This window comes from Sphaeramia orbicularis, chromosome 16 (genome assembly GCF_902148855.1).
Source record: "Sphaeramia orbicularis chromosome 16, fSphaOr1.1, whole genome shotgun sequence".
NCBI lineage: Eukaryota > Metazoa > Chordata > Actinopteri > Kurtiformes > Apogonidae > Sphaeramia > Sphaeramia orbicularis.
The window spans coordinates 15,013,047-15,123,112 of record NC_043972.1 but is presented as its reverse complement, the minus strand read 5'-3'; the positions used below and the strand labels follow the sequence as shown (position 1 = coordinate 15,123,112).

At 39.9% G+C, this 110,066-nt stretch overlaps 1 protein-coding gene across 2 annotated transcripts; it reads right to left on the bottom strand.

The window, feature by feature from the left end:
- Nucleotides 1-19,671: 19,671 nt before the first annotated feature.
- Nucleotides 19,672-108,451, bottom strand: LOC115436404 (nuclear factor of activated T-cells, cytoplasmic 1-like). Of its 2 annotated transcripts, none has more exons than XM_030159268.1 (10): nucleotides 108,301-108,451; nucleotides 103,590-104,688; nucleotides 101,622-101,781; nucleotides 92,325-92,527; nucleotides 86,939-87,111; nucleotides 85,218-85,358; nucleotides 66,570-66,625; nucleotides 62,486-62,618; nucleotides 50,353-51,009; nucleotides 19,672-21,683 (listed from the first exon to the last, which is right to left on the bottom strand). In XM_030159268.1, exons 1-10 carry the CDS (start codon nucleotides 108,428-108,430, stop codon nucleotides 21,628-21,630), a joined length of 2,808 nt encoding a protein of 935 aa, XP_030015128.1. In that variant the 5' UTR covers nucleotides 108,431-108,451; the 3' UTR covers nucleotides 19,672-21,627. The 2 variants fall into 2 exon arrangements, with proteins under 2 accessions (XP_030015128.1, XP_030015129.1); XM_030159269.1 differs by lacking the exon at nucleotides 108,301-108,451 and adding an exon at nucleotides 105,646-105,766.
- Between the last annotated feature and the right edge of the window lie 1,615 nt (nucleotides 108,452-110,066).

Here is a 110,066-nt window from a genome sequence, read left to right as displayed (position 1 = left end):
TTTGACCAATCACACCGTGATCCTAAGCCTTACCCTAACCCTTACCCTGACCCTAACCCTGACTGTTACCCTTACCCTAACCCTTACCCTTACTCTGATCCTTACCCTTACCCTGACCCTAACCCTGACCCTGACCCTGACCCTAACCCCTACCCTAACCCTTACCCTGACCCTAACCCTGACCCTGACCCTAACCCCTACCCTAACCCTTACCCTGACCCTGACCCTAACCCTTACCCTAACCCTTACCCTTACCCTGACCCTTACCCTAACCCTTACCCTAACCCTTACCCTAACCCTTACCCTTACCCTGACCCTTACCCTGACCCTAAACCACACAGTGCTCATGGAACAATTGATCAAACATCCTCAAAAGTATTGGGATTTTGATGGACGTTTCTCCACTGAGGGTTCTTTGGGGTTTCCTGTTTGTCTGCTTCTACACGTATATGGGGTTTATTTATATCAAAGGCAGAATGTTGGCTGACTATCGACAGTACAACTTCCAAACTTCCTCCGCTCTAATGGTGTGAGGACAGAGCGCTCACAGACTGTGACCAACACCAGGAAGTACACTGCCCCTGAGACGCAGGGAGACTATTTACAGAGCTCCAGAATGGAATGAGCATATACGTGTGAACGGTAAAAACAGCCAGCCAGGGAGAGACCAGGTGGAGGGAGCACCGGGGGTATGGGGGGTATGGGGGGTGGAAGGAGAGGAAGCTAAGTTAGGTCTGAAGATGAGTGTGTGGTCCCTAAGGCTGAGAGTGTCTGTTTCCGTCAGTGTACACTCACAGCTCAATAATGGTGAATAAGTTAACCCCCCCTCCACCCCGATCCCCTCTCCTCAAGCCCTCTTTCTGCTCCTGTCACCCCCCCTCCATTCATCCACTACCTCCCCTCGCTCCCAGTGGTAATGAAGCAACAGTAGGTAGTGTGTGACAAGTGCATCTGTATTCATGGTGCTATAGTGGAACCCTAGTCAACCCTAACCCTAACCCTAACCCTGTGTAAACATGTTGTTTTTTAATGTAAATATGTTCTGGTTTTTGGTAAATATGTTGGGGTTTTTTTTTTTTTTTTGTAAATGTGTACTGTTTGTATGTAAATATGTCCAGATTTTTTATGTAAATATGTTTTTTTAAAGTAAATATGTCCTGTTTGTATGTAAATATGTACTGTGAAATAAAGGGTTAAGGTTAGGGTTTGATGGGTTAGATATAAGGTTAGGGTTTGATGGGTTAGGGTTCTAGCCCAGACAGTCAAATCCACCTGTACTGATTCATGTCAGATCAATCCCTGTGTTTTGGAGTTTCCACTGCTCCTGAACACACTGACATTTGAATGCACCGCATGGTCTCATTTTACCTAAATGTGCATTGATTGTGTTGGGCAAATTATTGTAAAATAGTAATTAGTTATAGTTACTAGTTACTTTCCCAAAAAAGTAATTCAATTAGTAATTGAATTACTCCTTGATTAATGTAATTCGCTTTTTTAGTTTGTTAGTTTTTCCAGTTTTATGACTGTGACTGATATTATTTTAAGAATGTGATTGATGCCATTTTATTAATGTGACTGATACAATTTATAATTGTGATTGATCCAGTTCTAGGAATGTGATTGATCCAGGTTCAGTTCAGGACGTTCTTCTAACTCTGGTCCTTTTTCAGTCATGTGATGATTGTACACTATCCTGTCAAATAAACTATAGCACTGAATTAAATCCTCATCATCTCCATCGTTATCTTCATCGTCTTTCCTTCCTGACCTTATGTCAGTGTGAACCTGTGGTTGATGACCTTTGACCACAGGTTCACACACACACACACACACACACACACACACACACACACACACACACACACACACACACACACACTTCTGTCTGTGACCTGTGTCCTGTAGGTTTTTGCCGCCACCTGCTGGTATGTGCAGCTATGACATCACAGCTATGACATCACAGCCCACACACTTTACATCTTTTCTAACATGGTGACGAACACCGTCCCAACAAACAAATCACATCCACAACAATTTTACACAAACCACAAAATGATGAAGCGCCGTTCGATCAGCAGTGCAGGACTGGGAGTGAACACAGAAACTAGAACATGTGTGAGGCAGGATCCAGGACTGGCTCTGGTCCTGATGGGCTCTGCTGCCCCCCCGTGGGCTGAAGCGGTACTGCAGCCCCCAGGTTCTGTTTGTCGTATGAAGGGGTCTGCTGCCCCCCCGTGGGCTGAAGCGGTACTGCAGCCTTCAAGTTCAATTTACCGTGTGAAGGGGTCTGCTGCCTCTCGTTGGTTGCCGCCTTTCACTTCCTGGTACCGGCTCGACTCCACTCAGCCTTTTTGTGGCCCAGTTGCTGGGTGGTCCAGCAACTGGGCCCAGTCTATCCTGAACAACACACAATGCAACAACACACAACACAGTAACACAACACAACAACACACAATGCAACAACACACAACACAGTAACACAACACAACAACACACAATGCAACACACAACACAGTAACACAACACACAAAACAACACACAACACAGTAACACAACACACAATGCAACACAACAACACAGTAACACAACACAACAACACACAATGCAACACACAACACAGTAACACAACACACAAAACAACACACAACACAGTAACACAACACAACAACACACAATGCAACACACAACACAGTAACACAACACACAAAACAACACACAACACAGTAACACAACACACAATGCAACACAACAACACAGTAACACAACACAACAACACACAATGCAACACACAACACAGTAACACAACACACAAAACAACACACAACACAGTAACACAACACACAATGCAACACAACAACACAGTAACACAACACACAATGCAACACACAACACAGTAACACAACACAACAACACACAATGCAACACACAACACAGTAACACAACACACAATGCAACACACAACACAGTAACACAACACAACAACACACAATGCAACACACAACACAGTAACACAACACACAATGCAACACACAACACAGTAACACAACACACAATGCAACACACAGCACAGTAACACAACAAAACAACACACAATGCAACACACAACACAGTAGCACAACACACAATGCAACACACAACACAGTAACACAACACACAATGCAACACAGTAACACAACACACAATGCAACACACAGCACAGTAACACAACACAACAACACACAATGCAACACACAACACAGTAACACAACACACAATGCAACACACAACACAGTAACACAACACACAATGCAACACACAGCACAGTAACACAACCCTAACCCCTCTCTACATAGATACCCTAACCCTGGACATGTTTTACCTCTAATCTACTGTTATCGCAATAGAATAGAATGGAATAGAATAGAACAGGCAGCACCATAATGTGTACAATCTGTCTAATGTTTACAGTCTTCCATATTATTTTATCTTTTCACACTATTTATCCTACAATATTTATTTTCTCATGTCATTTGCACTACTCTTATACTATTTGCACAATTTATTTATTTATTTATTTACAAACATTCCTAGTAGCAATACTTCTTTTTTTATTTTATTTTTTTTTCTAATGTAAATAAGTGTGCCTTCTTACTGTCATTTGTTGCTGCCACATTCTATTCTATTCTATTCTATTCTATTCTATTCTATTCTATTCTATTCTATTCTATTCTATTTTCATGTCAGCTGCGGGAATGTCAGTAAATCCCACAACATTTATTCTATATGTAGTGGAGAGATATTCTCATACAATAGAGAACACTAAGTGTCCACTTCAGTGACAGTAGACCTGTAACTGTAACACACTGCTGTCAGAAAGTCAAAGGTAAACTGCACTTGTTTAGTAACACTGAACTGGACTGGACTAAACTGGACTGAACTGGACTGGACTGGACTGGAGTTTTCCATATTCCTACAGTACTTGTTTCATTCGACCAAAGTAGTCATAGTGTACCTGTTACTCTGTGATGTTTGACAGGTTTGATCATGTCAGATGTATATTTCTGTTTTAATAAATGTATTTGGTTTTGTTAACTTATACAGTCCAGTTAAACTGTGCTGAAGTTGGACATGTCACAATCATCAGTGCATCCATTTTGTTGCTGAGATTATAATTATTGTTTAGTCCATTCTCAATGCAGATGTGAAACAAGTTTTACTTGAACTGTTTTTACTGGAAGTTAAATTCAGTTTGCTTTTTTTTTTTTCTTTTTTTTTTTTTTTTTTTAAGAATACATGGTACTTTTGGCTTTCCAGGTGCCTTTGTGTGAAAAATGTATGCTTTTGTGGTCAACATGTTAACATTAAACTGCTCTGTAACTGTTACTGCAGTGGAAAAAAACTGTTCAGCACTAAATAAAATGTGTTTTTTCTGCCTTAAAAACAAATTTGGTGAAATATGCCCATAATGTGGAACCAGGTAAAAGAAGCAGAAGGTGACATGACCCATCATGTTTTTAATATGAAGACGATTTATTCTTAAGTTTAATGTCTGATATAAACAAGAGCTTTGTTGTATCTTGCACTTCTTTACCTGCGTATTTTTATTTTTCCTTTTTACTTCATACATTTTAACACAAACTACTTTCAGATTCTTACACTTTACTTTTATTTTATTTTTTTGTTTTCAATCACAAAAAATTGCATCCTTTTTCATTTTGTTTTATTTTGTTTATTTATTTTATTTTTAAAATTTTTGTTTATTTAATTTTGCATCCATTTGCATCTTCATTATGCACGACTGACATAATGACGCAGAGGATGTAACCGAAGTGGAGGGAGATTTGTTTGATGTTAAACCTTGACCGAAAGGACGTAAAAGTTACTGGTAAAACAACTAAATATGCACTGGAATAAACAGTGGAGCAGCAGAGAAGAACAGGGACAACTGGAAGAAGTAAGAGGAAGCAGAAAAAAATGAACTTAAATAAAATAAAATAAAATAAAATAAAATACATGGACTTTACCTGGCATTTTACAAGCGGATAGAAACAGCAGGTCAGGCGAGCACTGATTGGTTGACTGATCCACGTGACTAAACGCTTCCATAGTGTTTATATGTGTGCGTGGTACAGGTGAGTCAGACAGTGAAACTAAAGAAAACTGTCCCCACGGACTCTTTGGATTGAAACTAATATTCCGACTACATTTAGCTTGTTGTTTATTTGCTTGGTTTCTTAATTCTCTCAACTCAAATGGTATAAAACTTTTTTTTTCCCCAATCAGTTTCTCATGTAGAAGTTCTGGTTGTGACCTGATGTGATACATGGTACTCCACATGGACATGAATATTCAAATGGACATCCATGGTCTACCATCCATGCTCCGTGGTATTATTAGATATCTACTATTGGACCTGCATGCACACCTGATCACACAGCTCACATACAGGTGACAGAGTGGGAGAAAACTGCAGTTGTCTGTTTCTATCACTGGGCTCATGTTCACACTGGAAACCAACTCCTCTGTGGAGCACTGCAGCTGCGCTCAGACCACCTCTTCAAAGCAGGCTCAGCTCGGTTGGTTAGTAACCCAGGTGAAGTTAGCAGCGGGTTGGATATGTGACAGACATTCAAAAGCCATTGCCTTTGGGAACATCAATAAATTACTGCTCTAAATGTTTTTCTTCAATAGCTTCTCAGTCATGTGACCCAGAGACTCCAAACCAGTCTCAAGTTATTATAATACAGAGGACCTTTAGGAAACACCACTTAACATTTCTCTCCAGTCTATATTAATATTTTGATCAATATTATTCATATTTTTATGAAAAAAAATCTGTTTTTTTTTTCAATTGCTTCTCAGTCATGTGACCCAGAGACTCTAAACCAGTCTCAAATTATTATTATAATAAAGAGGACCTTTAGGAAACACCACTTAATATTTCTATCCAGTCTATATTGATATTTTTTATGAATATTATACACACACACACACACACACACATATATATATGTATATATGTTTTTTTTTTTTTTTTTTTTTTTTTTTTTTACAAAAAATGTCTGTTTTTCTTCAATAGCTTCTCAGTCATGTGACCCAGAGACTCCAAACCAGTCTCAAATTATTATAATAAAGAGGACCTTTAGGAAACACCACTTAATATTTCTCTCCAGTCTATATTAATGCTTTTTTTATGATTATCATTCATATTTTTATGAAAAAATGTCTGTTTTTTTTTTCAATAATTTCTCAGTCATGTGACCCAGTGACTCCAAACCAGCCTAAATTATATGAATAATATTCATAAAATGTTTAATGTAGACCGGAGAGAAATATTAAGTGGTGTTTCCTAAAGGTCCTCTTTATTATAATAATTTGAGACTGGTTTGGAGTCTCTGGGTCACATGACTGAGAAGCTATTGAAGACAAACATTTAGAGCGGTAATTTATTGACAGTCCCTAAGGCGGTGGCTTCTGGGTGTCCGTCATGTCCAACCCGCTGCTAACTGCACCTGGGCTGTTTAGTACTGGGTTACTGCTTTCACCTATGAACAACGGAACCGAGCCAAAGATTTGTTCTGGAACAACGGCTCCAATCCATCCAGTTGTGGAAACACCCTCAGATTTTTCTTGTGGTACTTTTCTTGTGGTTTTAAACAATTTACGATTTTCTTGGTCAAACTTCTTTTTCGGAGGACATCCATCTTGAAGCATATAGTCACGTGGATTGGTCAGCCAATCAGCGCGCGGCTGACCAGCTGTCGCTATCCGCCTGTTGGAGTTTAAACTGATCCAAAGTTCGGCTAATGCTAGCAGAAACCAGTCCAAAGAAAGAGGAACCAGTAAACACGACTGAGTTTAACTGAGAACCGGACCAGCACCCAGGAAAACCACAATACCTGTTCACCAGCCCCGCCCTCAGACCAGGACCAGGACCAGGACCAGGACCAGAGGCCCGGTGGGACCAGGACCAAGTGGAACCAGGTGAGCTGAACCTGTTAGCATGTAGCTAACATTTAGATAACATTAGCACTTCAAATATGTATGTCATTAATCAATTATCGTGATAAATGTCAGATAAATATTTCTTCAAACGCTGGTTTTTGTTCCTGTTTGAGGTGAAGATGAAGAAGCATCAGTAGAAATGGAAAAATAGTTTGTACATTTAGTCTTTGAGTATTTTCACTACTTTTACCTGAACCTTTAGTGTTTGGTTCCATGTGTTTGGAGACGTTTGATCTCTGTGTGAATGTACTGAAGAAACTGTTGGATTTTTCTCAGTTTGAGGCCTTTGATGCTCATTCCATCATTGAATCCACTGACAATCATGGAATAAGACCCATATATTCAATGTACAACTCCACATTCATATGTTACTTAATCTACAGGTGATATTTTAAGCCTCATTCTCTGTATTTACACTTCCAAACCTCATATTTATATATATTTGTATGTATCAGTTACACTGTGTCATTGCAGCCAGTTTTCAGAGAAATGTTTGGCTGTTTCTCTAAACACACAGTTTTGTTGATTATCATAATTCTGGGTTGTTTGGGATCCTATAAATACACCGCCTCAAAGCGGATGTAAGAGGTTGGTTTGGTTACTTTGAGCAGCTGCTGGACCATTTGTCATCGATTGTCAAGCTTTCTGAATCCATCTCTTGCACTTGGAATTTTACCTCACACATCACTGATTTTATGGTCAGGCTTTTTTTGTTTTTTGCTTCATCCATGAATCATTTTTATTCTTTCTATGGTCTAACCTTCATTATTTACATACCTAGTAATATTGCCCAGATGCTAGCTTGTTAATTCTACTAACTGTAACTTTTTAGAATTGTGGAGATATTTTCTGGCATTTTTGTTTTTGTCTTTAGTTATCCTGCATAATTTTATATTAACATGGAAATTTAGCTTATTATCCTTTCAAGAAAGTAAAGTGCATGGTCTTACTACCACTTGCTTTACTGTATTTTTACTCAGTGCTATAGTGATGGTCAGTTAAAGATCTTATAGTAGGTATTAATGATAAGTCAGGGTCAAATACCAAGAAAAGTTGAACAGAACAGAAAAAAATAACACAATATACAGTATGCATATTCTGTAAAATATTGTTAGCAAATTAGAATACAAACAAGAAAAACACAAAAAAACACACCTGTTTAGACTGGCTTTTAACCCTTAGCCCTGAGACACTATTAGGTTTTAAATCTGTGGTTCTTTTATCACTGTGTGTTATTGTTTTATACATATTTATGGTATTTGATTAAATTGTTTCTGTCTTATAATTTAATCATGCTTTTAGATGTAAAGCACTTTGGTCTTCTTCATGTTGTTAAAGTGATATATAAATAATTGATTGATTGAAAAATTCTGCTTTACCTGAGCTCAAACATCTTTCTAGGTATCCAGTGTGAGTTTACAACTGGCGCTGATGGACCGTTTTGTAAAAGAGAAGAATGAAATGGCAGTTCGAAAGATTAACGGTAAGTTTAATGATGCTGAGATATTATTACTAAGAGGCAAAGTGAAATGGGATGTTCATCTACAACTAAAATTCAACATGAACAACATTTCTCAGAAGAGAGGACATTCGTTCAGTTGTCAAATAAAGGTACACGTTTATTTTAGTTGATTAGTTTTTAGGGCCTGATTCTTTGAAAAACAAAGAATAAACCATGAATGTAAAACAAACCTATTCATATCAGACTCTACTGGAGTTTAGAGCTGATAGTTTTTATGACGGCGCCACAAACTGTCAGTAACAGGGACTTGGCTGAAGCTGTCGTTGGTTAAATTGGTGTTTTATCTACAACTCTTCTAATTGACAGGAAGGATTTCCTGGTTTTTCTGTGTATTCATGACTCACTGCCTCCAAACAATTACATTTATTCATTTAACACTATGACTAAACTGTGATAATATTATTACTTTAAACTGTTTCAAACTTCATTTCAAACCAACTTTAACATTTAGCTGCAAAGTGAAATTGAACATAAATTGAATTAGTTTTCCTTCTGCATATTTCATTTGGTCATATTTTGCCATGTTTATACAATGTCAATTATATTGCAGAGCTAAATGACTAATTAATTAGCAGACGGGGAACAGGATGTTGATATTTGCTAAAATTCCACTTAGTTTGTGCTTTGGGGATGAGATGACAATGTGTTAGACCTTCAACATCAAAACATGAGAGTATTACAACAACAGTGAGTTTTGTGCAGTATGTGATGGACTTTTACACACAGAAAGATCGATTCAGTTCTGGTTTATAAATTTCAGTTGTACTTTTATGTGATGTTTGGTGGTTTTTTGGGATTTAAAGGGTTCATATTTGTCTAAACCCACTTTTGTTAGTCTGTGGTTCGTTTCTTTGTGTATTTAGACCCTAATAGTTCATACAGTTTGAATTTGAACCCTCCAGCTGCTGCAAAGCTATCTTTATATTAATTCCAGCAAAAATCCAGTGGATTTCTACAACCTGTTTCAGTGTCTTCTTAATTAGTTGTGTCTCTAACTAGTTCCGTCTCCACATTTGCTCATATCAGGTCCAGACTTCAGACCAACATTTCTCCAGTATTTCTCCATAATTGTTTGTCTGCTGCAGCAGTTGCAGTCCAGACTGAAACTAGAAAAGCACTTGGAGAGCGCAGACCTCCACCAAGGCAGATCAGTGCCCCCCCCCCCCCCCCCAATCACCACAAAATTTAATCATTTGTTCCTTGTGCCAGTATCAACATTTTCTGAAATTTTCATCCAAATCCATCCATAACTTTTTGAGTCATGTTGCACACAGACAGACAGACAGACAAACCAACGCTGGAAAAAACATAACCTCCTTGGCGGAGGTAAATATGTCCAAACTTGGAGCTGATTACCTAAAATTTTCAGTTGTCTGTTGAACAGGACAGAGCGGCACAGCCAACAACCTGGAGGGGGCGGGGCTTGAAGTGGCTCATGTGCATTTAAAGGGCCAGCGCTCCAAACCACCGTTCTGGTGTCATTACTCAGAAATAGGGTTGAAGATGGACCTGTGGAGTTGAATGAATGAAGAATTCGGAGCCAAGCAGAGCATTTACACTTTATGGAGACCACAGGGAAATGTGGGAAAATGAAGAATTCCATTTTAAAAAAAAAGCAAAGTGTCACTCCTTTGAGAAGCATTTTCTAAGCCTAAAAAGCTGCCAGTGAACAAAAACATCCACTGATTTGAAATTTTTAATACTTACCGATCCACAAACCTTATCAATACATTTAAATAAAATGCATAAAACATGGTGGAAAATGCAGTTTGTCCTCTTTTCATGGTTATCAGATATGACCAATTTCTGTATGATTTTCTACATCATTGATTCACCAGTAAAACCCATAGAGTTGGATTAATGACAGTGGATGGACACACTGGGTTTATGTTCAGTTACTGATAGATTTTGCTGAAAAAGTCACTTTTTCTTCAGTTTTTTTTTAGTTTTGATATAGGGTCAAAACACAGTAATGCCCTGTTAGAGAGTGAACTTTAATTGATTACCATTCCAGCATTTACTTCAGTATAAAGTAGCGCCTTGTTTTGGAGAAACCCTTATGGTACAACTAAAGCAAAAATTAATTTAAAAGTAAAAATGTGGGTCATTTAGCGACACTAATCTGTCAAATTGTTTCTAAAATGTCGCCTCAGAGAGATTTCGAATACTGTGTTTTGACTCTATAATATCCTTTTAGTTTACTTTGAGCGTTAATGAACATCTACATGATCAGTGAATTAAATATAGGAAAATATACGATTCTCCCTGAAAAATGTAAAATGCAAAGGGTAATTTTATAATAAATGGTGATAAATCAATTAGGATAGGTTTAATGTAGAGAAAAACTCATTTTAAAGTCGTCACAGAAATAATTGCAGGTCTTTAAAAATTAATTCTCCTTGAAACTGATCTGCTCTGTAAAATTAACGTGTTCTAATTTCCTTCAATGTCTGATCTGTGTTCATCTGACTAAAACATGACACCCTCATACCCCATGTACACAGGTGGTTTAATCTTTAGTGGGTGCACACTCTTAAAACCAACACTAGATGTCACTGTATGACTAAACTATCCCGACAGGAGACTGAAGTTGTCGATTTCAGCTTCACACAAGAATCAAAGATAGTTGAGGAACAGCAGTAGTGAATTATAGAAATAGTTTGCATTTGTTTTGAGTCATATCTTTTTATGTGAGTAAGATACACTTCAATTCCCATGGTGTAATCACAGATGTTGTTGTACTTTGTCAATAATAGGTTGTGTAATTGAAACCTTTGAACAGTTTGAGTCTTTAATCCTCATCAGACACATCCATGTTTTGCTCCTCTTCACTTCAGTAGGATTCGTGACGCATCTCTCTGGGGTTTTGGACCAGGTCACGTCTGCATCACATCCTCCTTAAATCAAAGAGCGTCGTATCGGCGTACGTAGGTATTTGTGCGTCTTCCTCCTTTATCCTTCCTCCTGTCCATGGGGAGAAACAGGAATGAGGAACTCATGGCCAGTCAGAGTCTGATTCAGATCCCAGTGGTTCCTCAAAACATCTGGGGTCATCATCTCCTGATGGCTCATACCTCACCTATTCTCCTTATGTCCTTAAGTTTCTGTAACTTCTGTTCTGACTTTAAATCACGTAGAGTTCTCTGGGATGATAGAAGTGTCTTAATGTCAGAGTGTGGTGAACTTTACAGTCTGTATCGGCAGGATTAAGATGTAGTTCAAGGAGCTTCTTAATTCTGAGCGTTATGAAATGACCTGATTTAAAATGAGCCGTGATTCCGACAGCTGGACAGTCGCAGAGTGGGAGGCAGGACGACACGAGCAACATAATGAGAGAAAGTGGGAGAGTCTTCCTTATCTCTGTCACTCTGCCTACCTCTCTCTTCAGTCCAACTATTTTGATTTCCAGCTATCTCCCTTCTCCCCGAGCTCCTTGTCTTCCTAGATTCATACATATGGCAGACTTTGTGACCGTAATTTCAATTTAAAACACATGAGGGGAAATCCTAGCCTCCGCTGCTCTTTAATGGGCCGTCATGGGATTGGAGTATGCAGAGAATGATTGAATTTTGTGAGAAGGCCAGGAACGATCACGTCTCGCCTGCCGTTATGCAATCGACCATTCCCCTCTCACAACGCGACGTCTGGTAAAACCTTGAGCGGGAGGAGGAGGAGGAGGAGGGGTGGGGGTAAGGGCTGGAAACCTCAACGTCTGGAGCAAAAGACAGAAAAATATTTTTTCTGCTAAATGACTCAAGACTATATAAAAGAGAAACTGGGCTATCATGTATAAAAAAGCCAAATGAGATACGATCCACCACATCAAACCGATAGAGCTGCTTTTAATGGCGGTAAATGAATCTTTTTACACCGTAATGCATGACATCCTATATTTCCTCGCTGTCGGAAACATATGGATCCCATACAAAGCTGCCATATTGGTTTATTTATATGATTGTGTCATGTCTGCTTTATCCCTTGAATCCCTCCACCTGCTCGGCCCACTCTGCCATTGTCAAGATAAAAAAGTCGTTTACTCCAGTGCTCTGAAATTACCACTTTGTCCACAACTTTTTCACACCCGCTGTGTTGGATTCTACCGCGGTGATGAACCATATCCTTTCATTAAAGCGAGACAGACTATCTTTCCCGTTAAGTCCATTATATTCATATGGCCCAGACTTTTTTTTTTTTTTTTTTGTCTCTCTCTTCTTCTTTGCAACAAGACATAAAGTAATCAAAAGTTAAAAGCAAACACTCAAGGAGGCACTTAGCAAAAAAGAAAAGCTTTTATTATAAAACATTCATATACAGTGCAGGAGACAGGTAATCTTTGAGGATGATAGGGTTGTCTTGTGGTCAGTTTCAGTATAGTATGGCTTGGGGAGCGTTGGAGATGAATACTCCTAATAACATCCCCGCCCACCCATCACCCACCCGACCATCCAGGCAAAACAACTAAAACCTGAGTGTATTTCTTAAGCGGTGTGAAGTATGCCTTAAAGAGCTGTTGAAGGCTGCAGTAAAGTACAGTTACTTGACAGACTCCTGACAGCTCAGACGGGCAGAACATCAGCTGGAGATGCACACATTAAAACACCGGCTGCATAATCACCGCACGCTCTGTACGAGTGTTTGGAAGACCACCTAGACCATGACCAAGACTGGACAAGACCACGACTGAGGTAGGGTGAGACGGGGTCAAGACTAAGACCAGACTAAACCTACAGCAAAGGCATAACAGCAAAGCAAGTTCTACAAATATTACACACTGATAGGGTATGAGAGGTGATGGAAGGTCTTGAAAGCCGAATCTAGAATTGGTCATTTGTAAGCAAAAAAAACCCAAAACAATATTGATCTCTATTTGTTTCTGTAAATCAGTCAGAAGAGACTGTGGTTTTTCCTGTTCTTGACATAAAACCTGGAGTCCAAGACGAGACTGAATGAAAATGTACCTGAGACTTCAGCAAGACTAAGTCCAGTCTGGAGAACTCCAACACCACCCTGTATCTGTGCATGTCTTAGGTAGACTTTCAATTATCAGAATATCTGCGCTTCAGAGATCCAATCCAACTTTATTTTTAAAACATTTTGAAACAACCACAGTGGGACCAAAGTGCTGTACAGAAGACTAAAAGCACAATACAAATTAATAAAAGCATTAAAAAACATTAAAATCAAATAAAAATGAATAAATAAAACAAGTTAAAATGTAAAAACAGAAACAAAATGTCAACATTGCACTAGTGTTAAAAGACCAAGGTTTAAGAAGAGATTTAAAAACAGGCGTGAGAGATGAGCATACTTCCGCAAAATCAGTATTTGCTTGCACATGTACTGCATTTATTGGGAATTTCATCTATATTTAGTGTGAACAGACCTTAGAAAATTCTCTTATTTATTAAAAACACTGAACTCTCTGAAGGTAACGTGTAGGGTTGACACAGTAACAGTTAGGGATGTGCTGACTGCAATATTCTTGGGCGATAACGCTATTTAAAATAATATTTCGCCTTATAGCTATGGATTAAAAAAAAACAAAAAAAAAAACCTTTATTTAACCACCTAAGTAAGTTGAGAACTGATTATCATTTTCAATAGCGACCTGGCCACCTGATGACGGAAGTTACGCTCCATTTATTTATTTTATTTTTATTATTTATTCTTTTTAACAAATATATCCTTATTATAAATGTAAGATAGTTTCTGTATAAGCTGTGTCGCTTCACCTGCAGGTGGCGATGTAGGCTACACTACTCTGTTAAACATAGTAGAAGAAGCACAACATTCTTTAGATGTTTTCCATATTTTTCAGAGATGAAACAGATGAAATAATTTGGTCTCTTTGTCGGCCCACATGACCCGTTGGACCAAATGTTAATGTTTGGGAAATTACGAAAGATAGACTTTAGTTATAATTTCATCAAAGTAGGTGTTTCAGTGTCCTTTATGTGCAATAACTTTACGAAATCATGTCAGGAAATTTCCATGAAGAGTTGCGAATTTCAATAATGCTCAGTGATATGGTCCTTATTTCTAGAAATCATTCGGTCTATTTTAACGACATGAGTTTTGTGACTTTCTGCCACGTACTGACAAGTTTCTGATCATGATTCTTCATTTAACAAACTCATAATCAAATTCATAACCAACAGAGAAAACAGAGACATAACTAAAGCGGCGAACTCGTCCTCCTTCATGTCGGGAAGTCAGTTCGCATAGGTTGCGTCGGGGTCAGCTTTAGGTCACACTGGGCATCCATTAGTGGCCTTATTTAGAGTCTTATTCCTTTAAGGGGAGTGATTGGCCAGCAAAGACAAAGAATCATTACCTTTGCCCGCCCCCTCCCTGCCAGCAGTCAATAATGAGGGATCATTAAAATGAATAGATGGACATTCCCCTTTTCTCCGGATCCTTATTGCAAAATCAGTGTCAGGGGAAATGAAGATTGAGCTTGGAGAAGGCGTCTAAAAGCCTTACAGTGATTGTCGTGAACTCATCTCCAGTGCCAGGCTCCTTTATCTACTGTAAGAGTCTGCACCTGCCTGAACTCTTGACTAGCAAGGGCTTTTACTGAAGCCCATTAAGCACATCCCTAATGTGCGCTACAATGTACTTCAACATAAACATTCTGTATATGTCCTGAAACATTTACAACAAACAGCACGGGAATGATCGCTTAGGATATGGAGTATTTTTCCACAAAGAAACAGACATGTGAGCGAACCAGGAAGGATATTGAAGACGTTACCTTTGAAGTGAAGAACTGAGAACTTGTGTTGTGATCGTATAAACAGACACTTAAAGATAATTCTCACTTTTCACATTTCTTAAGCTCAAACATCTGTCCTCATGCTAAATTTTTATAAATCCTTGCACAACATTTCACGCGTCACAAAAGAAAAGAGCGAATCAAGCTGAATGATTTGCAGATGGAGAATAAAAGACGGCACAAAATTTTCCAGGCCCCATCTGGTTGCTTTTCTGAGCGTCTCTTAAAGTGTCTTTTAAAAAGGTGATTTGTCTTTGGGTCCGCAACGATGTGACCATGTCAGCAGGTCATTGGCCTGCCCTGTCACATGTGAAAACGTCCCATGAAAAGGCTCCGCGTACACCTGCGGACTCCGAAAACCCCGCCCTGAACAGATTAAAACAACACGTGTAAACACATGGTGGAGACGACACACAATGGAACTGATTTTCCCCTTCTTTCTTATCCAAAATGTACTTGATAAGGCAGTGTATTTATGTTCTCTGACATATGTTTCTGCAGGAAAACAAAATCACAATAACTGTCTCGGGAGAATAAAAAGATCCAGCTCAGAACCGGCTTACGGGACAGAACTATCAAAGGTCTGTCTGTATGGTCAAGCAATTATCTCTTAAAGCAACTCTTAAAGCCACCCCCATGGTTCTCTCAACATGCCCTTCATAACAGAGGCATATTGAGGATTTACTGCCTACAGATGGCCGATGAGAGACGAGGGTAGGAGCTTCAGCTCTGTGCCTATGCACTCACTTCATAAAAGCCCAAATCAAGGCCTCTGTGGGAATACAATGGAGGAAGATGTGGGGCCATAAAGACACTATAAATCCACACAATGAAACTTCTAAGTCGTGCCCTGTGCCAGGTGGTGTGTGCATGTGGACGCCAGGGAGAAAATGGCACGTGCTGAAACCATTACGATCTGGGACTGCTTTCCGATCGTCTCCGGAATGGGGACGGATCGCCGGCTGCTAGACTTCAAGTCGATCAGTCCGCAATCGATAGACAGCTGTGGCTAATGGCATTTTCATACAAATAAAATGGTGCGCTGTGTTTTAGTGACTGCAACTAACTTGTCGCATTTTATGCTTTTATGTCTCTAAACACTGAAATCGTAAACAGAAGACATAATGTAATGCACATGTCGGACATTTGTTGTAAGAAAAAAACGGGTTTTTATCAGATGGATTTAAAAGAATTAGAGAAATTATGTAGATGCAACGAACGGTTCCGATATCTGATCAGAGCCCAACCATTAAAAAAAAAAAAACACTGATGGATATTAATACAGTGTACAGTGGTGACAACATGATATCATGACGTAAATATTAGGGATGTAAACAATTAATCGACTATGAATTAATTGTCGATAAGAATTTGCTCGATTAAATTATTAGTTGTCGGTTAATTGCCCTTTTCCACGTCCTGTCCAAAGGTTTGTCTGTGCAGTGACACTGTGGCTGGGATAGCCGGTCATCGAACTGGATCATGGCGTTGATGAGTTAGAATGGCTTTAGGGACATGGTGGAGCTGTTTGTGGGAGCGGTGCACCCCCGCCTAAATACACGCACAAATGCAGGGTCGGTATCGGATCGTTTTCCCTGGAGGTTGGTCTAGTCCACGGTCATCTGGACTATCTGGTCAATGAGACAGATGTTGAAAACATCCTCCAGGCTCCTGATCTGGGACACAGGTATGTCCTGTGGTCACCCTGGTGGCCACGGGAAACTAGCGGAAGGGGGGGCATCTCTGCTGAAATCTGGCTCTATCATGTCAGTCATGCAAAGTCAGAAATGCCCATTTCTTCTAAACTGCCCCTCTTCAGATCCATTTATTTTATTTTATTTCTCTGTTGAATTTCTTTTGTTCTACTCCATAAATGTCCTTGTCTGTTTTGTATCCAATGGTTCAATAAATCAGTCATTAAGGAATATGATATTCGTTTTTCATGAAGTATATAAACAATATTTAGCTTTTATTCGTATAGACCTGATCGAAAGACAAATTCAGGTTCTCAGGAAAATCGACGTTTATCAATTAATCGTTAATTGATCGATAAGGTCAACCAACTAATGATTAATGGATTGATTGACAATTTGCATCCCTAGTAAATACACACGCCACTTTTAATTGGCGTGTTATCTGTACGCATTATAAGCTTTCTGCGTCTATGTTCATGCCATTATTAGCCCTCTGTCTAACCTGAATCGATTCATCAAATACCACACACTGAGGGTTAGGATTATGTGAACCAGAGATCTTGGCGGAAATTGACGCGATCAAATGGCGTTGAATAAAATGCGAAAATGCGTAGGTATAGCACGCCAAATGCCATAAGAACTAGCGTGACATACAACGCCATTTATTGAGATCAGTCTGTGGGTGGACAACAGTTTTTGGACACCCCATGCATTTGTTAGATATTACAGTAAGAATCATTCTGAAGTCATTGAACTCTGCTAATTATTGTTCCATTCTCCAAACCCACATTTTCCTTCTGCACATGCTCTGTTCCATCCAGGTCAAAACTGGATGTTTCAGCAGATAATGAAACACATCCAGGACTAAAAAAAAAAAGTGGTTTGGTTATTTTTGTCTGATTAGCAGCAAACATATACAATCATTTGCATTTGTTTGTGTCTGTCTGATGCAGCCACACATTTTGAAACACAAAATAGACTTTTCTGCAAATATTTTATAATATTTCAGATTGTGTAAAATTCTAAGGGTGTCTGAAAATGTTTTTTGCTACTATATTATGAATCCACACAGCAACATCAGTTAATTGTGTGTTTATTTAACAAATTACACACGTGCAACTTCCAAAAATAAAAAAGGTAATAAGAATTACATTTTCCGAATAGACCGGCATGCCATTTTACGGATGAGGTCAAACAGATTAACCTTGTTCTAACATGCATAATTCAATGTTTCACTCTGTTATTACAACTGGATGACTGGGTAAACTGTGAACATCACACAAAGGGAAACAAATCTTTCAGCAGATGTCAATAGGTTTCAAAGCTCCGTGTGTTTTCATATCATGGATATTCCATTGCCGTACTAAGTCTTTGACAGTGGAAAGCATGGCCCGAAAGTCATCTCTCCACTGTGTCAAAGGGTACGGCGCTGTCATAGGAAGACTAAGGTAAGAGCAGGGCGCCAGGAAAAAGGGGCGTGACTGCATCTGTAAATAGTGGGGCTATTTTGGGCTCGCAACGGTTGTACAGGGGAGCACCGCCTAGGCCTGCCTTCTGTCACTATGGGGATGGGCGCTTCATAACTTTGCTGGATGGAAAAAAGTCTGGAGGACTGGCAGGTGGTACACAGGAGCGTGGCACAACTCCCATGGCGAGGAGCTGTATCAGTCATAACTACCCACCTCTAACAATACTCACCGGAAAACACACAGGCCCCTGCATGTACCTGGCATCTCAGCAGCTCGTTGAATTTTATCCTGTTAAAATGCACCGTAGGTTTGTGTGCATTTAAGTTTAAAACCCATCCGATAATAAAATCATCCGCTGATAGAAGCTGGACGCGTCTTAATCGCTGGTGATGCCAAAGGAAAAGGAAAAACATCAGACTCTGAAGGATCTGCATCAAGTCATCGACAGAAATTAAGTGGAATGAAATAATACTTAAGAGCTTTGGTGAAAAATTTAAACCCTTTTCTTGCATTGAACTGTTTCCACTTCAGGTTTTTTTTTGATCCTCTAGTGTTGCAAGATTTGGGTGTTAAATTTAATTAACAGTTGCGATGGAGATATGTGCGTTAGGAGTACGGTTCAAGTTAGGATTATAGGAGCAGGTTGGAACAGTCCAAGGTTTATTAAGGTCAAGTTGTATAACATAAGAACATCAGGCAGCACAGAGGAAAGTCTTAAAAGTAAGCACAGCCATATGGGCCGTGCACGATAAAATCTAAGAATAAATTTGGCTCAAACTTATGAAAAAAGCAAGACTGAAAAACTGTGCAGCTGATTTAATATTTTGTAATGCAAAATGCATCCACTTACAAAAGATCTCCTTATATGTCTGAAGACATACCAACAGGGGAAAATGGTTTATCTCATTTGATCTCTGTTTTTTAGAATTAGAAAAAGCAATACCAAGACTTTTAAGGATAATATACTTATATGAGGGTAAATATAGTGGAACAATAATTGAAAACTTTTTTTCCTCTTTTTTTTGTGTTTATTAGGTCTGTAGGTTTGTTGTATAATTAGCTTTTTTTTGTATTGTCTGTGCGGTCCCTTATGTCTAAGTACACGTTTATGTAAATGTATAATTTAAAAAAAATAAAGAAAAAGAAATACTAAGACATTTAAGCATAATATACTTATGTGAGGGTAAATATAATGAAACAATAATTGAAAACTTTTACATACGGTCATTATTATGCCATTTATTAATTCATTGTTGAGAACACATTAAATGCACTTAAAACACATTTCATTTTTCATAAATATTTCATATTAAAGAGAAATATGTTTCACCTTGTGCCTACACAGGAAAGCATCATAAAGTTGCAACAAGCTTGTAGCCAAGAAAGAGTAAGGCACAAAAAATAGAAACCTTATCCATACAGTTTAATCATGCTGTTTATACTATATAATCCAAAATGTATTAGGAAGCTACTTGATGTGGTAAGCTACAGTCAGCTAAACGATCCCCAACATTAGTATGGTGTGCATGCTCCAAAAGACGTAACATGAAAAAAGATTGCAGCAGCTCTGTGAAGGAAGTCAGTGTAGGTTTAAGTTTACAACAGTGGAAATCAATCTACAATATTTGGTCTGCTCTGTTTCTACGGTAAAGTGCATAATGTTTTTGTACGGGGAAACACTCCTATGCTAAGGTCTCCTACGGAAAAAGGGAAACTTGGACAATAATTTCACCAAAGAGAAAATCCTTTGGTTTATGCAGATCAATTATTGCCAGCTGTTTGTAACAGTCCTGCCAACTCCACAGTTGAAGAGTATATCTGAGCCTGTAGCACACCCACAACATGTCTATTTACATGCAATCCTGCAGACATATATATAGTCCTGGAATATTCTTATTTAATTCAGCAGGTAAGCATACCGTTGTTTAACTATTTTATAGCTTGAGGGGGAAGAAAATTGCAATACCTGCCTTAATAAGCCCCTGTCGACCAGGAACTGTTGTCATAGGATATGTACTATATATTTTCTCTGATTGTCTCTGCGTTGTTCTGTCATGATCTGTGTGGAGGACTGGAAGACTGGGGCAGGATGATTAGAGAAGAGGCACTAAGGTGAAAAGCATAATGCAGGGTGGTAGAAATGACGACACCAATGGAAAAAAAGAGAAGCGCTAAATGGCAAATTGCATGATATGAGCATAAGGCATACGTACTTTCAATACATGTTTATACAAAATAATAATATACATAACATTCAGTATAAATGAACAATTCGATAATAAGGAAGCAAGGAAAAATACAATGCTAATCTATTCACAAAATCCCTACATATGTTCCAGACTTCTATTCTTTTCCCTGTAAACAAATCAATCAAATGATACAAAAAAGTCGTATAAAACTTCCACTTTGGGTTAAAATGAACATGGACGTTTTTAATCGTCTCCGCCAAGGAGGATGTGATTTCATTAGCGTTTGCGTCTGTCAGCAGGATTACACAAATAACGTCTGCACCAATTTTCATGGAAGTTGCTGGAAAGATCGGACGAGTCAGCGAGTGACCCGATAAATTTTAAAGGGGCTTTTTTTTCTTTTTTGTTTTTTCACTTTTCAGACTATGTGAGATAGAGCGGAAGTGTCGGTCCTTGGCGGAGGTATGTACACGAAGAAGTGCCCTTCTAGTTTGTGAGTGCTGCTGTTGTCAATATCACTGCTGTAAGGCACCGGTTTGTTCGCCGTGAACTGACTGCACAAACAAATGAACCAAAGTAATGAAGCGTGACAGTTATCGTCCCATTAGCTCGTCCATGCATTAACGAACAGATCACACTCAAAATCAAGATTGTCATTTGTCAACTACAGGAGAATATTCAGTCTCATTGAGCTGTTTGGTCCGCTAGAGAACATCTGCTGTGAATTAAGGCAAGTGTAGTCGTATACTTTGCCCCTGAAATCACTTCCCTTTTTTTATTTTTTTTTTTGTAAATATGACATTCATTTATTCATACGGAGCTTGCCAGTGATTGTCAATGTGAATCTGCAGCAAGTCTTTAAAGTTAGGAGGAGCTGATGTCGACGAGGGTCAGGTTGGAGATCCTGGTCAAAAATCTATTCATCGTCTGGATCTCCTGGCTTTGTGTAATGTTGTTGTTGTTGAAGCTGCTGCAGACGGCTTCAGGATGTCTATGCATGCGTGTGCACGGAAATGCTGGAGAGGTCATTCCTGATGATCTCGTTAACTGTGGAAAGAAGAGAAGTTGGCAGCCGTTACTGAAAAGTCACAATGGATTACCACGAAAAAAAAAGAAAACATCTGAGAGTCACAGAGCCCAGGCTGTATTTGTTTAGACATCGTACAAGGCTGTGTATCGGCAAGAATCTGGCGATACGATACAAATCACAATACTAGGATCACAATACGATATATCGTGATACTGTTAAAAAGACAATTTTTTGTTTGTTCCTTTTTTAAAAAAATGATTATTTCCTTGAAGAATTGAATTACACCTGAAATCTGCACAAATACCAAACACATTTTTATTTGAACAGAACAGGATCTAATGCTATATCACAAAATGTTCCTGTGTTCAAACTGAAATTCTGTTTCACAGACATTACAGTTTAAGATCCTGTTCAAATGTTCATATTCTATTAGTTCAGAACTAACATCAGAACAGCATTTTATTTCAATCTCAACAAAGGAACTAACATTATTTAATAAGAGTGTTAAATGATAATAAATAAAACAAACAAAAAAGAAATACTATCAAATGCACAATATCTGCATTTGAATAAATACCTAAAAATATTGATACAGTACTTTTTAATATTGATACAGTGTTGTGAAATGAAATATCACGATATATTGCTGAAACGATATTTTCTTACACCCCTACATCGGATGTCTTTGTCATAAGGTAAATGTTTTGTAGTTGTATTTGTAGCTTTTTAGTAGGATTTGATTCACCGAATACTGCGAGCAGCTGCTGAAGTTGAAAAATACAAGATAACAGTTGCTGCAAGTCAAACATTTCACTGATGTTGCCAGTCTTCCAAACTCGTATCAGTGCCACGCACATATCTCTTTTTGTAAGTCATCGTCTTGTCTTTCCTGCACTTGTTCCTGTACCCTCGCCTTTCCCACAGTCGGGCAGACACACATCAGTCCCCTGCCTTTATCTGCTCTGTGTTCTTTGGCAAAACAGAGGGAAGTGACTCTAAAGATGGCGAGCACCCCGAGCCCTGTGATTCAGCGTAAACAAGAGCCTCCTGGGCTGCAGAACGGGGCTCGCCACGATAAAGCACGCTGATATAGACTAAGAGAATGAGTCTGGTAAAAACCACCACGAGCAGAGACAGGAAGTCCACCCACTGAAATCCACAAAGGGCCTGCAGTTTGGTATCACTCGACTGTGTTTGGTGAAGATTCTGCACTGATCGAGAAAATGAGAACAAACTACGAGCATCTACGTGCGGCGACATTGGAATCAGCAGATGAAAACTGCAAGGCAGTGAAGTAGACCTTTTTATTCATTTATTCATTTATTTTTTAAATTCAAGTTTTTATTTGTTTTCATTTGGTACATGATAATCACACAATGTTGCTTAATGTTAACAAAGAGGGCTTCTATACATACATGAAAAGTATCAAAAATGCTACAAAACTTGGAAGATCCCAAGAAGAATAAAATAAAATAGATAATTAAATAGATAAGTAAATACTAGAGGGAAGTAGTTCAGCTGTCATCCTGCTGACTGTCAGTCATAGTTATGTAAGACCAGAATGGCTCCCAAACTGGTGCTGTGGTTCCATCCCTATTGTTAAGCTTATGAAGCACACATTCATATGAAGCAGTCTGTATCATCATGTTGACCCATTCTTTAAATTTTGGGGATTTAGGGATTTTCCAGTATTTTAATAATAATTCTAATTGCTACTGAGACCCCAACCATGATAGCAGAGAATTTTCCGTTTGATATGTTAGCTATCTGTCCTTTTTCACCCAGTAAACACAGCCTTGGACAGAGTGGGACGGTTCTGTTCAACCAGTTAGAGTATGTACAACAACCATCCAGAAACGTTTGATGGTCGGGCATTCCCACAAACAGTGGATCAGAGTACCATTATCATTTTGTCATTTCCAACACAGTGAGTTATTCATCAGACTTAATCTATTCAGTCTCACAGGAGTCCAATATCATCTTTGTACTATCTTATATTGTGTAAATTTGGCTTTTTTATTTAGTTTTTTTTAATAATAGAATACCCTGCTTCTAAATGTGGTCACAGTGCCACCTCCCCACACACAAACACAAACAGGTTGGTTGGGACTCACCTCCCTAAACAGGAGGAACTCCCATTGGAAAAACCCAACCTGTGCCAACACTGCTGGCTGTTTTCAACTCCATTCTGCTCCAGGCTGAACAGGCATTTACACGCTGAGGTTATTTTTAGCTGCGTCATGGCAGGACATAAAGGAAGTGGAGGCACATGTAACAATTAAATGATCTGACTTTAATGTCGCAGCTCATCTCTGTAGAAAACAGCTCCAGGTAATTTTGACGAAAGGTCGGGGAAAACCCAAAAAGTTGACGTTAAAAGCCACGAACGTACCCTTTATTTTTCTCACAGGAAACACACTGACTTATTTTTTTCGCCGTAAAAATGTAGTGACATTTCCTCCACCCACATGCTAACAGTGGTGTTATTTTGCAGCACTTTATCAACTAAAGTTTTCCATTATAAAGAGACAGGAAAGGTAAAACACTGGCCCCTGTGTTTTCATCTGTGTAGTTTGTTGGCAGTATGAGAATCTCAGAAACAGGATGTGGCCAACGGTTATGCCACAAAACAACACCAAGATGCTATTTATAGCTGTTTAATAAGGTACCTCGTGTCACTATTTAGTTGCAACAACTTCTGGGAAATGAAGCAATGTTACCCATGAGTTGAGGATATCTGAAGAGATACCAAAAAAAACAAAAAACAGGTAGTATTGTAATAAAGAGTCAAGATCAGGTATAATGCATTCCCCCCCCCCCCCTTTTTTTTTTTTTTTTTTAATGCTTACTTTTCCACATGACAGTGCTGCATTTCTGAGCCTACCTCACTTTCCCTTAAGTGACTAGATAACTACAAAAAAAAATGCAGCTTAAGGGAAGGTAGACATGCTGGGGAACATTTTGTTCAGAGTAGAACTTGGCTCCAAAAAGTGGCCCATTTGCATCATGTGGATGGGCAGGGGTTTGGTACAAGATCTACTGTGTAAACATGACCTTGTAAAGTTGGAGTTGTGTTAAAAAATAAATAAATTAAAAAAAATCATGCCGTAACATTATTTCCATTGTAAATATATTGTATAAAAATGCAGTATTCTTGCAAAGTAACATTTTTAATATCAGATGGTTATAAATGAACTCTTTGTGGCCTGGCATTCATTTGAATACCCCTGGAAATGTTTTTTTTCTTTTTCAGTTGCTCAGGTTAATAATGGAAAGCTGTAACTGGGAGGATACCCTCTCATGAATAAACAAAAACAACGGAAAACTAAACTCCAATATTCCCCTGCTGAAAAAAAAAAAAAAAAAGAAAAAACCCTGTGCACCTCTTACTTAAACAGAGTGACATCCTTTATTAGCCACGGTGCCAATGCAATCAGCAAACCACAGTTCAGACCTGTCAGGACTTATACTCTGGGCTGGGCGGTGGGGAGATCTATTTCAGGCAGGTGTGAGAGTGACACAAAAATATGAGTGTGCTTTACTGTGATGCTAGCTGTGTTGAACTGTTAAATGCACAATTCAGCTTCTTTGTGAATTCCTGGCTATTTTGGCAGAACTGAAAGTGTTGTTGGAGCTAAACCCCCTATCTCCATCAGGTGTGACTGACTCGTACTATAATGCCTCAAAAATTAACCTTTCTATGTGGAAACAAAATGATTTACTTTGACTTGACACAACAGGACACGTTACAAGTGTAGTACAGAAATGAATGATGCTGTGAAAGTACTGCAACATACTATACAGTTGCAGAATAAAATTATTAGACCACTATGGAAGTCAATCTGTCTCATCAGATTTTGAATCATAAAAGCCATTGAATTTCTAGCACTGAATTTTTTTGCACTGAAATTAAGTATCTGAATTTTTTTTGCACTGAGATTAAGTATCTGAATTTTTTTGTCTCTGAATTCAACTATGTTCATACATTTAGAATTAAAAAAAAATTCAGATCACTGAATTGTTTGCTTCTGAATTTTTTGCAGCTGAATATTTTTATTCTAAATTTATAAAAATAGTTACATTGAGAGACAAAAAAAATTCAGATACTTAATTTCAGTGCAAAAAAATTCAGTGCTAGAAATTCAATGGCTTTTATAATTCAAAATCTGATGAGAGATTGACTTCCATAGACCACCCCTTGTTTTCTTGAATTTCTTGTTCATTTTATTGCCTGGTCCCACTAAAGGTACATTTGTTTGGACAAATATAATGATAACAACAAAAATAACTCAGTCGTTTAATTTCAGAGCTGATATCTATCCATTTTCCATGTTTTCTTGATAAAAACCAAAATCACCTCAGTTCTTCCATCAGTATCTGTGGCATTGTACTGACACAAACAGTGCTTTTATTCATTCCATGTTTTCTTTTCTGTTTTTGTCATGTGATACACACAAGAGTTAGTAGTTGATTGCATAACCATTGTTTTTGATGACTTTTGATGGTCTAATAATTTTTTCCGTGATGATAGAAGAGATATCACAATGGATTAATGGGCGACAGGTTACCAAAGCAGTAGGCTTAGACTTGGAAAGCCTTCAGCCCCAAAAAAGTACAGCTTAAAAACTGTGTAGGAAGCTGCCTGTTTCTACAGGTATGAATATGAAGATAAAATCTAGTCTAGGAAATCCTGTCTGAGTAATGCATCCAGGAGTTAAGAGGCTTATTGAACACTATGACACAGATCATTGGATTATAAATCGGAGGCAGAGTTTAACAACGGTGGAAAATCACCATGGAAATGACAGTTGTATTCATCATCTCAATACCTAAAAATAATAACCAGTAGGACGGTAATTACATTAAAAATGTAGGCAGATCTTTTATTCAGTGCCTTGCATCTAATTGTTGGAAAAGCTAAATTTGCACAGTGCTAATAGAGGCTTAAAAGTGGCTTAAGTTGATGTGACTTCGTAGCAGGAACTTGAAAAATAAAGACTTAATCTCATTCCAACATATTCCTGACACAATCTTGAAACAAACATACCTGAAAAACCCACAAATTCTTCATTGTTCGTGGCTTATGTTCATAACCCTGGTCATGTGTCATGTTTTACCAGAGGATACAAAGAATTAAAACTACCTGTTAGTTGTTTAGTGCAGATATCTGAGCCATAGACTGTACCTGCTATTTCAGAGCCAATACATGTAGACTTTTTGGAGCCACAAGTGAGCCTATTTGGACAAAAAGGGGCGGGACTACAACTAACAACTTCAAGATATATATCATAATGGTTTCATTTTGGATCCAGAACTTACTGTATTTTGATAAAAAAGGTGAAACTACAGGAGGCACAGGGGTTAGAGGTGAGCTAAATGCTATCTTACTCACAAAAGAATAAACTTCATCAGGCACTGCATAACAACGTCTATTTAGTGGAATATATTAACCTTAACTACAGTGAAGATGTCTGTCAGGAAAATGCATTTTATTAAATAAAGTCAAAACTCTGTAACTCTGACACTTTCAAACAGACCTGTTAATCTGATTAATAGACGAAAACTGTATTGCAGACTGACTTCCTATCTGTCCGTCTGTCTGTCAAACAAGTAACATTTTTAATCAGATTAATCACAGGGTCGCTGTGTATTAATTTCGATTTATCATGATTAAATATCATTAATTTTTCATCTATATTAATTGTGTTTCATTTTGCATGAGCAAACACTCATTAAAGAATGGAATATATCTGCACTTAACGTGTTTGTCGCAAGCTCGGCAACGCATTAGCTGAAGTGCTAGCAGAATCCCCAACTCACGTATGCTTGGCGTTTAGGTGGTATTTTAAGGTGGAAGTTTCGGTGAATAGAAAACGCCTTCCTGCAGATTGTGTCTAAAACTTTATGTCGGTCAACTGTTCCGTCTTGTTTTTTTTTTTTTTTTTTGTCCTCATATTTCCATCCAGAGGGCCAACATGCTGTTTGGCGTCTTCCATTTTTATTGGTTGGTTCTGCTGCCTGTGACTACTGGATCAACTGACCATTGTTCATGTGTGTTAACGCTAACTCTGCTTGGACAAACTGACCCAAATGCGTTTGCAGAGACGTTCAGAGTCATTCTGTACTGCAGATGGATTAATTGCATTACAATTTTTAATCAGATAATCATGATGAATTAATCTACGTTAACGCATTAATTTTGACAGCCCTAATATATATTTTAACTGTAATTATTGAGTTGCTTGATGGTAGCCATTTGCGCTAAACAAATCTATGAACAGACTTTTGCTGAATAAAAACATAATACACAGACTGGTATGACTTCTGGTGCTCCAGAATGTCCCTGTTTTTATTCTGTAATCTAAGCTCGGCTGTTATGACTTCATTTGGCCACTCTGAGTGTAGGAGTTCAGCGAGAACCTGACCTGCACTGGGGATTTAGTTAGCATTGTTAGCGGAGAGCGCTGTGCATTGGGGTTGGATAACAGCCGGGCTTCCTCAGAGAACAGTGGATGCCCTGTGGTCTGCAGAGACGTGGAGCCTGGAGGCCTGGAGGATCTGGCTGTCGTAACCTAATCTCCTTCAGTCAAATCTGGTCTGACTGGCAATGACCTGGCAGAATGTGACTTCACCTTACCTCGGCTTCCCTCAGCTGACTACCCCAAACATGACCTCTGAACCCTAAGTTGTAACGGAGGCTTCCTGTCACAGACTTCTGTTCTCACTTTTAGTCTCCAGATACCAGAACAGTGGAGGGCACCTTCCTGAACGTCTCTCACTTTCACTACATGAATAAAGTGCAGCTGTGTTGGGGTCAAGGACCTTCATGCTGTAGCAACCGAGGATATTTCCTCTGCTTACTTGTACCTCCTCATAGTAGCACATCAGGTTTGTGAGAAAGAGGAGGTTGCTTCCTTCTATTGTGGCATTGGAGCTCTCAACAGCATGTGAGGAAGTAAGTCTGAGTCATTGAAGCCCTTTCATATAAACACAGATAAACACTGGCATCAAATCTGTGCAGGAGCTCGGCGAGAGTCAAATACAACTGGCTGAAAGACAGACTCCCAGTTAAACCTCATCTGAACTCATGCTTTCATGTGAAATTGATTTGGTGGGGAAGCCAAACTAAAGCTCAAACTTGCCGGAGAGAGACAATTGAATTTCCTGCTACATATTACTTTTGTTTCCCCACAATATCAAATCTTCTCTCGGCCTGAGCAGAAACACTTAATGGACAATTTACCGACTCCTACACAACAGCTCAAACGAGACCGAGGAGCTCAGACAAAGTCACTTATCTTGCGTTTGATAACCGGCAGCGTCAAAAATAGGGAGGGGTCAAAGGTCAGAACACACACAATAAAATGACAGAGACAGAGTAAAAAAAAAAGATGGAGAGACCGAACGAGAGTGAAAGAAGAGGAGGGAGACACTATCGTTATTCCCACAGATAAACACAAATGGAAAGAGACAAAGTGTTCCACTAATGCTTCATCATGATAAAGTGCTTCATAAATTCATCCGAGCATCGCAGGTAGACGGCTACTAATCCATCCCAGGGATCCCTTTGGGCCTAATGATGTGATGATATGTACAGACAGCATATTTCATCCCCACAGCTACACTGATGTGTGAACCTCCGGGCTTTCCCATGTGGAACCACTCAGTCTCTGCAACTGACAGTGGCCATGGAGAGAATGAAAAAAAAGAGAAGGGGGATAGGATTCTTTCAAAACAAAGCTAAAGAGTAGACGGTTCCCTGTGAAACTGCAGCGATACGTTAGGTGAACGACGAGCCTGTTTACATGACCATGAAAATCCAATAACGGCGAGTAATCAGATAATTGTAATAATCAGATGTGATGCATTTATATGCGCTTAAAGGGGTCATATTTAGCTACTCAGGGTTTTATAAGTTATGATAAAGCCGGGAAATTTGCAAGTAAGATGAGAATGAGAACAAGAAAAAGGAAAAAATAAATAAATGGGAATGAATTAGAATAAGAAAACCTTAGTCATTTGAAAAAACCTGGTGACCTCGCTTAAATTATATTGAAACCTTGACATCTCTACCTGACCCCCCCCCTTTTTTTTTTTTGTCTCTTGGTTCTGTGTTCTTTCGTTTTTGTTCATTTGTTTGGTTTGGTTTTTATTGTAGCTACTTTTATGTTTTGTTTTGTTTTTTGTTTTGTTAATTAGACAATTGTTTGATTTACTTTACTAATCCCCAGGGAGAAATTCAGAATACAAAATGCGGCCACTACTTCACAAACACTATCATACCACATCAACAATCACTCAATGAATAAATGCAGAGTATAAGTAGCTGTGAATAAGTTAGATTAAAAAGAAAGTGGATAGATTCTAGCTACTTTTTTTTGTTTTGTTTTTTGTTAATTAGACAATCGTATCTATTCTGTACCGATTGCTCGTCAATATTGGACTTACATGAAGGATTGTCATCTTTTGGGTAGGGTGGGATTGTGGGAGGGACAAAAAGAAAATGAAAGAATAGATGTCCTTTTTGTCACATTGCATATCTGTCATACCTGTGAAATTACTTCCAATACATAAAAATTTATATATAAAAAAAAAAAAGAAAACCAAAAATTAGAAAAAGAATAAATAAGTATAAGCATAGAGAATGAATAAGAGTGAAAATACAAGTAAAAATAAGAATTAGAGGACTAAAAATAAGAGAAAAAGAAACGTGGGTGGAGTCAGCAACAGGAAAAAGAGCTGTATTAAAATTCTGCTCATATTTATCTAAACCCACTTTTCTAAGTCTGTGGTTCATTTCTTTGTGTATTTGGACCCTAATAGTTCAGACAGTTTGAATTTGAACCCTCCAGCTGCTGCTAAACTATCTTTAGATTCATTTGGACAAAAATCCAGTTGATTTCTCTAACCTGTTTGAATTCCTTCTGAATTTATGTTTTATAACTAGTTCCGTCTCCACATTTGCTCATATCAGGTCCAGACTTCAGACCAACATTTCTCCAGTATTTCTCCATAATTGTTTTTCATCATCAGTGGTTGTAGTCCAGATTGAAAATATGTCCAGACTTGGTGCCCATTACCTAAAATGTTCAGTTGTTGGTTGAACAGGACAGAGCGGCCCAGCCAACAACCTGGAGGGGGTGGGGCCTGAAGTGGCTCATGTGCATTTAAAGGGCCAGCGCTCCAAACCACCTTTCTGGTGTCATTACTCAGAAATAGGGTTGAAGATGGACCTGTGGAGTTGAATGAATGAAGAATTCAGACCCAAGCAGAGCATTTACAGTTTATGGGAACCACAGGGGAATGTGGGAAAATGAAGAATTCCATTTAAAAAAAAGACAAATATCACTCCTGTTAGAAATGCGATAATGGAAAATCCTGCGTTCAGTCCAATATCGGATTTTTTTCATAGTTCGTACATACATAGTGTTACTAGACTCAAACTTTCTGACTGACTACGTAACTGTTTTCTACGATTTTAATTGTTTTTACACATGCACAGATGTTAAAAAAAAAAAAAAAAAAAAGAATAAATAAATTAGATTACCCTATATCCATGCGTGAAGACATCGAAGTATTGGGGACAAATCTGGGTGTGTTAATCTGATTTATTATAATCAGATTCCTGCTGTTATCTAATAAAACAGATCCGATTATCCTGTTTACGTGATCCCTTGAATAATCTGAAAATAATCCAGAAATCTGGTACTGATCGGAGTATTAGAGTGGATGTAAATGGACTCACCGACTTGTTTTCAAGATTTACAGTCACGGGAACAGAATAATGAAATTGTTTAAGAGGGAAAAAAAAAAAGATGCAGAGGACAAAGACAGAGGAGAGAGAATGAGACTAATTAGAAAAGCACACAACAGGAAGCGCTGCGTGTCGTAAACAAGCCTCACTCATAAGGAGCCGGAGAAGGGACGCCAGGCCCAGAGTCGTATGATCTGTCTTATGGAGACGATAAAAAACAAAGACATGAAATACAGAGTGTAAACAATAAGCGCTCTCATGTCACAAAAGACATTTGGAATCGATATGTCTGCTGCTGTTTTTAGAGAAGGCTCCTCTCAGCTGGAGGAGAAGGCAGGAGCAGACTTCAGACACGATGATGACACGATCTCTGGGCGTCATGTGGAGACACAAAGTGGAGACGGGCTTCAACGTCCACGTGTCGGAGTCGGACCAGCCTCACTTTGGCTTTACAGCCCTGAGATGAATCTGACCCAACGAAACCACCTGACCACAGAGAAGAGTTGGTCTCTGCCTGGTTCAGATTAGAGCTCCAACAGATTAATCGATTAGGTGCTTGAAGTGAATGCAAAAATTCACGATTCAATTAATTGACTCGAATTGATTGAAGGGAAATAGTCTATTGCAGTTTTCCTGAATTGAAGCTTCCTTGTGCGTCACAGTAAGCCTCCGAGTGAAACACAACAGTGGAACCAATGTTTAACAGCAGAGAAATGAAGGAAACAAAGCTTTGATTCAGGAGAATTGTGGTTGAATGATTTTTTTGGCTCACTTTGAGTTGATTAATCATTTCAGCTCTAGTCCAGATTAAAATCACGTCGCCAGCGGTTGAAAATAGAAATGAACCTGAACAATAAAACCATAAAACTGTCTTATCCAGAATTAGAAGAGCCGATCTAAAGCCAACAGCTCGGACTGGACGCCCTCGCTGCTCTGCTTACTTTGGCCTCGTCAGAGTGGAACCTCTGTCTTTGATCTGGGATGGCGAGCCCAGCCTCTCCCTATCTCACCTCACTCTGTCTCTCTTTGTGATGCTGCCACTTCCCTCTTCTACTCCTCCTCCTCTTCCTCCTCCTCCTCTCATTTCCTCCCTGGCCCAGGAGGCCACGGGTGTGCTTGCTCGAGGTCGTCCTCTGGGGAGGATGAGGGGGAGGTGTTTACGTGGTTAGAGCTGCTCTCAAGTGCCCTCATCATGGAGTTCTCTCAAATACGGTTCGGCTCCAAAACCAACAGTAAAAAAAGGATTTCTGATTTAGATTTCAGGCTGACACTTTTAATTTAGTGTATTTTATTTTTAAAAAATGGAGAAAAAAAATCTTCCCAACCTTTTCCTTTTCTTTTTTCTGGGTTTGCTCCAATGTGAGGCTACGTTTACATGTAGGCGGGCATCTGACAAAGTTTCCATTGTTTACGTGAAAACGATGGATTCTAAAAATTCTGGTTAATGACATTCATTTTGTCTTCTGTTAATGTAATTATACTTTTTTTTTAAGCAGGTAACATCTAAAAACTGTACCTTGTCTGAACAAAAGAAAAAAAGAAAAGTATAATTCTAACTAGAAGCACTCGGAGAGCGCAGACCTCCGCCAAGGCTGATCAGTGGCCCCCCCCGTGGCCCTCCCCACCCCCGATCACCACCAAAATTTAATCATTTCTTCCTTATCCCATTTCCAACAAACCCTGAAAATTTCATCAAAATCTGTCCATAACTTTTTGAGATATGTTGCACACTAACGGACAGACAAACAAACAGACAGACAAACAAACCCTGGCAAAAACATAACCTCCTTGGCGGAGGTAAAAATTCTGGCCAAAGTGGAGATTTTGGCAAATCTCCGTTCTCATATTTTGCGTGTAAACAGGGAAATGGACATCTGGGATGGACGTCACAGTTTTTCGAAGGAAATACATGTGCAACCTTGAAACACTCTGAGAGCGCAGACCTCCGCCAAGGCTGATCAGTGGCCCCCCCCTGTGGGCCCCCCCACGCCAAGGAGGTTATGTTTTTGCCAGGGTTTGTTTGTTTGTTTGTTTGTCTGTCTGTCTGTTTGGTTGTCTGTCCGTTAGTGTGCAACATAACTCAAAAAGTTATGGACAGATTTTGATGAAATTTTCAGGGTTTGTTGGAAATGGGCCCCCCCGTGGGCCCCCCCACCCCCGATCACCACCAAAATTGAATCATTTCTTCCTTATCCCATTTCCAACAAACCCTGAAAATTTCATCAAAATCTGTCCATAACTTTTTGAGTTATGTTGCACACTAACGGACAGACAGACAGACAGACAAACAAACAAACCCTGGCAAAAACATAACCTCCTTGGCGGAGGTAATAATGGAAGTAACGTTTTGTTGTGATTCTTTTCAGGGTTCTGATTGGTTAATGGTACTCGATGGTCTCACCACACTGCCATCTACAGGCTTGGCATGTTCTTGATGGTGTAGATAAATGGGACTGTGTAAACCAAGATTTTTCTGAAAATGGCCTCATGTGCATAAGGTTTTTTTGAAAATGGAGAGGGGGAAATATCCTTTTTTTTCCGAAAAACCCGTCTACATGCAAACATGGCCTGAGACGCACAGATACCAGCACCGATATTTAAAATTATATTTAGTCTGATCAATCCTGATGGTATTTTATGCTCCTTTTATTTTCTGTTGTATTTATTCAACTTAAGGGAAAAGTAGTAATTAAAAATATAAAAGTCATACCTATTTTATAGCCTTTCAGTCCTCCTCATTGTATAATATATATAATACAACAAATTTGTAAGGCGTCCACTAGTCTGGCTGATATATTGAAGCATCCTTAGCTCTAATATTTACCAGCTTTCTTCCCGACCTTTCCACCAAGTTTCATGGAAAAAAAAAAAGAATAAAACCAAACTACACATTAATGTCCTTCAGCAGCGAAAGAGCTAAAGCACTAAAATTAAGAAAATGCGTTGAATAATAGCGTAAAGTACAGGTGACGGCCACCAAAACATGGAAATGAACTAATACTGGAGTCACATGCACGCATCTGATAATGAAGCCCCTGTCCTCATAAATACATAATTCTTTTAATACATTTTCATGTGAACGTAATAAAAGAATAGGTTATGTTTCAAACGAAAACAAACCAGTTGAAGGGTTTTTTATACAGGGCGTAGACGCTGAAAAATCAAAACTTCACGCAGCTACGCTTCACAAATCACACAGTTTGTGAAGCGTAGCTCTATAAAGCAAACACCCAATCCTTAAAATAAACCAAAGTGAAGCACACTCATCTATGTCAGTACGATATGAAAGGAGACAGATTCAGACTCTTTGTATGGCTCATTACCAGCGGGTTTATGGTAAAATAACTCAGCCATCTGATAAACTTGTTGTGATTGATTTTGAATTAGAAACTTATGTTGGTGCCGACGCAGACAGCAGGAGATTTAGAAAAATAGGCACACGGTGAAAATATGAGCATATTGAAACAATCATACTTCAGGAGGTTGCAGCCGTCTGAGTGAGAATTTGGCCGCGCACCTGCATATAATAGGATTTATAACTGTATTTGTGTTGCACTTCTTTAAATCACCTGTTGTCTGTCAGCTGTACTGTGGGATTTCAACACTGTTTGCTCTTACTTACTGTATAAGAAACGGTGTTGTCCCTTTCCCAAAAGCTTACCTCAGTGTTAGCTTTATTGTTCCCTATCCATCTCAGACAGAGGCTCCTTCCTGTTTTTTCGAGTAGTTGTCTACTTTGTGTGGACGGCACAGCGTGGCCTTTACTTAACCCGTCTGCTGTGTCATCCCTCAACAGAAATCAGCTCTGATCATGATCTCTGCAGGGAAACTTTAGTGTGATAGATAATACCCATACTTTTGTGTCGACTTCCACATGAATATTTCTCTAAATCTAGTCTTTTTAAAGTGATTTATCAACATTTATTATAATAATAGCATCTGCATTTTGGATTTTTCAGTGTAAATCATGTATTTTCCTATATTTAATTCACTGATAATGTAGATTTTCCTTGAAGCTGAGTAAATTCAAAGGTTATTATATTAAAACAGAGAAAACTGAAGAAAAAGTGAATTTTTCAACAATATATCATTAATTGAACATAAAAGAACGATAAATAAAGTACATCTATCTATAAAAACAAGCATCTACAACCACTGTCATTCAAAAAACTGTGGATTTTACAGTTGAATTAATGTTGTAGAAGATGACTGTGTTTCCGCGTCACATCACTTTTTATTATGTTATCATCTGCATTTTGCATTTTTCCTGAAAACTTGGGCATTTTCCTGTATTTAATTTACTGATCATGTACATTTTCATAAGTGAATTCAAAGTTTTCTATCGAAACGGAAAAAACTGAAGAAAAAGTGACTTTTTCAACAATATATCATTAACTGAACATGAAAGGGGGATAAAGTACATCTACCAATACAAACAAGCATCTACAACCGCTGTCGTTCATCAAGCTCCACGGATTTTGCAGTTGAATTAATGTTGTAGAAGATGACAATGTTTCCAAGTTCTTTTGTAGTGAATTCCTATTGAATTTTTTTCTCCATATTTAACCTTTTCTAAGCAATTTATCATCCTTTATTATAATTTTATCATCTGCATTTTGCATTTTTCACAAAAACTTGGTTATTTTCCTGTGTGTAATTTACTGATCATGCACATTTTCATAAGTAAATTCAAAGTTTTATATCAAAAGAGAGAAAAAAGTGGCTTTTTCGGCAAAATATATCGTTAGCTTAACTGAAAAACAATTGTGTCCATCCACTGTCATTGATCAAATCCATGGGTTTTACTGGTGACATCCTGCAGATAGTCCAACAGAACCTACACAGAGGCTTTATTATTTTCCTTTTATAAATGGAACCCATGGACAGCATATACAAAGAAAACAAGATCCAGAATAGAACCCTGAGGCATCCCAAAGCCTTCAAATTCAACTGTTATTATATCAGAACAGAGAAGACCGAACAAAAATGTATCATTAATTGAACATAAACCCAACATTTTCTTGCTTCTTATTATTTATTTATTTATTTATTTATTTATTTATTTATTTATTTTTTCAAATTTTGTTCCTTTTTTGTTCCTTTTATTCATTACTTTGGCAGTTTTTGTTCATTTTGTTGCTAATTTTATTCTGTTTATTTTAGTACAATTTTTATCTTATTTTTTCACATTATTTTGTGGATTTTTTTTCTTCATTTTTGTTCATTTCTATCCACTGTCATTGATCCGATTCCATGGGTTTTACTGGTGAATCATTGTTGTAGAAGATGACGGTGTTTCCACGGTAACTACGGAACCTCTGAATGTCCAAATGGGTCATATCTGATGACCATGAAAAGATGAAGAACTATATTTTACACCAATTATTGACATGTATCGATGGGATTAATGGATCAACAGGTATTAACCCTTAAAGACCCAGACGTCCTCCTTTAACCCAAACTATCTACTGATCTAAACTGTTTAATTCTTGCTGATCCACTAATCCTATCAATACATGTAAATAATTGTTGTAAAATACAGTTCTTCATCTTTTTCATGGTCATCAGATATGACCATATTTGGATGTTCAGAGGCTCTGTAGTTACCGTGGAAACACTGCCATCTTCTACAACATTGATTCACCAGTAAAACCCATGGAGTCGGATCAATTACAGTGGATGGACGCGCTGGATTTTTGTTCAGTTAATGATATATTTTACTGAAAAAAATCACTATTCTTTTTTTTTTCTGTTTTGAAAAATGTGGAGTTGTGAGTATTTATATGTTATTATGATAGTATTTTACTGATCCGACCCACTTGAGATTAAAATTGGTCTGTATGTGGAACTGGAACTAAAATGATCATTATCTTTAGAGTAATTTTTGCATTTCATAAATTCACTGCAGGGGCCGGACTGGATGCTTTGGTGGGACGGATTTGGTCCCCGGGCCGCATGTTTGACGCCTGTGATCTACAGGATTAGTCATAATAACATAGGAAAATAGATGATTTCCACTGGAAAAAATGCAAAATTCAGAGGATAATATGATAACAAATCACTTAGTAAAGGTAAAATAGAGAGAAATATTCATTTGGAAACTGCCATGAAAGTCACACTGGGTTAAACAGTTGAGATCAGTAGATGATTTTGGTCAATGTTTAGGTTTTCTAAGTTGACATTGGTAATAAAAGTTCATATTTGCGAAAAAAAAACAAAACAAAAAACAAAATCAAGACAAATGAAATGTAAATAAACAAAAATTAATATGGCACTGATTTTACAGTTTTCCAGCCTTCTATCAAATTAAATCAGTAGATACTTTTGGTCAGTGGTGGTTGTTTTGGTCTTTACGAGTTAAATCAAGAAATTTGCTTAAAATACTAAAACTGGTGATGCTATTTTTAGTTTGTTCCGATGCTACGTCTCAGTGTTCCTTCATTTTTTTCCCCCCAGAGTCAAAAAAAAAAAAAGATGAGTGAGACGGTGAATATATTCTGAAAGTAACTAAATCCTGCTGTGTACAGAAAGAAAGCGTCTGTGTTTCAACATCCCCGCTGATCTCCAGTGATCGGACTCTGCTGCAGCTGAGTGCCATCTGATTAACACTCTGTCTGCTGACCCCCAAAGCCGCCCTCCAACTCTAAATCCTCGACGCCTGCGGGGATTCAGACACAGAGTAGGAGGTCAGCTGAGGGCGCATCACGGCGACCGCTCTGGAAGCAGGAGGAAGGCTGTTGGCAAGCGTTCCATTTATCTCATCTCCAACAGCCGTCAAGCCCGCTTTGATTTTCATAGAACAGACCAACTTTCATACATCTGGAGACTGTACAGTTGTCAAGAAATGCCGACCGTCTTGTCTATGCGCCGAAGTTGGAAATAGACGGGCGAGAAAGAGACGTTCGCTGTCACTCGTAAATCACACAACTCTAATTTCACCTCCGTGTTGTTTCATCACGTAGCAATTGGATATCTTTCACAGGGAACTTTCCAGTCGAATAATTGAATTTAAAAAAAAAAAAAAAAAAAGAATGTTGGTATTTTTACTCTAGTACGCAGTAAATTTCACTGATCAAATTAAAATATTCGTGACATTTTCATTTACACAGCGTTTAGACGGTATGAGCGTTCCAATTCAAACTTCCTTCAGATTTAGCTGATTTACTGCGTATGAGCAAAGAAAGGTCTTTCCTTCTAGGACTCGAATGTCTAATTGATTTCAGGGCTGTAAAATAAGAATAAATTTAAACTATCAGAGCATGGAATCAGTGTTGCTACTTCTAATGGGATGTCAGTTATACAGTCTCGGAAAAAAAAATTATTCAATTTAGTTTTTAGGCTGTACTTTTTTGGGCGCTGAAGGCTTTCTCATTCTAAACCTATTACTTTGGTAACCTGTCGCCCATTAATCCATTGTTATATCTCTTCTACAGTTGCAGAAAAAAATTATTAGACCTTCAACAGTCATCAAAAACAATGGTTATGTAAATCCAGTACTAACTCCTGTGTGTGTCACGTGACTAAAACAGACAGAAAAGAAAACATGGAATGTCTAAAAGCACTGTTTTTGTCAGTACAATGACACAGATATTGATGGAAGAACTGAAGTGAATTTGTTTTTTATCAAGAAAACATGTTAAATGGATAGATATCAGCTGTTAAATTAAACTACTATGAGCTATTTTTGTTGGTTTCATTATATTTGTCTAAACTAATGTACCTTTTGTTGGACCAGGAATTAAAATGAACAAGAAATGGAAGAAGACAAAAGGTGGTCTAAGAATTTTTTCCACAACTGTATATAGATATAAAAGCTCAAAATAAAGTTCAGGGTTAATTATATCTGAAACAGAGAAAACTGAAGGAAAAGTGACTTTTTCAGCAAAAATATCAATAACAGAACATGAAAACAAGTATCTCCATCCACTGTCACTTAAAATACAGTCTGTACATGTGTGGAAAGTAGGAGGAAATTACTATTTAGAGCAACTTCTCCATAAGTTATTGAGTATTAATAATTAAATATAGATACGTACATAAATAAATATACACACGTGCATACATATCCCCCTGAGACCCAGTAAGTAAATATTTTTGCCATTTTGCATTAAATAACTGCCTTAATTGGAAACGGCATGATGCAACAGTTCTGCCAGATACATTTTAAAATTTTTTTATGATGTCCTTTTCAGTGGGCTTTTTTTTTTTTTTTTTTTATAATTCAAGCTGTGAAACTCTTGTCCACAGAGGACAAAAATGCATTGCTAGGTCTCAGGAGGATATACATACATGGTTATCCATAAAGTTAGAATAATTAAGTTTTCAGACACAGAATAGAATAGAATAGAGTTCTATTGTCACTGTTACAGGAACAATAAAAATCAGTTTAGCAGCTATATTTTCATTTAGCAGCAAACACTTAAAGTGCAAAAAAGACTGAATAAAAATATCACACAAATTAAACTGAAATTGTATACTTAAAAATACTGACAATGTACAAAAACTACAAAGATAGAATAATAAAATATACAAATACTACTAAAATCATATTTTCTGGAGTTGTCCAGTGATCAAACCATTTTGGGAACATTTAAGTAACATTTTAACTGAAAAAAATTCCTTGTAAATGTGAAGCCCTGTATTTAGGAGATATTTCATGTGATAACTGGACTCTGAAAGATAAAAAAAAAACTGTTGTTAATGCTTTTGGCAGCGAGTAAAAAGACTATCAGTAGAAAATGGTTAAAGCCTGAAGTACCCACAACAAAGAATGGATGGATATCATACAGGACATTTACATTCTGGAAAAATGACTTTTTGTTTTAAGCATCAAAGGGAATCTTTTTTCACTATTTGGTCAAAATGGACAATGTTAAATTTGTAACCGATGTGAATTCAATCCATGGGTTTATGTGAAAACCTTTACATGACATACATTTGCGTTTAGGTTCATGTAAACAATCACACCTTAAGGTGTTTTATCTTGTTGATGAAGTAGCGGAATAAGCCCTCTGCTCCAGCCCACTTTTCTTTCTTTATTTTATTTGTTCTATATTTGACTAAAAATCTTGAATTAGGATCTTCTGTCAAACTGGACACGTGGATATTGAATTGTACCCGTAAGGGAAGTTTTGTATAATTTGCTTTTCCAAATAAACAAATAATGGAAAAAAAATACTACGAAAATATACAAAAAGTTAGCTCTCTAGTACAGATAAAAGAAATATAAATAATCAATAATCAAACTACAGATCACTAATCATGTTTTTTTCAGGCCCACTGGCTGCGGCGGTTCCGTGGTTCGCAGCGTCTTTCTTTCTCTTCCGCTAAAAACCCTTCTTGCTGTAGTCTTTCATCATTATATCTCTCTATATCTCACACTGTTAAAAAAAAAAAAAAGCTTACTAAGCATGAACGGATTTACCTATTTGTTAGCACATTGTTTGGAGAGAAACGGAGCTCAGCTGAGTCCAATGGGGGGAGTCGGGGGACCCATTGAGGTTTAACTACCATGGGTTGTATGTCAGCAGCAGGACACTTACAGTTCAGTGGTTAGGATCATTCCCTCCCCTCAAGTAAAGCCTTTCACCCACGGCGCCGTAACTCTCAGAGCTGCGAGCAGCCGGTGGTGGGAGAGGAAGAAAATGTGATCTTTAACTTCAGCCGTGTTTACCTTCCTTTGACTTTTAGTGTTTTGATTTTAACAACTTTAACTGTGAAACGAACACGTAGCGTGTGCGGCGGCGGAGAACAGGGGCAGCGCCGACAGCTGCCAGGGAAAATCACCAAGATCGCACACTATTTTCTTCCACCTCAGATTTTCCCCTCTTTCTCTTCGTCTGTCTGTCTGTCTCCTTTATTTCTATGGCTGACCTGCTTCTTCTCATGCTTGCTGAATATTCCTGGATGTAAGGACACGACAAGAATCACCCAACACCAAAATCTAAAAAAAAAAAAAAAAAAAAAACACCCACCCAAATCCATGTCCTGACTCAGTGCTGTCTGTCCATGTTAGATTGATGCTCTATGACAGGGGTGTCAAACATGTGGCCCGTGGGCCAAAACTAGCCCTCCAGAAGGTTCAGTCTGGCCCACAGGATGAATCTGCAAAGTTGTGTTGATCATAAAGTTAACCCTTAGGCATCTGAGACTATTTTAGCTGTTTTTCAGTCCTTTTGATTTTGCCTTTACATACTATATACAGAAATGTTTCCTATACCCATGTTTGGGATCTTTTTTTTCAGCACAACTTCATCTGTCTCATTTGTCTATTATTTTTTCACTTTAACCTCCTATATCAACACAACGGGGCAAAAAAAACACACAAAAAATATAAAATCCGATTATAAAAATGTGTATAATTTATTGCATAAATAACACACAGATGCTTAACAAACCTTTTCAAAGACTTTAAAAGTGAATATTGGCTCCAAATATTAAGTATAGAAAATCAAAACTGTAATTTAAAACCCAATATCTGTTCTATTTTATTTCCAACATCTTTCCAAAAAGTTGTAATCTTCTTACAGGACCAAAAAAATGTGGGTGTGGTGGTTTGCCTCTGTGTCGCCACAACCCCTCCAGCAGGTAGAAGCATTTAAGTTTCTACAAACTGTTGTTCTGACGTTATAAAGAACCGTACTAAATTTTCCAACAAAATTCTCGCCAGTTGGCTGAAGAAATTTTTTTCACTTTCAGATGGCTGTTAATAAATGTTTTGTACCTTTGTGGATCCACTGCAATGTCTAAGTTATAATATACATGTGTAAATAATTAGCTGAGGTGTAATATTGTTAAAATAGCACTTATTTTTCTTAAGAAATTTCAGGTTGTTCATGGAAGTTCAGGTTATTTACGTTTTTTGTTTGTATTTGTAAACATTTTCTAGTGTAATTTTACTTTTTTACACTAAAACAAAGAGAAAAATCTGCAGTTGTCATTATTTGTAAGTTATTATACTCTTTTACTGAGCAGAATGTGGAACCTGAACTAAAATGACTTTGACACCCCTGGTCTATGACAACACATACTGTACAGCAAAGGAAATTAATGAGCAAAATTCAGTTTTAAGTGATTTAAATGTTAAAGGAAGAAGGTTGATAGAGTGTCATATTTCTGTACTTTATGTTTACATGTGTCTGGGTTTAATGGAGTCAAACATCAGCGTACGCCTTTGGTTTATATCTGCCGGGGGTCCTTCTCTTTCAGAGTTTACATCTACATCTTCTGATTTTCCTTATCTCCGTGCCTCCTCCTCCTCCTTCCTCCTCCTCTCCCTCTGCTTCTCTCTTCATGTCTGTCCTTTTCAGTCCTCGTATTTCTGAGGTATCCGCACATGGAACAGACTGTAAACTCTGCCAAGAGTTGCAAAACCCAACGGCTTTCCCCATCGCTCTCGGCTGGATCAGCCTTCTCTGTTGACATCCGTCGCTACAGGATACTATTACACTGAACTAACAAATTTCAGATGGGGAGCTGTTATTAAGTGGTCTGGGATGGAGACCTGCTCCTGTTTACTGGGGCCGCAGGTATTTACATCCCCTAAACACCGACCAAAAACACCGGCAACTATCTCAGTGTGGTTCTAGTGTTAGATGGAGGATTCTGTTTCTGAACATCTGAAGTCCTTCACGGCTTTATTGTCTATAAGAAAGTCACCTACAATCTGTGGGTGCTGCCAAGATGACCTGTTTTTTTTTTTTTTTTTTTTACTTTCTTGTACCGACTTCAGGTATTTTCATTAGTAATTTTGATGAAATTTTCAGGAAATGTTGATACTGGCACAAGGAACAAATGATTAAATTTTGGTGGTGTTTGGGGGTCTGTGTGTGTGGGGGGGACGACAACTGATCTGCCTTGGCAGGGGTCTGTGTTCTCCGAATGCTTTTCTAGTGTTTTTCATGTTGTTCTCATATTAGTAGGAATCTTTGCATCTTATCTTCATAACCTCCACCAAGGACAGCGGAGGTTACGTTTTCATCGGGGTTTGTCTCTGTTTGTTTGTTTGTTTGTGTGCAGGATAACTCAAAAAGTTATGGACGGATTTTGATGAAATTTTCAGCAAATGTTGATACTGGCACAAGTAACAAATGATTAAATTTTACTGGTACAAGTAACAAATGATTAAATTTTGGTGGTGATCAGGGGAGGATGCCTTAGTGGAGATCTGCGCTCTCTGAGTGCTTTTCTAGTTTGTTTGTTTGTCTGTTAGCAAGATAACTCAAAAAGTTATGGAAGGATTTGGATGAAATTTTCAGGAAATGTTGATACTAGCACAAGGAACAAATGATTAAATTTTGGTGGTGATCGGGGGGGGGGGACTGATCTGCTTTGTCGGAGGTCTCTCCGAGTGCTTTTCTAGTTACAGATCTTGTCTTATTCACAGTTACACAAATTATGATCTCTGAGATGACATAAAAGACTCCACTTCACAGTACGACCACTGGAATAACATAATATGATCTTATACGTTTAAATATTTAGGCTGGAGTGTAAGCAGATAATAGAGTGGATAAGGCTGAGCTCGTTGCTTAGATCTTTGCTTCGCCGACGCACAGATAATGACCTCACAGCCCAGTGGAGGAGGGAGACTGGCTCAGTTATCCTCCTGTCAAAGCACTCAACCACACTGACATTTGTCATATTATGATTCAGTAATGAGAGCGTCTGGCGTGAGGTGGTAGCTCCGTGATCACAGATCTACTCAGGACGATGGCAGCCAAGCCACAGGCCCTGTCTGAGTGCTGACCTGCTGTGATCTGTGTGGCTTGGTGGCTTTTCAGCGCGTGTTTCCTAAACCTCAGAATGCGAGCCACATAGATGGATCCCCTAAACGGCAGTGCCAGGAGAAACTACACATGGCACACGGTGTACTGACGGAACAGAACTTTAATCATTAGACTCAGGATTTAAAAAAAGCATGTGTCTCAAGGCTTCAGTCAGATCTTTTTGTTTACGTCATATTAAACTTTTAAAACCAGGTTACTGACTTTGTTCACAACTAGGGATGCACCGATACCACTTTTTTCCAGACCAAAGTACTTATGTTTGAGTACTTGGCGATACCGAGTACCGATACAAGTACTTAATAATCCCATTCCAGTTCTTAGTTCCTTTTGTAAATCTGCTTTATTGTTGTTGTCATTAGTCTGACTGGAGCAAAGTGCTGCTACTGACATTTAATGTGTTGGAATGAGCGTTTGTCAATTAATCCATCGGGGGGGCCACTCTGAATTAACTATATTGGACAAATACCACGAAGAAGAATAAAGTTTTTTGAGAAAAAGAAAGTCAGTAATAACAAACATGTAGATGACAGAGGTAACACTACTGTGATACGAATAATGATAGGTAGTTGTCATAAATATATCAGTAGTTTTTCTCTAACTCACACAGTCGCTCTTTGAACAGATCCTCTACCTCCACGGTTCCCGGTGGTATTCTCCGTCTGGGTACGCATCCAAGAGCGCCTGGAAAACAGATGGAATGTATGCAGAGGACGGACAGAACGCTCCGTCTGTATCCGTCTGTGCCTTTAACGTTACTTGCAGTCATTTATTTTGAAAAATCTCCACACTGCTGATATTCCTCCGCCGCCACGTACCTGCTGCACTTAACTGCAAATGTCACGCTGCCATAAGTGATATCGGTGCAGTTGTATCGGAGTACTTCTACGAGTACAAGCACAAGTACACACGCTGAGTATCAGACCTGATACTGGTATCTGTACCGGTGCTTCCCTATTCACAACTATGCACAACTTTAAGCACAGGAAATAAATCAGAGACAACCCCCCCCCCCCCCCCTCCCTGAATCACACCTTCAGATGAATAAACCACAAAAGCCCCTTAATATCGGAGTGAAAGTCTTCCATCTTAACATGTGCGTGTATCGGATCCCAGACACAAAAGAAACCCAATTTGTTTAGACAATTTAGTTGCACTTTTTCAGCAGACGCATTCTTTCTCAGTGACTGTGGATATTATGACGGAGCGACTGAAACCAGACCAGATCCTCAGATTCAGCTGCCAGGGTTTAGAAGAGCACACACGCATAGCAGAACTGAACCCATTCAAGCTCTTTATATTCATCTTGCTGCACTTATCAACAATAATAATATTCCCCATGGTTTTGCAAAGAGCTCAAATCAAACACCAATACTATGACCCCATTGCCACTGTCATATGTAACCACTTGGATCCAATTATTTGCTAAACTGCAAGCAATTTTGGTGCATATAATTTAGTGGGTTTCATAATATGCATTGTGAAAAATAAAGCTGATCACAACCAGGAATCTAGATCATATGTTCAGCCAATGGGAGCGAGATAAAAGAGCTGTAAGATGAAAACAGGAGGCGCTAAGGTAACTCAGACGTCTCCCACTCAACGGTATTCTCAGTCTTTTGTGATGCAACAGTATTCCCTGGGTTTCGCAACTTCCATCCACTGTAGACGAACAGACTGTCATCTTCCTAACACGTTTCATCTGAAGCTTCCAAGTTCATGCCGCTTCAGGGTAAATCAATAGTTTTTTTCATTTGGAATGTGAAACAAAATCAACTCATATTTCCAGGTGAATTAATGAGTTTATCAGGTGCATTTAATGAACTAATTACAGACATGAACCTCCAACTGAGTGAAGACTTTGTGGTGCTCTCTGAGGCCGTAGCTGCTCACTTTGCCTTGTAAAACTACTGATTTTTATCCTAATGAGATGAAACTGAATCAAATCCACTGCTGATCCAACAGCTCTAGCCGTTGATCCATAGCATGGAAGTCATCGACTCCGAAAGGCCAAAGCTACGGTGCAGCCACCTATTAATTTTTCCTTTGACTATAAAACTTCCTTCACAAGCCCATACTTTTACTTGTACTTCACCATGTCAGGGGCTGCCAGGAAAACAGGATTCCTAATATGAGAAGGCGGCAGTAACAACAATAGTAAAAAATCCACATCCTCTTTGTATTCATAAATAATAAAAAAGCCATCACCCTTTGTCTTGTACCTGTCAATATACTATGTCTACGAGGAGACTTTGTTCTTGGTATAGCACTTAACCGCAAGACAGCCTTTCTTTCAGGCCACTATTAGCTGGATCTTGACCTGCTCCCAAAAGGCCAGGGGTCAAAGGTGGAGTTTGTGAAAGCATATGCTGTTAGTGCTACAGTGCTTCCACACCGTGCTAACTCTGCTAACTAAAAGACGGACACATGAATACTGTTTTAACATACAGGAGCAGCTCTACTTTAGTGAGTCCCATTAGACAGTTCAACCTCGTCTTTAATGAACACCCTGGCCCCCCAAATCCTCTCTCTCTTCTACACCCCCCCACCCCCACCCCATCTCAGAGACAGCCTTGCGGCACACTCCAATGTTAGCGACTCAGCATGTTTTCAGTCGGTGCGGACGCACTCTCAATCATCATTAGGGGTTTTGCGGAGTCCTGGGGTCTGGGCAACTTGCCAGGATGTGTAAAAGTTTCCATGAGGAAAGCCTTGAGTTGCCTTCAGAAGCACTGGTGGTGGACGGAGATCCTCAGGAAGGTTAGAATGCCTTTTTTGTTGCAAGAGGGAGGGAGGGTGGGAGGGAGGAAAGGAAGACCAACAACAATTCTGTTTTCAGTTTGAGAAAACAAGAAGAGTTTCAGATGCACAAACCTTGAATTAAGGAGGAAACAATCATGAGGAAAACTACCCTGCAACACGAGGCAATCAGAGCACATATGTCAAATGTCAGAAAACGAGAGAGGCTGTGTTGCACTCTGTTTTTTTTCTTATTTTTGGGAATAAGGGCCCTCTGTTTCACTGAGAGGCAGCTGGTAGAAATCTGGCCCTCTGATTAGCACTAGTTCCTTTCGCAGTATGCTGCATTCAGCTGCATTTCATGATATCACCCATCACAGCAGCAGCTAATGAGACAGGACACACGGCAGCAGCCTCACACGACCAAATGCCCCACCCGGCCTCCACACTGATGTAGCGCTTACTCACCCAGGCTTAAATCCACAGCGAGATGCCTATAAACACCAAGAATAGGAGTGCGACTTTAGAGTTCACTATGCGTAATGCAGGCTATAAAATCATCTGTATAAAAACTGCCAAATCTTAGATCAAAAGTACATGTGTGTTTGATTGTACATAGATGATATGTCAGTGGTTGTGAATGATGTCTCCAGACAAACTACGTCAGATGTGATAAAGTATGCAGTCATTTGAGTATTTCTTTTTTTGGGTTAATTACACAAAGCTGGCAAAAAGGCAAATATGAATACTATAGTGTTTTTTTTAAATAGTTTTATATATACATACACTGATGTCACTGGACTGGTGTTTTGCTAACAGCTACGTGCCTCATTAAGATAGAGGTCTGGCTACATACGAAATGTCTGGAGAAACTTTTATGCGAACCCCACCGTGCGTTGTTTACGACACTGAGTCAACAATGCTACACAGCTGAGTCGTCCAGCAGTGCGTGGGTGTTTCATTGTCCTCGCATCTTTTCCCTGAAAGCCTGCCAATCAGACCGAAGCAAGTCAGAGCCAACGAGCCACAGCGTGAGGATAGGGTGCTCCAACGCAGATATGACTGCCAACTGCATCCCTCCCACAAAACCCCATCACAGACACCGGAATCATCGCCTGTAGTTAGTAAGCTTCTATCACAGTAGAGGGAAGAGTTTAGCAGGTTATAATGGAGATGTCTATGGTAGTCGGGGGGGTTGACATCCCAGGCTATCTCCATACTAACCAAGCTCCTCGCGGTACAGTAGCTCACCGTTGATAAGTTGAGTGATTTCTCAGGGGCTGTGTAAAATCTGGGCCTGGCCAGAGAGACACATTTCCTCTGACTGATGAGAGCCGGAGGCCTCAGTGTTGGAGCGTGGGAGGCAATCCACTCTTGGGGAAGATCAAGTGTGCTCCCGCAGACTCCAAATCACCGGCCCCCAATTGCTAGGGAGGAACGCTACTCTACATGGCTGGCGTTAAATCACTGCTGCTGTGGTGAGGTCATCCGCTTGTCTTCCTTCTCTAATGGAGCGCTCAGCTCGCTAACATAGGGCGCTAATGCTTGCGGACGGGGAGCAGGACGCCCTGAAAGCTGCCTTCCGATCTTATTTATTTTAGCTTAGGGCTCATTTGAGGGGTTTGGGATACAGCCTGGCCCAGGAGCAGCAGATGCCTTTGGAGTATGCTATTACCACCACACACTTACCAGGACTCCAGGAGCTCACCACAGATGCTTGCACAGACGTTAGGTGATGCAAAACGTACATTGAGGTTTTTCAAGGGGCTGCCTCACTGTCCTTGATCAATCAATACAAATTCCTGTGCATCCCTAATGCAACTGTAATCACTGGCTGAATACATTTGGCCACACAGTTGACGAAATATTGAGCCTCCTAAAGTGACAGTGGATGGAGTAGTGGGGAGGAGAAACAAGGTTACACGATTTAACCATGGCACTGCAAAGGAAGTTCGGCGTATATCTAATACTGGCAGTGTAAAAGGACCTCTTGACAACCTTCTTACAAAATGCAAACTAAAGCTAGAGTTTCAGTTTATTCAATCAATGTTGAACCCAAAAGTTTTTCCTGCCATAACTATTGAAAACAGTTGGAAAAAAAAGATTTTTTAAATGAGCGGTGTCTTAACAAATTGGATTTCCAAATGATCCAGTATGAACTCAAGAAAAGGGGGGGAAGATAAAATAAACAAAAAAAAAAAAAAAAAGAGAGAGAATGAAAAGAAAAAAAGTTTGAAATCAGTTTAGGGAGCTGATAACAGACAGACATCCCTCTGTCTCAGTATTGTCTGTTTATGAGGTGAGGACTAATGGGACTCATCAGGACTGACAGATATGCTGACAAGTGCATTTCAACTCAATTACAGTTCCACAGTAGAACTCCCCTGGTCCCCTCATGCCTATCACCCTTCTACTCCCAGAGCTGATGAGAGACGTATGCTCACGTTGAATACAAGCACAAGAACAACCCCCCCTCACACATTCCATATCAATCTGTACACTGAACAAAAGGTGCACAGGAAGGGTTCAGTGTGCTGTTGTCTCCCCCCACCTTTATGAGGATCCAGGGAATTCAACATTTCACACTGGCACGACGCCATAGATGTTCTCTATGAATATACATCAAAACAAGTGAGGTCTCTGCTAACACAGATAACAGGTTGGTGACCTGAGAGACATAATGTGTGATGGACACAGGAGGCAATAATCTCGAACATATGGTCCCTTGGGTGTGACTGGTCTCATTACCAGAGGGAGACCAGTGACCCCACAGTCTCCCTTGATGACGACAGCTGCATGGTGCCAACTCCGGGGGGAAAAGACGGGAAAACAAAGCATCTGACTCCCGCCTCCCGGCATCAGTCCCAGAAAGATGGGGGGAAAAATGGCTCTGTTCAGGAAACCCCTACCCATTGTTTTGCTTCCTTCATTAGTAGTTGTGTCAACAGTTTTGTTGGCTACGCGTGTGCCACTGTTTTTGTTCTGCTGCACCACGGCTGACCTCAGTACTCTGATGTTTTGACAGATTGTTTCAAAATCCCATCAAGGCAATTTACTGTTTTAAAGTAAAGCAGCCACTTGGACAACATAAGCTGGACCACATGTTACACCAAAAGCAAATAAATCCGCTCGGGCTAAAATTAAACAAATCTGACGTAAATCTGCTGCCAGGATTTCACCAGGAAACACTGTGGGGTCCAGAAGGGTGCGGCTATGTGCGGGGGTTTGTAGATAAGCAAAAGGTGTTAAATAGATGTAGCGTCCTGTGTAAACACCCACTTTTGGAATGGACAGAAATTCATGAAAATAGATTTTTATCAAGTAAACCAATAAACCTGTCACTGTTCAAGTTATTGTCCTATGGAAACTTTCAGACAATCCATGTACTTAGTATTTCTGATAACTCACCATCATCTAGGTACATCTGGTCCAGTTCCTGGGGCTCCTGCTTAACGGTGATGGACACGGTAGGGGAACTGGAGTCCTCATGGAGGAGGCTAGGTGAGTTTCCTCCAGCCTGGGCTGAGTTGGCTGCTCCATGACTGGGACTGTAGGCTTGAACAAATGGACTCTCTGCAGCCCCACCGGGGGTGGAGGGGTGGGACACCGGGGAAGAAGAGGGGCTGCTGTTGGCATAGATGTGGTGGTAACCATGGGGTCCAGGGCTGTTGAGATGGTTGGGGCTACCCTGGGAATGGAGCATCCCTAGGGGAGAGCTGTGATCTGGTGACGCTGGGTGGGCGAGGTTTGGGCGACCAGGGTTTTCTTGGATGGTGGGTGCCACAGGGCCTGGTGGTGCTGCATGGGTAGGGCTATTTGGGAGGCACTTGTTGTATGCCATAGGGGACAGGTCATGCAGGGTGGGGCTGGAGCTGGGGGACGATGATGGCATGGCAGCATGGCGAGGCGGGCAAGGAGAGTAACCGCTGACCAGGCAGGCATCAGCATCGTTTACTGGCATGATGGGAGTGAGCCTGGGCTGATTGTAGTACGGCTTCGAGTGCATGGACAAACCAGTCCTCATCGATTCATACTCATCACTAGGTTCTGTCTTTATTATTGGAACTGAGGAAAAAAAGCAAAAGGAAAAGAAAGGCATATAAAATGTGCAGGGGATCCACGTGGCACAGTGAGCGCATGATTGAGAGTGAGTAAAGCAATGAGCAGGCACAATTGTGGGCACGATACCCTCCATAATCCAAACAAACAACCACCAGTGGATATGGGCTCAGTGTCAACTTGGCTGAATTCTCTAAAAGAGCAACCCTTACCACCTCCCACCCGCCACCCCCTTTACCACATCACGAAAAAAAGCAAAAGAATAGAGGGGGGAAAGAAAAATGGATGAGTCATCAGTGTGGAAAGCCACAGCTGGCTCTAATAATGAATAAGACCTATTTTCTTTGGACTTTCCTTCAGCTCTGATATCCAATAAAAGACTACTTTAAAGCAGTGCTGCTGCTGCTGCTGCTGCTGCTTCTTGAAGAGCCTGGAACTCCTTGGTTTTCTCCACACTCTGAAAGTAATTGTTTCTCTCAGGACCAAAGATAAAGGAGAGAGTAAAGAAAAAAAAAAGGAGATGATTTGATTTTGATTAGGTCGACTGTACTTCTTAAGAGGCTCTAGAGCTGCGCCTGTGGTTTCAGGAGCTTCAGGCTAATGCATGAGAGTGCAGTGACCCCACTTGATCATCCTGCCTCTTCTCCTCTAACTTGGAGGCTGGTATGGACTGTCTGCGATGTTTCCTGATTAACCCTGACAGACAGGTATTATGCCCTTGCCGTTCACTCCCATGAAGAGACGTAAAAGAGACGCTTTTCTTTTAATTTAAATGTAAACTGTTGATGTGTAGCATTGCAGTGCAACAGCACAGGCTTGGTTTGAGACGGCAGGATCCACAATAAAATGGTCACTGGTGAATTATTATACATACACATCGACAGAGTGTGCCAGCACAAACTAATAGGGCAGTGTTAAGATACCCAGATGCATAGCAAAGGCTTCTGAGTCACAATGGACACACTGTTTCTATTTCTACACATTGTTAAAATGTGTTAATGGGTGTGGTGAGCGTTTGATGCCAACCATTAAGGGGTTTTGGCTAAACGTGCTCCCTCTGACATTTACTCTGAAGGCACATAGTGCATACAGATGTCAATATGAATAAAGATGTCTGTGTAAACTGTGTTTGCAATCACACACAATAGAAGCTTTGAGCGAGGGGGTGCGCAGGAAATGTATGAAGTGCAAGTGTGTCATATAAAAACAGGCTGTTGCACTGGTTTATTGTTGTGGAAGTTGGATTTGAAAGACCTCGATCGCGCCTTGAGTCTCTGAGGTGTGGAGCTGTGGTGCTGTGATAACGCAGCAGGGACACGTTTACGTCAGCCCTGTCTGCTTTCAGAGCCCAGAGACAAGCCTAGTGTCGGGGGGGAGCATCGTCAGGTGAGTCCCATGATGCACAGGCCTCCTCTTTACAGCCGGGGGGAATAACAGGCGAGTCACATGGTGCATACATGTACTTCCCCCTGTAATTCCTCCCATTTCTTTATCGAGAATAGATAGTGTTGTGCCACGGGGCAGAAGTAATGTCAAAGGCGTCATGTAAATACAAGAACCGAATTTAAGGAGTTTTACGAGTGTACTGTCCTCTGAGCTGTAACACAATAACCCTTGTCTTCTGTAATTATGTGCAAAATCCAAGAAAAAAGATTAAGTGATCTTTACTTGCAGCGGAATTCAAATATTTGATGATGGAAAATGTAGCAGTGTTTCCCATTAAGGATGATCAGACAGGGCTTCTCTATGACCCAGTGTCTTTGGATGTACCAAGACCCCAGGGTTCAGTTGAGGTTTAGTTTGATTACCGGTCCTTCTGGTTCGTGATGATTTTTATCAAAGAGAATCAATAGATGAACAAGGAAATTAGTTAAGCTTTGGTCAGATGTTTGAAGATTAAACAAGTCACAAGATTTTATGCCTGTGATCACAACCATAATAATTTAATTGGAGTCTAATGGGTGAATCAGCAGCATTTTAATCAGAATGGAGCGATATTCTTTTGTGTTGTCACTCTGATATTTATTCTGATAGAACAGGTATAGTTTTATCTACAAGTTTTATTTCTTGCAGCTATCCATTTACAGCAAAATACCATGTCAATTTTATTTACTGTTTTTCCACTATGAGTAAGACTTGGAAATAGGAAATCAAATCAGTTGGACTAATAATGGCCTTTCTTCAAAGTTTTGAGCAGTTTTTCCGAGGTTCTCCCTCCTCGGCTCCAGATATAAACACCGGTCTCCCTCCAGCGAGATCCATCTGTGTGTCTCTTTTTCACTTTGTATGTGAGCTGAGAAAACAGATTCACCAGGCGAATCCTAACTTCAGCTGGCTTCTATTTCCTGTCAACCTGTGGGTTATGGCCCACAGACAGTTGATGCTCTGCACATGGTTTTCGCTCCATCTCTGGCAGTTTCCTCCTGTCTGCTAGTATTAAACTGATCAGGCCTGATCTGGGTATTTTATTGAGCTCTTGTTTCCTCTAAAGGGAACAGGAATAGGGACGTAGATGTGAGTCTACAGCAATATGTTTGGTTTTGAAGGACAAGCAAACAGAGCTTATGAAGATTTGAAAATTATCTTCTGAAGGAGACTTTATCTTCTCCTATACCCGTGGATTTCTGGATTCAACAATGTCTGATTCTCATTTCCATCCCTAGTCTGCGTAGATGCCTCATTGTGATGCCATATATCCCAAATTTAGGAGTTGCCTTTGTGTGAAAAATGCTGAAGTCATCTTCTTCTAACAGCATAAATGTGCAGTGACATTTAACATGGAGCAGGTGGTAGTTCATTAACTCAAAGGTACCTGGTGCACCGTGTCCTACTGTGTAGACAATCTGGTCACCCAGTGCACGCTTGGCCTTAGTTTACTGTAGGTAAGTCTGACGAGGCTCAAAGCTGTACACATGACAGAAACAGTTCAGCCTTTGTCCAATTTTGGAAAAACATGACTGTGCAAATATTTGCTAAAAAAGAACAATGTGTGGTTGGTTAAGTTTTCCCTGTATGTGTCACAGAAGATGTTTCTGACTCTGCCCTCTCCCGCTGCAACCACAAAACCAATGGAGCTGGGGAGGAGGAGGGGTGGGGAGGGGTCTGCACCCGTTTGCGTTAAGAATAGAACTTGATATTACAGAGGAATCTCCAAACGGCCTGTAAAAATAAAGGGGTTCCGAGAAGCTCTCCGCTCAAGCTTATTCATTGCCAGCACTTCTTTGGCGTTTGTTGTTTAATGTGGTTGGTGAAAACTGTTTCTTATTTGAAGAGCAACACGTCACGTCTCTACTCACGCAAGAATGATTGGATATGAGCTTGGAAAAGTGAGGCTCATTCCGGGAGCCAGACAAGGACACTTGTACACTATGTACATCTCGACATCAGAGATGAGCATTTAGGGCTCGACGAGGAAACCACAACGGCTGCTGAATGGTATATCCTCAGAACCTCCATCTTCAGCATCTGTCGGCTGAAGGGGTCCTCCATAACTCAACAACTGATGTGTGGATTTGTTGCTGGTATTATTTGGGCTGTCATTATTTATGATATTTTGTTCAGGTTTTCCTTTCGTATATCTCTAATATAATAGGTGTTATTAATTTATTTCATTGTAATTTCTTCCTTTTTTTCCACCCACTTTACTCAGTTCTGGTTCTAGTTATGATAATTATAATTATCACCATGGTTGTTATTGTTTGTATTGTTGATATTTTCTTGTGAGGGTCTTTGGCATTTTCTTCTTCCTTTTTCTCCCCCCTTCACTCTTTCCTTCTCTTCTTCTCCTCCCCCCTGTTCCTTCATGTCAGGTCCAGCATTGAAATCTGGTTCAATGAAACTCAAAATAAAGGTAGCAGAATATCAAGGGGAGCCTCATATACTTTATGAAGTTTCCCTTGGCCAAGCACATTTGTTCAGCACTAAAATGAGCCAGACTACCATTCTGCTGTTATGATGCTGGACAAGACAAGTTTAGTAGAAAAAAAAAAAAAAAAAACATAACTCATGCACAGCAAAAACTGACAGAGCTGACTTGAAAGTGCTTGTTATGTCTATTTAGATTTAATAAAATGGTCAAAATTATACCTTATGAAGTTATTTTGTTGACTGAGCTGCACATGTAGAATTCCTTTGGTCATAAAAACACTTCCCCTGTGTGATGAACTTATTGAATGATTGTCATCCTCTTTCAACTTCACTACACTGTTTTGGCTTTGTTCCAACAGGCCTGTAAAACCCCACTACTCACATCACTGAAGCTTATCTCTGTCTGTCAGCTAGTTAGAACAGCTCAGTTTCCACAACACAGTGCGTCTGATAATCATATGTTAGAACTCATGTTAAAGGGAGGGTGAAGCTGAGGGACGATAAATATCAGTTTTGATGTCTGTGACAATACTGTCTTTTTTTGAAATAGTGTGTCTGATTTGAGCTCAGAGGAAAATTAAGTGAAACTTGTCTTTGTTCAGTCGCTGAAGCACAAAAGGTACCGACCGCATTTGTATCAGCATCAAAGAATAACAAGACAGTCACATGACCTGAATGGAAAATAAAGGTGGTTTTCACGAGCATCTGTGTCCCAGAGTGTGTTTGCTTCATCCTTCCGCTGTTTCAAACAAGTCGGTCTATTTTAAGCTTTGGGTTTGCCTTTTTATAGATGAGCAGACACCCGAGTGTGAAAGAAATGTTCTCTCTAAACAACGTCAGCGACCACAAATGTGCTTGAAGTGGGACAGCGGGCCGGAAACCCCTTTTCATACAGCCAAGCAAAAAACAGTGTTGACAACAGTGTGTGTCTGTGTGGGAGTCCTGGTCCCAGCCCACCCTGACTATACCTGGCCACAGTGTCGCTGGTTTCAGCCGGTGTTGACACACATACTGAAACCCTCAAAAGCAAACAGCTTCACTAGGATTTCCTCTGTCTTTGTTTCTATATTGAAACCGACTGAGTGTGTTTACAGTGTTGAATAGATTCAGTATTTTTCATTTCACTGCTTTATATATATTTCATATACACTTCAGTCTCACTAATAATGCTGGAGGGATAGCAATAACAAAAAGCATATTTGCTTTTTTTTTTTTTTTTTTTTTTTTGCTGTTTGACCTCAGTTGTGTCTGTTTTGTACAAAATAAAGTCAGGTCTTAAAGTATTTGGACAGTGACACAAATTTTGAAATTCTGCCTCTGTACACCCACACAGTAGCTTGTACCTGAATGATAAGAGAAAAAAGGATGGAGAAGGAAAGGAACAGTTCATGATCCAGATCAGAGGACGTCATACTGAGCCTGTTTATGCACACCAATACTCTGATCATTATCCAGTTTCTGGAGTTTTCGGATTATTTAAGTGATCGTGTAAACCAAGGATGTCAAACTCATTTTAGTTCAGTTCCACATTGAGCCCAATTTGATCTCCAGTGGGCTGGACCAGTAAAATACCAGTGAAAAAAGTAAAATTATATTATGTTCAAGTTTACATCTACAAAGTTTCCTTAAAAGTCTGAACAACATGAACAACTTGAATTGTCTTAAGAAAAACAATTGCAATTTTAACAATATTCTGCCTCGGTTTATCATTTACACATGTACATTACAATCACACAAAACACTTAGTAACAGGCAGAATATTGGTAAAATTGCATTTACTTTTCTTGCGACATTACCGTTTGTTCATGTTTGTTCATGTTTGTTCATGTTTTTTGTAAAAGCATAGTTTGGTAACGTAAACATTTTCATGTAATTTTACTTTTTTACAGCAAAAACACAGAATTTGGGGTTGTCATTATTAGGTTATTATGATAATATTTTACTGGTTCTGGCCCACCTGAAATCTAGTAGGACTGTATGTGTCTGTATGTGGAACCTGAATTAAAATGTTTTTGACACCATTGATTGTTAATATCTGCAGTGTAATTTTTGCATTTCACAAATTCGTCCTGCGGGCTGGATTGGATCCTTTGGTGGGCCAAATTTGCCCCCCAGGCCGCATGTTTGACACCTGTGATGTAAACAGTATAATCTCAACTGTTTAATCAGATACCAACAGTAATCCGATTATGACAAATCAGATTAACACACCTGGATTTGACCCCAATACTCCAATGTCTTCCTACATGTATACAGGTTAATCTGATTTATTTAGTTCTTTTACATTTACGCATGTGTAAACACTATTAAAATTATAGAGAATGGAAGTTACACAGTCAAACGTGAGTGAAAAACAATAACAGGAAGTTTAAATCTACCATCACTACATACACTACAAACAAAAAGTTAAGGATATTTCTGTTTTGTTTTTTGTTTTTTTTTGTCCCAGGTTTGTGTTTTGGGTCCATTTGTAAATAAAACTATGTTTGGTCATTTAAAAAATGTGTTTCAATTCACACACAAAAAAGTAAAAAGCACTGTGCAAGAATCCCATCTGAAAAAAATAGCTCAAAAATTCATAATATCCTTAGCTTTTTGTTTGTAGTGTATGTACGTACTCCGAAAGAAATCCCATAATGGACCAAAGCATCTAAACCAGGGATTTTCAGTTATTGCATTTCTTAAGTGCATGTAAACGTGTTAGATCTGATTATTACAATTGCGCGATTACTCCCAGTTATTGGACTTTTATGGTCATGTAAACAGGGTCAGTGTTTTGTCATGAACATATTTGGCTGCAATGAAACTGGGTCACATGATAAGGAACAGAATGAATTATACAGGACTAGGGATGTAAACAATTAATGGACTCAATTAATTGTCGATAAGTGTAGGATATAGAACAGAAAAAATAAGGATAAGTGGCGGCAGCATCTCTGCTGAAATCTGGCTCCATCGTGTTAGTGATGCAAACTCATAAATGTCCATTTCTTTTAAACTGCCCCTCTGCAGATCCATTTATTTTATTTTATTTCTCTGTTGAATTTCTTTAGTTCTGCTCCATAAATGTCATTGTCTGTTCTGTTTCCAATGGTTCAATGAATCAATCATTCAGGAATATGACATGATTTTTCATGAAGCATATAAACAATATTTAGCTTTTATTCTTATAGACCCTATTGAAAGACAAATTCAGGTTCTCAGGAAAATCACGGCTTATCAATTAATCGATCGATAAGGTCAACCAACTAATGATTAATGGATTAATCGATAATTTGCATCCCTATACAAGGCTATCATCTCTGCTCAGATTTAGACAAATGTTGAAAAACTGATTGGGTGTCGCTTGATATTGCAGATGGATAATGACCTACAACATTCTGCAAAAGCAACCCGAGACCTTGTCAGTTGCTTGATCGCGACCCAATAAAACAGCTTTCCAGCAACTTGAAGACTTGAAGAAAAAAGAAAACCCATAAACAAGCAGCATTTGAAGGTGTCGGAAGTAAAGACCTGGAAAAGCATCTTCAGGGGGAAACTCAGCATTCATTGGTTCCAGACTTCAGGGAAAGGATTTAACTCCGAAGTATCGAAAACAATCCTTATATTTACTGCAATCCAGTTACTTTTGAGCCTCTGACAATGGAGAGACCGTGTTGGAAATAGGTGTCATCCGTATTTGTGTTAAACCCCCTGAATTAAATCTGAAAGTCCACACTTCAGTTACACCTGGATCACTTCCTTTCTAATCCGCATTGGTAGCGAACAGAGGCAGAATTACAAAATTTGAGTGGCTGTCCAAATGACTGTATTTCAAAAACCCGCTTTTATGTTTTCAAATGTATAGCAAATCTCCAAATAGTGCTCAATAGCTTGGGATTCATGGCCTCTTTGGCTCTAACACCAGTGAGTTAATTATGCTCCTTTGAGAAAACGTCGGCCCTGCCTGTGTGGTCCACGCTGTACTTGTGGTTTACTTGGCAGCAAAAGAGAGAACACAACAAGTCATCTTTTAATTAGAGCTGTGTTTATGCTCAGGGAAATGACTTAGAGATGCACGGTGAACACTGATAAGCGTCTCCATCTCTTTCGTTCTCTCTTTCTCTGTAGCCGTACAGTATATGAAATGGATCTGCTATATATGGCCACAGTTCGTCAGCCCCTCTCTGGTCCAGTTACCCACAATGCACTCTTCATCACTGGTCTATCACAGTAATCAGGCATCTCCAAATAGGGCCCTGCTCCACTTTCTCTAAGAGCCTCATCCAAAAATCCAAATCACTTATCTCCTGCGGCCATAAATACATCTGCTGATAATCTAAATGTCACATCTTATTAACAGCTGTGGACTTATAAAACCATGCATGCTATCCCAGCAGCATTACATCCATTAGGCGCTGATCAATGAAAACAAGATACCATTGTTTAATCTAATGGATTTCACTAGTTATCAAGAAATGGTGTGTGTGTGTGTGTGTGTGTGTGTGTGTGTGTGTGTGTGTGTGTGGTGGGGGTTGTAAATGGAAAGTTGCTGACTTGTTTCAACTAAACCAACTGGGATGATGAGGGTGTGGTGCCTGAGAGTAGAGCTGCACAATATATCATTTGAGCATCGGCATCGCGATGTACATGTACACAATAGTCACATCGCAGGTAGGACGCAATAGAGGACGCAAATGAACTCAACCTGACACACATTGCACGCAGCGATCCACCAATCACAATTGTTCTTATTCAGTTTGGCGTGAGTCGCTGGTAACAGTATTGAAAAATGAGCAACGAGCAAGAGAAAATCACCGTAAATGAAGACTCAGTGCCAAAAAGAAAAGCATCGTCAGTTATGTGGAATTATTGCAGCTACAAGAAGGATGATTTTGAAACATGAGGTAACACAACTAATTTGTTCGACCATTTTCGTCGGCACCACACAGTTGTTATATGCTCCTGAGTATTTTTTCTTATCGCAATATATATCGCAGGGTTAAAAAAAAATCGCGATGTCAGTTTTTTCCAATATCGTGCAGCCCTACCTGAGAGTAAGGGTGTTTTCACACTGCGTACTTGAGTCTGCATCTGAGTACATTGGACCCCAAAGTTCGCTTAATTTTATCAATGTGCATTCAAACATTCTGTGCATGACTATCGTACCTGAGTCCAGCTGAGAAGGTAGTCCTGGGTACAGACTACGTGGACTCCAGTACGGTACGTTGCAGTTTGAATGTGATCAGTGCCCAAGACCGGACATAACCTTATCATCACTCCAACAACGGAAATTACCTAATCACACAAGACCATAGACTGCTCTCCTATTGTCTCCTGAAAAAGCCTCAGATCCGCGTGGCACAGGCTCGCCTTATCGACTGAACCAGTGATGTGTATATCAGGGACAACGAAGGTCACTCTTCTTCACTTTGCCTCAAACAGGATAACAGATAAAGTATTGCCGCCATTGTAGACAAATGAACATGACAGTCACTCGGTTGATGACGTAAGGGTTTGTCTTCTTCTGACTTTCGCGTTTGTTGGACAGCGACAGAATTCCTTCCGCACTGCCTCCAACTGTTTCGGCCCCGTGAAACCCACTCATACTTGGGCACCAGCCGTGGTATGTGCTTGTGAATAGTGATGTCCTGATCTGGATTTTTTTTTTTCTTCCGATCTGATTTTTTTTAGGATTAGTTTTGCCCATACCGATCTGATATAACTTTTTACAATAAAATTTTCATTAACCCTAACCCTTTCATTATTTATCGGTTATTATTCTATTATTTTACTTGAGATCACAATTGGTCTGAATGTGGAACATGAACTAAAACAAGTATGACACCTTTGACTCTTAATAACTTTAGTATAATTTTTGTACTTTCCAAATTCATACTTTGGGACAAATTAGAACCTTTGGTGGGCCGGTTTTGGACTGCAGACCGTATGTTTGCCACTGCCGTAGCCGGTCTAAAGACAGGTCCGTCCAGGTATTATATAGGGGTGCATTCTGCGCTGTACGTTAGTGATGCGTACATCAGTGGGTTACTCACGGGTCGGATTGGGACGGATCAAAAGAACTTCAGTTTATTTGTGGGTCGGGTTGGGTTGGGTCAAATAATTCCACAAAAGGTTGGAAAAAAAAACACATTAAAGTGAAAGTGAAACCTATAGATGTTTTACTAATTCCTCTAAGCCTCCTGCTGTTGTGCAACTAATTTTTTTTTTTGCCCTAGCTTCAGAAACTTTAATTTGAGAGAGCAGGACGTGTGTTTAACCCCACCTCAGAACCAGGTACGGATTGGCCCGATGTCGTGACTAAATCCGATCTGATCTTCGAAAAAAATTAGAGCTGCAACCGATTAATCGACTAAGAGCTTGAAGTCAATGCAAAAAGTCCTGATTCGATTAATCGACTCGAATTGATCGAAGGGAGATATTCTATTGTAGTTTTCCTGAATTGAAGCTTCTTTGTGCATCACAATAAGCGTCCGTGTGAAACACCACAGTGGAACCAATCTTTAACAGCAGAGAAATGAAGGAAACAAAGCTTTGATTCAGGAAAATTGTGACTGAATGATTTTTTTGGATCACTTTGAATCGATTAATCAGTTGCAGCTCTAAAAAAAAAAAAAGCCAAATCAGCGGCTGACACCAATGTGTAGATTGGATTGTGACATCCCTACTTGTGAACGCAACATCTGCGGTAAAGGTTTGTACGTATCCAGGTACGGCACGGATCTGGATACCCAGTGTGAAAGCGCCCTCAGAGCGTCACTAAACCTTTTCCTCAGGTACCAGATAGTCATTTAGTGCTTTGAGAGATGCACTAAACCACGTCTGCTTTAATAAATCTGTTCAAAAGACAGTGGAGGTCTGTGGCTCGTATAAAAAGGAAGCATTTTGTTGAGTACACATGCTTAGTCAACTGTGTCTGGATAAATAAAGATAGCAACAGGGTCTAGTTTATATCCAGATGATGAAAACCAATAGAAAAGCTGATATTTCACCTGTGGCTATTGTTAAAAGTCAATGGCTCGCGATGTAATTTTGAGCCCGAACGCCTCTTTAAACTCTCACCAATGCATTCTTTGAATTCCAATGTGAAAGCCATCTATAAACATAAGCCCGGGACTCATGATAAACACACACAGAGGTATTCCTGGGTTTTCAGGTTGCTACATGAATGATAGGGTGAGGTGTGTGTGCCTGGCCAGAAGTGTGACTGCATGTGTGTTCGCCCATGTGTTGGTGAACCGAGGTGGGGTGTGAAAGTCAGGTCGCCGGGGGATTTGACTTCTCTACATCAACAGCGCTCGGAGGCTCTGTCACTCAGCAGGTACACCTCATCGCTGGGGAACGTGGTCTCACTACAGAATAAACACACCTCACATCTTCTGCTCTTACTCACAGGCTGCGGTCACGAGATGCCAGGCGTAACGTCAAAAAACACTAAGAAATGGCCACAAATTTCATGTGACACCTTGACAACTGCAGTAAACTATAGCGAGTGGATGTCAAGACGAGGAGAAATACTCTATTTGACGAATCCAAAGTCTGTAGCCTGTGAGAACTATGCATGTCACTCACTGTCAGCGGTAATAAAAGAGAGGGAGATGGTTTAAAGGGTTACCGTTTGGAGGCAGGAAGGTGAAACGCTGGTACTGGCTCCTCTTCCTCTTGCCGTTGCAGACATAGAAGTTGACCTGCACCGGACTGGATATTCTCTGGTTCCGGTAGGGTGGAACTTCCACAACAATCGTATTCTGAAATTTAACCCACAGAAAAGGATCAGTGGAGAAATGTAGCTAATTACAATTCCCATACTTAAAGATGTGACATACTTGTATTTACTTTATTTCAAGTTTAGCCACCTTTGTATTTTTTATTTTGTTTTTATTTTTTTATTCATTTCGAACATGCAAAGAAACATTAAAACATAACAAAGCAAAATAAGATAAAAAACAAAATAACATTTAAATGAACAGAATCTATCTTCAAGTATGTACAAGTCTGAATTTTGCATGGTCGAAAAGGAATAGGAAGAAATGTAAACTTGTTTTTTATTTCCACTTAACCCTTTAACCCCTGAGCCCTGATTAAAGGTAAAGGTTCACATATTAACCACATCTTTTTACTCAACTGCATTTGTCTGACTTGTCTGAGTTACTTTTCAGAGAAGACCACTAGGTCTACAATATTTAAAATGACATTTTGGCCTGTTTCTTTATTTTATTTTTTTCGTTATTTATCCCCAGAACTAAGAAATCTTCATTATTTTAAAATCTTTCAGTCCATCACCTTATTTATGAATAAACATGGTTTAAAACACACAGTTAGAAAAGAAAATGTAATATCGGTGAAATGATGTCTTATGTGACTCATACCGACATTGGTCAATGTCAGTAAATATCGGCCGGTACCAATGTGCAGCTTAAATATTAGTGCATCCCATTTGTCCAATGTAATAATTACACACATTTGTGATCAACTACAGGATTATGGATTAAGAAACTTCAAGTCTTTAATTACCTCATTGCTTTAGCTGGAAAATGCATTGAAAACAGGGCTGTCTGAGTTTATGAAATATTTTTTTTTAGATACTTTATTCTCACAGGACAGGATATTATAGAATATATGGATAAAATAAGCTCAACCTTGCACAACTACAGTCAGAAAATTAAGTAGTAGTAGTAGTAGTAGTAGTAAATGTACATTATACAGTAAAGTAGCTGTTTTTCATGTTCTCAGTACATTTTTTCCTGAATACTTACTCACTTTTCCTTCACTGAAGTCCTGAACAGATAAATGTGCTTGTAGAGTATTTTCACAGTCTATTACTAGTACTTTTATTCAAGTGAAGGCTCTGTAGTACACAGTTCCACCACTGTGGGTGATTTCCCCTCAGACAGCTGCTTAAATCATTACAAAGTCACATCAGAATCCCTTAATTGCATTTTTCATCCCAGTTTATCTCACTCTGCAAATGTAGTAGACGTTCCTGCAGCGTATTAATCAACAGCTCTGTTTATTTTGCAGCCGGTCTGTATTTAGGGTTGTGTTTCCAAGAGGCTGGACTGGGAGCATGTTCTAAATGAGCTGGTCTGGACAGTGTAGATGCAGCAGCAGAAACCTGGAGGTTTGTCCACGGTGTGTTTGTGTCGGAGGAAACCCCAGGGCTTCGGCCTCGTCCCAGTTCAACACAAGAGCAAAGAGGTAGCGGCTTCTTTTGTTTGCACAGCCATGCCTTCCTATAGAAAGCCTCGCCTGCCCCCCCCCCCCTTAGACTAGACCTTGGCAAGTCTGGACGGATGTGAACTTTCAACTGCTTTCATGCTGTCAAGGGAACACAGGGAGAATTTGTCTGAGCGTTTGTGTCTAATTCCTGGGACGGCTGTCACTCTTGTGGAGGTCTGTGACAGGAAGCAGGTTTTTGTTGGTTAGCTGTGGGTGTAAGTGGAAGGGGGGGGTCGGTATGGAGGTGAGGGGTCTGCGTCCTCACCGCTAATTTGGCCTCCAGATGACGACAATGAAAACACACAGGTGGCTGATTGAGTGTTTTCGGTGTGTGCGTGCACATGGTTTTCCCTCCTCTTTCTAACCAATCAAAGTTTGCGCACTCTGAGCTGCAATGAAAATAAAGTCAGGCAGGCAGATGGGAGCGTTAAGGTGGCCTGACAGGAGCATTAAGGCGGCCTGACAAGGGTGTTAAGGCGGCTTGATAAGGGCGTTAAGGCGGCCTGGTGGCAAATGACAGAAGAAGAAGAATCCGTGTATCATTTATTCTTTTCATATACAATTGAGAATCGTTACTCGTTATTTCATAATTCATGTACAAATCAAAAATCCAAAAACAATTTGTTTTTCATTCTTTCAATTGTACGCACAAATTAAAAATTGGAAATAAGCAAATGGACCAAATGTGGGGTTTCATGTTGACATTTTTGATATCTGATTTGGTCCGACGGAAGTTACTGACTAATTCATGTGTTTTACGAAGTGTCTTCTCCTTAGATTGTCTACCATGGACGCACTGTATTAGACAAAACAACAACACCTGGAAGATTCGGACCATTTTTTCAGTTGTCATGTCGTCTTCCTTGCTGCCTCTGAATTAGGGCCGCACGATAAACACGTTACTCTGAAGGAGGATGACATGACAACTGAAAAAATGGTCCAAATCTTCCAGGTGTTGTTGTTTTGTCTAATACAGTGGGTCCATGGTAGACAATCTAAGGAGAAGACACTTTGTAAAACACATGATTTAGTCAGTAACTTCCGGGTCAGACCAAATCGGATATCAAAAATGTCAACATGAAACCCAACATTTGGTCCATTTGCTTTTTTCCAATTTTTAATATGTGCGTACAATCGAAAGAATGAAAAACAACTGGTTTTTGGATTTTTGATTTATACATGAATAATGAAATAAGTCATTTTTTCGTTTTTTTCCAATTGTGGATTCTCAATTGAATATGAGAAGAACCAATGATACACAGATTCTTCTTCTTCTGTCATTTGCCACCAGGCCGCCTTAACGCTCCCGTCTACGTACATGTATTAAGAAGACCAGGGATTTGATGCTGTTTGTTGCATCTACAAATAAACACACTGAGGTATTTGTCTTTCATCGACCCCCCCCCCCCCCCCCCCCCCCCCCCACCTCCATACTGCCGCCTAGAACGAGGCCCTGCACGCCCGCTAATTTTCCAGCATCTGAGACTCCAGCCATTGCACATCAGCCAACCCCGCAGGCCAATTAGGCATCACAGTCCACATCTACCCCCCCCTGATGCAACCCAGTCATTTACCTGAGCGAAATAACATCAACAACAACAACAAGGAGAAAAACACCCTCAAGTTGCAGCATTTAGATGTGCGCGGCTTATTTTAGACACCGTGCAAGTGTAAATTGCCTCGGTTAGTTTACACAAAAAAAAAGGGGGTGTGGGGGGGTTGAGATGCCGCTGATGAAAGGCTTCAGCAACTCAAAACACGCCGTCATCACACACAAGCAAACAGATTTTCACGGATCCTGTAGTCGAGTCTCCACGCTAAAAAGCAGAGCTAACGAACCTCAGTGAAATGTTAATTAACTCCAGAGCACAAGAAGCTTTCTGTGACACGTACAACAACATTTTCCTCTCTCTCTCTCGTGCTATTCCCTCTCCCTCCGTTTTATATTAACAAAATCTGAACGTGTGATTGAGCGTCAGTTAAATGAGTGCACTGGTTTATTTTCTCATTACAGCTCTCATGAAAACCAGCAGGTAAAAATCAGGGGTGTAATCCACTCTGGGCTTCGTGATCCAGCACAGACGAGGTGTTTAAGTCCAACTTGCCACAGCACAACACTTCACTGTGAACTAAACGTCTGGCTATGCCGTGAGGGCTGTGGCGTGTGTGTGTGTGTGTGTGTGTGTGTGCCTCCACTTTCTAACCTGTGTGTGTGTGTGTGTGAGATGCAAAAACAATATGACAGCTCGTGTTTACTTCATGAGGTTACAGAGATTTTGTGAAAATTCCACTCAGGATTGCATGGGCTAATCATCATTGTCTGCGCTGCAACTTGTAACGCCTTAGCAAAGGTTACATCATGACAGGGGACAGATGAGGAGGAGTGAAAATGAGAAAGTGTCAAGGGGAGGGGGCGGGACCGAAGATGGCGACGACAGCATTTCCAATCAGTCCTCAGAGTCTGATGTCTGATGACTTACACATTTGATGGAGTCCTTGTCAACTTTGGCTTCTGTCTCCCACAGATGATGTCCATCTAGAAAGAAAAAAAAAACAAAACACCATCAAACAAATAATATGGAGTTTTAATGGAACTTGGACTCCAATCTGAATACGATACTCAATATTAGGGCTGTGTATTGGCAAGAATCTGGCGATACGATACAAATCACAATACTAGGATCACGATACGATATGTCATGATATATCATGATACTGTTAAAAAGGCAATTTTTTGTTTGTTTCTTTTTTGAATTGATGAGACTCTGAGGTGCTATGCAGGTGCACTACTTTTGGACAAACCACACTTTCAGTCACTGGAACTGAATATTGGAACAGTTTACCACTCAACATAACGGACTCACAATCATAGGCCTCCTTCAAATCACAACTTAAACACTGGATGAAGGAAAACCAAGCCTGGGACCATCAGTAGATCGTCCTCATAGTGTTGTTCTGTGTGTTTTTATGATATTTTGCCTTTTTGTCAACTGTCTTTCCTGTCACCTGCCGAGGGACTACAGATGGAAATTAGCACTGCTGCTACAATCTGTCGTATTTACAGCTGCAATTGTTGTAGATGTTCATTAATATGCACTGTCCCAAATAAATAAATAAATGAATGAACGAATGAATATTTCTTTGAAGAATTGAATTACACCTGAAATCGGCACAAATACTAAAAACATTTTTATTTGATCAGAATAGGATCTAATGCTATATCACAAAATGTTCCTGTGTTCAAACTGAAATTCTGTTTTACAGACATTACAGTTTATCCCTTTCATGCATGAATTATGAGAACCTAAAGATTTTTTTCCTTAGTGTTTTTATTCCTCTTTAGGCATTAAAAAAACAATGCAATTTATAAAAAAAAAAAAAAGTATGAACTTATTTTTCATGGAGTTGCAAAAATGTCCACTCAGCTGGACACCATGCATTTAATTTTTGAAGCAAAGAAGCATGTATTTACTGATATACTGTGTGAAAACTGTTTAATAAAAACATGTTCAATGCTGCTAAGCCAATGTTTTCTCACATTTGAACATACTCTAATACTAGTTATTACACATTTCAAGGAGATAATATGCAAAAAAAACACCTTTTGTTAAAAAAAAACAAAAAAACAAAAAACTATTAATTACAGTCTAAAAACGATATCAAACAATTTTTTTTTTTACACTAAAACATATCACTGAGGATTAGGTGTATAAAGAACAGCAAAGTTATAATAATGGTATGAATTGCAGTGTATAGGATGATGCATAAGTGTCTACTGTGTTGGCTGATATGGAGCTAAAACAACAAAACCCATGAATATACAAGAGAACAGCTGTAGCGTAACTGTCCACTGTAGTGACCACTATGCATGAAAGGGTTAAGATCCTGTTCAAATGTTCATATTCCATTAGTTCAGAACTAACATCAGAACAGTATTTTAGTTCAATCCCAACAAAGGAACTAACATTTAATAAATGAGTGTTAAATAATAATAAATAAAATATAAACAGAAAAGAAAAACAAAAATGAACCTCCACAATATCTGCATTTGAATAAATACCTAAAAATAAACATACAGTACTTTTTAATATTGATACAGTATCTTGAAATGAAATATCACAATATATTGCAGAACTGATATTTTTCTTACAGCCCTACTCAATATGTTGGTAGAGGGTCTGGTCTGAGGAGCAGGATGAAAGCGTTGGGGGGGTAACTTCAGGTTCTGTCGGTGTTACGTTGGGTGATGCTGTAATTAACAGATCCAGTATGTGTAAAAGCGCTAAATACAGGCTAATCCAGTCTCTTGTGGTGTTACTGTTCCGAGGAGCTCTCAGGGAGCTCAGTGTGTGGATGTCAAGAGTTTCAGGAGTTTTAGAGAACATTGAAATCCTTTGGCTTTAGTCATGATCTTAAAACAGAATCTCATTAAAGTACTAAAGCCTCGCAGTCACTGAAAAAATCCAAGAAGTCTCCACCTGGATTGAACTCGGCCAACAGGTGCGATCCTTCTGTTGGATAATTACTGCAGTGATAGTTGTTGTATAGTATGTTTCAGTTCTTGGACCACTGAGGAGCTTCTCATTTCTTAACGGTCAGGGTGGGAGATCCTGGAAAAATGGTTTGAGCAGCTACGTTTTGAAAATAGACATTTCAAAAGTCCAAACCCCTTTCTCAGACTTCCCACCGAACCCACGCCTCCAGAGTACCGGAACGCGCAATGCTTGTTCCTGAGGGTTCACGAGCGCTGCACAGTATCAAACCCCACCCCTACCCCCACCCCCGTGGATCTGTGCGTAACTCTGAGTTAGGTCTGTTCATCAGTATATTAGTTTAGAAGTTGGACTTTTCACTTGTTGTTTTGATACGTGTTGTTTGATAAGTAATCTCGGGAAGTGGTGGGGGGGGCAAATGGCAGTTGAATTTGTTAGGCATATCCTTCAATCATTTCGACAGGCTGGTTAAAATTATGTTTTTTCAGTCCTGTCCGTTCCACACGTGACCAAAATTTTTCATTTTTGTGTCAGAGCATTTAATTAATTGGTTGCTATCGGGGTGTGAAGGGGATTTGAAGCAACATAGTAAAAAATGAAGCAACGTAGTAAAAAAATTAAGCAACATAGTAAACTAGAAGCACTTGGAGAGCGCAGACCTCCACCAAGGCTGATCAGTGGGCCCCCCCCGTGGGCCCCCCCACCCCCGATCACCCCCAAAAGTTAATCATTTCTTCCTTATCCCATTTCCAACAAACCCTGAAAATTTCATCAAAATCTGTCCATAACTTTTTGAGTTATGTTGCACACTAACGGACAGACAAACAGACAAACAAACCCTGGCAAAAACATAACCTCTTTGGCGGAGGTAAAAATGCTCCAAGAAAACATCTCCTACCCCACCTTTAAGCATCAGTTTGTAGAGAGAATAAAGACTGGACTGTGTTTCAGTGGAAAAAGGTCATGTGGTCTGTTGAGTCCAGATTGACCCTGCTCTAGAGTGATGGTCTATCAGGGTGAGAAGATTACCCATCATGCCTAGTGCCTACAGTACAAGCCTGTGGGGGCAGGGTTATGATCTGGGCTTGATTCAGTTTGTTCAGGAAATAAACGTTGTGTGCATACATTTATTCGCGGTCCGATGAAATATTAGCATGTTGGACTTTTTTTTTTGTTTGTTTGTTTGGCTGTGGATGATTTGAGAGTAAACCTGTTTACCTGTTTGAGTTCTGTGTTTGTTCTTTACTTAGTTCCATTTAAAAGAAACTGGATTTGGTTGCATTAGTCATACTGGATTTTTACTTTTAAATTCATTACATTTGTTCCTCTTGTGAGACACCGGTGAATGTAATCCTGGCCTAATTTGCTAAGGAAGAAGATATTTGTTGAATTTGTTTATGAAGTGCAAGACAAAAGCAAAATGAAGACGCCATTTTCAGGTATTACAATATTTTGTTAAAGGTTTTTTTTTTTTTGTAACCATTTGAATTATTTGTCCATTTGGAACTGGACTGGAAATCTACCTATGCGCCTTCATTGTCCCACTGAAAACAAGAGTTGTTATTATTTGAACATAGAAAAGGCAATAGCCACGGAAGAGAACAAATTAACCCAATTTGAAGTTATATAGGGAAAGGTGTTAGAAAAATTGATAAGGTAAAAGGGAAAAAAAAAAGTCCAGGTACGAGGATGTTGAGGTTGAGCATGTTTGTGGGTGGGATGGGGGTTCATTTGGGTTGTTATTGTGGATGTGTATGTATGTGTATAAATGTAGTAGGGATGTAACGATATGAAAATTTCATATCACAGTTATTGTGACCAAAATTATCACGATTATCATTATTATCGCGGTTTGATTGAAATTGTGCTCAAAATGTTCAAAAAGTACTAATACACACTGAAATAATTTAACCAAGTTGTATTTTGAAAAAAAACAAACAAAAACAAATAAAATAATTGGTACAATGTACCTTCTGTTGCAGAAAAATTCAAATATAGGCTCAGTGGTCTGAGCCTATTTAGTCCGTTTTTCAGTCCTTTTGATTTTGCCTTTATATACTATATTAACAAATGTTTACTATACCCATGTTTGGGATCTTTTTTTTCAGCACAACTTCATCTATGTCATCTGCCTATTATTTTTTCACTTTAACCTACTATATCAACACAAAAGGGCAGAAAACACAAAAAAATATCTAAAATCTGATTTGAACGATGTATATAATTTATTGCATAAATAACACACAGATACTTAACGAACCTTTTCAAAGACTTTAAAAGTGATTATTGGTTCCAAATATTAGGTATACAAAATCAAAATTGTAATAAATTAAAACTACTCAAATATCTGACATAAAAGCAGATCTTTACATCGGTGTTTTCTCTGGAAAAGTGCAGTAATCAAACACGGTTATCATGATAATTAGAATTTAAACAGTAATACTAACCGTCTGCAATTTTACCGCGGTTTATCGTTACACCGGTAATCGTTACATCCCTAATATGTAGGTGTATATACATATGGATATATATGTGTATGTGCACATGTATGTAGGTATACATATGTAGGCTATACATATATATTTATTTTTTGGAGGGGCTTGTTTTGGCTGTCTTTTTTGTTCATTTGTCTCAAGTTGATTTTGTGATTGTTTTGGTTTGTTTGTACTCATTAAGAGTATATGTCTTGGTTTTGTGAGTTGAAAAAGTTTAAATTAAATCATACAAAAAAAAAAAATATATATCTATTTGTCCATTGAAAAACGTGAAAGGTAACCCGTGTTTGTTTTGATTTAAATTGTTATATAATACTGCTCTGCGTCATTTCTATTCTTAACTGGGCTCTGCGAGTTTAAGAAACCCAGATGCTTTCAGTCGTTCTCTTTCTTCTCATCTTGGGCTTGTTGTGGTAAGGAGGTTCCCTTTGCTGCCATGCAATAAAAGGCCTGTGAGCTACTGCAGCTGTTCCAAGCCTGCAAAAGCTCAGCTCGCATTCTTCGGGTTTTCTCTGTGATTTCATGCCACACCTTAGCGAACAGACGCTGTGGGCTCTGCTCGGGCAATCAGCACAGACCACAGTGCCAATTTTTTCAGGACTGATGACTCATTAAGGCTGTCAGAAATAGAAGTGACACAGAACAGTCTTTGTGTCAGTGGTACACCATGGGAGCTAATAGCATGGACGCTGTGGCACTGCTACTGTAGTCCTGCTTCACTTTTATGGCGGTTACTGCGTCTACGCTTCTGGGACAGGAAGCCATCAGATAAGATAATCAGAGTCAGTTTCCAAATAACCGATAGCAGCTCTGGAAGATGTAAACCTCCGCTCCTCTTTTAAAGCTTTATGTTTTTCCCATTATTTTCAGATCTTGCAGTAAGTGAAAGAATAAAGCGTCTCAGTCATGGTTGGCTTCTTATTGGTGAGCTGTGGCGGTCGGTGGGGGCGGGTGGTCAGCTTTATTATTCAGAGAGTGAACATCAGTAGATATCTCTTTCCAAAAATGTCCGTCTTAAAACCCAGAGAAGCATAAAAACAGATGCTAAAGAGATCAGATAAGGGTTTTGTATTTGGACCAGGGGAAATAAGAGTTGCATATGGTGAAACGCACATCGCTAATGGAGACGATGTGGACGACCGGGGAATAGAAGTGGGGTGATGCCTCTGTAGGGCGACCGCCATAAGGTGTGTGTAAGCAGGTGATAAGAGTCAGAGTCGGAGAGTATGGAAGGACAATTAGAGAGTGACACAAGGGGAAGGTCAGAGAAAGGGAGACAGACAGAGATGAGCCTTCCTCATGTTACGTCTGAGGGAAACCAAGAGGGAATCTCACCCGCCTCCGCACTGGGAGACGCTCCAAGAGGGAAACCTTACACTACGACGTCAACCCAGACTCCACCAGTAAACAGGTTTTCCAAACTTTTCCTCCTCTTCTCATCTCGCTGCCATCCTGTTGATATTCCCCCCCCCCCCCCGCTTCTGCTTTTTCATACATCCAGATCACTTTGCGCCTCCGATCTTTTGACGATCACTCCATCAGACTCTGTAAATCTGAGCCTCAGACTGAGCCGGGACGAGGCCACATGTGGCATACCTTCAGCGAGTAAGAGAGTGCTGTACGACTGATAACCACAGAACTTTCCATTCACTCTGCCTTCCCTGCAACATCTGCAAAATGCTTCTGTTCCCGACAACACCTCCTCCTTCACGCAACCTCCACCCACGGGTACACACACACACACACACACACACACACACACACACACACACACATGCATGCACATCAACAGTATCCTCCACATTCATTTGTTCTGGGCTTCAACTTCAATGAAAAAAAGGTGAAATGCAGAACAATAAATAGGACAGAGGTTACTGTTAAGTCTAATCCACACTAAATAGAAACATATGAGCACGTGCAAGCAGAAAAAAAGATAGCTGCGAATACTGGTTCTTAGACGTTGTACTCGAGGCTAAAACAGCCATCTGCCATGACTCACCTGAGAAAAAGACGCCTACAAAGACTAACATCAACACAGACAGCCACCACAACAAACTTATTCATCAGGTAATTAAGGCGAGGCCTCTTGGATTCACTTCTTCAGGTCTTGACAACACGTAACAAACACAGCAACCGAGTTCTTGTCACAGTAAATATCACACCAACAAACGGCGACTGTATCGTTGTCCTTAAAGTGACCTCGCACAATTTCCTTTTTTTTTTTTTTTTTTTCAACAGTGTGATTTTTCCTTCTGAAAAAGTGTGATGCACAACAACTTCCATTGACCAGAGAGAGTTCATTTGGGTAGTTTTGAGAATGGAAAGTTTGATTCATGTTCTTAATTGCGTAGGTCGTTTCATGAAACAATCCAGCTGCATTTTGCAGTTTTTGTCTCATTTCCAGATATGATATTCAGGACAACTTTTTTTTAAAATTTTTTTTAATTTTTCTGTTTACATTCATGACCTCTATTTTCCATTTTTATAACGGCTCTACCACTGCTGCTACCTAGGCCACACATTCTTCAGCCATTTACACATATCATCCTGTTGTCCAATGAAGACCAAAGCCAAAAAGTCCGAGGGCTTCCCTGATGAATGATCCCAGAGGTACAGCTGTTTTCTACTCTGAAGCACCTGGTCCTTGCCAATCTGAGGACTGATGAAACTGGAGAAATGTAGGCCTGCTTCAAATCTAGACGCTACAGAATAAATTATTACCTGACAGTAGATTTGTGATAGTTTTATGGTCAGGAAGTAAGTTATTCTTGGCATATAACAGGAAAAGTGTAAGACGACTTGACCCGTGGGTTCAGGGTGAGGACGATGGCGGTCGGTAAGAAGTTCTCGGCTTTCATCATCTCTCCAGCTGTGCGGCAAAAGAGTCTGCAAATGACCTGAAGACTGAAGGTGATAGCTAGACAATCATGCAGACGTTTACTATTGTATAATATTTGGCAATAAAATATGTGGCACACATCCTCCACAAAGTAGAAGAGCAAGGTTGGTCTCCGTGGTGTTCTGCAGAGTACATAAGAAACCGAGCGAGGGTCAAAGCAAGACCTTGATCCACAGACCCTCAAACAGATGGTGAACAGCAGTGCAGGAAGATGTAGCTTGGTACAGGATGTCTTTAACTGTTTCCATCATTTTCGGTCAAAGATACTGTATCCCAGCCTTTTGTTCGTATCTGAATTAAGTCACTAATCTCATGTTCAGACCGGCCTGAGGTGAGGGCGGAGGAGGACGCGGGACAATCGAGACATCTCTGGTTATGATGCAGTTATGATTCAAGCAATTCCTCTGAGGTCCAGACGCGCCCGAAGCCAAGATGTAGACCTTGGCGTCTTCTGCTGCGTACAGGCTTGCTTGTTGACATCTTCAGATTGTCAAATTTAGGAAAAAATAGATTTGAGGGAAATACAACTTCTCTGTTCTATTTCACATAAGTTTGACTCCGTGCCTGTTTCCACGGACATAACTTTGCACACGGCTGAAAATCCTCAGAGTCGAGCATCGGCCAAACAAATGTCATTGACAGCAGCTGCATCACTCGGTATAATACTATATGTTCTACTGTATTAAACTTTGCAGCATTACCCTAAGGCAGTGGTTTCCAACCTTTTTTGTCTCCTGACTCCATTTTAACATCACAAATTTCTGGCGACCCCAGACATTCAAAACGGAGACTTTTTTTTTTTTTTTTTGCTAAAATTAATTTGTTTTTGATCATGTAATAGTTTGCTATCATCTGTTTCAAATCTAGGTTAATTTTAGAGGACATTTAGTCCATATAATGTATATTATTGTGGACGGACGCAGTAAAGCCAGGTGTAGATTACTGCACAAAGGGAGAATTGGATTTTCCTTAGTCAGGATATGTACAGTCAGTCCAGCTTGGATTTACAAGGCTGACAATTAATACTGAACAAACAAGAACTCAAACTATGAATTATGAAAGAGCTGCAGCATCTGAAACCGACCACAATGAATATTTGACACATAAACAGTACTACAGTGCTTCAGTTTCAGACTCACAGTTTGTCATGTCTTTTATGGATTGTGATTGTCTCTCTCAACTCACCATATATTTTTTATTAATAAGTTTTTTTTTTTTCTTTTTTAATTTTTATCAATTACTAAAAATTTCAGGTGACCCCATTTGAATTCCAGGCGACCCCACGTGGGGTCCCGACCCCAAGGTTGAAAAACACTGCCCTAAGGAGCGGTGTTAGTCCTCCCAGCCCTGTCTGATGTAGATTAATATAATAGAATCTGATTTCAGTACTGTATGCCATCCTAATACGTCTGTAAGTCATCCTTTAGTCTGTAGCCTGAAGCAGAGGTGGGATTGACCTTCTGCTGCTGGAGTGCCAAACATATGAGCCAATAGTCTGATGGTTATCTTAGCCTAAAGCCAAAGGACAGTCTAGACATACCGCTAGAGGTACAATACATCGACCAATTTGTCTGATGTTTAAACTTGCCCAAGGTACGAGCATCGATGAAGTCTAAACAAACTCTGAGTGAACACAGACAATACAGATCCTAGTCTGTGCGGCCTCGGATCCACAAGATTCTGAGTGTTTCACCACGTTGCTGCGGAGATTCCACATGACAAAACTAATAGCCCCGGGGTATTATTGTGCATTATGCTGTCCTGATGTTACAGATTACCTGCAAAATTCTTCTAATCTTGGCTCTTAGTTAGATGAGCTTAAAGCAGAGGTGGAGGAGACCAGACTTCTGCCGCTGAAGCCCGGGCTGTGTGGTGCTGCCGAGCTCTAGGCAACGCTCCAATCCGGCCAGATGTAAAAACTATCCAGCTCACCAGGGAATTCCCTTACCTCCTCTCTGACTCACAGTGTAGGCTTTCCCCAGCTCTCTCTCTCTCTCTCTCTCTCTCTGTTTGTCTGTCTGTCTGTCTCTCTCACTCTATTTTCCCTGCCTCTAGCACTCATTCCACCCATGGAAAGCAGGACAAGCCAGAACACACACTGCTATAGGTGCGCCAGGTATGTCCTCCTACTGTTGTGCCAAAAGAGCGGTTTGGGCAAACCAAAACGCTAACACACTCAGCACATACGCTTAATAAAAATAACAGAAAACTTAAGCCGAGGGCAGGAACATAAAAGAAAATGGAAAGTATCATAAATCCACGCATTGTGCAAAGAGGAAAAGATAAGGTCTAGCAAAAACATGTCAACAATAATTTTTATAAAGGATGTTCGTGCTATTGTAGATATGTGTGGAGTTCACTGCTACAGTCCAATTAACGTACTTTCTTTTGACGGACGTGATGACGCAACAAAGTAGGGATGTTAAAATGTTTTGTGAAACTTCTAAAACTAATCACTAATATATATATATATATATATATATATATATATATATATATATATTTTATTATTATTTTTTTTATCCTTTTGATTTTTCAACAAAACCCATGGAAATACTGTGTTATCTGTGTATCAATAAACCCTTCTAGCTGTTGTTTTTGCCCTGGGAGGCTCATGTTCTTATATTTTACTCTGAAATGACTGAACCCCTAAGAGTCTGGTGTAGACCAGCTCTAAATGTCAAGTGTCATGAGATAACTTTTGTTATGATGTAGGGCTGCACAATTTTGGCAAAAAAATAAAATCACGTTTTTTTTTCCCTCTGAAATCTCGATTTTCAATTTTGATTTTTGGGTAAAACTACAAAAAACAACAGAAGTCAGCATGTGGTTCGGTGAGCAGCCCTTAATGCAAGGCCCTGCTCCTTACCTCAAATCTGTGATGGTATCATGTGATCGGCCACAGAAGTGATACCAACTTAAGTCAGTGACAGGTGTCAGTCATGTGTGCGTGGACCACGTAATATGAGTGATCGTCACAGGTTCTATTTAAATATGAGTGATCCCCATGGGTTCTATTTAAACTGGGGGATCCATGTGTGGAGGAGACCGACCCAGGACACACTGGAGGGATTCTATCCCCAGAGCTGGTGGCTATGTCTGGGCTCCTCTGCTGAGGCTTCTGCCCCCGCCGCCCAGACCTGGATTATAAGAAGACAGTACGGTATGGATCAGTGCAGGACAAAATGAGTGATCCATGCAGTGCTATATGAACTGGGGGATCCGTGTGTGAAACCACGGCTTACATTAGTATCACTACAGTAGAACCATCACAGATTTAACGTCCGTGGTCATTACACAGACTTCTGTGAAAGACCGCTGTCACAGATAGGAGGAGGAGCCTACGGTAACCCGGAGGAGGAGCCTACGGTAGCCTGGAGGAGGAGCCTACGGTAGCCCGGAGGAGGAGCCTATGGTAGCCCAAAGGAGGAGCCTATGGTAGCCTGGAGGAGGAGCCTATGGGAGCCTGCAGGTGCATGGCCCGGAGGCATGAGAGGGATGAAATCGATTTAACAATTTCACTTTTCAAAAAATCGTCCAAATTAAAAAATCCAATTTCAATTTAAAATCAATTAATCGTGCAGCCCTGTTATGATAATGATGCTACATAAATAAAACTGGATTGATTGAACACATGTAACTGAGCCTCACTACAGCATTGGTCGACTGTTCAACGAAGACAACTGCAAATTACTTTAGAAGTCTTAGATGTTTTATCTCGTTTTAAGAGTTAATTTCTTGTTTTAAGTGGTCATCTTTACATTGTAATCTTATTTCTAGATTTACTAATTCAACAAATCTTGTCACGTGAAATTATCTTGCTGCATGGACAGATAAGGTATGTTTTCATCAGGGTTTGTCTGTTTGTCTGTTAGCAAAATAACTCAAAAAGTTATGGACAGATTTGGATGAAATTTTCAGGAAATGTTGATACTGGCACATCGCACAAATGATTACATTTTGGTGGTGATCGGGGGGGGGGCTGATCTGCCTTGGTCTGCGCTCTGAGTGCTTTTCTAGTTTCACTTGTTTCGAGTACCTTTTTCCTCAGATTTAGTATTTTTATCTTGTTTTTAGACACCTGTTTTTCGCAGTGTACACATGTGGATGAACCCTTAAGGTCACGGACTCGGTGTTGTCTACACTATACACTGTCCACATTCTGATGCGATGTACACATGACCACGTGCGACCATCTCGCTCTATGAGGTCACGGGTGATTTTCTAAGGATGGTGTCTTTTCCTGCTGCTCCTCTTCCTCCTCTGTCCCTTCTCCCTCTCCGTCAATCCTCTGAGGTTCTCGTCTTTTCCGTTTCACCCCTCTACAGGGAATCCCTTGTGGATGACTCACTGAAAACACTTCCTACTGAACAACGCAAACAGGCCTGCAGGCTAACAGCCACTGATACACACATACGCCACAACAAACACACACACACACACACACACACACACATGCCAGGGATGCACAGAGTTTGCATCAGTTATCCTGTGGGTGACGAAGTGGAGCAGTGGGGATGGACGTGGCACTTGAAAAGTTGAAGTAATTATTTTTCAAGGCGCAGTGGCAACAGCCATGAGCGCCGCTGATTTGATTCTGGGGACGTCTCAGGGGGGACGAGACACAGTCAAAACAACACAGACAAAAAAGTCAAGTGGCTGTGAACCATGTAGTGAAAGTATAGGACGACAATGAAGATCATATGCAACAACAATACTCATCTGCTGTACACAAACTAATTCGACCAACTATGTCTATACTGTGTTTATACCAGAAACAGCTTCTCAATTTTTCAATTCCATATTCACTGTTTTGCTGTTTTAGCTTTAGCAGTACCTATGATTATTAATATACCTGAATTTTCAAGTTTGATTTAACACTACACTGCATCTCATTTCTAGTCAAAATATCTCATCACACTTAAAATAAAACAGAATCACCGAAAGAATAACTTTTCAATGAGATATAAGAACTGATTTTTGGACAATAGATCTGGACATTCTGATTTCAAGAAATCTTACCAAGATAATTTTCACTTGTTTCATTGGCAGATCTTTTTTGCTTGAATTAAGCAAAAAAAAAATCTTGAATTAAGCAAAAAATCTGCCAATGCAACAAGTGAAAATTATCTTATTTATCAGCCTTAACCAAGATATCTTCATCATATTTATAAAAATGGTTTCTATTTTAAAGTCTTTCAGTTCATCATCATATTATCTTTGAATGAACACATATTTAGACATATACATCTATGAAAAAAACAAACTTTCACATGACACATAAATATGTGCCACTATCATCGGTGAAAAGATATCTTATGTACTAAGACCGATACTGGCCAATATCAGGAAATAACTGGATGATATACTGGTGCATCTCTAGTAGGGGTGTGTATTGGCAAGAATCTGGCAATATGATACAAATCACAATACTAGGATCACGATAAGATATATATCACGATACTGTTAACAAGGTGATATTTGTATGTGACTGACTTCCAACATTACGACGTGTTGAAAATGTAATGTGACTCAGTCATGGGGCCGTGACCGTGGCCCTAAGGGTTAGAAGATTATTTCCTGGAAAAACTTATAAATAAAGTTTTAACATGCGGCTTTACCAGTACAAAAAAACACACAAATGAATAAATCAATGATGTTTTGCCGACATTACAGTTTAAGATTCTGATTAAATGTTCACATTCTATTAGTTGTGAAAAGAATACATAGTGTTCAGTCCCTGAATCATCCAACATCAGAACATTATTTTTGTGCAGTTCCAATAAAAAAAAAACTAATATCTGCCTCTTTCAGACAGTAAAAAGTGCTTTTAGGATACTTGAAGTAACCATTATCAATTTAAATTAAAAAAAAAAAAAAAAAACTACATGTATGACCTGCAATATCACAAATAATACTGTTTTAGTATACAAACAACAGATTAAAATACCCCTGTGAATATAGAAATAAAAGAGTAAAGTACCCATGTGAATATAGAAATAAGAGTAAAGTACCCATGTGAATATAGAAATAAGAGTAAAGTACCCATGTGAATATAGAAATAAGAGTAAAGTACCCATGTGAATATAGAAATAAGAGTAAAATGCCCATGTGAATATAGAAATAAGAGTAAAGTACCCATGTGAATATAGAAATAAAAGAGTAAAGTACCCATGTGAATATAGAAATAAAAGAGTAAAGTACCCATGTGAATATAGAAATAAAAGAGTAAAGTACCCATGTGAATATAGAAATAAGAGTAAAATACCCATGTGAATATAGAAATAAAAGAGCATGACAAAAAAAAAGAATCTTCGCCATGTCTGCATTTGAATAAATACTTAAAAACAGCGATACAGTACTTTTTAATATCAATACAGTATCATGACCTGAAATATCATGATATTTTGCAGAACTGATATTTTCTTACACCCCTGATCTCTAGCCAACAGACTTATAAATAGTGACTATTTTAATACTTATAACAAAGATTGAACAGCAAAAACAAAATAAAGAAACTGAAATTAAGAGGAGTTGTGCAGTTGGTGCATTCCTATTTTGTAAGTTAAGTTTAATTTCATTAAATTTCCGTACAGTTTATTAAACCTTAAACTATTGTCCTTAACCTCAGTGATCTTCGGTGCCTAGCGTCTGCTTCTGGTTTTTCTGGAACACTTTAAATAAATCTGTCTTTATCCAAGTCATCTTCTTTCCAAAGCAGGCATTAAAGTATGTTTGCGCTAAAAACAACTTCCTCGATATCGTAAAAGCAAATGGAACTAGTTAAATAAACACATACATTTGTGATTTACGACGGCTTCGTTTGCTAATCGGCCTTTGTGCTGTGTGTGTGATCTCGCTGTGACTCAACGTGGACGGCTTTAACTGTTTATAATTATTCGCAGTTTGGACGGGGACGCTCTAAAGCCGTCTGTAGGATTTGTGGAATTTTCTGGAAGGTGTTTATTGGAGTCAATTTTGGAAAGTGAGCAGCCATCTTGACCTTTGATGGCAGCGACGGTAATGGCTGTCACCACTGTGGCAAATGCAGTGATTGGTGTTGTGCTGCGGAACGAGCCGAGCTTTACTTGTGCATGTGTGTGTCCGACTGTGTGTGTGTTAGCACATGTCTGCCACTAGTAATTATTGCGGTGAGATGCTCTGTATTTCATGGGTGCATTTAGTCATGAACTTTTCCAGAGGAAAATAAAACCAAAGTTATAGAATAATTCTGTAATATAATTATAATTTTATTGGTTTCTTTTTTCCTTATTCAACTTTGCTCCTTCTAAATCAACAAGAAAGAGAGATTTCAGGGCTGAGAACCTTCATGAAACAGCAGGCTCCTCTGATTAAAATGCCAAAAGACAATATTTTGCAGTATATTTGGGACATAAGTACTTTTCCACACTCCTACTTGTTCGTAGATAGTTCCTTCAGTGTGTGCATGTCTTACGCAGTGTGTACCTATGTCCGTCTGTAATGGGCTTTCGACTTCGGAGACCCTGGAAGTGGTGGGTCATTAAAGTTTACATAAAAGCAGACTAAGTTGTAGATAGAAAAAAAAAAAAACTTCTTTCGATTCTGCTCTCGCTCTTCCTTGACACCACAGAGACGGAAAACAAACCACTAAAATGTCAATGGCAGGAAAGAGCGTGGGGATCCCGCTAGCGCAGACATCCACACAAGCTAATGTCTTTAACGGGTATCAGGGATAGAGGTAAGAAGAACGCAGAAAAAAAGGAGTGAAAATGGAGAATAAGAGGAAGCAGAGTGGTGGTAAAAGGACTCGAAAAGAGGGGCTTAAAAGGAAGGAAATGAAGGGTCATGAGTCGAACAAACCAGGGTGGGACGGGCATGAGTGTGGTGTGTCGGGCTTTCCTCTCCAGGGGATCCCCCTCCATGACTAAACAAAGCCAGGAGGAGGAAGAGCCCACATGACCAAAGGCCATCCACCTCAGGTACCAGGGTTTATGGGGTCCATGGTGTTTAAGAGGCCGATGGAGAAGGAAGGGATATTAAACAGGGGTGTAAGAGAAAAATAAAACAAACCAACTACTGATTAGGGCTGTGTATCGGCAAGAATCAGGCGATACAATACAAATCACAAAACTAGGATCACAGTTCGATGTATTGCGATATATCATGATACTGTTAACAAGGTGATATTTTTTGTTTTGTTGCTTTTTTAAAAACAAAAAAAAATTCCTGGAAAAACTTATAGTGCAGCATTTGGATGCATACATTTTTAACGTGTGGCTTTACCAGAACAAAAAACACATAAATAAATAATGTTTTACAGACATTATAGTTTAAGATCCTATTTAAATGTTCGTATTCTATTGTGAAAAAATACTTAGTGTTCAGTCCCTGAATCATCCAACACCACATTATTTTTGTGCATTCCCAATAAAAAACCCAAACATTTGCCTCTTTCAGACAGTAAAAAGTGCTTTTAGGATGCTTGAATTATCCATTATTTAACAAAACAGCGTAATCAATTTCACAATACTATATTTAAGACCTGCAGTATCACAATAGTATTTTTGTAGTAAACAAACAGAAGAAAAAACCCATGTGAAAATAGAAATAAGAGCCTGAAAATCAAAAAACAAAAAGGAACCTCCACAATATCTGCATTTGAATAAATACCTAAAAATATCGATACAGTACTTTTTAATATCGATACAGTATTCTGAAGTGAAATATCGCGATATATTGCGATATCGATATTTTCTTACACCCCTGCTACTGATGAGCCGTTAAAGTACTAGAGCTATTTTTGTGGAGACTTCCAGATGGATATTTCTCTATATCCAACCTTTCCAAAGTGATTTATCACCATTTATTATATTATCCTCTGGATTTTGCTTTTTTTTTTTTAGCTAAAATAATGTATTTTCCTTTATTTGATTTACTGTGTTATTTATTTTTTTGTAGATTTTCATTAATTTTATTAATTTTATTTATTATTTTTTCCTTTTTTTTTGTTAATTTTGTTGTCTTATCGTTCAGTTTGTGGCTGATTTTGTTCATGTTACATATTTAGTTGATTTATTAATTTTTGCTCATTATTGATGACTTTGGCTGTTTTTGTTTATTTTGTTGCTTATTTTATTTTATTATTTTTTTTTACTTATTTCAGTCTATCATTTGCTTCATTTTTCACATTATTTATTTCATTTCATTTTCATTTATTAGTTTATTGTATTGTGGACAATCCTAATTAATTAATTATATTAATAAGAGTAAAAAAGGGCAGCTTTAGCCAACATGTCTAGTATCCTGCTGTTACTTTGTACGTTTTTTTTTTTTTTTTATTCATTTGTGTTCATTTTATTATCCAAGTGTCTCCATCCACTGTCATTCTTCCAACTCCATGGGTTTTACTGGTGAATCAGTGTTGTAGAAGATGACATCCAAATGACAATGAAAAGGTGCTGAACTGTATTTTACACCAATTATTTTCATATCAGAATTAAATATTCAGTAGATGCTTTTTGGTCTTTAAAGGTTAACACTGATTTAAACTTTGAACTCTTTGTAGGGTTGGGTTTTTTTACAAGATAAATTCAATTTATCAAGGTTTTTCCTTCTGGAAGTTATGAAAGTGCCTGAATCACAACTTGGAGATTATTCCTCCAAAGCTGTTTCTTGCTCAACAAAAATTCTAAATGCAGTTTGTTTCACAGTATAGGAATTGTGAGCAAGTTTCTCCGGTAATATGTGACATATGTGGTTTTAGTACAGAAAGAATATGTTCAAAGTAAGGTTTGTCTTCAGTTCATGAGGACAGAAAACTGTAGATGACAGTTAGAAACGACACAGAATTTTTTTTTTTTCTCCATTTTTCTAATTGAATTTTTTAGCTGTACTCTATGTGTGTTAAACCAAAAGGAAATAAACTCTGAGGAGAAACAGAACCTCTTATATCACCTGTGACCCTGTTCATTCATGTGCGATCCCTTAAATAAAACCATTTTCCAGTTTCGGTTTTGTGTTTCCTAATGATGGTCTGGTTTAACGTCACTACCAGCACCTGAAGGACTTTATCAGGGACCATCATCATCCTCAGCCTTCATTGTTACCAATAGGGCTGTGTACTGGCAAGAATCTGGCGATACGACACAAATCACAATACTAGGATCAAAATACGATATATCACGATATATCACGATATATCACGATACTGTTAAAAAGGCAATTTTTTTTATTGGTTTTGTTTCTTTTTTTTAAAAGATTATTTCCTTGAAGAATTGAATTACAGCAGAAATCTGCAGAAATACTAAACACATTTTTATTTGATCGCAACAGGATCTAATGCTATATCACAAAATGTTCCTGTGTTCAAATTTAAATTCTGTTTTACAGACATTACATTAGTTTAACATCCTGCTCAAATGTTCATATTCTGTTAGTTCAGAACTAACATCAGAACAGTATTTTAGTTCAATCCCAACAAAGGAACGAACATTATTTAATAAGAGTATTAAATAAGAATAAATAAAATATAAACAAAAAACAAAAATGAACCTCCACAATATCTGCATTTGAATAAATACCTAAAAATATCGATACAGTACTTTTTAATATCGATACAGCATCGTGAAATGAAATATCGCAATATAGTGCAGAACCGATATTTTCTTAAACCCCTAGTTACCGATGGGATCATGTTTTATCGGTTTTCGGAGTCGCCGCTGTGCTTGACCTTTTTGCTTTTATTCAGTCGGTGCAATCAAGGAAATGATCCCTCACCTGTGAACTGGAGTAAACTTGTTTTTACCCACCCACTAAGAATGTGTTCCAAAGCTGGATAGACTCAGAACCACGTCAGTGACAGAGCGCTGGTTCAGAATCCAGCGGTATTAGTGGAAGAGGGAGCGAGTCGAAGTAGAAGAGGGTTAAATGTCAAAAGCAAAGGAGCCAGGAAGGCAGCGAGAGAAAGTGAGAGAAAGAGACGTTGCACATGCCCTGGTTGTGATTCATTCCTTAACTTTGTGGCGAGGACCAGTGAACAGGCAATGGAAACTTCAGCAAATGTAAATACGCTTTGGTTAAAAATATAGCGGCTTAATGCACACCACATGTGGCTCGTTTGGCAAGGCCCGCTCTATTTTGACGGGGAGGAGAGACTGAGGAAACGCCAAGCAGAGGCCGAGGCGCACAGACATTTGAAAGAGATATTAAGAGGGGAAATTGAGAGGCAGTAAACATAGCGTGGTGACGGCGGCAGCTTACCCTGGGCCTTCTCCACAAACACCACCTTGGAGTCGGGCAGGAAGTTGAGGCCGCTGAGGAGCATCATCTTGCCTCCAGTGGCGGGGTAACTGTCCACGCTTTGTTTTTCCACCAAGGGAAGCTCCTGAGCCGAGCGCTGGGCTGTTCCAGGGAAACGCGCGCACACACACACACACACCCACAGGTTTCAACTTCGTGTACGAGTTGACATAAACTGTCCATCCAAAGAAGCACAAACCCAGCTCCAAGCCAGTACGACAGCAGTTCTTGCTTAGAGAAACAGGCTTATCAAGTTTAATACGATGATTTCATGACCCCACGCTACGAGGGTCTGAGCCAACAGCTGCTCCGTAACTGACACAGAAAAAGGACGACAATTCATCAAAACAATATTTTACGGTCTGATCCTGAGTTATTTTCCATCGAGGAGCCTCTGGCCAACCACCTGTCTACGTCTTCAATAAATATAGCTTGTTACGCACCTTTGACCTCTGGGACTTAGCGATCGAATTCACAGCCAAGGTGACGTGTATTTCATATTACATATTACATTGAATCTATGACTCTCCTGTATGAGTCTAGAGTAGGTTGAAGCTAAACACAGCAAAAAACCTTCACTAAATATACCTTAGTAATAATGAACTACACGGATTAACCTCCACTTTGGACCATAAACTGCTTTGCCAGCTCCGTCTCACCATCTAACTTTAATTGGCTTCCTTGGGTGCAAATAACATCACACCTACATACACAAATAAATGACAAAAGAACAGAGGTTTCTTTCAATGCACTCGTTCAACCGTGCCAAAACCAAGGCTGGCAAATGACCTGAGGGGAACCTGTGCTAATACGACGGTTTAACCACAATAACTTGCGCATTCAGTCATAAAATTTGTATCGAGATAGACAACACGTGTCTGGCATCATACACAATGCATCTATTGCTTTGGCAGATTGCTTTGATCATATAAAGCACAGGTGTCAAACATGCGGCCTGGGGATCAAAACCGGCCCGCCAAAGGTTCCAATCTGGCCCCTGGGATGAATTTGCAAAATGCAAGTTAGGCCATCAAACTCAAAAATAATATCATAATAACCTATAAATAATGACAACAGCAATTTTTTTCTCTTTGATTTAGTGCAAAAAACATTAAATAATGAAAATGTTTACATTAACAAACTATCCTTTAAAATGTGAATAACTTGAACAAATATGAACACCCTGAAATGTCTAAAGAAAATTAAGTGCAATTTTAACTATTTTCTGCCTGTTACTAAATGTTTTGTGTGATTGTAGATCTGATCTGTAATGCATATGGAGAAATGAAAAGTCAAGGCATAATACTGATAAAATTGTACTTGCATATCTTACCAAATTTCTTTTTTTTTAGGTTATTCACATCCTTTTTGTTTGGATAGTTTGTAAATGTAAATATTGGCATAATTGAATGTCATTTTTTGCACTGAAACAATTTGGAGTTGTCATTATTTATTGGCTGTCATGCTATTATTTTACTGGTCCGGCCCAGTTCAGATTAAATTGAGCTGAATGCGGCCCCCAGAAGAAAATGAGTTTGACACCCCTGATATAAAGCATATTAGGAGCACAGGCACCGAATGTGTTCCAGCGCGCAATAACGTAGTAGCGTTTTATTGGAGTGCGACAATGGAAGCCACCGTATGTGTAAAAAAAACAGTGGATGCGCATGGGTGTGACTTACAGCATTCGATGGGGTTGGAGGCGGCCTGCAGGGACACCGTCCGCCCGTTGGCTTGGTTGATGTGCACCCGAAACACCAGCCTCACACGAGTGTTTTTACGTCCGATGTCCGTTTCCCCTTTACGAAGCTCAATGTCAGAGTTGCGTAGCTTCAGGATCCCAGCACAGTCGATTCTGCGCAGAGGAAGGAAACGCCACCATTTAGCATCATGTTCAGACACTGAGTTCATGTTTACAATAAAAAGCTGATTTCTGGAGTTTGTTCAAGTAGGGATGGAACGATATGAAAATTTCATATCACAGTTATTGTGACCAAAATGATCATGATTATCATTATTATCGCAGTATTGTTGAAATTGTGCTCAAAATGTTCAAAAAGTACTAATACACACACTGAAATAATTTAACAAAGATGTATTTAAAAAAACAAAAACAAAAAACAAACAAATAAAATAATTGGCACAATGTACCTTCTGTTGCAGAAACATACAAATATTAACCCTTAGTGGTCTGAGCCTATTTTGTCTGTTTTTCAGTCCTTTTGATTTTGCCTTTATATACTATATAAACAAATGTTTACTATACCCATGTTTGGGATCTGTTTTTTCAGCACAACTTCATCTGTATCATCTGTCTATTATTTTTTCACTTTAACCTACTGTATAAACATAAAAGGACAGAAAACGCAAAAAAAAAAAAAAAAAAAATCCGATTTAAAAAATGTATATAATTTATTGTATGAAAAACACACAGATGCTTAACGAACCTTTTCAAAGACTTTAAAAGTGAATATTGGTACTAAATCTTCGGTATATAAAATAAAAATTGTAATAAAATAAAACTACATTCAATTATTTGACATAAAAGCAGATCTTAACAGGGTTTTTTCCCCTAAAAGTGCGGTAGTCAAACACGATTATCATGATCATTAGAATTTAAACAGTAATACTAACCGTCTGCAATTTTACCACGGTTTATCATTATACCGGTAATCGTTACATCCCTATATTCAAGTGACCGTGTAAACAGCACAATGTGATCTTTATCTGATTATGTGAAATCAGATTAACACAAATAGATTTCTTCCCAATAAATAAAATTCAATTTCAATTCATCTATTTTAAAACAAAAATCAATTAACCACTAGTTTTTCTTTTGTTTCCGAAAAGAAAATCCAATTACCAAAAAATACACTGACCCAGGCAGTCAGGGACATAATCATCCCCTGTTGTCTGGCAAACCTGGATAAAACAGCTGACAATGACACATCCCAGTAACATCCAACAGGTTGTAGCTGAAAACATGTCAAGGTAAAACATCACCTTTTTTCCATCTGTCTGACAAAAAAAGAAAAAGAAATCTTGATCCTTTGTGTTCAGGATCAGTATCTAAGTTCAACTATGGGCTCAGATGGGGCAGATTTTTTCCCCTCAAATCTACAGTTTAAACAGAGACACTAAGAAAAGCGTCGTGCACGTTATGACCCAATAACGTTCTAGATCATGAGGTGGAAACCCACTAGAGCATAGCCGTGTCATTATTAATACAGCATGTCATCAAAGTCAGAGCTGGACCTTAATGACTTCACATCAAGGTTTTCGAAGGTCACAGAGGTCCAGGAATTATCCAGATCCAACACCCCGACCCCTGTCATTCCAAGTCCACATTCAGTAAACAGTTAATCCCATTATTGTGATTTGACTGAGCCCATCCATCCCCTTCACACTGTTCTAACAGTTCATAGATTTAGGATTTAATCATTGCCATGTGTTGCACGACTCCTTTTTTTTTTTTTTTTTTTTTTTTTTAAAGCTGTCTGTCTTTATTTATTTCATTTGACAATTTGGGAGGTAAAGGGGTAAAATTTCTTTGTGGAAAAAATGCAATCATTTTGAGTCTGGCCTTTCATGAATTTAAATAAAACAAGAGTGGCTGGTAAAAAGTGAGGGAATACAAATGGGATATGGTTTGGCATTTCAGTTATTTTACATGGTAGGTTTTTTGGGCACTATTCCTGGAACATGGTAAATGTCAGGTTTTATACCAATCCATTTTTCCCTTTGACTTCAGTTTCGTGTTTAATGAAAAAAAAACAAAAAAACCCTTTTCTTAAAACACAAACCCCTTTTTCTTTCAGCTTCAACCAGCTTTGCTTGTTACCGTTATCTCACGCGTATCATTTTAAAATAACACATAATGATAGCAGTCACTTACTCTTTTTTTTTAATTTATTGATCATTTGTCCATTTTATGTTAAGATTAGATAAAAGTCAAGTTTTAGGTGAATTCAAACCAGATAACTGCTCAGATTCCATGTTGTAATGATCATGATCAAGACAGTTTTACTCCAAATGAAGCTCCTTTTTAAGGGAATACGATGAACTTTCCAAGGAATGAGATAAGAAGGACAAAGTTTGAGCGTACTTCTGGACTGTCTGCATCTGGCACCACAAAGATGTGTCTGTTATCAAGAGAAGTGTTGAACAGTTCAGTGGAAAGAGATGGTTAAATGCTTTGCTTTGTCTCTGACCTTTCATTTGGACGGTTAGAAAGACAAAATGTTCACTCCTTCTCCTTCAGTATTTGCACTGACGACAAAAGGGAAAAGAAACTTCCTCTTGAATATTTTTATACAATATCATGTTCATCCTGGGGGACACATTAAGTCATACAGGAGAGGGGCGCCCTTAAATACGATACAATTTGAGGAGTATTGTGGTATTGGTGGAAATCATAGTGTAAAGCAGTGCAAATGGTAAAATGATCCATGCCCAACCAGAGGAGCAGAGTTTAACCCTTAAAGACCTGGAACTATATTTGTGGCCACATCCAAATGACTTTTTCCCCTAAATTTACCCCTCTCTAAGTGATTTATCATCATTTATTATTATATTCTCCTCTGTATTTTCCATTTTTCAGTGAAAATCAAGTATTTGACTCTAATAGCTGCCAAATTTTAAAATAAAATACAAGATATTTAAACTAAAACCGTAAAAAGGATGAGATAAACTGTTGGAGATATAACTAAAATGCACAGGAAGTGGATTAAAGACACAATATGTGAGGTGCAGAGTAAGTTTAATGTAATTTTACACCATGCCATGTTTTATGAAGATCTAGAACTGTTCTACAAATGTTTTTTTTCTCTACATTTAACCTGAAAATGATTTATCAACATTATATTAAAATTATTGAATAATTTTAATATCCTATATTATAAAAGGGAAGTGGACTGTGTGTCTCGAGCATCACGCTAACTTCGTACAGAGCTGACTGCTGCAGTTTGTCATACTTATGGATTTTTGGTCAGTGAACAGACTAATGAAAACAGCAAGTTGATAGAACCAATATTTTAGGAGATATTGGTAATTTTGGAGTAAAATAGCCTCCCAATGGCCAATCACGTAGCTATACCCAGAATCATAGAATCATCACTGAAGTGGGTTACCTAGCAGCAGATAAACAATAGGGCCACGTTGTCATGGTGTCAAATTTCCTGTGCAGAAACAGACATGTCAGCTGAGAGGTTATTCAACTGAAAATGACCGCGAAATTTACCAATAAAGTAAAGGAATGAACTGGATCAGAGGATCTAGAACCCGGGGTTCCCCACGGGTCAACACGCTAGTTTATATATTATATTAAAACATAAAACTGAAAAGTGACTTTTTCAGCTAATTCTATCATTAACAGAACATAAACCCAGTGTGTCCATCCACTGTCATTGATCCAACAGCTTCTACCCCACTGCAGTAAATGCACTCAATGCTGCTAAAAGATAGTGCAATAGAATGTGATTGTGTCTGTGTTTTTACTTCTTAATCTATTTATTACGGGAGTGTGATTGTGTCTGTGTGTTTTTACTTTTTTAATCTATTTATTATGCGAGTGTGATTGTGTATGTGTTTTTTTTTTTTTTATGTCAGATGAACATACCCTTTAGGATTGCACTTTTTAATTTCGTTGTACAATGACAATAAAGATATATTCTATTCTATATTCTGTTCTATTCAACTCCATGGGTTTGACTGGAGAATCAATGTTGTAGAAGATGATGGTGTTTCCACGGTAACTACGAAGCCTCTGAACATCCAAATGGGTCATATCTGATGACCATGAAAAGATGAAGAACTGTATTTTACACCAGTTATTTACATGGATTGATAGGATTAGTGGATCAACAGGTATTAAACAGTTTAGATCAGTAGATGGTTTTGGTTAAAGGGTTAAAATCTACATTTACATCTTAAGTTGATAGAGATGGATTCAGTTGATTTTATTAAAAAGCATTTTAAATAGGGTGAGTCTTAGAACGATGTAACAGCCTTATGTAACCTATGCACTATGGTTTTATCCAGTACAGAGCTCTGGGCCCTGGTCCAACAAACCCAGCGGAGCCCCAGGACAGGAGCTCTTGCCTGGACACACTGCAGAGCTCAGGCCTGGAGGACGGCAGGTCTGGGGGGACCACCAGAGGCCAGCGGTGATCTACACCAGCTCTGTGCACTGACGCTAACTGTCTGAAAGGTAAACTGAGAGTGTGTCACTGACCACACTAGTAAACACTAATGTTACCTCATATGTGGAGAAAAGTGTGGAAAACCTGCGTAAAGTGATAGGACGGGAAATGTTCACAGTGACAGACGCATGTTCTTATCTTAATTAATTACACATCTGGACTAAAGTTTGACAAGGTGCCGTAAATAAAAAGAACAGAGTGTCTCCTTTAATTTAATATAGGGTCAAAACACAGTAATGCCCCATCAGAGAGCAAACTTTAATTAATTGTCATTCCAACATTTATTTCAATATAAAGTACCTCCTTGTTTTTGATGATCCCTATTATCCAACTAAAGCAAAAATGAATTTAAAAGTAAAAATGTAAGTCATTTAGCGACACTAATCTGTCAAATTGTCTCTAAAATATCCCGTCAGAGAGATTTCAAATATGGTGTTTTGACCTCATATTATTTTTTACATATTTAACCAACAAGTGCAGTGGCCACCCTTCCAGTTCCAGTCTGGTAATTGCTGAAGAAATATGTCTTCCAAGACTTTCTTTCACCCTTGCAGCTCTGCACTCTTAACCCTTACCACCCTCCCATTTACCAAGTTTCTCCAAGTGTCAAAACAGAGTCAAATACACTCAGTGCTCTTTCACTCACTAAGCTCTTGCATCTCCTGGGGTGAAATAACTCAAGTTTTCAAGTGCTATATGGACGAGTGCGCTGTACAGTAGCTATCATCAGGCATTCTGTTTGTAGAGCAAAGACGAAGGTGTCGAGAGAGAGAATGAAATTGTGCTTTTGTGTGTTTTTCAAAGTAGCGGTTCCTAGAGGAAAAAATGTGGAAAGAAAAAGATGGATAGCGGACCAGGAGCGACTCACATGGCTCTCATGTTGTTTTCAGGCAGCAGAGGGATCTCCAGGATTTTGGTGTTGGATTGCATGACTTCATGGCTGGCGGTGGAGACGGTTTTCCCGGTGATGCGGTGGACCTGGTAGAAGGCATGTGGTCGCAGGAGGCGGTCGTCTGCGGTCCCTATGAACAGCTGCAGGGTGAGCGGCTCGCTTTCCATGTAGCCATAAAGCTGGCGGGACAACAAAGAAACCCAGGTGAGAGCCAACATCAGGTTTTAAGACCCCCCATGTCAGGCAACCCCTCATTTAGGAAATACACATTGAATGCACATCAGCTACTGATAGTTAAAGAGGCCTTTAATGATAGGGTTGACATGGTGGTAGGGCTGCAAAAATAAGCCCCTTTTCATTGTTTGTTTTTTGGTTGGGTTGGAGACCCCTTTTCAGTGGTCTTTGCTTTTCTTTTTTTTTTTTTAACTAGTTCTACATTCCTTCAGCTGAAGGTGAAAGAACTTTGGATGTCTCTGAGGCTGTCTGGGCTTCGGCTCTCCAGGGTAAAGTCGACTTGGAGGCTGATACAGAAGCTGGATTTCTATCACTTCACTGTTCATTAAAATGGTGCTGCTGCCATTAAAAAAGAAAAAGTGCCTACACAGAATCCAGACGTTGACGTCTCACATGAAAGTGACCCTTGTAGAGACAAATTAAGAAACAAAGCCAACCATCTTCACTCTGCCACAAGGGCCACATCTCACACTTCATAAGGTCCATTATTTATTTCCCATGTCTATGTTATTTATATGAGATTTACAGGATGGAATAAAAATGTCACAGGAAACTGGATAAGCATTAGTTTGTCCAATGTAGAGGTCGGTTAGATATATTATTTTAACAGTATTCCAAATATAAGCAAGTAAGTAAATTGTCACAAATTGCGTTACAGTGCAAAATACAATTAAAATACCATTTAAAAATATAATAAATCACAATAGAATACAATTTAAAATACATAAGTACATAAAGTGCAGTTGGTTTATGGCATATATCTTGCTGTTGTTCTTCTGTTACAAATATAACGAATTAAAGCGCAGATGCATACATCAACACACCATATGCAACACTTTTTTTCATCGATGGTAGTGTCAAATAAATGCCAATCACTATATATTTCAAGTTTTTTTTTATAGATTTGTACATTTGACTCGAAAGATAATGAAGATAATGTGATGATGAACTGAAACTTTAATTAGGAACTACTTTTATTTGTTTGTTATAAGGGGGATAAATAAGAACAAAAACAAAATTAGAAGCAGAAATCATCGAGTAAAATGTCATTTTAAAATTTGGTTTTGCTCTAAAATTCTACAATCCTTACATTAAAGTGGAATGAATCTTCTGAGCATATAAATAACTTAATTTCTCAAATTCACCAGCAAATAAAGGAGGCTGATGCAGAACAGTCCAGGACTTTTGTATTATCGTAAATATATGAACTGCCATAACGAGCAGTGCAACAGTAAAAACGTTACTTTTGGGTAAAACGGTAATTGTCAACTGGCTAAACCTCACACCTGAATATTAACAGTAACGACAGCAGAAAAGTTCACGGTGCTCGACATGCAGACAGGATCCGGCCGCCGAGCCTTTGGGCAGTTATGAACATGCATTATGATTTCCATTAAGGCTCAGAGACTATGTCCCACTGTGATGAAAGAGACTCCGGTATCAGAACCACCACTTCAAACAAGTACCACTTCCTCTAGCAGGCCTCCATTAGCTGCTACTGCTCAGCTAATAAAAAGATCAAATCTCGAAAAAAAAAAAAAAAAAGGCAGAAAAAATACTCCAAGGCCATGCATAGTTTAAGAAGTAGTGTTGACTTTGGGGTCAACGGCACTTCAAATATAAACTGGAGCAGCCAATTTACATTAGGCATCCCTGGATCATTTTCTAACAGCGTCTAAAGTAACATAATTTGATGATTTAAGCAAGTGTGTAATGGGTCAAAAGTATGAACATTCAGGCAGGATTACAGATTCCTCTCTGTGGTGAAGGACAACCGATACTTTGTGTGTGATTTCTGACCAGAATAATTTGCCAACCAAATGTGGATTTCTGGTAGAACCAAGTCTTACACACTATGGACCTCCCAGGATATACTTGCTTTTCGTGGTGCGCAGTGGTCGGACGGTCAAATGGACGGATGTTGGTTAGAGTTTATACATCTCTTCAAACCGAGAAACTGCTCATAAACATACGAATCCGTCTGGCAAAATAGTGACCGAGACAACCAGCTGGACCGCCGCTGATCCACTCAGGTGGCTACTTGACACACGTGACATTTTATTGACATTCGAGGGATTGGATACTCAAGTCTGGATCAGACTAAAACCACGGTCATCTGAAAAATCAAACCGGTCACAAATTGGTCGATTACCCGGCGCACACCAGCACATCACTTCAGACCAATTTTCTTTGAGCTCCATTCGAGTGAAACCAGCGGTACCATTGAATGGAATAAAAGACCTCTGCTGTTTATCTAGCAGACTGAGTCATATAACAAAATGCAGACCACATGTAACCTATGACATAATCTGATTAATGGGTTTATAATTACCTTTTGTGAGGTTGGTCAGGAATAGGGGTATGAAGAAGAGGAAGACTGGTGGAAGGCTGCAGAGGTACGTCACTGGAAGTCTATGGAAATGAGCACTAAAGTGTCATGGACACCAAGGGAACACATCCGTCTGGATAATGTATTAAACGTTGTCTGGCCTGACAATAATCATGAAGATTAAATACTGTTCGTCTGTGGATTTGGGACGAGGCTGTGGGTATGTTTCTTTTCTTTCTAGTTCTGCATTTTTCAGTATTAATTGATGAATATGAGAGGGTATGACTTGTCATTAGGGTATAATACATATCCATATGTCTCAATAATCTAAGCAGCAGTGGTTATCTGGCTTTCCTCTCTGATTCAGACATCAAAGAAGGAAAAACTAAGGCTGTCATTCAAGTTTAGTTCCAATCGTCCTATTTTTCTTTTGAGCTCCACATAGTGTCTCTAGCAGCTGTCTTGACCTGTGCGCTAGTCACACATGCTAGTCATCAGTGAGTTAGGCCGAGGTCAGGAGCTTCTTGAAGTCTTGGATTCCCGAGGGACCACTTCATCTATGTGGTGATCTCACCGGCAGACCCCGCTCTGCTTGTTATATTTTACTTATGGTGTCACCAGAGGTAATTATCCATAGCCGCACATGCTACCAGTTACTGGTGTATTGACTCGTGAGACTGCTATGGTGGACCATGAGGTACAAATCTAAAACACCGGAGCGTTAAATTGCATGACGTTCCCTTATGATTTAATAAAACGCAGGCAGCCGCGTTGCAAAGCCGTGTCGTCTGTCACTTTTGCCTCAGTAGACTTCTCTGGATGTCTCAGTGACCTCCAACCATTACCTCAGCCGCCACGTGGCTGCATGGAGGCCCACAAGAGAGGCAGGAGGGAGGGGGGTCTTTATCCCTTCACTCCACTTGCGGTAGCGCACAATGATGGTGGCGTCCTCACTCAAAGCCATCATGACCTCATGGAGGAGAGGAAGTGATTAATGAGGTCAGGTAGTCCTCCTGGTGACGCTGGTCTTCCCAGCAGCAAAGTAAGGCGGTCTAGTCCCCCCCCCCCCCAGGCAACCTCCCCCGATTCTTTTACCATATGTGCTCCCCTGACCCTCTCCCTTCAGCCCCCCTTTGCTTCCACTAAACTTCTGCGATGCTCACTCAAACGCACACCACGAGCAGAGTGCAAAACTTACTTCTTCATTTTATTCTCAAAGGAGGAATAAAATTGGGGAGAGCTGAGATACTGTCATAAACTTTAAGAGTGGGCAGACCAAAGAGGCTTCACACACACCTGTGACCTCAGCTTCGTATTTGTGTCTAATTCTGCCAATAAGGTTGAACCGGAGAGCAGCTAATTTTCAACAGATGAGCCTTTTGAGCTGAAACTGCAGACTCTCTGGCACACGTACTGTATATTTATTTTGAGATAATCTAAACCAAGTTTGAATCCAGGATTGATTTGCAGCTGTTTCGGAGTGCCAACTTCTGCCACTGTTTAAGCTAGATCCATTTACACCTCACACCGCAAGCCACTGTTGCACGAGCCATTTTTGATAGCTCCAGGCTCAAGTAAAACATTGTGGATATGGCAGCTGATGCATTAATTGTATAATTGTATGCAGCTGTATTGTCTGGGTCAGTTGTGTTGACATGTGAAGTTGTTGAGCTTAAAAAGGACAGGAGGGTTCACAGTGACACCAGCATCATCAGTAGAGCTGATGAAGCCAAAAAGTTATTTTTCTCAGTGAAAATCATTTGTCATAAATCACAGAAGGTCATTGAAGGTGTTTTTTTAGCTGATCAGCATACTGTTTTCCTCCGTTTCATAAGTATTGACATTGTCGGCCCTACCTGCACCTGGCCCCAATAGAAAATAATGGAGTTGAATGCTCTGGTGAATAATTACTTGCTGGTAAATTTGATGTGTCTGACTCGAAATTGAGTGTGAATACAGTCTACAGGGCTGGAGTGGGCTGCAGCGATTTCATCACCGCCTGGAGAAATGTCATGACTTGTAGAAGTCCACGTGGCGCAGAGAATTGAGGAGAAGCAAGAAGAAGACGACTGAAAGCTGCAGAGGAGGGGAGAGACTGAGGGAGGGAGGAGAAATCCAACAGCAGATTCAGACCTTTTCCCATTATCACGCTCCTCTCCCTCTGTCAAGTGCTGACAGTCGCACAGCCAGCCTTTGCTGTACCCAATTAAATGTACACTCATCCAAGTTGTCTCTCCTTCCAGACTTTACTCCATTGCCCTGCTAATCTCTCCAGCGCCCCATATTCAATGCACAGGCAACATATGCAATCTCTTAACGTGCTGCGTTTCCATAGCTCCAAATGTTTCTCTTTTTTATAAGCAACCAAACAGCCATATCCCTCAAAGTTTGTGTTGAACGGAGCCCTCCAGAGTTATGTCATTTAGGGCAAGCTTTCAAACGTTAGCCCATGTCTAGACCAGCGAGGGTCCAAATTACATATAAAAAGTACGGCTTTGTCACCGGCGAGGCTTGCCATAAGAAATATCAACCCTTACTTATGGAGCATTAGAGTAAGATGATGCAGGGACAACTGCTGTGCCCCCCCCAGGAGCACAACTACCCAACGGTGTCTTACCTCATAAATCCGTGGCCTCTCTGGTTATCGCCTCAAACCAGCGACAACGATGCACATTTCACTGCATTTTTTTTCCCCACTTGTTATTAACTGGTAATTAGTGGTAGCCCAATACCAGTGTAAGAGAAACCCCGCAGAAGGAGAACCACAATTTAAGAGTGGCATAAATACCCCTTTGGGCAATGAATAATAGGCCTGACTGAGCTCTAACAGCACTTCAGGGTACACCGAGCTTTCTGAATATCAAACACCAGACTGAACAACGTTTAATGAGCAATTAGCATCTACAATATAGGGTTGTGTAGATCATGAGGTTTCTTTAAGACATTATGCAGCTAGCCAACACCGGATCTCAAGGTGAAACCGCACATGCGAAGAAGCGAGCACATGTTTGCAAAGGTCTTTCATGTCGTCGTGGCGGAAACATACTGCAAATTTGATGTGCATTACATACAGTTGCAGTGGAAGGGAGATGGGTATTAAGTCACGCACACGTTAATAGGGATGATGGCCACATCCTGTTGAAATTACACCATGTCTGTTGCTGCTTTAGACTTAATGAGAGAGTGGGTGAGAGAATGTATGAGGGTTAAGCCCTATAGGCCAGTCATTATCCCATATGAACTAGCCATATGCAGGACTGCGCTGCATGCTGTGCAACAGGCCTAATACGCCACAGGTGTTGTTGTCTGCTGTTACTAAGGACCGAGCGGATGTCTGTGCGTTTCCTGACTCAATTTCAGCCCGAAAGTCTCCAAATCAACCCACATTTCAGATCGCAGCCGGGTCACGTCCTTGGTCACTGTAATCTCAATGAAAATTATGCAATATAATTTCTCTCATTCCCATTATTCTCCTGTGGAAAAAGCCATCAATCAAAGTCTCTGTGGTACACTAAGTGAAGGTAGACCAGGTTGTTGTTTTTTCCTGAGCACAACTTTGAAAATCATCCTTTAGACATTTGACATAGCTGTGGTGAGAAAGGGAAGCGTCTGGAACAGTGTGAGAGGAGCTGATATAGTACCCTGGATCCCCTTAATGGTGCTGTGGTCTGCTGCAGTAAATAAAGTGGAAAAGCAGCCATGGGGGTCAGAAAGTGGACCAAACTTAAGAGTGGAGGTTAAAAGGCTGCAGATGCAGAGGATGGGAGTGAAGGTTGAAGAGTGAGGGCAGAGGAGATGATTGAGATATGAGAGATGGAATACCTAACGCATTGAGCTGGTGCAGGAAGGACAAGTTTTACACCGAGCGAATAGAGAAAAAGAGCTGGTGATCATGAAGAAAACAGAGAAGAGTCTGCTTGTCAGGATGATGATAAACACTGCAGCTGTTCAACTTTCCTGTTTATTTGTCTCAAACCACCTCCACTTGTTATTGGATAGTGAGACAGCAGTAAATAATCAGCTGAGGGTTTCATTTTGACTATGTGTCACTTACTGTTCCTCTGGGGGACCGTGTAGGCTGTAGAAACACTGTATCCTTTAATGTTTTTCATCGTGCTGTTTTTTTTTCATTCAGTGTTGCTTTCCAATACACATGTCACCACCACTTATTGCACGTTTGTCTGATCATCCATGAGCTAAAAACAACAGGGCTGTGGATGACTGGCTTTAAATGGAGGGAGGCCTGCTGCTGTGGGTTTGGGAGATGGGTGAAGGATGAACGCTTCATATAGAGCGACATCCTCAGGCCCCCCAGGGAGAGAGGGAGGCACCGGTGTATGGAAAAGGGAGGGCGGTGTCCTGACGGGTGCCAGGATTCTGACTCCTGTACACCGCCCCCAACCCAACACCCCCACTACTGCCATGCTCAGCCAACCTCAGGGCCACCCAGGCCCTAATCAGCAGGATGCAGAGCATCTCCAGGGGCAGCCGAGCCAAGCCCCAGCTGCATAGTGACTCCCCCCCCACCCCCTCCCACCTTTCTCCTCACTTGCTCCACTCTTAAGTACAAACACACACACAAAAACACACTTCCATAGCTGCTTCCTAGACCCATGCCCCCGTGTCATTATTGACTCATTCTCCTTGACTGCACCTCACCGATCCAGCGCCTGCCACTCATTACCACAGGGCACCGGGGACCACAGCATACCCTATCCTCTAAGATTACAACAACACCACAACAGAGAACAATGAGTAGCAATAAGAGATTCAGATTTATGTGAGATTTCAGGTTCCAAACAAAAACTTCCTAAAGGCACTGCACTCTTTCTGCTATATTTCATCTTCCAACACACTTGATTGCCCAATATTTATAGATTAATCTCTCTGCCAGCTGCCATGCTTCCAGTGGTTTCCACTGTTATGAAACCTGTGAGATAACCCCATTAAATGCACACGCAAAATCAGAGGCATAAATCATTCCTTGCCAGAAAGGAAGAGTAAAATGCGAGCTATGTGAGTAGAGGGAGGTGTGCCGGTAAAGCAGCTGTCATCATATTTTCTCCATGACTACTACTTACTAGTAATTGCTCAACACAGGCAGTAAGACTTGAAAACATCCTCTCAAAGATGGCAATAAATTGGTGCCTGTGTAGTATGAAATAAACAACCCCAGTCATCAGTCTATATCTGGACAACACCACATGCACAGAAACACAGGACACGTAGTCATGACTTGACCCTCAGACTGAGTCAGAAACAAAATCAAAACCAGTCTCACCTGCCACAGCTGTGCACGGCAGAGGTCTGCTTAGCCTCTGTAGCGTGAAGGGCTACGACTTTGATTTACCTGCATGTTGATATACAAAGGTTTGTAATGAATTGGAATAATTACCCATATTTACAGAGAAAACCTGAAAGTTGACAGACCTGTTTGTCTCGACACATCGGCCGACAGCTGTCAAATGCATTTGACGTTGTGCAGACCAGGATGTGCTGACAGCATCTATTTACAAAACAGCTGTGGTGTTAAAAATGTCTGGGTGTTGGAAGGAGATGGACCACCAACCTTTAGCTGTACCGGCCCAAAAAGTTTTCTCAGGTGCTGCGTTTGCTTCGGCTGCTCCTTTTATACGGTAATTAGACCTAGCATCAATATATTTAATTATCATCTATAGGAAAACTACTACCAGAGTCTGCTACTGGATTCATATGGTTATTTCATTTTTCATGCAAACAGGCTCTAACCATAAGAACAGGCATGTCGTGCACTGCGAGGCCTCCACCTTGAGTAAACCAAGATGTCAGCACAGTGTGATGACAGTGGAGCAGAGAATGGAGCTCTGTGCTTCGCGCCTGGTGAGACTGACGTGTGCACTTTAAGTGTTGGCCAAGTACAATAGTGAGAGGCGATGGTCCTGCTCTATACTAATTGAGTCAGTATGCTCTGCTGCTGGTCTGAGCGACCTTTTACAGCAGTAGATTGACTCCCGGCTTCAGGGAACATTAATATCACAGCTTACAAACGCATAGAGAAACATAGACCGTGGTGTGTGGACACTGAGCTGCTTCAGGCACAAGTTACAAAAAAGACTTGAAGAGCTTCATAAAACGTAGAAAGTATCATGCTACTGGCACACTGCCTCGTTTCTTTTACAGTGGTTTTTAATTTACTGATGAAAACCTTGATATAGCGAGACAGGCATCATAAATCAGATTATTTGGTATATCCAGTATGAGTCTAATATGATTTCTCTCGTTTTGGCAGAGCTTGAATTAAAGAAAATGGCACTGTTCCGGCATTAGGCCTCTACTATTTTTAAGATTTCCTTAATATTTGCTTATAAATACAAGAAGCATATACCAACCAAGACAAAAGAAAGAGATAAATATGTCAAGAGAACATCGTAGCCCAGAATAATGAACAAAACTGCATGGTGGCTCCGACTCCGGCAAGCTGTCATAACATCCGAATCAGTAGCTTTTATTGGAAAAGAAAAATTGCGGTGAATCAAAATAAGCTTCTGCTGTAATGACAGCAAATTATTACACAGTTAAAAACACATAAAGCTTATGTCTCATAAATACATAACTGAGCCCAGTGAGTCTGAGAGGAGCAGTGAAACCCTTGCACATGAAGAGCGGTTGAGTTTAAGGACTTGAAGGGTCTGACTCTAAAACAACAGTGTAAACGTGGTGTCGGTGCGTACCTGAACAACTGGGTGACCTCCGGACAGAGCCTTCACCGCCCCTCGGCTGCCCTCGGTCTCGTAGTGGGCCCTGTGGTGGGACTTGGGCTGGACCTCTATCTGGAGGTTATACGGTCCAGAGCATGATGGGAGTTGCCAGTCGAGGGCCGGCAGAGAAGGGCTGCAACGACATCATACACTGACTGTTATGAACTGAAAGGGACGGATCCTTCCAAATGCTGATTGACAGTTTTTAGTCAGTGCCAGTGGCTGATATATAAAATAACATGAAGTTGGTAGATGTGTACCATGTGTGCTCTTCAGATGATGCTTAGTTATTCTTTCCTAAAAAAACAGGAAATGAGTGTTTTACATTTGAACATCTATTTGTTTGGAATAAAAACACAGAGACACATGGAGGCTGAATGTCTTTTTGTGTATTTTTCTCTGTTCTATTCTTAAAACTGAAGTCACATTTGATTTGCCAAAGTACAAACTGTGACGTTTTCCATGGACCCATCACTACCAACTATCAAAAAAATCTCCTAAACTTGCTTTAAATTAGCCGCAAATTAGGACACTTTTGTGTAATCCAACTGGCTTGGTCCGTCTCCATTCCATCATTGTCTGTAATCTAATCAATTGAAGTCATTCGCTGACGTGCCTAATTCCTCAGGCCTGGGTAATAATTAGTGGCCATTTTATGAAAAAATAAATGAGAGCAGAATGTGCCCTGGTTAAAGCCTCATGTGTTTTGTATTATGGTGTGACAGGTGGAAACAGACACAGTGACAGTGGGAGGAAAGACGTTTCTAGGGCACAAAAACAAATTTCACACATCCTGGCAATCAGCCTGGCCTTTGATATAATTATGATCCTTTCTGAACTGGTAACTGTAAAATTAAAGAGGAGAGCCACATCAGTGCTGAAAACAACAGCTTTACTCTAAAACAGGGTCACCCAGGCTCGAAGCGTGGTATCTGTTTCTCAGAGCTCCAGCTGGCCTCCCTTAACAGCATTGTTCTCGAGATGGAGAGTTGGAGCTTCCCATGTGAACACCGTGGAGATATCTAAACCAAAACAAACATGTGCAAGACAATATTTCTGTGTGCCGGATGCCTGGTAAACGCAGACCCCTGACCTGAAGGGTGGCTTGACTGAAACCAATCTCTGGCATCGTTGTGGAACTTGCGGGCTGTTTGTTGACCCAAAACGAACTGATTTCCCCCTGCAGGACTTTATCTGCCCAGTCAGTGCATGACATCACGTTAGCTACACAGGGAGAGATGGGCCGGCGGCGTGACAGAGCAGGGCAGCGAGCCGGCTGATTAACCCGCAGACTGCTTCCCCTTCAGCCAGGCCTGTCACCATTACTTCCTGTTGCTCCCTATCTTAATCAAACACTTGATTTCCGACAGGAAAGTGTGTTATTGGCTCAGAAAAAAAAAGCCCCGGACACAACTGAAGAAAAAAATGCACTTTTTTTCAATTGTGAAAAAAATAAATAAATAAATCACTGATATAGGTAGGTGAATATAATAACTGTGTGTGTTGTGAAATGATTTTTAACTCCATTGAGAATCATTTTGGAAGTGAGGAGCATGAAACTTTTGGATTTCTGCCTTTTGATATGGGCTTTGAAGATACAGAGCTCAAACTTCTGTGTCTTTGCAGCGACAGTAAAAGTCTAAAAGTGGAGACACATAGTAAAGAAAGACAACGAGGCCATATTAGACGGACTGTTTACACAGTCTGGAAGTTTTAATGTAGTCCTGAACTTTCTCAAACTGTAAATCTGACTCTAAATGTGTGCTTCATTGCTTGTCAAACCAATTTCAAGGCAGCAGTTGCTGTTTTTTTTTTTTTTTTTCCTTCTTTCTACAGCAACAGTTTCAGAAAACTTTGCAGTTCTGGTATTTTATCCTTTTATTTAGTAAATGCATGTTTAACTTTTGTGCAGTTCTGAGTAAACAGAGCAGTGCCACATACCTGAGGTAAGGCTTGGGTTTAGACCAGGAGTACGGATGCTGAGGCACATCCAGGAAACCCCCACAGTAGTTTTCCTTCTTGAGGCCCAGACGAGAAGGATAGTCCTCGTGGCAGAGCTCCCCCTCAGGACTGAGGTCCTCACCACCAGGCTCCACCTTCAGGCTCATGGAGAGGGAATGGTCCAGCATGGTTTTACGGGTCTTGATTGGGATCCCCTCCCCCATGTCTACCACCCCATCGGTGGTCAGGGCGTTGATGGCAGCCACTATAGCAGAGTTGGTGTATTGGTTGGTGTTGGCGAGCCAGTTCTCATCGGTGACACTGACCCTGGGGGATCCATGGGGGGAGGGGGTGGGAGACTGGGTGGGGGAGCAGGATGTCTGACGGAAGGGAGCGCCATTGAAACTGTACTTTCTTTTCCCTATACCGCCGTTGCCCCCGCCACCACCACCACTGCCGGATGGAGAATCAGGCCTGGAGCCACGAGGCTGAGCCGGCCAGGCTTCTTCAGCCACCGCTCCTATCTGAGGGGAGGTGGAGGGGGAATGGTGGGGGGAGGCGATGGGTCCGCTGGCAAGAGGGCAGGACAGGAGCGAAGATGAGCCTCGGGGGGACACACAGGGAGACTGCCAGGGGGAGTTCTGTGGGGAGTTGTCGTAGTTGTAGAAACTGGACTCATAGGAAGAAGCTTCAGAATTGCAGCTGCGTGAGGAAACACTGCTGGCGGGGCTGAGGCAGCTGGGGTCACGGTAACCTTCTGCATTGGGCAGCGTCAGCGTCACGATAGAGTTGACGCCTCGTTTGATGACGTTGTCCTCGCTGCTGCTCTCTTCTACTTCGTCCTCCGGATACTGACTGTAGGCAGTGATCTCAATTCTGGGGCTCTCCAGAGCTGGTGCCCCGTTGGGTCTGAGGCCATGGGGCAGATAGTAGCCGGAGGGGGCGTGGTTGTCGTTCTGGAGGCTGTAGCCCGTCTGGTGGCAGGAGGTGACGGAGATGACCGGACTGTTCTGTAAGGTGTGGTACTGCGTGGCCAGGCAGGGGTTTCCCATGCCCAGCGGAAGGGACAGGCTGACATTTGGTGTGTAGCTATAAGCGTCTGGGGAAAAAAAAAAAAGCACAACATGAGAATATGAAGGACATGTTTCTGTACTCAGACTCATTTCATTATGGGAGTAATTATCTGTGGTCATACTTCAGAACAATGCCCCCTCACAAAACTCATCAATAAGTCTTTCTGTACTATATAAACATCTGGAGGGGCTTAGTAGTCATCTCAGACGTTCCTGGACGTGGTTGCTGTATAGTCACAAGTTGTGCAGCCACTTTCAGACCCTACTTGGCACTCCCTGCTGTCATATGTACTCTACAGGAATTCCTCCAGCAGCGCTGATGGATGCTTTATTTGATTGATTGCATCACTCACTGAGTGAATTAGGCCCTCCCCTGTGGAAAACTGACAGCACTCTTGCATCGCTCTGAGCTTGTGATTAAGTCAAAGAGAGTTTGCTGTAGCGGTACACACAGATGCACCAACAAAGACACACACAAGCAAATGCACAAAGAAATCAAAGAGGAGACAAGTGTAATGACAGGTGAAGGCAGACGGAGGCACATGCACTTACAGCAGCTCCGTCTGGGCTACATTCACACATGTACACCTCAACTCTGTCTTTAATTGATAATGTCAACGGTGTGATCTCAGAATGAATTCCATCCAGTCTGAAGGGCATTCCCCTTCATGTAGCCTGCTATATTTGTCAAGCATAGCGCTATGCATCACATGAAATGATGAATCTGTCACACACAACTTAATATGTGGGCAGGCGGTCTAAAATTAGTCTGCGAGTGTTTATTTTCAGAGGTGATTATGTGACGCGCATCACACAGCTTAAATATACTAACAAGTTCAATGAAGTTTAACTATTTCAGTTATTGTAGAATCTGGACTAAAATAGTCGTCAGTAATTTGTGTAGCGGAGTTAAATGTCAGGCCACACACTCTGGAGTCCTGTTCTGACGGCAGCGTGTAATAAAAGGTAACAGTCAAACGCACCTTGGTCGGGCTGATGCTGGACGCCTGGGCTGAACTCAAACACACAGCTGAAATCAAACTCCTGCTCCTCATTCTGGAAACTCATCTTCGCCTCAGAAATTCTGCAGTAAATTTTTTTTTTTTTTTTTTGCATTAAGTCGCTGCCTTTTGTCTGGCTGGACTGACTTTCCTGAGAGCTGCAGCTGTTCTTTTTTTTTTTTCCCCTTCAGAATGCATGCCCGATCAGTGCACTGTGCTGTAATATACTTCTCTACACCCACTCAAACACACTGGGGCTTTCACTCTCTGCTGCATGGTTCTTCTGAAACTTGGCTTTTCCGAGTGACACGCGTCACATCTGCTGAACTATCGACTTCTACACCAGATCATAATTTGTGGGGTGAAGCAAATGAAAGAAAAATAAAATGAGTCACCCCTTGCAATATAAAAGCACGGCTCCGACAATTGTTTGCAGTGCATTCAGAATGCGGTGTAAGCAGAGTTAATTTGCAAACACTGACTATCACACAGATTATAGCGTGTGCTCTCTCCGTCCGCCGCAATTTCTCTCAATTATGCTATCGAGATCAAAACACTCTCTTCCCCACGAGCAAACCAGCGTGACTAAAGAATGGATGGGTTTATCCACGGGAATTGTGGTCTAGGCTGGGCTCAGACTGACGGGACCTCAGGGAGAGATAGGTGGTCGCCCATAGAAGTCATCTGCAGCCTCTGGAACTAAGACTGGGGGGGGGCACTTATCGCACATGGCTGAGTTTGAGCCCTGGCACTAAACCAGTCCAGTGTGAGTCTGTGGATCTGTGCTTTTGTGCATGTGTTCAAGTCTGTGTGGTGATACAGCGGCCCTCAGAGCACTGTTAAAGCCGTGTGTGGTTACATGCGTCTACTTGTCAAAGAAGATAGCCGGCATCCCTGCACACACACGCGCACACACACACACACACACACATATGTCTGTTACTGATTATGAGGCTTAGGTCTGAGGGACTGAAATGAATAATAATAGAGCCTGCACCCGTCCATCTGAAACCTCAAAGACGACAAGAAAATCCCAAATCCACAAAAACATAACAAAAAAAAAAAGTGACATCAGCGCTAGAAGACTCTGAATTAACCCTTTATCGGGAAAGTGACTATTTTTGGTAATTTCCACATACATAAGACAGTGACAGCAACAGTCTCAGGTCCAATGTGGTCTCCAGGGTCTGTAAGGTCCACCTGTGCATGAACAGTGAGTGGATCTGCCGTGAAGTAACAGTACTAATGTTAGGAATGATGTTCAAAGGGATCATGTGGATGTGGGCAGGGGTCTGGACCACAACTTAAATTATTAAAATGTTCTAAAATACATTTTCCTTTCACCTTACATGTTTTTACATCTTGGATTTTTTTTTTTTTTTTTTTTTTTGACACTTATGGGTAAGGGACCAAATATGGTAACTTCATTGACCTTGATTTTCTACATGAAAATAAAAAAATATTGAAAATTTTCACAAAAGTAATAAAGTCTTGTTCTGTCCTGCAATAACACACTACGGTTGAATTTCAGAGTATTTCTATGAGTGAACTATAAAGGGTTAAAACAAGACTATCAGCCACTCAACCGTTAAGACCCCCTCAGAGCAGAGCCGGTGACCCCTGACCTCCAACCACACAACATGCCCCATTTTCACGTGCGCCTCTTGGAAAGGTGAGAGCAGGTGACGGCGGAGGTGCAACCACCCCGGTCGACTGAAATTCGGCAGCCTGCTGATGGGAGACACCTGCGAGGACAGCTGGAGACACCTAATGGTGTGGATGCAGAATGGGTGCATCATGACACTCAACACGTTTTGTGCAAGCGCTAATTTAATTCCCCTGCAGAGCTGAAAACCAGGGGGTGAAAAGTCTGACAGTTACAGCCTTAAGGGGGAAAAGTCAAGACAAAAAGATGAAAAATTATATCTTTAAAGTAACTGAATCTTACTGACAGACTTTGGAAAAACAGCATTTTCCTCCCATGCACCATGGTCATGGAATAATCTTCAAAAAAAAAAACAAAAAAAAAACTGTAAAACTAACACACATTCATTTCTATTTATGATTTTAAAAGTATCATGGAGAATGCAGTGAAGGAAGAGTGTTACTGTTTTTCTTGATGCCATTATGGTTGAATAGTTGTTGTTGTTGTGTTTTTTTATGTTTTTGCCAGAGTTTGTTTGTTTGTTTTGTTGGTTGGTTAGCAACATAACTGAAAAAGTTATGGATGGATTTGGGTGAAATTTTCAGGAAATGTTGATACAGGCACAAGGAACAAATGGTTAAATTTTGGTGGTGATTGTGTGTGTGTGTGGGGGGGTAAATCTGCCTTGGCGGAGGTCTGAGCTCTCCGAGTGCTTTTCTAGTTGTTAATTGTGTTTTTTGTTGTTTTGGCTGATACCTTGGACAGGTCTGCCATGCAAAAGAGGTTCCTAATCTCAATGGGACCTCCTGGTTAAATAAAGGTAAATAAATAAGTAAAATAAACACATCTGAAGAGGTCCCTAACCTTAAGACTGTATGTATTTCTGTATTTCCTTATCAGATAATTCAAACTCTCAGAATCAGAGCGTGCATTGGGTTTCCGTGCCAGTCAGAGCCAGTCCTGTCCAAAGTCTCTGCAGTGTTTGTATTTACCTTCTTCTGCTGACTTCATATCTGCGCTGACAGAGGACAGAAGCTGGACAACCCGCTCCTCCGCGGCTGCTGCTGCTGCTGCTCCAAAGCTCAACTTGGAATGGACGCTGACGCAGAAGGTATCCTGCATTCAACAAGCGATGCGCAAACTTTCCCCTGCGTGCGCGTCACACTGGACGGAGCTGTCACCGGCGGTAGAAGTGCAACAGACACTCGGCTTCATACACCGGGCAACAAAAGCATCATGCGTAAAAGGACTCCGCGCGACAACTTGGTGTTAAGTGCGCGTCGGTCGGTCGATCGGTGGTTCGGTCGGTCGTTCGGTGCGCTAAATGCACCGGATCACGCGTCCTGGTGGATAGTGCAGAGCGCCGCAGGTACCGGACTGGAGGTGAGTGTGAAGCCTCGGAGCCCACTGCAGGTCCTCTAGAGTCTCCCCCAGGTCGATGACGCCGCTCTGTTTGTCATAGGGGGCCGCCTCCGGAGCTTTTAAAGCTGGAAAACACCCTCCGCGCCTCTGTCAACGCGCCGCCCATCCACGGATGACGCGACCGGCTCCTGCAACCTCCTGGACCGGCAGATGATGTGTTCCACCCTGGGATCCCATCGGAGGAGGTGGGAGGAGGAGGAGGGGGGAGGAGGAGGTGTGCGCGGGTGTGTTATCTAAGGAATCCTGGTTTGGATCCACCTTCTGAAACACCATCCATGTGGGAAAGTCAACCTGTTCAACGGCTGGATCAGAGACTAGAATCATATTTAACCCCTAAAGGAAATAATCTGACCCTAAAACATCTATTATTATTATTAGTAGTAGTAGTAGTAGTAGCGCTAGTATTAACATCATTATTATTATTATTATTATTATTATTAGTAGTAGTAGTAGTAGTAGTAACATTATTATTATTATTATTATTAGTAGTAGTAGTAGTAGTAGTAACATTATTATTATTATTATTATTATTATTATTATTAGTATTAGTAGTAGTAGTAGTAGTAGAACTAATAGTAACATTATTATTAGTAGTAGTAGTAGTACTAGTAGTAACATTATTATTAGTAGTAGTAGTAGTAATATTAGTAACATTATTATTATTAGTAGTAGTAATAGTAGTAACATTATTATTATTAGTAGTAGTAGTAGTACTTGTAATAGTTGTAACATTATTATTATTATTATTATTATTGGATATAGTTCTTCAGCTGATAATACAGTACAATATATTTATTTCTGTGTGTATTTTTATTCTGTATTTTTTTAAATTTTGTGTGTATTTTTATTTTGTGTGTATTTTTATTCTGTATGTATTTTTATTCTGTATTTATTTATATTATGTATGTATGTATTTATATTCTGTGTGTATATTGTAATTATTATAATTTTCTTCTGTGTATTTGTTGTGATTGTTGCATGCATGTCATTTCTGCACAGACATGGAACAGTTTCCCATTTTGTATTAGTTTTATTGTATTTGTACAAAGACAATAAAAATTTATCTTAATTACTCAATCATTCATTCATTCATTTTCTGAACCCGCTTTATCCTCACTCGGGTCACGGGGGCGGAGCCTATCCCAGCTACTGATGGGTGAAGGCGGAGTTCACCCAGGACATGTGACCAGTTCATCACAGGGCTGAACATACAAACAATCACTCTCACATTCACACCAATGGGTAATTTAGATTAACCCATTAACCTATCAGTGCATGTGTTTGTATGGTGGGAGGAGCCACGTAAACTCCACACAGAAAGGTCCCACCCCCATCG

Excerpts from the sequence above, each read along its gene's own strand:
- LOC115436404 (XM_030159268.1), bottom strand. The coding sequence starts at position 108,430 with ATGCAGGATACCTTCTGCGTCAGCGTCCATTCCAAGTTGAGCTTTGGA. Across the intron at positions 92,528-101,621 it reads GAGGTCACCCAGTTGTTCAG|CTTTATGGCTACATGGAAAG; the intron begins GTACGCACCGAC and ends TTGTCCCGCCAG. Across the intron at positions 85,359-86,938 it reads CTCCAACCCCATCGAATGCT|CCCAGCGCTCGGCTCAGGAG; the intron begins GTAAGTCACACC and ends TCCCTGGAACAG.